This window comes from Saccopteryx leptura, chromosome 6 (assembly GCF_036850995.1).
Source record: "Saccopteryx leptura isolate mSacLep1 chromosome 6, mSacLep1_pri_phased_curated, whole genome shotgun sequence".
In the NCBI taxonomy this organism is placed as follows: domain Eukaryota; kingdom Metazoa; phylum Chordata; class Mammalia; order Chiroptera; family Emballonuridae; genus Saccopteryx; species Saccopteryx leptura.
The window spans coordinates 80196209-80336491 of record NC_089508.1 but is presented as its reverse complement, the minus strand read 5'-3'; the positions used below and the strand labels follow the sequence as shown (position 1 = coordinate 80336491).

The 140283-nt window shown below is 48.4% G+C and overlaps 5 protein-coding genes and 1 pseudogene across 16 annotated transcripts in view; all 6 read left to right on the top strand.

Annotated features, from left to right (window-relative positions):
* The window catches only part of DISP2 (dispatched RND transporter family member 2), a 14919-nt gene extending 2714 nt beyond the window's left edge, over nt 1-12205 (top strand). The window contains exons 2-8 of the mRNA XM_066342185.1: nt 2924-3253; nt 3535-3564; nt 3712-3835; nt 4118-4233; nt 4422-4549; nt 4881-4978; nt 6348-12205. Coding sequence (XP_066198282.1) covers nt 2924-3253; nt 3535-3564; nt 3712-3835; nt 4118-4233; nt 4422-4549; nt 4881-4978; nt 6348-9608 — 4087 coding nt within the window. The 3' untranslated portion in view covers nt 9609-12205. The remainder of the gene's footprint in view (nt 1-2923; nt 3254-3534; nt 3565-3711; nt 3836-4117; nt 4234-4421; nt 4550-4880; nt 4979-6347) is intronic.
* Nucleotides 12206-19529: 7324 nt separating this feature from the next.
* On the top strand, nt 19530-40631 carry KNSTRN (kinetochore localized astrin (SPAG5) binding protein). Of its 7 annotated transcripts, none has more exons than XM_066342186.1 (9): nt 19530-20064; nt 20199-20293; nt 33451-33583; nt 34565-34612; nt 35810-35915; nt 36136-36229; nt 37914-37975; nt 39267-39341; nt 39808-40631. In XM_066342186.1, exons 1-9 carry the CDS (start codon nt 19808-19810, stop codon nt 39943-39945), a joined length of 1008 nt encoding a protein of 335 aa, XP_066198283.1. In that variant the 5' UTR covers nt 19530-19807; the 3' UTR covers nt 39946-40631. The 7 variants fall into 7 exon arrangements, with proteins under 7 accessions (XP_066198283.1, XP_066198285.1, XP_066198284.1 ...); XM_066342188.1 differs by having other exon boundaries at nt 19532-20064; nt 37914-37969; nt 39808-40630; XM_066342187.1 differs by having other exon boundaries at nt 19532-20064; nt 39811-40630.
* A 10462-nt stretch (nt 40632-51093) lies between these two features.
* IVD (isovaleryl-CoA dehydrogenase) lies at nt 51094-65084 on the top strand. The gene is made up of 12 exons (XM_066343807.1): nt 51094-51280; nt 52519-52608; nt 52845-52896; nt 55419-55588; nt 56619-56712; nt 56915-57051; nt 58967-59063; nt 60589-60682; nt 61188-61269; nt 62240-62344; nt 62444-62516; nt 63599-65084. Exons 1-12 carry the CDS (start codon nt 51131-51133, stop codon nt 63730-63732), a joined length of 1278 nt encoding a protein of 425 aa, XP_066199904.1. The 5' UTR covers nt 51094-51130; the 3' UTR covers nt 63733-65084.
* A 10728-nt stretch (nt 65085-75812) lies between these two features.
* LOC136377100 (small ribosomal subunit protein eS8 pseudogene) lies at nt 75813-76476 on the top strand (annotated as a pseudogene).
* Nucleotides 76477-87568: 11092 nt separating this feature from the next.
* BAHD1 (bromo adjacent homology domain containing 1) lies at nt 87569-113953 on the top strand. 6 transcript variants are annotated; one of them, XM_066388282.1, is made up of 7 exons: nt 87569-87836; nt 103140-104579; nt 106655-107037; nt 109137-109296; nt 109699-109775; nt 111204-111304; nt 111773-113953. In XM_066388282.1, the coding sequence occupies exons 2-7, from the start codon at nt 103154-103156 to the stop codon at nt 111960-111962; spliced, it is 2337 nt and encodes a 778-aa protein (XP_066244379.1). In that variant the 5' UTR covers nt 87569-87836; nt 103140-103153; the 3' UTR covers nt 111963-113953. The 6 variants fall into 6 exon arrangements, with proteins under 6 accessions (XP_066244379.1, XP_066244376.1, XP_066244378.1 ...); XM_066388279.1 differs by having other exon boundaries at nt 87569-88103; XM_066388281.1 differs by having other exon boundaries at nt 87570-88017.
* Nucleotides 113954-115955: 2002 nt separating this feature from the next.
* On the top strand, nt 115956-118080 carry CHST14 (carbohydrate sulfotransferase 14). The gene has a single exon (XM_066343467.1). It carries the CDS (start codon nt 116185-116187, stop codon nt 117313-117315), a length of 1131 nt encoding a protein of 376 aa, XP_066199564.1. The 5' UTR covers nt 115956-116184; the 3' UTR covers nt 117316-118080.
* Nucleotides 118081-140283: the final 22203 nt, after the last annotated feature.

Here is a 140283-nt window from a genome sequence, read left to right as displayed (position 1 = left end):
GGTGGACTGGTTAGGGGAGAGTGCTCATGTTCTCCTGCAGCACGCCCTGGAGTGCTGGCTTTCCTTAATGAAAAAGAAACTGACACTCCAAGTTGGAGCTTGGCTCCTAGGACAAGTCCAGTGCTCCATGAGTGCTTTAAGGCCACAAAAGTTGGAACAGGCTCCCGAGTTAACCCATCCTCCTGACCCCTGGAAGGCAGGCCCTGCTCTAAAGAGAGAGACCAAGGCTAACAGGTCATCTTCAGGATCTAACCCAGACCAAGCACAGTGCCCAGAAAGTGGTAGGTGCTTTAAAAGTACCTGCAGAATAATAATTTTAAAGAAGTAGATGTCCACACTTATATACATAAACCCAGGTCATTTATCCAGCTTTCTTTTGGCCCATGGAGCTGGACCCATAAGGTCTTTTAACTGCCAGGACACTGGTTGCTATGTCATTAACTTTATGGAGTCATCTGAGTTCTTTATTTAGAACATTGGTCAAATTCCTATTTTTCTAAATGTTGAGTTAGTAAAAAAAAATAAGTATCAGTGATTTAAATCATGAGATAAAATTCTGATGCAGCTTTTGGATGGCAAAACGGAAAATATTTATATTATATATGTAGTGAGATTCTCAAAGCATGAGAAGTTCTTAAGTAGAGATATATTGTCTGAGGTGCCTAAAGAGGTCAAATTGTAAAAATAAATATAACATACTCCCTGTAGCACTGAGTGTGAGAAGGGGCAGGAGAGCAAATATGTGCTCTACATGTCAGGTTCCACGCCAGGCACCTCACATAGGTTATGTCAGTTAATACAAACCTGGGAGGGATCATTCTTTCTTACCACACCTTCTCGCAACAGACTTGGATGCCAATGCCCCAAGAATTCTGTGTCTTTCCCAAGGTCCCAGAGCTAAAGGATGACGGAGCCAGGAGAACAACTCCACTGCTCCTCTATTTTATTCTCAGCATAAGCATCAGTCTCCACAGACTGCTGTGCCAGCCAGCTGTGCCAGCCAGCCAGACTTCTGGGAGGAAGAGGACGAGCTTGCCTGTTCTTTCTAGTTCCTCTGTGTGGTCTCTTGGCAGAACCCAGGCTCTGTGGGCCATGTCCACTTGCATCAGGACTCTGGCCCACAGCCCCTTCAGCAGTGCAGCAGGCAGGACTGGAAGCCAGGGCTTGTTTGGCGTACACCTGGCTCTCCCGTGACAGCTATGCAAGCTCTGACAGTCCAGGTGATCCATAGAGATGGAAGGAAAGAGACAGGGCTCTGCCAAGACCGCCCAGCCCAGAGCTCCTGGGGAGCCCCCACTCTGTTCTGTGGCCACCTTCTCCTGTGCTAGGTGTGGCAATTCTGTCACAGGGGAGGGACGCCATCTACCTCCACACCCAAGGAGTGGGGCTGAGTCCCTACACAGAGTGCTGCCCTCATTGGTAATTCTGGAAGAGGAATCTATTTCTGACTCCTCCCTGGCAAGTTCCTTGGAAGCCCCAACTCCAGCTCCCAACTGTGCCTACCCTTGCAAAGCAAACTCTCTGTCCCACAGTTCAAAGTGGGACAGTTGGTGGAAGGGCAGCAGCTATTTCTGGCAAACTTTTCCTGACTACCCCCCAGCCCTGAAAAGGCTGGGCCCTCCTCTGGGATCCTTCAGCCCTCTGTGACCTCTTCTGTCACAACACTCAACATATTAGCCTATCTATATACCCCACCTACTATAAGTGCCTAGAGAACAAGAACTGAGCCTTCTTTATCCTAACATCACTATTAGCAACCCATCTGGTACTCAGTATTCACTCAGCAAACATTCCCTGGGCACCTTCTGTGTGCAAAGCGCTGCTGAAGGTGTGAGGATGGAGAGATGAAGTAGTCTCCTGCTCTCCCAGAACTCATTCTATATGAGAGATAGGCAAAGAACGTGACAACTATAAAATATAATGTTCAGCTGTGGCAAATGCTCTGAAGAAATATAAAACAGGTAGGGGACGAAGAACTAGTGGGTGATTATTTAGAGAGGGTAGTCATGGACACTTCTCTTAGAAGATAATAGTTGAATTGAGAACAGAATAAAGAGAAAGTGTGAGCCATGCAATTATCTGGGAGATAAGTAATTATCTGTGGAAACGAGAGTGCAGCAGGTGCTCAATAAATATCCAACAAGAGAATGAACCAATGACTGTAGCAGAAAGAGCACAAAACTGAAAGTCAGAATTGGGTTCAAGGCCCAGCTTTTCACATCTCACTGAACCTTAGTTTTCAAATCTATAAACAAGAAAAGTACTTCCCTGTAGGGTTTTTTTTTTTTTCCGAAGCTGGAAACAGGGAGGCAGTCAGACAGACTCCCGCATGCGCCCGACCGGGATCCACCCGGCATGCCCACCAGGGGGCGATGCTCTGCCCCTCTGGGGCGTTGCTCTCTTGCATCCAGAGCCATTCTAGCGCCTGAGGCAGAGGCCACAGAGCCATCCTCAGCACCCGGGCCATCTTTGCTCCAATGGAGCCTCGGCTGCGGGAAGGGAAGAGAGAGACAGAGAGGAAGGAGAGGGGGAGGGGTGGAGAAGCATTTGGGCGCTTCTCCTGTGTGCCCTGGCTGGGAATCGAACCCGGGACTCCTGCACGCCAGGCCAACGCTCTACCACTGAGCCAACGGCCAGGGCCCCTGTAGGTTTTTGTAAGGAGTAAATTAGATCATCCATGTAAAAGCACATTCATTGCCTAGCACAGTGTCTGGTGTGCAGCAGGCTGCCAATAATGTTGTTTTTTGTTTTGTTTTTTAGTGCATGATAGATAAGTAAATGAGACAATGGGCCCCAAGAGATAGGTTGAGGATGTAGATTCACAGGTCCCCCCCTCCTTGACTCTCCTCCAGGACTAATAGTAGAAAAACCTCAATCTCACCAGTGTGCCCCACCCAGTCTTCCCTGCATCTTCTCTCCCCAGGTCCCAGAGCAAGGCTGTGGCCCCTGAGGCAAGCCCAGAAAGAAGCTCCTCCCTCCACAGCTGCCCCCTTGAGGACCCTTCCAGTTCTTCAGGACATCCGCCAGCAACTTCCACCCTCCAGCCGGGGGACCCCTCCAGCCCCTTGGCCCCTGCCAACTTCACTTATGCCCGGGCACCACAGGAATGCCGGGGGGGCAGTTCCCTGCCAGGGCTCGGGGACCGGGCTGCTCTGTGCTCCCATGGTTCCAGCCTCAGCCCTTCTCCAGCACCCTCACAGCATGATCGGGCCTGGAAGCCACCATCTGTGCAGCACCATGTGGTCAGCATCAGGTAAGGGGGGCCCAGCAGCCTGCCAGCTGCCAATGGGAAGTAGGGTAGTCCTAAAAGGGGGGCCCAAACCCTGGGCTCTGGACTCCATCATTAGGAGGCAGCCCAGGACTTCCCCTGACTCTGATGAAGGAGGCAGCCTGGATAAAGGAGGAAGTAAGGGTTGTAGCTGTGGTGTGGGAAAGTCTAAAAGAGTTAATACTATCTTCCTCTATCCCCCAACCCTCACCTGCCACACTATAAGAGGATTATGGCAAGCAAGTGTCTTTTCTTCTATTTCACAGGCAGGAACAGGCCTTCCGGATGCCGAAGAGGTAGGCCTAGGCCTTCATTTGACCCCTAGGGTGACCAGGCTGTGCCCAGTATAGCCCCACCAGCCCTTCTCACTGACGCCTAAGCGCATTCAGCCCCTGCTACCCCACCCAACACCAATTCATGCAGGCTCTCTTCCTCTTTCCCAGCTATTCCCAGCTGATTGCTGAGTGGCCAGTGGCAGTGCTGCTGCTGTGTCTAGCTGTTATTGTTCTCTGTACCCTGGCTGGACTCTTGGGGGGCCACCTGCCTGACTTCTCCAAGCCCTTGCTGGTAAGGGGCCAAGGGGAGGGAGGGAGTACCCAGGCCTGGCCACCTGAGCTCAATCTGGGGCAACAAGTTGGAGTGGCCCACCTGGGGGTGGGGTGGCAGTGGTGGGCTCTCAGCCTCGAGAGAGAGTTGGGAAGACAGTATAGAGATGATAACCCCGTTCAACAATTCAGGCAGGCAAGCTGGCCTTCCCTGCTCCAGGGACCCAACAGGCAGAGCTGAGAAGGACCAGATGAAAAACCCCGTCTCCTGCTTGCCTGATCTTCTCAGCCCTTCTCCCCACAGGGCTTTGAGCCTCGGGACACAGACATTGGACGTAAGCTAGTAGTCTGGAGAGCACTGCAAACCCTCACGGGCCCCAGGAAGCTGCTTTCCCTTTCCCCAGACCTTGAGCTGAACAGGTAATGGGTTCCCATCTTTGCACATGACTTGGGGGGGGGGTGAAAAAGAAAATGTGGTCCCTAGGGAGAAGCCATTAGGTGACCTCCATAAAGGCAGGTCAGAGGGGCTTTCTGGGGAATAGTGTCTGTCCTCCTCTGGGCACCCCACCCCTTGATGGTTCTTGACACTGGTTTTCTCTATACCTTAGCTCAAACACCCATACCACTTTGAGCCCTGCATCCTGGAGTAGTGCCCAGAAGGGCATGGTCTGGCCCCAGAGGATGGTGAAGCCACTGGAGGAGAGAGGGCAAGAGAGCTTCTTCTGTGGCCCCCCTGGTAAGCTTCAGCTGGGCCAGTTCCTAGCTTTAATGCTGGTACCCACCCCTAGTAGAACAGAAGGGCCCAGGAGAATAAACTTGGGCACACAGAAAGGGAAGGAGGCCAGCTGGCCACATTCTAGCCAAGAAAGATGGGTTACATCTGCAAAGGTAAGGCAGGTCTCAGATGCTCTAGCCAAGTAGGGTCAAGCTGGGTATGGGTGGGGCACAGGAGCTGGGATGCAGGCCCAGGATGAGGCAGCCAGGGACAGGTTTTAGGTTCCTGAGAATCTGAACCTCAGGTGGCCCTGGGTAAGAATCTTCCCTGAGCTCTGGGGGGTGTGTTGCAGAGAAGAGCTATGCACAGCTGGTGTTCATGTCCACCTCAGCGGGCAGCCTGTGGAACCTACATGCCATCCATTCCATGTGTCGCATGGAGCAGGATCAGGTGAGCTGATGGGGGGGGGGGTAACAGGGGCTGTGTGGGTGGGCTGGAGGGGAACCAGGACACCAAGAACCTGATTCCAAGGAAATACTGCTGAGTCAGGACTGCCAGTGTGGACTGGGAAAGAGCATTCCCTGCTCAGAAAATTATTGCAATGCTGCTGAGAGGCTCCAGGTTGGAGTGGGGAAAGAAGAGTCGGTTGTTCTCAGAAGAGCCCAAATACAAATGTTGGAAGACAGGCCATGCAGAGCCTGGGGATTTCCTAAATGTCCTGTAAAGGAGCCTCAAGAACTATTGAGGAGTCCCTGGCCCCATGTTCCCAGCCCTCATCAATCCAAGCAGTCCGAATGCAATCTTGCTAAATAGACAACCACACACCATAACATCTGCAGAAAGTTTTGCTGCTGAAAACAGGGTGAACACCACAAAGTAGCCTAAGCCACTCACTTCACACAAGGGTACCCAAAGTACCAAAAGACACGTTAAGAACATGTGCTCTGGAATCAGATGCCTGCTTTCAAGGCCAGCATGAATACTCCCTAGTTGAATTCAGACTGCTGAATTCAAGTACCAAGTACCCTCTCTCAAGCTGTGTGACTTCAAGCATGGTCCTTAACCCCTCGGTGCCTCATTTTTTTACACATGAATGGGGATAAGAATGATACTTTCCTCATAAGAATGTTGTGACAATTAAGATTAAAAAAATTAAACTATAATATAATGACTAGCACTAGTAATCTCTCAATAAATGCTACTATTGTCACCATAATCTCAGATCCAAGGCCATAGATCCAGTTGGTAGCAGAACAGAGTCTGGTTCCCAGATAGGTGCTCTCTGTAACCTCACCAGCTGTTGTGATGTCAACAGCAGGTGGGACAGAAAAGGAGGCATGAGGTCTAAGAAAGAAGCAGCCCTGTGCCTCAAAGAGATTAAGGAGTCTAGTAGATGAGGGAGGGGGTTAGGGTTTGGCAGTGACCCTAATCCTGGAATGTTTTGACCTCTGTTTTTCTTACCATTTGCTTCCAGTTCCCTGGACCTTCGGCCCTGTTCCATCAGTGGCTTTCACTTCCCCTCCTAATCCTGGCTCAGGAAGTGTAGCGTTGGGTTGTGTGACCTGCAGGGGCCCTTAGAACAGGACCTTTCAGACTGGGGCCTAGGCAGCATCCCTGAGGCTCCTCTTTGACGGAGACTCCGATGCCTGGCTCAGGAGCCAAAGGCAGCTCTGAGACAAGCCATTTCTGCTGGGTTGTTGGAATACCCCTCTGCCTTTGCCCTGAAGCCTGAAAGGAGGTGAGAGGGCCTTGGACAGGGCTGGGGAAACCTGAGCCCTGCACTGCCCTTGAGCTCTCTCCTGCTGTCTGTGCCCTACAGATCCGCTCCCACGCCCGCTTTGGGGCTCTGTGCCAGCGTACAGCAACCAACCAATGCTGCCCCAGCTGGTCTCTGGGCAACTATGTGGCCGTGCTCTCCAACCGCTCCTCCTGCCTGGACACTACTCAAGCAGACGCAGCCCACACACTGGCCCTGCTTCGGGCCTGTGCCCTCTACTACCACCGTGGTGTCCTGGTGCCATCTTGTCTAGGACCAGGACAGGACAAGCCCCCACGCTGTGCCCAGGTTCCCACCAAGTGCTCTCAGAGCAGTGCCATCTACCAACTTCTGCACTTCCTGCTGGACAGGGACTTTCTGAGTCCCCAGACTGCTGACTACCAGGTGCCCTCCCTCAAGTACAGCCTGCTCTTCCTGCCCACTCCAAAGGGTGCCTCCATGATGGGCATCTACCTGGACCGCCTAGCCACCCCCTGGCGGCTCTCTGACAATTACACATCCATCACTGGCATGGACCTGGGCCTCAAGCAGGAGCTGCTGAGGCACTACCTGGCCCAGGATACGGTGTACCCCTTGCTGGCCCTGGCTGCCATCTTCCTCAGCATCGCCCTCTACCTGCGCTCCCTCTTCCTCACGCTCATGGTGTTGCTAGGGTTGCTGGGCTCCCTGCTGGTGGCCTTCTTTCTTTACCGAGTAGCCTTCCGCATGGCCTACTTCCCCTTCGTCAATCTGGCGGCCCTTGTCCTGCTCAGCAGCGTCTGCACCAACCACACCCTCATCTTCTTCGACCTCTGGCGCCTCAGCAAGAGCCAGCTGCCCTCCGCGGGGCTGGCGCAGCGCGTGGGCCGCACCATGCACCACTTCGGCTACCTGCTGCTGGTCTCCGGCCTCACGACCAGCGCCGCCTTCTACGCCAGCTACCTGAGCCGCCTCCCGGCCGTGCGCTGCTTCGCCCTCTACATGGGCACGGCTGTGTTGGCGCACCTGGCTCTCACGCTGGCCTGGCTGCCCTCCTCGGCGGTGCTCCACGAGCGCTACCTGGCGCGCGGCTGTGCGGCCCGGGCGCAGGGCCTGTGGGCCGGCAGCGCGCCCCGGCGGCTGGCGCTGGCGCTGCACCGGCGGCTCCGCGGTCTTCGCAGGGCGGCGGCCGGCACTTCACGCCTGCTCTTCCAGCGCCTCCTGCCCTGCGGCGTCATCAAATTCCGCTACATCTGGATCTGCTGGTTTGCCGCGCTGGCTGCAGGGGGCGCTTACATCGCCGGTGTGAGCCCGCGCCTGCGGCTGCCCACCCTGCCGCCGCCACGCGGCCAGGTCTTCCGGCCCAGCCACCCCTTCGAGCGCTTTGACGCGGAGTACCGCCAGCAGTTCCTGTTTGAGCGGCTGCCTGAGGGTGAGGGTAGCCACTTGCCGGTAATCTTGGTTTGGGGCATCCTGCCCGTGGACACTGGGGACCCCCTGGACCCTCGCAGCAACAGCTCTCTGGTAAGTGACCCTGCCTTCTCCGCCAGCAGTCCTGAGGCTCAGCGCTGGCTGCTGGCACTCTGCCACGGAGCTCGGAATCAGAGTTTCTTTGGTGCTCAGCCAGAGGGCTGGCCCACATTGTGCTTCATGGAGGCCCTCCAGCACTGGATGGAGAGCCCCAGTTGTGCTCGTCTGGGGCCTAGCCTCTGCTGTGGCCACTCAGCCTTCCCCTGGGCACCCCAGTTTTTCCTGCACTGCCTCAAGATGATGACTCTGGAGCAAGGCCCAAATAGCACCTGGGACCTGGGACCCCGCTTCAACACCCAGGGCAGCCTGACTGCCCTGGTCCTCCAGTTCCAGACCAACTTCCAGTATAGTCCAGACTATAGCCAGGCCCACCACTTCTACACTGAGGTCAGCCTCTGGCTGACGGCGGAGCTGGGCACAGCACCTCCTGGCCTTCGCCAGGGTTGGTTCACTAGTCATCTGGAACTCTACAGCCTGCAGCACAGCCTGAGCACCGAGCCTGCTCTGGTGCTGGGCCTGGCTCTGGCGCTGGCCTTTGCCACGCTGCTGCTGGGCACCTGGAACGTTCCACTTAGCCTGTTCTCTGTGGCAGCTGTGGCAGGCACAGTGCTACTCACCGTGGGGCTCCTGGTTCTACTTGAGTGGCAGCTCAACACTGCCGAGGCTCTCTTTCTCTCCGCCTCTGTTGGCCTCTCGGTAGATTTCACTGTCAACTACTGTATCTCCTATCACCTGTGTCCTCACCCGGACCGCCTGAGCCGTGTGGCCTTCTCACTGCGCCAGACCAGCTGTGCCACAGCTGTGGGGGCTGCAGCCCTGTTTGCGGCTGGTGTGCTCATGCTGCCTGCCACTGTGCTGCTCTATCGGAAGCTGGGCATTGTCCTCATGATGGTCAAGTGTGTCAGCTGTGGTTTTGCCAGCTTCTTCTTCCAGTCTCTCTGCTGTTTTTTCGGACCAGAGAAGAACTGTGGGCAAATCCTCTGGCCCTGTGCCCACCTGCCGTGGGATGCCGGAACTGGGAAGCCAGGTGGGGAGAAGGCAGGCCGCCCACGACCAGGGCCAGTAGGAGGGCCACCCGGGTCCAGCTCAGAGCACTATGAGCTACAGCCCCTGGCAAGGCGCCGGAGCCCCAGCTTTGACACCAGCACAGCCACCAGCAAGCTGTCCCACAGGCCCTCAGTGCTCTCTGAGGATCTACAACTGCACGATGGCCCCTGCTGCCCCCGGCCCCCACTGGCTGCTGCCTCCCCAAGGGAGCTGTTCCTGGACCACCAGGCAGTCTTCAGCCAGTGCCCAGCCCTGCAGACCTCCTCCCCTTATAAGCAGGCTGGCCCTAGCCCCAAATCCCAAGCCAGGCAGGACTCCCAAGGGCAGAAGGCCGAGCCTGTGCAGGCCTCACCAGAATCCCCAGCCCACACCCCCAAGCCCAAGGCTGCAGAACTGCCTGATTGCCTCTGCTCCTCAGCCAGCACCTTGGAGGGGCTCAGCGTCTCTGATGAGACCTGCCTAAGCACCTCGGAGCCCAGTGCCCGCGTGCCAGATTCCATGGGTGCCTCCCCAGAAGACCTGGATGAAACTGAGCAGTCAGTACCTGGACGGGGCCAGCTTAACGGGAAGCGGGACACCCTGTGGCTGGCACTGAAGGAGACTGTGTACGATCCATCACTACCTGCCTCCCACCAGAGCAGCTCCTCCTGGAAAGGCCGTGGGGGCGCAGGGGATGGCAGCCCCGTGGTGCTGCCCAACAGCCAGCCAGATCTGCCGGATGTTTGGCTGCGCAGGCCCAGCACCCACACTTCAGGCTACAGTAGCTGAGGGAAGCCCAGAGAGGCTGGACCAGGTTGCAGAGCCTGTCAGGGATGACAAGGCAGGGGCAGCATCAGGGTGGAGCCTGATGGCATTTCCCCATGTCAGCATGGAGGTCTCACCCTCCTGCTATGGGTTTTAAACCCTGCCAGGTGTTCCAACTTCGGTCTAGGCTGCTGCTTACACCCCACATCTGGAGGATTCAGTGGGGAGGTTTCTGGAGAGAAATGCCAAGCTCTACTTGTGAACTGCTAAGGACTCCTGTGCCGCCACAGTGCCAAGCAGGACCCACCCTGGGATATCTCACCAAGCAAGAGTCCTAGGGAACCTCAGCGGCCTTCTGGGTCTCACACCTTTCAGGGTCCTTATCAAGACACTTCCTTCTCTTTGGGGAGCTTCCCTGTGTCAGAATTGGGCTGGGGCCTCAGTCCTGAACTGCCCTGCCCCACTCACACACCCAGTCTGACCAGAAAACCATCAAGGCCAGGCAGAGATGGCAGGAGCAGGAAGGCTGGTCCGCCTCAGAGCTTCCCTATTATATTGCAGGCTGGTCCTTCATAGGAAGCTGCTGTGGCAGAGAAGAGTGGTCTCCCCTGTTAACAATCAGAATCCTTTCCATCCCTGCCTCCTTTTGGTTTACAGAACACTTTCATATCCATTGTCTCCTTGGAATCTCACTTTGCTGTGGGGTAGCCTGCAGTTGGCCAGGTTCTTTTGCCCCCAACTTATAGGTAAAAACATTGAAACTGAGTCAAGTTAAGCGATTTACCCAAAGTCATGTAGCTAATAAACAGCAGAGCAGTTTTCCACACCCATTCTACCATGGCAGCTCCCACTTTCCTCCTGGCCACCTGTCCCAAGGACATTTGTCTGTGGCTGTCCTGATCTTTTACTTTGAGCACCCTCCTGTGACCTGCCTTCTCAGATGTTTCTGAGTAAGCTCCCTTCTCTCTCTGCTTTGGGCCTTCATCTCCAGAGAGCTATACTCTGAGCAAGCCTGGAGTTCCTCCCCATCATCCCTGTGCATCCTTCCAAATCCAGCCAACATGCCCACTGACCGTGGGGTATCCTGGCTAATCTGATCCCCAGGTTCAGAGTCAGAGGCAAGCCTCTTCCATGGCCACAGTCTATGGAGAGCCCCTGCCAGGGGAGACACTGAGGGCAGCAGAGATGGAGCAGAATTCAGTTAAGGCAAGCACTCACAGCTGCCTTTTTTGGGATTATGTGGGTTGGAGCTGTTCACCAGGTAGGGTCCTCAGCTTCCTAAGGACAGGTCTCTCTGGTGGCCATCAGCAGACCAAAGTCTGACTCCTCCTCCACAGAGCAATGAGTCTCTCTGGAAGGTTTTGCCCATGTAAAAGCTCACAACACTCAAAGTATCAAGTTTACGGAATACCTACTATGCACATGGTACTACACGTGGCAGAGGTGTGGAAGGAAATCGGCATCTTTTCTCCAGGAGCTTGCCCTCTAACTGGGAAAATAACTCAAACATCTATGCAGGCATCAGTCGGTCTCTGAGGGGCATGTGCCCTTCACCATCAGTATTGCTGGAGCTCAAGTACCCAGGACTGGGTAAGCAGGAAGGCTTTCTAGAAGAGGAGTAACTTGAGCTGGGCTTCAGAAGTCTGTTTCTCAGACTGAAAGGAACCTTAATGATCATTCATTCCAGCAGTTTTCAAACTTTGTATCCTCAGGACCCTTTCTTCAAAGAATTGTTGTATGGAAACACAGTATATAAAACAAATAAAAAGCAGTACTCTGGTGGGAGCTGGGTGGGGGAGTACAAAGCCAGCTCAGCCTCCCTTTCTTCTACGCCTCTCAGCAGGCCCTGGGGAACTCCTCAAGCTCCTGAAGGCTCCACCGAATGTGGCATGGAAAACCACTGATTCAGGCCATTTTATAGATGAGCATCACAGAGAGGAGGGGAGTTTTCTAGGGAAAGTCTGTGGCACAGCTGGAGATAAATCAAGGAGTATTTTGGTTTGGTGTTTTTTTTCCCCCTATATTGTTGTGACTTGCTTCCCACCCTAAGTAGCCCACGAAAAGTGGGACAGAAACGACAGAACCCCAAATGAGACATGGGAATTGTGAAAGACACAGAAGACCGTGGAAATACCTTGCAAAAAAAGTGAATCAAACCCATTTGACTCCTGACACTAGGAAAGGAGGGTAGCAACTAGGATGTAACTTGGACCTGTCTCCATGGAGATCTGCTTGGACCTCTCCCCTTGTCCAAGTAGAATTCAGCCTCTCTGGCCTAGGGCCACTCATCAGGGTCTTGACTTCACTACACCATGGACTGTGTCCTTCGGTTATCACACAGCCAGGCTGAGATAGCCCTGGTCTCACCTGGGACAATTAGCCCTCTAGAGGGAGGACAGGTGAGCCCTTTCTCCTGAGCATGAACAGAAGTCTGGCCTTGAATCAGAAGAGAGTCCAGCATCTTAGTTGCTTCTCAGCAACTCACTAGGCTCCTTTGCCCCGTGTTGTGGGAGGGCAGTGGGGACCTGGACTGAAGGAAGCTGCTCCTCCACACCTGTTTCTGTCTCTTACAGAGGAGAACATTAGTGTCTGGGACTGGAGCTCCAGAAACTTTGCCTGAATACAACCATTGACCTGTTAGAGCATGGGGTCGGGTTGGGGTGGGGGGTAATTGGGTTTTGGGCACACCTGAGGACTCTATCAGGGATTTCTGGATCTCATTCTTACAGGTCATGGCCACACAACCCTACAGGAAGGCAGATGAGCCAGAGCAACTTAGTTGCCAACTGGATTTGTTCTTTACGCTTCCAGGCCCAGAGGACTGGAAAAACCCAGTGGCAGTCAAAAACCTCACCTCGCATCAAGAACGGCCCAGGCCAACAGCAGACACCCCTCTAGCCTGCCTCTCTAGCCCCAGTTTTGGAAAGCAGGATTTAAATCATTTTATATTACCTTTGACTTTAGCAGATCTATTTACCTTATTATTGTTATGGGTGGTTACAATGAGTCTGTGGCCGTGGGCACATGTTGGGAGAGGCTTAGAAACATGCTGTGTGGCAGGGGAAAACCAGTCAAAGCAGTCACATTTGCTCTGGAAAATTCAAGAAATGGTTTCTTAACACTAAGACACTTTAAAATAGAACTATGTTAACAGGGACTTGAGAGTATTTCTCCTATTTGTGCCACAGATCCTTGAACTCACACTCAGAGTATGTATGCTGTGTTTTTAAATGTAACTTGGTATAGTTTGTTACTGTGGTACTTTGATGATAATGGTAGACAGAGATTGATGTGACTGGCAGAATCTTAGATTTAATTGGCACATGGCATATCCCATATCATGATATTTAATCAATATCCCAGCTTGAGTCTGATTCTGAAAGAGACATCTCCCAAGAGATTTATAAGTCAAACTTCCTCAGCCCCCTCCAACTCATTTCATTCTTCTTCCAGTGTACAGGAGGACAGGGAGGCAAGTGGTGGGTATCAGGAAAGAGGATATATTGATTTGCAACTTTCACCCATTGTCCAGAGAGTTTCTGATCTTTTCTTTAGCCTTTGAAAATACACATGGGCAATGACGAGCTCTCTGGCACCACATGCCACACATCAGGATCCTACTTGCTTGGGGATAGGAAAAACAGACATTCCTTACCCTTTCTACCCTCACCCTTGTTCACAGGGGCAGCTGTAACTCAAGATCTGGAGGTGTTTATACTTAAGAGAAGAAATTGTGATGCAATTCACTGGGAAGATGAGTAAGAAAAGAAAGCCATTATGTGCTATGTAACCAAAGCCACCCTGTACTGAAGAGCCCTGAAAAGACCTTGATAAACTTATACTTATTATCAGGCCTCTGTGTGATTATTCACAGTACTCCTCAACATAAGAAAAAGATCAGAATTTTACCAAATTCACAAATATCGAACAAGAACTTTAGTATTGCTAAAGAAAATCACACAGCTGGGCAGATTGATGTAGATCTGAATTCGTGACCACCAACCTTAACTGGTCCCTCAGCCCTGCCTAGCTAATTTTCATTCTAGTTACTAGTTTCCATTCTTTGTAATGACCATTTCATACTTTCTCTACCTTTCCTCAAATACCTGATGACCTTCACCTTCTGCAACCCCATTGTCAGTAGACAACTCATTCTTCATAAAGAAAACTAGAAATTTGCTCACCTTCAAGGCATCAAGTCCCCCACTTACCTACCCCTGCTCCTGCCTGCTTCTCTCCCCATCCCTTCTATTACAACAAAGGAGGCAGTAATGGTTCCATCAACGGCTTCACACACTGCACCAGAGGTCTTCAAACTAGGGCTTGCATTCCAACAGGGATATAGAGACTTTCTAAAAGGTAGGTGGACACAGACAATTTTAAGGGAATCAGTTTCCAGAGCCTCCTCCTTCATATGTTTTGTCTCTTTATATTAACGAGCCTAAGAAGGAGCCTTAGGTCAGTCAGTTCTTCTCTATCATCACTTTCCCAATTGACCCCCTCCTTCATTTTGAATTCTACTCTGGCAACTTGCTCTGCAGTATAAAAAAAAATAAAAAGATGACTTGAGGATGCTGTGCTTGAGGAAGACCTTGAAAGAGCAAAGCCTAGAATACCTCTATGATAGGTTTTGAAGGGGACAAACCTGTAGCTCAGTTCTATTCCTTCTCCATTTAATTTTGATTATTTGAATTGAGAAACAAAATTAAAAACAAAAAATATTAAATAAAAATTTTAAAAATCAGATTTTTTTCTAATAGAAAATCAACCTGATTTGGCTGATGGGTTTGACACAGAGGACTGACTTTGCAAATAGGATATCTGGTGTACATTTTCCAAAAACGGAATCATTTAAATCTGAAGCACTATGGTTTGAACAAAAAACATTAAAGATACAACTTCCCTTTCTAGCAAGGAACAGATTTACCCTTCTTCCTGAAACAACAACCAAACAAATAAGATTATATGAAACAACAGTTTTTATGACACTGGATATCAAACAACAAAGGACAGTGATCCCAGATAGACAAGAAACAAATGAGGTGGGCCCTATAATTGCCCAAGTTATTGCTTGAGAGAGTTTCCAGGATATATCGCAGGGAAAGAGAACCTAGGCAGGGCCATGCAGACTTCCTGAGCTGAGAAGATAGTTCAGGGTTTGGAGCAACCAAGGTAGCTAAGAGTGCTCAGGACAGAATACTGGATAGGAGAAAGGTGCACAGAGAATTCTGTGCACCTTTCAAAGAAACGAGACCAAGGAAAGAAAAGCCAAAATGATTAGAGAGAACAGTAATCACTAGTCACACAGGACTGGAACATTTCTTATTCTCATTAGCCAGACTGGAAAACCTCTTAATTTATGGAGCATTGGCTAGAGTTTTCAAAAGGTTTTTGGCTCAGGATTGGGGACTAGTTAGCCCTAGTTTAAACACTGATTGTTTCCACCTAACAAATCTTAAAAGCAAGACCTGAAGGGATCAAACTGTTTTTAAGTAATGTAACTGCATCCCAAAACAAACCTTCAGAATATGTACAGGAATAAAAAAATAACCAGCATCCCAAAAAACGTAAAACTCACAACACCTGGGGTCTAATAAAAAAAAATTAGTCATGCAAAGAAGTGGAAAAAAATATAACCCATCTTGAGGAGGGATTGACACCAACCCAGAACTAATACTTATATGAGAATTACCTGACAAAGACATCAAAACAGTTATTGTAACTGTATTCCGTGTGTTCACATAGCTAAGTAGAAACTTGGAAAATATTTCTTAAATACCTAAATTGAACTTGTAGAGATGAAAACTAAAATATCCGAGAAGAAAAAAAAATCACTGGATGGAATTAAAAACAGTTTAGACACTGCAGAAAAAGATTAGTGAACTTGAAGACATAGCAACAGAAATTATCCAAAGTGAAATAGCCAAAGAAAAAAGAATTTTAGAAATAAATAAAGATCATGCATAATATTTAATAGGTAGAAAGTATATGTTCTTTACAAATATTTAAAATTATGAAAAAAGTTAGGCATCAGTTAAAAATGAGTGAGAGGGCACATTGTTTTTTTTGTTTTATTATTTTGTGGGGGTTCATGAACAATAGAATTTGAAGATGTTGCTCTAGATCTCACCTTCCTTCTCTCTTTCTCTATGACTTTGCTCCTTTGATCATCCCATCTCTACCCTGAAGCATCCTTTTCTTCCTCTCAGTTGGCCCATTCCTATCAGCACACATATCAACTGGTATCTGCACTTTCAAGACATGCTCCCCCAACCTACTTCCAGTTAACTACTCAATTGCTCTACTCCAGTGGTCCCCAACCTTTTGTGGGCCACGGACCGGTTTAATGTCAGAAAATATTTTCACAACCGGCCTTTAAGGTGGGACGGATAAATGTATCACATGACCGAGACAAGTGTCAAGAGAGTGAGTCTTGGACGGATGTAACAGGGAATCTGGTCATTTTTAAAAAATAAAACATCGTTCAGACTTAAATATTAATAAAATGGAGCCTGACCTGCGGTGGCGCAGTGGATAAAGCGTCAACCTGGAAACGCTGAGATTGCTGGTTCAAAACCCTGGGCTTGCCTGGTCAAGGCACATATGGGAGTTGATGCTTCCTGCTCCTCCCCCCTTTCTCTCTCTCTCTCTCTCTCCCTCTCTCTCTCTCTCTCTCTCTCTCCCCCTCTCTAAAATGAATAAATACAAAGAAAACAAACAAACAAACAAAAAAAAGTAAAGAGAGTCAGCCTTGCCTGACCTGTGATAGCGCAGTGGATGGATAAGCGTCGACCTGAGATGTTGAGGTTGCTGGTTTGAAACCCTGGGCTTACCTAGTCAAGGCACATATGGGAAGCAACTACTACGAGTTAATGCTTCCTGCTTCTTCCCAACCCTTTCTCCTCTCTCTTCTCTCTAAAAATCAACTAATAAATAAAATCTAAAATAAAAATAAATAAAATGGAAATAATGTAAGTTATTTGTACCAAATGGCCCGTGGACCAGTACCGGGGGGTTTGGGGACCACTGCTCTACTCCATTCACAAACAAAGTCTCTGCTTCCTCATTTTTCATGTACTCTTCAACATGTTCCAACATGGCTTCACTCAAACCGCTTCATCAGATTTTCTCTTTCTATACTTCCTAGTGACTTCTTTGTTGCTAAATTAAATAATTCTTTTTTATTTCTCCTGTCCCTTGCCCTTTTTGTTATTTTCAATAGTTTACTACACCCTCTTTCAGCAATTTACCACTTCTTCCCTCTTAGCTTCTAGGATACCACCCTTTTTTTGTTTTCTTCTCTGGCACCTCTTTAACCTCTTTATTATCTTTCTTGGCTGGCACCTTCTTATTGCAACTTCTACACACTGCTGTTCCTATCTTTGGCCCTATGGTTCTCTGTATACTTCTTCCCTTGATGATCTCAGCCAATACTATGGACTTAAATTCATCCATATACCTATAATTCCAAAAAGTATATCTCCAACCTAGACTCTCTTCTGGGCTCAAAGCCTATATTGCTAACCACCTACTTGACAGTTTAAACACTTGCATGACTCAGAGCATTTCAAGTTTACTATGAAAAAACTAAACTCTCAATCTCCCCCCAACACAAAATAGTGACTCTCTCCACATAAGTATTCAAACCAAGGAGTCATCCTTAAGCTCTCCTCCTCCCTTTTTCTCTACCCCTACCCTACTTCCAATCTAGCACTGAGTTCTGAGATTTGACTTCCAAAAGTTGTCTTAAATGTATCTGATTGTCTTTTTTATTTCCACAAATACCAGCATGGCCAAGTCACTATCTTCTCCCATTTGAATGATTACGTAGCCTTCCAATTGTCTTCCTAGTTCCATTTTTGCCCCCTTCAATCCACTCTCTGGGGTAGCCAAAATGAGCTTTTTAAAATAGTATAACTTGAAGGTGCTGGCCAGGTTACTCAGTGATTAGAGTGTTGTCCAGATAGGCCAAGGTTGCAGATTCGACCCCAGATCAGGGTACATACAAAAATCGATCAATGAATGTATAAATAACTGGAACAACAAATCGAAGTTTCTCTCTCTCTTTCAAATCAATAGATAAAAAAATTTTAATATAACTTGAAGAATACCCTTCTGCTTTAATACTTCAATAACTTTCCATTAATTTTGAGATAAAAATCTAGCCTGACCGGGCAGTGGTGTAGTGGAATAGAGCATCGGACTGGGACGTGGAGGACCCAGGTTCAAAGCCCCGAAGTCCCTGGCTTGAGTGCAGGCTCACCAGCTCGAGCGCAGGATCACTGGTGTGAGCAAGGGGTCACTTGCTCTGCTGTAGCCCCCCTCTCAAGGCACATATGAGAAAGTAGTCAATGAAAAACTAAGGTGCTGCAAAGAAGAAATGATGCTTCTCATCTCTCTCCTTTCCTTTTTTTTTTTTTTTTTTTTTTGTATTTTTCCAAAGCCAGAAACGGGGAGGCAGTCAGATAGACTCCCGCATGCGCCCGACCGGGATCCACCCGGCATGCCCACCAGGGGGCGATGCTCTGCCCATCTGGGGCGTCGCTCTGTTGCGACCAGAGAGCCACTCTAGAGCCTGAGGCAGAGGCCACAGAGCCATCCTCAGTGCCCAGGCCAACTTTGCTCCAATGGAGCCTCGGCTGCGGGAGGGGAAGAGAGAGACAGAGAGGAAGGAGAGGGGGAGGGGTGGAGAAGCAGATGGGCGCTTCTCCTGTGTGCCCTGGCCAGGAATCGAACCCTGGACTCCTGCACTCCAGGCCGACGCTCTACCACTGAGCCAACTGGCCAAGGCCACATCTCTCTCCTTTCCGGTCAGTCTGTCCCTCTCTCTGTCTCTCTCTGTCACAAAAAATAAAAATAAAAAAAAATAAAAAATAAAAAAGTAAAATCTAATCTCTTTACCTTTGGCCACAAAGGTGGCCATTCCTCCAATTTCATCTGTACCACTCTCCTCCCATCAAGGAGAAAGGCCCATTCCAGCCTAAAAACTTTGCATTGCCCCTCCCCCATTGTTCATTTCACACCTAACTCCCACTTGTCCTTAGGCTACTGGGATGCCTTCGCTGACTCCCCAATTTAAACTTGGGTTTCCTTGCTTTTCTCTCTCATAGCACATCGTACTTTTCCTTCATAGTTTTACTACAGTTGATTAATATATATTTACTTGGCATTTGTCCAGCTATAATTGACACGTTCATGTGACTATTTGTTTACTGTTTCCTCGATTGTAAACTCCAAGAGGGCAGAACCAAGGACAGTCTTGATATTTGCTGCCCCACCTCATCCCCACACCAGCCCACTTAGAATAGTGGTCTGGCACTTAACAGGTGTTCAATACTTGTTGAGTGAAATGAGTAAGTGCATTAAGTGCTTGAGAACGCCGCCACCCTGTTCCTTAAGAGTGTTAGGGCACCAAAGGAGGGACACACAAGGCCTGATGAGTTTTATAAGAAATTTACTTATGCATCTGTGAATAGATGGACTGAGACCAGTGGCTTCAGCAGCGAGAGGATGAAAAGCTTCGTCCTATAGGAGGACTGAGTTTGGTGTGTTTCTGGCTACAGGGGGAAAGCTTGTGTTATTTCTGGCGGTTAAACAATGTAAGAGGGAGGATCCTGCTGACTAAGTAAACAGAATGTTCAGATAAGTGAAGGGAGGGATGACTAACTGGCACGTCGGAGCGGGTGGAGGAGGTAAGGTATTAACCAGAATCGCTCAAGTGGAGAGCTATGGGAACGGCCCTGGTGCTGAGTCACCCAAAGTTCAGCCTGGCTAGCTGAGGCTTTGGGTAGGGGGCCCTGTACCTGAACCTAACGAAGAGTAGCTTTGAATCTCTGCTTGAAATCTGGGTAACTGTTATTAAAGTTAGAATTGCGGCTAGGTGCCTCCGGTGTTTAATCCCACAGGCCCTCATCAAAGTTCACCTGCCTCCCCCCACCCACACACAACATGTAGTTTTACACCCACTGAAATATCCTTTGTGCCTCGCAATCAGGCATCATGCAATATCCCTGACAATCACAGACCAAACAAAGAGAAGGATTGTGACATGGACTCTAAACTTGACTGTGTTTGCGTCCCAAGCTGGAATGCGACGCCAAGTGGCTCATAGCTCCATTCAGGTCCGCGAAGTACACCACTCCCCTCCCCGCCCCGCTAGGAGGCTCCTACACCCACCGCCCGGAAGCTCAGGCTCGCACCTCTGCTCCGACGTTCCGTAAAAGATGGCAATCCCCAAGGGCGTCGCCCACCGCAGCACCCGCCGTACAACATGGCCGCCCGCAGGGAGCGCGCCGCAGTCCCGCCCACCCAGCCACCGGAAGTTTCCATTTGAAACCTGGGCGGCAGACCCGGCTGGCAGTTCGGCCGTTGCCGCGGAGCAGCCTTTGAATCGGAGCGACGAGCATTGCGTGCAGGAGCAGCAGGCGCATGGGTGCGGCGCTCCCTGGGCGAGGGGTGTTGCGTTGCTGTGGGCGGACGGGTAGGACTGGGAATGGATGAGTTTCTCCTATTTCTTCCCCAGAGCCGGTGTAGGCTGCGTCTCGCTCTCCGGGGCTCTCCTGCTCCAGGGTCCCCTGCCCTACCACCGGATAACATTCACCTTCCACCTTCCAGGGCCCAGCCTTGCCACCTCGTTACGATGACCAGCGTGGTGAAGACTATGTACACACTGCAGCCCCCCTCGGCGCTGAGCGGCGGCCCGCCCGCAGGTGGGTGTCCGCACCGCCCCCCAGGAGAGGATGGAGGATCAAATCCGTGGCCGGGAGTAGGAGACGCGGGCGGCGGGGGATGGGGGGTGGGGGTGCCATCCCATCGGCGCTGACAACCTACCAAGTCCCCTAGAACTGGGTTGTCTAGGTTTAATATGGGAGTTAGGGAAAGAGGCTGTGCGGCAGGATTTTAGTGTTGCCCGGCCCGCCTCCTTCCCCAAACCTGATCGTGCTGCGTTACCAATTAGATTTAAGCTGCTGATTGTCCTACAGTGTTCTTCTCGTTAAGCTAGGAATCCCTTTGTAAACTATTACCGGTTTTATTTCCAGGCTTGCACTATCTGGAGAGACTGGGTTTGTAATCAGGGAGGAGAGAAGAGTTGATTATTTGAGAAGCAAGATTGTTAACTTAATTACTTTTATACATATATCTTCCATTTTTTTTTATATTTCTATATATTTAATTACTATAACATTATATTACTAAAACAAAGATACTTAGGGGGAAGTACTAGGTTTCTCCACCATGTGTCATTCATATTTGTATCTGCACAGTGTCTCTCATGTAGTACATTCTTAGTAAACATTTGTTGAGTGAGGTGGGGTGGGGTGGGGTGTTAGGCCTAGCTAGAGCATTCGAGAAACTTGGGAGAAGAGACATGATTCCTGTTTTTGTTGTTGTTGCTTTACCACCTTTATGTTACTTGGCTTGTGGTTGAAAGTCATTGCCTAAGGTCTAGGAGTCCAGCTGCCTAATCTAGAGATTGTAGCGCAGAATAAGCTTCAGGCATCAGAACCGGTGTGGGAGATTTTGAAGTAGCTGTTTTAAGATCCCTTCAACAGTGACTCACGCAGCTGGTTGAAAGCAGTAGCAGGATTGATCTGTAAAGTAAATAGGCTTTTCTGCAAAGACTTAAAGGCTTGTCCTGATTCTTACGTTGCCTCAAAACACCTGAATGGTAACATGGCATCAGCAGGGCCTAGGCCCTGGGGAACCAGAACCACGTCTGTTTACACTGCCTCTACCGTGGAGTGCATGCAGTGTCTGTCCCTCCGTAGGGAGTGACTGGCTGTCCCCAGCAAAGTTGAAAGTTTTCATCTCTTGGCTTTCTATCCTTGTCCCAGCTTCATGTTTAAATGTAACCTCAATAATTTAACATTTTTAGGCTGTCTTCTAGGTGTTTTGTTTTAATCTGGGGCATGGGTTTGTTGTTTTTAAGTTTTAGTTTTTTGTTTTTATTACATTTATAAGGGTAACATTGGTTAATAACATTATATAAATTTCAGGTGTACAACTTTATAATACAGCATCTGTATACTTTATGTGTGCTCAGCATCCGAAGCCTAGTCTCCTTTTGTCACCATGATTATTTGAGAAGCTAGATTGACCCCCTTCCACTCTGGTAACCAGGGTGTTGTCTGTGTCGATGAGTTTGTTTTGTTTTGTTTGTATGTTTGTTGTATTTTGTTTTATACCCCACATACGAGTGAAATCATAAGGTTGCCCTTTTCTATTTAACTTATATCCTTAGCATAATACTCTCAACATACAGCCATGTTGTCACAAATAGCAATAGTTCATCCTTTTAATGGATGAATAGTATTCCATTGTATATATGTATCACATCTTGTTTTTCCAGTCATCAGAGGACACATACGTTGTTTTCAGGTCTTCACTATTGTAAATAGTATTGCAGTGAACACAGAGGTACATCTTTACTAGTAAGTGTTTTCTCTGCATGACAAGGCAGTGGCGCAGTGGATAGAGCATCTGCCTGGGACACTAAAGACCCAGGTTCGAAACACCAAGGTCACTGGCTTGAGCATAGGATCACTGTAGGATCAGACATGACCCCATGGTTGCTGGCTTCACTGGAGCCCCACCCAAGGCACATATGAGAAGTAATCAATGAACAACTAAAGTGCTGCAACTATAAGTTGATGCTTCTCATCTCTCTCCCTTACTGTCTGTGTATGTCTCTCTCTTGCACACTAAAATAATTATTTTTCTTTATGATTTAGTATAAGAAGGTTGTGTATTTCTATGAATTTGTCCATTCTAGGTTTTGAGTTTGGTGGCATATAGCCATTGTAACGTCTTCTTTCATTTCTGATTTTGAGCCTTCTCTAGCCAGAGGTTTGTCAATTTTGTTTTTCTTTTCAAAGAAGCAGCTCTTTGTTTTATTAATCTTTTTCTATTGCCTTCTCTACTTCATTTATTGATGCTCTGATTTTTATTATTTCCTTCCTTCTCCTGACTTTGGGCTTTATTCGTTCTTTCTCTAATTCTTTAAAGTGTAATGTTAGATTGTTTATTTGGGATTTTTCTTGTTTTGTAAGGTAGGCCTATAATTCTATAACTACCCCTCTTAGTGCTGTTTTTGGCCACCTCTAAAATTCTGTTATATCTTCATTTTCATTTGTTTCTGTGTGTCTTTGGTCTTTTATTTCTTCCTTGAACTGATAGTTGTTCAGTGGCATGTTGTTTAGTCTCCACATTATTTGTGGTTTTTCCAACTTTCTTCTTGTAGTTAATTTCCATTTTCATAACATGGTGGTCAGAAAAATATGCTTGGTATGATTTTAGTCCTAAATTTATTTATTTTTTTCAATAATTTTTATTTATTTATTTATTTATATAAATAAAATTTTATTTTAATGGGGTGACATCAATAAATCAGGGTACATATATTCAAAGAAAACATGTCCAGGTTATTTTGTCATTCAATTCTGTTGCATACCCATCACCCAAAGAGATTGTCCTCCGTCACCTTCTATCTAGTTTTCTTTGTGCCCCTCCCCCTCCTTCCCTCTCCCTGCCCCCGTAACCACCACACTCTTGTCCATGTCTCTTAGTAGTCCTGAATTTATTGAGACTAGTTTTGTGCCCTCACATTTGGTCTGTCTTATTTAAGAATGTGCACTTGAGAAGGTGTATTCTGTTTTTTGTTCTTTTTTTTTTTTTTTTTTGTACTCCTCTGAAGCTGGAAACGGGGAGAGACAGTCAGACAGACTCCCGCATGCGCCCGACCGGGATCCACCCGGCACGCCCACCAGGGGGCGATGCTCTGCCCCTCTGGGGCGTTGCTCTGCCGCAACCAGAGCCACTCCAGCGCCTGGGGCAGAGGCCAAGGAGCCATCCCCTGCGCCCGGGCCATCTTTGCTCCAATGGAGCCTCAGCTGCGGAAGGGGAAGAGAGAGACAGAGAGGAAGGAGAGGGGGAGGGGTGGAGAGGCAGATGGGCGCCTTTCCTGTGTGCCCTGGCCCGGAATTGAACCCGGGACGTCTGCACACCATATTCTGTTTTTTGGATATGGAAAGTTAAATATAAATATCAATTAAGTCCATTTGGTCTAATACGTCATTTAAGTCCAGTATTTCCTTATTGACTTTCTGTCTGGATGATCTATCCATTCTGTGAGTGAGGTGTTCCGGTCCCCTACTAATTGTACTTTTGTCAGTTTCTTCCTATAGGTATGCTAGTAATTGCTTTATATGTTTCCACGCCCCCAGGTTTGGTGCGTATGTATTAATAAGTGTATTTCTTCTTGATGAATTGTCCCCTTTATTATTACAAAATGTCCATCTTTGTCTCTTTTATCTTTTTTATCTTGAATCTATTTTGTCTAATATAAGTACTGCTACATTAGCTTTTTTTTCCTCCCTTAAGTGAGAAGCAGCAGGCAGAGAGACAGACTCCCGTGTGTACCCTGACTGGAATCCACCCAACATGCCCACTAGGGGGCAGTGCTCTGCCCATCTGGGGCATTGCTCCATTGCAACCAGAGCCATTCTAGCGCCTGAGGGGAGGCCATGGAGCCATCCTCAGCGCCGGAACTAACTTTGCTCCAATGGAGCCTTGGCTGCGGGAGGGGAAGAGAGAGAGAGAGAGAGGAGGGGGAGAAGGGTGGAGAAGCAGATGGGCGCTTCTCCTGTGTGCCCTAGCCAGGAATCAAACCTGGGACTTGCACACATCGGGCTGATGCTCTACTACTGAGCCAACCGGCCAAGGCATGCTACACCAGCTTTTATTTCCAGGAACCATTTGCTTGAGAATCATCTTTCACCCCTTCACTTTTTTAAAAAAAAATTTACTTATTGATTTTAGAAAGAGGGAAAGAGAGAGAGACAGGAACATCGATTTGTTCCTGTATGTGCCCTGACATTGCCCTGACCAGGAATTGAACCAGCAATCCCTGTGCATGAGGACAACATTCCCACCAACTGAGTTGTCTTGCCAAGGCATCTCCTCTTCACTTGAAGCCTGTTTATCTTTGGAGCTCAGATGACTCTCCTGCAGGCAATATATAGTTCAATTTTTTTTTCTTTCTTTTTTTAAGAAAATTAGTTATTGATCTGAGAGAAAGAGGAAGGGAGAGAGAGAAAGAGACAGAAACATCAATCTGTTCCTGTATGTGATGTGCCCTGACAAGGGATCCAACCTGCAACCTTTTTTTTTTTTTTGACAGAAGAGGGACAGATAGGGACAGATAGAAAGGAAGAGAGATGAGAAGAATCAATTCTTTGTAGGAGCACCTTAGATGTTCACTAATTGTTTTTTCATATATGCCTTGATGGGGGGCTACAGCAGAGTTTGTGACCCCTTGCTCAAGCCAGAAACCTTTGAGCTCAAGCTAGTGATAGTGGGGTCACGTCTATGATCCCATGCTCAAGCCAAATGAGCCCATGCTCATGCCCGTGACCTCGGGGTTTTGAACCTGGGTCCTCCTCATCCCAGTCCAGTGCTCTATATACTGTGCCACTGCCTGGTCAGGCCCAACCTGCAACCTTTCTGCATCTGGATAATGCTCTCTAACCAACCAAGTTATCTGGCCAGGGTTCAGTCTTGTTTTTTAAATCAATCTTTCTACTTTGTGCCTTTTTTTTTTTTTTTACTTTGTGCCTTTTGATTGGTGAGTTTAGTCTATCTACATTTAAGGTTATTATTGATATACAAGGACTTAACTAAAGACATTTTATCTTTTGTTTTCTTGTTACTTTGTATCTCCATTATTTCTTTTCCCTTGTGATTCTGTCTGCTACTTTAATTTGGTAGTTTTCTATAATTTTTTTCCTTCATTTTCTCTTTTTTATGTTTTGTGTCTCAACTCTGGATTTTTGTTTTGTGGGCACCATTAGGTTTGTGTAAAATGGCTCATACATACATAGTCCTTTTGATTGCCTCTTATCTTCATTCACCTGTATGTGTTCAGTCTCTTTTTCTTCTCCCCTTTTATGATTTTGTTGTCACAGATTATCTTTTTTTTTCTCTATTCTTTTTTTGTTGCAAATTATCTTTTTTTTTTCTTTTTTTTACAGAGAGAGAGGGATAGTTAGGGACAGACAGGAACAGAGAAAGAGATGAGAAGCATCAATCATCAGTTTTTCATTGCGACACCTTAGTTGTTCATTGATTGCTTTCTCATGTGTGCCTTGACTGTGAGCCTTCAGCAGACCGAGTAACCCCTTGCTGGAGCCAGCAACCTTGGGTCCAAGCTGGTGAGCTTTGCTCAAACCAGATGAGCCCGCGCTCAAGCTGGCAACCTTGGAGTCTCGAACCTGTCCTTCTGCATCCCAGTTCGACACTCTATCCACTGCGCCACTGCCTGGTCAGGCATCTCTCTCTTTTTTTAAGACTTTATTCATTTTAGAGAGAAAGAGAGAAGGGGGGAGGAGCAGGAAGCATCAACTCCTATATGTGCTGTAGTGGAATAACCCATTGCATGGCCTTGGATGGGAACACAGCCAACAAGAAAAGAATGTTTTGCCAAGAGAATTGTTTTGTGACTTGAAGGCAGGTCACTGAAACAGGTCTATGTGACTGTAGGCAGTTGCTGGGCTTTTTCTCAGTAAAACATTCTCATAAGATTTCTGTACCTTCCAAGGTTATCCCTTGAGATAAAGAGAGGAATGTTGTCCATAGAAGCAATAGCAATTAATACCTTTTAATATTATGTTGTTATTAAGCTATCATGCAGGTGTACTCCATGTATCTTTAAGTAAAAGTTAGGCTTGATGTTATGCCAATTTCTCAGTAAACAAGCTTTTTGAAGTCTTGTGAATAAAAATAGGACACAGTGCGAACTCGGCGCCATTTGCCTGAGCAAGCAGTGGTCCTTTGCTAGTCCTTGATGATTTCGTCTGCTGATCTCTCTCTCTGCGCCCCCGACTCACAACAACAATGGTGCTTTGACCAGGCAAGCCCAGGGTTTCAAACTGGCAACCTCAGCATTCCAGGTTGACATTTTATCCACTGTACTACCACAGGTCAGGCGCAAATTAACTCTTTTTATGTTGTGCATTTGTTACCGAATTGCAGTAGTTATAGTTTTGTTATGTTTTTTTTTTTCAGAGAGGGATAGAGGGACAGACAGACAGGAAGGGAGAGGGATAACAAGCATCAATCCTTCGTTGTGGCACCTTAGTTTGTACACTGATTGTCTTGATGGTGAGGTGGTGAGGCTGCAGCCAAGCCAGTGACCATGGGGGGTCATGTCTGTGATCCCATGCTCAAACCAGCAGCCCCACGCACAAGCTGGATGATCCCGTGCTCAAGCTAGCAACCTTGGGGTTTTGAACATGGGTCCCCAGCGTCCTAGGCCGATGCTCTATCCACTACGCCACTGCCTGGTCAGGCTATAGTTATTTTTTAATGGCTCTTTTTTTCCCTTAACCTTTGTTATAATTGTTTACTATCCTATTCTGAAGTAGAGTTGCAGTTTTCTGCTTCTGTATGTTAGTCATCTTACTCAAAGTTTTGTGGCCCTGGCCAGTTGGCTCAGTATTAGAGTGTTGGTCAGCATGTGGATGTCTCAGGTTCAGTTCCCAGTCAGGGTATACAGGAGAAGCAACCATCTGCTTCTCCCCCTCTTCTCTCTCTCTCTCTCTTTCTCTCTCTTTATTTCTTTCTTTCTCTTCTTCTCCTGCAGCCATGGCTCGATTGGTTCCAGCGCACCCACCCAGGATCTGAGGATGGCTCAACAGAGCTTCCACCTCAGGTGTTAAAAATAGTGTTGCGAGCATGGCCCCCGGATAGGCAGAACATCAGCCCCAGACAGGCGTTACTGGGTGGATCCCTGTCAGGATGCATGTGGGGTCTGCCTCTCTCTCTCCCCTAAAAAATTCTCACCTGAAAAAAAAGTTTTGTATACTTTTTCTCTTTTTGTTTCCAATAAAAGAGCTCTTTTCAAGATTTCCTGTTAATGAAAGCCTTGTGGTAAATTCTGTCAGCTTTTTTTTTTTTAATGGAAGCTTTTACTTTTTCATATCTAAAGAATAACTTTGCTGGATATATTATCCTTGGCTGCTGGTTCCTCTTTCAATATATATATATATATATATATATATTTTTTTTTTTTTTTTTTTTTTTTTCTTAGATGAGAAGCAGGGAGGCAGAGACAGTCTCCCCCATGTGTTCCAACCACGATGCACCCGCAAGCCCCCTACCGGGCAGTACTCTGCCCATCTGGGGCCGTTGCTCCATTGCTCCACAACCGAGCTATTTTAGCAACTGAGGCAAGGCCATGGAGCCATCCTCAGCACCCAGGCCAACTTGCTCCAACCAAGCCATGGCTATGGGAGGGGAAGACGGCGGGGGGTGGGGGTGGAGAAGTAGATGATTGCTTCTTCTATGTACCAGGAATCGAACCCCGGACATCTATATGCTGAGCCAACACTTCTTTCAGTATTATGTACCACTTATTTCAGTATTTTAAATATCTCCTTCTACTCTCTCCTGGCTTGCAATATTCGTTGAAAAATCTGATGATACTCTAATGGGGTTTCCTTTGTAGATTGTAGATTACAGTCTTTTTTTCCCCTCCTGGCTACCTTGAGAATTCTTTGTCATTAACTTTTCTTTTTTTTAATTCAATGAGAGGAGGGGAGACAGACTCCCGCATGTGCCCTGACTGGGATCCACCTGGCAAGTGGGAGTGATACTGTGCCCATCTGGGGTGTTCCTCCATTGCTCAGCAACTGAGCTCTGCTTAGCGCTGGAGAGAGAGGCCATGGAGCCATCCTCAGCACCCAGGGCTAACTTGCACCAACTGAGCCATGGCTTTGGGAGAGAGAAAAGTGAGAAGGGGAGAGTGGAGAAGCAGATGGTGGCTTCTGTGTGCCCTGACTGGGAATCGAACCTGGGACATCCACATGCCAGGCTGACACTCTACCACTGAACCAACTGGCCAGGGCCTCTTTGTCATTTATTCTTGACAGTTTGAATAAGATGTATCTTGGAGAAGGTCTTTTTGCATTGATATTATTGGGTGTTCTGTTAGCGTCCTCTATTCTAATGTCCAGTTCTTTCCATTGGCTTGGGAAGTTCTCATCAATTATTTTTTTCAGTGGGCTCTCTGTTTCCTTCTCCCTCTCTATTTTGCTGGCATTCTCATTACCCTTATGTTACTTTTTTTTAATAGAGTCAGATAATTCTCAGAGTTTTTTTTAAGATTTTTTTTATTGATTGATTTTGTGGGGGGGGGAGAGAGAGGAGAAGCAGAAAGTATCAACTCGTAGTAGTTGCTTCCTATATGTGCCTTGACCTGGCAGCCCAGGGTTTTGAACTGGTAACCTCAGTGTTCCAGGTCTATGGTTTATCCAGTGCGCCACCACAGGTCAGACATTTTTTTTAACTCTTAGTTTTCTCTGTTCTTTTTCCTGGGTTATTTCTAGGATTCTGTCTCAAGCTTGCTAATTCTCTCTTCCATCTTGTCTGCTCTATTCCTAATGTTCTCTAATGTACTCCCGTCTCATTTATTGAGTTCTTCAGTTCCAAAATTGCTTTTTTATTTATTTTTAGAGAGAAGAAGGGAGAGAGGCAAATATTTATTTGTTGTTCCACTTGCTCATGCTGTCATTGGTTGATTCTTTGTTGTTGTTGTTGTTGTTTTTTGTATTTTTCCTAAGTTGGAATCAGGGAGGCAGTCAGACTCCCGCATGTGCCCGACCGGGATCCACCCGGCATGCCCACCAGGGGGCGATGCTCTGCCCATCTGGGGGCGTTGCTCTGCCTCAATCAGAGCCATTCTAGCGCCTGAGGCAGAGTCCACAGAGCCATCCTCAGTGCTTGGGCAAGCTTTGCTCCAATGGAGCCTCGGCTGCAGGAGGGGAAGAGAGAGACAAAGAGGAAGGAGAGGGGGAAGGGTGGAGAAGCAGATGGGCACTTCTCCTGTGTGCCCTGGCTGGGAATTGAACCCAGGACTCCTGCACGCCAGGCCGACGCTCTACCACTGAGCCAACCGGCCAGGGCCATTGGTTGATTCTTGTATGTGCCCTGACTGAGGATCGAACCCGTAACCTCAGCTTGTCGAAACGACACTAACCAACTGAACTACCTGGCCAGAGCCTGAATTTCTGTTTGGTCCTGTTTTATAGTTTAAATACCTTTGGTAAAGTAGTCCTTTTGTTCATTAATTTTATTCTTAAATTCATTGTACTGCCTTTTTTGAGTTCCCTTGTATCTTGTTGAACTATTTCAAAACTGCAGTCTTAAATTCTCTGTCGTTTAAGTCTTGGTCTTCTATGACTTTTACTTTGGTTTCTGGAAACTTTTCGTTTTCTTCTATGTTCCCATGTTATCTTGGTTGTTCGTAGTACTTAACATATTGTTTTTCTAAGTGCACATTTGAGGTAGTGAACTCTTGTTTAGATACTGTTTTGCTCTCAATAATTCACCAATTTGATACATAGGGTACCTTGATGGTGTTACAGTGTAAGTTTTTGGTTTTTTTTTACCTCGGCTATTTGTACCTCTGGGATCACGGTGGAGCAGTGTTACTTCAGTTAAAAAAATGTCACATACCCCCTGGGATGTGAATGTAGCCTTGGTTACAGGGCACTGTCCCTGTGGTGGAGAAATGTGGCGGGTAGTAGAGTACTGGTTTTGCGTGCTTCCTCCTTTTTTCTAATGGTTGCTGTCCCTGCTCTGTTATTGGACGCATCTCCACGGCCTCGTTCTGGCTCTGTCAGGATTGGTGGGACAAGGGAGGCAAGTTCATGATCTTGTGGCTCTGCCCTGTCCCTGTCATCACTGCTGCACTCTTTAAGGCAGCGGTTCTCAACCTGTGGATCGCCACCCTGGCGGGGTCGCCTAAAGCCATTGGAAAATACATAATGCATATCAGGTATTTACATTCCGAATCATAACTGTAGCAAAATTACAGTTATGAAGTAGCCACCAAAATTATTTTTTGGTTTGGGGTCACCGCAACATGAGGAACTGTATTGCGGGGTCACAGCATTAGAAAGGTTGAGAACCACTGCTTTAAGGTTTCCCAGCTGGATCTGTCACAGTGGGAAGGGGGGATTCCCTTTCCCAGGGGCACACTGCTTCTGTTCCTCTTGCATCCCTCAAGGGAGGGCTGCAGCCTGACTTCACGGCTGCCACGCTCCCTGGAGCTGTGGTGGGCCACCATCCTGGTATTTCCCCATCCCACCTTCCCTACTCGTTCCAGCACACCCACCTTCGGGTGTCCCAACGTGTAGATTTTTCAGGCATGTTTGTGTGTTAAGCAGAGGACACTTTGTTGAATTATAGTTGTTGAACTAGTAAATTTAAGGGGAGAAACGAAGGAGTCTTCTCACTCTGCTATGATGCTTAAGTCATTCCAAGTTTTATGTAACCCCAAGTTACAGTTTTTGACTAGGCAACATATACACGTGAAAAATAAAGTTAGGGAATAATAATGCAGAGAGAAGCAAGTCCTCTTTCCTTCCTTAAACACTGGCCATCCAGTTTCTCTCCTAGTATCTTTGATTTTAAGGAGACAGTCTTTTTTTTTTTTTTTTAACAGAGAGAGAGAGAGAGGGATAGACAGACAGAAATGGAGAGAGATGGAGAGATGAGAAGCATCAATCATCAGTTTTTCATTGCAACACCTTAGTTGTTCATTGATTGCTTATATGTGCCTTGACCGTGGGCCTTCAGCAGACCGAGTAACCCCTTGCTCAAGCCAGCGACCTTGGGTCCAAGCTGGTGAGCTTTGCTTAAACCAGATGAGCCCGCACTCAAGCTGGCGATCTCGGGATCTCGAACCTGGGTCCTCCACATCCCAGTTCTACACTCTATCCACTGCGCCACCACCTGGTCAGACAAGAAGACAGTCTTTTTTAAATCATGCTAAATTTTTCCTACAATGCAGGAGTTAGGTTCCATCAAATATGGATTATTGGAACTAACTATAATCAATGAAGAGTGTTACTTTTGACCAGTTTACTATTAACACCTTATTATATGGGGTAGATTTGTTATTATGCATAACTTAGAAATACTTGAGAGAGGAGAAGGTGAGTACATTCCCCCAAGGTTATCTTTTACTTCAGTGATCTCAAGAAGAACCATTTTAATCTTTGTTTTGTGGGTAAGAGTTTGGGAAATAGGGTGTAAGTGCCCAGTGAGTATACCTTTGAAGCAATATGTTAACTTGAGAAATTATAGTTATTCCAAACTGTTGTGTGATTAGAGTCATCAAAATAAAATCTTTTTCAAATGCAAATAGAAAATATCCTAATCCCTGTGATCCAATGCTTTATACCTCATTTCTTCAAACTTGATTTCATTGTTATGGCTCTTTATTTAGGTTAAGCTAAAGGAACCATTTTATAGTGAAGATAGGAAAAGTTAGTGTAAACTAGAAAAGCATTCATGACCAGTAGTGGTATAGAGGCTAGAGCGTCGATCTGGGACACTGCTGTCCCAGGTTTGAAACTCCAAGGTCAGCTGCTTGAGCTTGGCCTCATCCGGCTTGAGCATGGGATCACTGGCTGGAGCAAAAGGTCACTGGTTTGGTTGGGCACCCACCCCGGTCAAGGCACGTATGAGAAGCAATCAATGAACAACTCAAGTGCTGCAACTTTGAGTTGATGCTTCTCATCTCTCTCCCTTCCTGTCTGTCTCTCGCTAAAAAATAAAGAAAAAAAGAAAAGCATGTTTGGTGGGTGAGTGGGAGGAAAGTGTGCTTAACTCCAAAACCAGATATTTCTTGAATTTGGTATGGAATATAAATGGTGGAAAGTCACTGTGTTGTGGAGCGTGGCATAAAGGTTTGGGGGAAAATACTCTCCTCTGGAGAAGAAGAGAGTCGTGGCAAGGCCATTTCTCTTCTTATCTAACAAGAGCTTAGCAAGTAGTTCAGAACAGAATGCCAAATAGGGAAACTCTTAACTTCATGATGGATAAACAAAAGGGCTGGTGGTGAAGGTAATCAGCATGGAAGAGAGAAAGAAGACTATAGAGATTATTTAGAGACATTCTGGAATATCCATGAAACTGAAGTGCACCATTTATTCAACAAGCAGGTATTGAAACTGTTAGTATGCCAGGTACTCTTCTAAGCACAGAGACACAAAGACATTTTAGAATAGCTAGGGAGACAGGCTGCTCAAAACAACTGAAGGTGCCTGACCAGGCAGTGGTGCAGTGGATAGAGCATCAGACTAGGACGCAGAGGAGCCAGGCTTGAAACCCCGAGGTCACTGGCTTGAGCACGGGCTTACCAGCTTGAGCACAGGGTCACTGGCTTGAACCCAAAGGTTGCTGGCTTGAGGAAGGGGTCACTTGCTCTGCTGTAGCCCCCTGATCAAAGCACATATGAGAAAGAAATCAATGAATAACCAAGGTGCCACAATGAAGAATTAATGCTTCTCATCTCTCTTCCTTCCTGTCTGTCTGTCCCTATCTGTCCCTCTCTCTAACTCTGTCTCTGTCAAACAAAAAAACAAAAAAGAAAACTGAAGGATTAGCTAAAAGAGAAACTCAAAGCAGCTTGAGTGTAGCCTTGGGAGAGCATACAGACTGACCAGGAGCTTAACGAGATGGTGTGATTCCTCCGGTGTTGGATGAAGGAGTCAACTGTGCCCTGCTGATTCCCATTTAGCTCTCGGCTTATCAACCTCCATTGTATACCTTCTGGCCATCTGTTTGACATGTCGTCTACCTTTTGGTTATCCTTAAACACTGCACTGTCACACTTAAAGAATTTTGGTTTCTATCCCCAGTTAGTATAGAATTCTCGTTCTTCTGAATTTATCTTCACAACTTGATAATGGCCAGAATGAAATACAGGTTTCTGACAAGTTAGAATGAAGCTGTTTGTTACAGAGTTGTAGCTACTAGGTCACTGATGCTTAAAGTTTCACCCTTCTGTTTTCCTTTGCAGACACACAAACTCGAGCCACTTATAAGAGTTTATTACCTGTTAAGTCCAAAGAAGTTGATGTTTCCAGAATTCTTCATTCAGAAGTTTCAGAGAATGATGTTACAAAAATCATCAAAACGCGACGAGAGAATGGGTAGGTCATACCATTGATATCCAGTTAGAGCATCTTGCTAGAAATTGCTCAGTACCAAGAATTAGAAAATAGGGTTGTGGGGAGCACAAGGCACCTGAACAGTTGACCTGTAGTCAGTGAGCCAGAGCAGTGCAGCATTACTAAGCTGTTTGTCAGAACCCTCCGTGTTGATCAGTTCTGAAGAGGCACAGCAAGGGTTATGAGAAGAGGTATTCTTTCCCTTCTCACCACTTGCTCTGAGTGTACAAATGGCATATTGTGGTCATACGCCAGTCTTAAATGGTAGTCATATTGGGTGGGGGCTAATTGTTAGCATATGTGGCTGGTCTGAGCCAGTCCAGCCCAGTGTGTATGTGTGTCCCTTTACCCAGTGCTCAGTCCCCACGTAAGTGAGGTTGACATGAGATAGCCACTATATTTTGAGCAGGAGGGGAGTTCATTCTCTAATGATAAGCCTTTTTCAGTAATCTGGGCTGAAACAAAAGTGTGTGGAGCCTTAGAACTTCTCATTCTTGTGCTATTTGCACTGTATAAAATCTCTGGTTCTCCTCAAAACACCAGGTTCTAGCCTGACCTGTGTTGGCACAGTGGATAAAAGCATTGACCTGGAATGCTGAGGTCACTAGTTCAAAACCCCAGGCTTACCTGGTCAAGGCACATATGAGAAGCAACTACTGCGAGCTGATGCTTCCAGCTCCTCCACCGCCTTTCTCTCATTCTCGCGCTCTCTCTCTCCCTCCCCTTTCCAGTCTCTATAATAAATAAAGAAATCTACAAAACAAAAAGACTAGGCTCTTTGTTCTGCTTTGTTCATAACATATTACAATTCTCTGATTGATTCCTTCGTTGTTGTTTTTTAATTAAGGTATAATTGACTACAACATTATAGTTTCACATGTACAACATATGTGTACATATTGCAAAATGTTCACCACAATAAGTCAAGTTAATGTCCTGATTTCTTTGTCTTTGCTTCTCTAGGCAGATGAAAGCTGCTGATACAGCCATCAAGCAGAACATCAAAAAGAGGTGAACGTCAGGGTAGATGAAGGTTGTGCACCATTTTAATGGCTCTCAATTCTGGTTATACAGGATTTGTTGGGACTTGTTTAATGTGTTACAGTCTGGGTGCCACCCCGGAAATCTGAATGGCATTTTCAGGGATGAGGCACAATCAGATTCGAGAAACACTATAAGGGTAAGATCAGCAATGCTACATCTTCAGCGCCAGTCAAGAGCTTTTGGGGCTCCATGACCGACCACTGCTGATCAGAAATCAAACCCAGCTATGACGTATTGACAGGAGTGTGAAACCCTCAAGATAGGAGGGGCTGCATATAATTAGTGGTTTCAAGCTATAACGCTGGTGGTGCTGGTGCTGGTCAAGGTGAAATCCAGGAGAAGGATCCATTGTTTTCTTTGAGGCTGGCTTGGACATTTTACAGTCTTGAAGACAAATAATATAAACTGAAAAGTCTGTAGACACAGGTTCTAATTCCAAATCTGGGATGTCTTAAAACTTCTGAAAAGAAAATATTATCAAGAACAACTCTGAGAAATTTGAAAAGAACATTTAATATTTATGGTGATAATGGCTATTATTTATTAAATGTTATTTGTCAATAGCTATGCTAAGAATGGTACATGTATTCTCTCTTATCCTTCCTAATGATAATAATAAGAGCCTGACCGGGCGGTGGCACAGTGATTAGAGCATCAGACTGGGTTGTGGAAGACCCAGGTTCGAGACCCCGAGGTCACCAGCTTGAGTGTAGGCTCATCTGGTTTGAGCAAAAGCTCACCAGCTTGAACCCAAGGTCGCTGGCTCGAGCAAGGGGTTACTCGGTCTGCTGAAGGCCTGCGGTCAAGGCACGTATGAGAAAGCAATCAATGAACAATTAAGGTGTTGCAACGCGCAACGAAAAACTAATGATTGATGCTTCTCATCTCTCTGTTTCTGTCTGTCTGTCCTTGTCTATTCCTTTCTCTGATTCTCTCTCTGTCTCTGTAAAAAAAAAATAATAAGAAGAAAGATAATAATATGAGATACAGGTATTATTCTAATTCTAGAAATGAGGAAATAGAGCCTCTGAGAGGTTATGCAACTCACTGAAGGTCATACACCACTATGTAATGAAGCCAGGATTCAGACCCTTGTCTGTGAGACTACATAGTCCAAACTCTTAACCCCTCCACCACTTCATATAAATACAGTTATCATTACAGCTCTAAACCATTGAGTAAGCAGAAATCAGAGAAAGAGCTCAAGGATAAGAACCAGATCTTAGAGACTGTCAACAATCAGCTGCACCAGAAGTTGACTAAAACTCAGGTAAGAGACCTACGGGACCTCTGCTGTCAGCTGCACTGGGTGATGCGTATGGAATTCTGAGGACAGCCCCTCAGGTGGGAGCAAGCTTGTAATGCACAGGTACCAGTGGGCAGAAAGTTAAGATTCCAGGCTTGTTCTATGGCCATCCAAGACAAAAAGGCAGTAAAGAGCACCCCTAAGGAGCGGGTCAGGCCTGATCTGTCCTCATGGCACCCCACAGGGAGAGCTGAAGGACCTGACACAAAAGGTGGAGCTCCTGGAGAAGTTTCAGGACAACTGTTTGGCAATTTTGGAGAGCAGGGGCCTCAACTCAGGTAAGAAACAGCACAGGCGGCCTGCAAAGGGCTGGTGCACATGCCCTCCTGGAATGGTTCTGGACTGCGTTACGAGTCCAGTGTGGCAGCAGCTGGCCTAGTCAGTGCAGGGGTTTGGAGCCCTCTTTGTTCTCTTGGGATGTTGACTGTGCCTGACCACAATTTCAGGTGGTTGTAGAGAGAGGATTATCGCTTTCTTATCTAAACAGTTTATTCCATTTATTTGGTGCCCAGATGTATGACCTTTCAAGTTAGACCAGAAATATTTTTATTTTTATTTTTTCAGGAGAGATAAGATAGCATATGGGTAACTTTCCTAAGTGGAAATAGAGATAAATGATACTGTTTCAAGTACATCATCTGGCTAATGAATCAGCAGCATCACAGTGGTTAAAATGTGATTCCTGGCCTGATGAGGCAGTGGTGCAGTAGATAGAGCATTGGACTGGGATGCAGAGGACCCAAGTTTGAAACCCCGAGGTCACCAGCTTGAGTGCGGTGTCCCTGGCTTGAGTGTGGGATCATAGACATGACCCCATGGTCACTGACTTGAACCCAAGGTTGCTGGCTTGAGCAAGGGATCACTCAGTCTGCTGTAGCCCCTCAGTAAAGGACATAGGAGAAAGCAATCTAACAACTAAGGTGCCACCATGAAGAATTGATGCTTCTCATCTCTCTCCCTTCCTGTCTGTCTGCCTCTGTCTCTGTCACACACACAACAAATGTGATTCCTGGTCTGACCCTGTCCCTAGAGAACAGAATCTGGAGCAAGGAAGAGAGCACGGAGAGGAAGGCCTCACAGTGAGCTGAGGAGCCTGAGAATGCCAGGGAAGGGCCCCAGGCTTCTCTGAATTAAGAAGTGCTGATTGAATGCTGCTGTTATCCTGGGAATTTTAGGATATATTCTTTATGGTCACTGTGTATGTTTATGTATGATTTTAATTTACTATGTGTATGTACTATTACCAAACATAACATTTAAGTTCTGAAAGCTTTAAAAAATAGTTGTGTTTTATAAGCAAAAAGTTCAACCTATACATTTCCTTTGGACAAATTTCTTTCGAAAAATCTTTATTAAGTTTTCAGAGAGAGAGGAGAGAGGAAAAGAGAGAAAGAGGAACATCAATTTGTTCCACTTATTTATGCACTCATTGGTTTATTCTTGTATGTGCCCTGACCGAGGATCGAACCCGCAATTTTGGTGTATTGGGATGATGCTCCAACCAACTGAGCTACCTGGCCGGGTCTGGTCAAATTTTCTGCTGAGAAGAAAGCAGAGCCTAACCTGTGGTGGCACAGTGGATAAAGCATCAGGTTGGCTGAAGTTGCTGGTTCAAAACCCTGGGGTTACACGTATGGGAAGCAACTAACTATGACTTGATGCTTCCCACTTCTCCCCCAACTTTCTCTCTCTCTCAAAACAAGATAATAATAATAATAAAAGAAAGCAGAATTAATTTTTGGCCATATCCAAGCATAGAGAGGAAGGAGGTAAAATATGTATATATCTCTGGAGGCAGGCATGGGCAACACTGCCAAGGTGAAAACTCGGAGGAACCGGAGCAGCTGCCTAGAGGTTTCGCTCATGAAAACTATTGTGCTTGTCCTGGAGGGGTTTTCTTTTTTGTTGTTTAAGATACAGTTCCCTAAGCGAGGCTGACTTTGTTGTCTCCATTACTTTTAGGCAGTGAAGCCCTGGCAGCCAAGCAGGAATCCAACAGGGATCACACAGACTCTGTGGTGAGGGTATGGATGTGAGTGGGTGAGGGCCGAGTGACTGTGGGGCTCTGCAGTGTAAAGAGATCTCTGCCATATGCTCAGTAAACCCCGAGAAGCAGCCTTCGGTTATCCAGGACAGTGGACGAAGAGAGTGGTGGATGTGTACTCAGATAGCATATTTTACTTGGCAGATGACTTTGTGCTTACAAATATGAATGCATCTGAGTATACTACTTTATCTTTTTTGTGTGACAGAGACAGAGGGACAGATAGGGACAGACAGATCGGAAGGGAGAGATGAGAAGCATCAATTCTTTGTTGTGGCACCTTAGTTGTTCATTGATTGTGTTCTTATATGTGCCTTGACCCCCGGGGTGGGTACAGCAGACTGAGTGACCCCTTGCTTGAGCCAGCGACCTTGGGCTTAAGCTGGTGAGCCTTGCTCAAACCAGATGAGCCCGTGCTCAAGCTGGGGACCTCAGGATTTCGAACCTGAGTCCTCCGTGTCCTGGGCCGACGCTCTATCCACTGCGCCACTGCCTGGTCCAGCGACATGCTTTAAAACACATAATAGGATAAGCCTATATAGACAGTTCTCTGCTTCCTCTATTCTACACTATACCAAATTTCTCTCATTTTTTTGCTGAGACTATATATGCACAGGTTCAACCTGAATTAAATTTGGCTTCTCTGCTTCCTCTCCTCAAGTAGGAAGGCAATTGTTTGGGATTAAAGTCTTTCGAGCTTCTATGATCTCTTCCCCTAGAGTCCTGGTCTGCAAACTGCGGCTCACGAGCCACATGCGGCTCTTTGGCCCCTTGAGTGTGGCTCTTCCACAAAATACCATGTTCAGGCGCTACCTCGATAAGGAATGTACCTATCTATATAGTTTAAATTTAAAAAATTCGGCTCTCAAAAGAAATTTCAATCGTTGTACTGTCGATATTTGGCTCTGTTGACTAATGAGTTTGCCGACCACTGTCCTAGAAGATCAGTTGTCAGCTTAGAATCATAGAATACTAGATAAGGAAACCATTGTCCACTCTCCCAGGCAAGAGTCACCCCTTCAGTGGCTGCTACATTTTATTCGTCTTGCTGGTGTGAACTCCAGGAAGTGGGGTAATCCGTCATCCTCCTGTGGACTGTGTTCCTCCAGGGTGCCCAGGAGAGAACCTGGTGGTGTGGGTGGACACTCAGCAAATGACTGACTGATGTTAGCAGTCCTTTAATTCAATTTTCCTCTCATACAGAGATTAGTTTATGTAAATAAAAACACATTTCAGTGAAGATTTGTTACTACATTGTACTTTCCTCTTAGTTGCTGTTAGAAACTTTGCAAGATGAACTGAAGCTTTTTAACGAAACAGCCAAAAAGCAGATGGAGGAGTTACAGGTAAGAGGCAGACATCACCCTGAGACAAAATTACCACTTCCTACACAGTAGGTGGATCTATGGAGAGCTCCTTATTTATCTATTTTTAATAAACTACTTTGTAATAATTTTTAGATTTACAGAAAAGTTGAAAAGAAAATACAGAACATTCAGTCAATTCCCCTAATACTAACATCTTACATTGTCATGGCACGTTTGTCCAAACTAGAAAACACCAACACTGATACCTCAAGGAAAGCCCTCACAGGAAACCCAGCTTCTTGGGTCTGGACTGTTCTGGGTGCTTGGGTGAATCATAGGATATAACACTGGATCCTAGAGATTTCATTGCTCCAGTTTAGATGGAGGAGTCTATAGTAAAAAGGGACGGTTCCTAAGACCAGCAGATCCCTGTGGCTTTCCTCAGTGGAATAGAAGCATGTTTCAAAGTTTTGTGTTTTTTTTTCTTCTTGAATATCTTTCCAAGCAGGCCTTAAAAGTCAAGTTGAAGATGAAAGAAGAAGAGAGGGCCCGGTTCCTGGAACAGCAGGCCTTGTGTAACGGTCAGGTACATGACTTGACAGCAGCCCTCGAGGAAATGGAGCAGCTGTTAGGAGATATGTGATGAAAAGCAAGTGGCCAATGGACTCTTTCTTGGGGATTAACTCAGAAGACACCTCTAAGGACATCTGCTGCTTAACCATGATTTTCTAGGACTCACCATCCCCAGATGTAGTAGGATTAAGGACAGTTTATGCTGAAATGGCGGTTCCTCCATTAAGCAAATGTTCTCTGAACCTCACATGTACATAATTGAGGTCTACGAGGGGGGTCTGGAAGCTTGAATCAACTCCTAGGCAATAAAGTGACACACTGTTAGAATCAGGAGACAACCAATCACAGCCAAAGGATCCAAAAGGAACATTCAGGAATGTGGGAAGAAGCCCTTAATTATAGAGGGGAGCACAGGTGCTGCACAGGGAACATCACTGAGGAGCCATGCAGTCCCCTTCTAATCGGGAACACATTCTGTCCCATCCTGGTTGGCTCTATACCTCGTTGTAAATTTATGGACTTAGTAGTTACTTGAAATAGCTTAATAAATGGGGTGATGGTGTATTAGATAGCAATAACATCTACCTGAAATGTACCATGGAGCTTTTAATCTAAATTACTTCTGTGATTTATCTTTTTATATATAGTGCCAATTTTAAAATAAATGTTTCTGTAACTTTTCGGATTGCAACATTGAGAAGTGAAAATAACCTTTTAACCTAAATATGTTCACTGACTACTGTTGAGCTAATCTAATAACAAGTTCACGACTCCAATTTAACCCAGAATATTTTGCTTCTATTCGTTAAGTACTCCATACCTACCCCACCCCTTCTTCCAAGAACATTGGCTGGTCTTCTGAAGGCATTCCCTATTTGTATCAGTGGGTACCAGACTCCACCAGGTTTGGGGTCACTAGCTGTGTGTGTGCTCCCTGTATTCCTCAGCATGGATATGTACTTGCTGTCTGCTTTGCACAGCCAATCCTGGACCTGGCTTCATGGATCCTTAATTTCCTGAAGTTCATTGGTAGGCTGCTATGCCCTGGTTTACCAAGGGCACAGCCATATTTCTTTTTTTTTTTTAATTATTTTATTCTTTTTACAGAGACAGAGAGTCAGACAGAGGGATAGATAAGGACAGACAGGAGAGAGATGAGAAGCATCAATCATAAGTTTTTAGTTGTTCATTGATTGCTTTCTCATATGTGCCTTGACCGTGGGCCTTCAGCAGACTGAGTAACCCCTTGCTTGAGCCAGCAACCTTGGGTCCAAGCTGGTAGGCTTTGCTGAAACCAGATGAGCCTGTGCTCAAGCTGGCGACCTCGGGGTCTCGAACCTGGGTCCTCCGCATCCCAGTCCAATGCTCTACCACCTGCGCCACCGCCTGGTCAGGCCATATTTCATTTCTTAAACTAGGCAATCTTTGGCTAGCTACCTTTTTTTTCTCCACTTCCCAATTTTTTCACCAAACCTGCCCACCATTTAGCATTAATGAGGTTACCCAGAGCTACCCAATCAAGCCAAGTGATGTCCCACCTTAAATTACAGGGCTAAAATTCTTTGACTTCACAAATGTTCATGTAGTTGGTTGTATCCCAAATATTTTGAGGAGTAAAACCAGTTAAATAATCCTCACCAGCCCTGGCCAGATAACTCTTGGTTGGAGTGGTGTCCCAATGCATAGAGGTTACAGGTTCGTCCCCAGTCTAGGCACATACAGGAACAGATTTATGTTTTTTTGTTTTTTTAGATTTATGTTTTTGTCTGTCTCCCTCTCAAATCAGTAAATACATTGGTTGCTGGCTTGAGCAAGAGGTCACTAGGTCTGCTATAGCCCCCCAGTCAAGGCACATATGAGAAAGCAATCAATGAAACAACTAAGGTGCTGCAAAAAAACTTGATGCTTCTCATCTCTCTTCCTGTCTGTCTGTCCCTATCTGTCCCTCTCTCAGTCTCAAAAAAGAAAAGTACCCACATTTATTTATCATGCACTCCAGTTCCTCATGATTCCCTTTGCAACTGCCTAATTCCTAACCCAGTTTCTTTTTATAGTCTGAAAACAAGGAATCACTCAAGTGAGACATCCCTTCAGAACACTGTTGAAAATGTATTAAATATAGAGATATCCCAGATCCCTGTTCTAAACGTTAAAGAAAATATTAAATGAGGACTGGCTGGATATAGCTGAGATGGAACATTATTCTGCTATGCAGAGGTTGCTGGTTCAATCCCTAGTCATGATACATACACAGAAACATTGATGTTTCTGTCTCTCTTTTTATCTCTCTCTAAAATCAATAAAATCTTTAAAATATATACTAAATGAGCATTTAGAGAAAATACCCATAGGTATAGTCTATTATGTTCTAATGAGCTTTTGTTACCTACTTTTTTGTTGTTGTTTTGTATTTTTTCTGAAGCTGGAAACAGGGAGAGACAGTCAGACTCCCGCATGCGCCCGACCGGGATCCACCCGGCACGCCCACAAGGGGCGATGCTCTGCCCCTCCGGGGCGTCGCTCTGTCGAGACCAGAGCCACTCTAGCGCCTGGGGCAGAGGCCGAGGAGCCATCCTCAGCACCCGGGCCATCTTTGCACCAATGGAGCCTCGGCTGTGGGAGGGGAAGAGAGAGACAGAGAGGAAAGGGGGAGGAGTGGAGAAGCAGATGGGCGCTTCTCCTGTGTGCCCTGGCCGGGAATCGAACCCGGGACTTCTGCACGCCAGGCCGACGCTCTACCACTGAGCCAACCGGCCAGGGCCTTGTTACCTACTTTTTGATAATACCTTCAATTTCTTTTGAAACCTGTCCTTTGTAATCATTTGGTTCTATTGCATTTAACTTCTTTTGATACTCCAGTGGCAAACCTCTTTTGCATCCATGCAGATGACCTTTTTATACTAGGGTGAAGGGAAAGCATGCTCAATTTTTCATCTGATAACTTCAACAGGTTGCTTCTTTTCTTTCTTGAGTATATTCATTTCTATTGAGCATATGTTCTACTATGAACCCCTACTTGCTTATCCAGAGAACCTAAATTGCTTTTGTTCATTTTCTATACTACTCACCGTGCCAAGACTTTGAAAAAAATGGTGGTTATACCTCCATGCCAAGTTTCACTTGTTTTGCCTTGGGAGTTTGCCAAAGTCAAGCTTAAATCCTGTAACTGGATAATCATTTGCTTGATAGCCCTTCCCCTGGACTCAACTATGTGAGTTTCTTTCCCACATTTGAAGGATTCCCTACCTTCTGCGTCTGGGCATGGGAGGAGGTAGAAAGTGCCAGAGGCTGACTCCCAGTTTTGAAGCTTTGAACCCCAGGAGTTGATTCTCCCAGCTTTGCAGTCAGGGCACGGGCATGTGGCCAAGAATTAACCAATCTCGACACTCCCTGGGGCTTTGAATTGTGCCCAAGGACAGCAGAAACCACCCTGGTGGTGGGTGCCACATCTGCATTTCAAGGATTACAGGGGTGTAGTGAAGTGGCAGGCAAGATCCAAAGCAAGCGTGCTGATGCTGCATAAGGCAGTGTCCGCATTTACCAAGTTCGGCAGGGGTGCAGTCGTGGCCTGGCCGGTTTCTGTCTGTGACACTGTATTATGTTTGCCGCGCCTCTCTTTTTGGCTGGCTGTTATGTCAGCTTTGTGGTCCTAACTTCCTGATCATTCTGTAAGCTCTCCAACAGTCTTTCAACACATTCATTTTCTGCTTAAATCAGCCACTTTCTGTCACTTGCAACTAAACGCCACAGGCGGCCACAAAGTAGAACGTGCTGAGGTGGATCTGCTTGTTCAGCAGGTTGCTTGCAAATGGTAAACTACAGAAAATTCTCTTTCTGGCCACTCAGGTCCCTCCACCTCCTGCCAGATGCCTGTGCCGCCTCTGGCGCTAGCAGCAGGGGTGTGAGGAGGACAGCAAGCGCAGCACAGATCCACTACCTCCAGAGTTAGGGGAACCGTTGGAAGTGTAGGCCCTGTTGTCCTGGTAATAATTTTTGACACCAGAAGAAATACCTAACAATTCTATTTTAAATAGTCAGATGCAAATAAGTACTTGTATCCTAACAACTTAATAGTTACTGGAAAAAATAATACACAAATCTAAAAATTTTTTTTTCCATTTCGTTAACAACCACAATTATTTACTAATAGGATGTTGGACACTGCTTAATCTCTCAAACCTTGGAATCAGATCGGACTCTACTGCCGTCATTCCCTGTTTGACATTGAAAGGAATGTAAGGTCTGATGTTGAAACTGACCTACTTGGAGCTAGTAGTTCACATGTCGAACATGTCAACTATCACTGCAATTCCCCCAAAAGTTTAAAACTTCCCATGGCATCTCTGAATTTGCTGCCCAAGGATACATTAGCTCAAAATCTGGGAACAACAAAACTAGGCAATAAGAAATCACTAAAATGTCTTGCCTGTGGTGGCGCAGTGGATAAAGTGTCGACCTGGAAATGCTGAGGTCGCCAGTTCGAAACCCTGTGCTTGCCTGGTCAAGGCACATATGGGAGTTGATGCTTCCAGCTCCTTCCCCCCTTCTCTCTCTCTGTCTCTCCTCTCTCTCTCTCTCTCTCTCCCTCTCCTCTCTAAAATGAATAAATAAAAAAAATTAAAAAAAAAGAAATCAAAAACATTTTGAGCAGGCAATCATCATAATGAATACTTTAGAAAAATGAATCTGGCATTGCTTATTTGTTTTTTTGTTTTTTTAATTGGGAGGTAGGAGGCAAAGAGACAGACTTCACATGTGTGCTACCAGTATCCACACAGCAAGCCCCCTACTAGGCAATGCTCTGTACATCTGGGGTCGCTGCTCCATTGTTTGGCAACCAAGCTATTTTAGCGCCTGAGGCGAGGCCATGAAGCCATTCTCAGCACCCATGGCCAAGTTGTTCAAAGCATTCAATCCATGACTGCAGGAGGAAAAGAGAGAGAGAGAAGAGGGAGGGGTAGGGGTGAAGAAGCAGATGGTCACTTCTGTGTTCCCTGACCAGAAATCAAACCTGGGACTTCCACATGTCAGCAGATGCTCTACTGCTGAGCCAACCAGCCAGGGCCTGCCTGGCATTGGTGTTAAAAATAGATGGTGACCCTGGTCAGCTCGCTCAGTGGATTTATATCTATAATATATATATATATATATAAAATAGATATTATAATATATAATAGATATTATAATATATAATAGATATTTATAATATATATATAATATATAGATATTAGAGAGAGAGAGAGAGAGAGAAACTGGTCATAGACAAGTTACTTCTCTCAGTCTAATTTCTTACCAGTAAAATAGAAATAATATCTTTCTTGCTGGATTGTTGTAAGAGAGAATTGTGTCCAGCATTTGGCAAAGGTACTAAAAAATCCTGATGGTGATTAGTATTAAATTTCAAATTTTATCTTGGTTAGTGACCCTCTTCATAATCTTGCCCTTAACTTTCACTACCATGCTGGCACTCTCTCTTGTTCTTCTATCTCTGTCTCTTTTGTGTGTGTGACAGAGACAGAGAGAGGGACAGATAGGGACAGACAGACAGGAAGGAGAGAGATGAGAAGCATCAATTCTTCATTATGGCACCTTAGTTGTTCATTGATTGCTTTCTCATATGTGCCTTGACTTGGGGGCTACAGCAGAGCGAGTGACCCCTTGCTCAAGCCAGCGATCTTGGTCTCAAGCTGGTGAGCGTTGCTCAAACCAGATGAGCCCACGTTCAAGCTGGCAACCTCAGGGTTTTGAACCTGGGTCCTCTGCATTCCAGTCCGATACTCTATCCACTGTATCATGCCTGGTCAGGCACATATTAGAATTCTTAACCTTTAAAATCTTAATTGCTAGTAAAAACTAAGAAGTAAGTAATTTTTAACAATCTGATACACCAGTATTTTTTAGGTTGATACATTCATGAACACATTCATAATTTTTAGAAATACATATTTTCTCATACCACCAAAAATTTTTTTAATGTGGCACAAGACGTGTATTAATGGACACAAATATTTTTAGTTCCTCTAAAATAAGCAAAGAGTAAATAAGCCTATGTTCAATAATTAATAATTTATTAGCTTATTTAGAAATGCTCTCAACAGTCAATGAATGAATAGTCATTTTTATTTATTTTTTGTATTTTTCTGAAGTTGGAAACGGGGAGGCAGTCAGACAGACTTCCACATGTGCCCGACCAGGATCCACCCGGCATGCCCACCAGGGGGCGATGCTCTGCCCATCTGGGGCATCGCTCTGTTGCAACCAGAGCCATTCTAGCACCTGAGGCAGAGGCCACAGAGCCATCCTCAGCGCCCGGGCTAACTTTGCTCCAATGGAGCTTTGGCTGTGGGAGGGGAAGAGAGAGACAGAGAGGAAGGAGAGGGGGAGGAGTGGAGAAGCAGATGGGCGCTTCTCCTGTGTGCCCTGGCTGGGAATCGAACCCAGGACTCCTGCACGCCAGGCCGACGCTCTACCACTGAGCCAACCGGCCAGGGCCAATGAATAGTCATAATTTAATTTAGCTAATAAAACTTTAAAATTTTGGGTTACCAAAAATATTTTTAAGTTGCTAAAAAATTAACCTAAAAGAAATATTTTATCCCATTTACGATTATTTAATTTACTTGTTCTTTTTTTTTTTTTTTTTTTTTGTATTTTTCTGAAGCTGGAAACGGGAGAGACAGTCAGACTCCCGCATGCGCCCGACCAGGATCCACCCGACACGCCCACCAGGGCGATGCTCTGCCCACCAGGGGGCGACGCTCTGCCCCTCCGGGGCGTCGCTCTGCCGCCACCAGAGCCACTCTAGCGCCTGGGGCAGAGGCCAAGGAGCCATCCCCAGCACCCGGGCCATCTTTGCTCCAATGGAGCCTTGGCTGTGGGAGGGGAAGAGAGAGACAGAGAGGAAGGAGGGGTAGGGGGTGGAGAAACAAATGGGCGCTTCTCCTATGTGCCCTGGCCGGGAATCGAACCTGGGTTCCCTGCACGCCAGGCCGACGCTCTACCGCTGAGCCAACCGGCCAGGGCCTAATTTACTTGTTCTTAACAATTAAGTTAGATTAGTTGAAATTTTTTTTCTTTTTTTCTTTATTCATTTTTAGAGAGGAGAGAGAGAGAGAGAGAGAGAGAGAGAGAGAGAGAGAGAGAGAAGGGGGGAGGAGCTGGAAGCATCAACTCCCATATATGCCTTGACCAGGCAAGCCCAGGGTTTCGAACCGGCGACCTCAGCATTTCCAGGTCGACGCGTTATCCACTGCGCCACCACAGGTCAGGCTGAAAATTTTATTATACCAAGTTTTTCTTGCTGACAAATTTTGCAACAGAGATAGCATGAACTTTTACTTAACTAATAAATCCAGATTTAAAATAAAAGTATTTAATGCTGATGATGTTAAATATATGCCTATTTACTGGACCCAAAGTCAAATCAGCTTCAGTATCAAGTATCTTCCCAGGCCACATGATTCTGTGTTAGTTTCTGTTATAAATTTGAGGGTTCTCATATAAGTGTCTTTGTTTAAGCCTATTTAAAATAGAGCTTTTAAAGTTAATTAATAATGTCATTCTGAGATAGAAAATACCATACAACACACATGAACATTCAGACACACACACAGATCTTTTAGTCATAAGACAGACACCATAATGCAAAACTCACTGATTTGGAAAAGAAAGCTGGCACAATTAAATTGATCTGTTAAAATGGCTAAGTTTTTGTCTTTTTCTTTTTTTAAGAATTACCTTACTAAAATTTGCATTTTAAATGATGACCCAGATAAGAGTTCCTAGAGAAGACCAAATATCTGTATCGCAAAGGTGCAGGGAAAGAAATGCAAGCTCCTCCGAGAGAGACTTGGGCTTCATAAAACCAATGTTTATAATCCTTTTGAGATAAGTAGGGTGGTTTTGGTAAGGTTTTGACAAAAAGAATTGGTGGGCTTTCATTGGTTTCTGGAGCCAATACCTCAAGTATTGGGTTGCGGCTTAAACGGTGGCAATAGACCAGGCAACTCACCCCCCTACTATGGGAATGTTTCTGTTCCTCTAGGCACATTTTTTTTTTATCAGGCTCTGACATTACTTTCCAATTTGGCCAAATTTCTGATCAGAAAGTTATTAAATCCTTTCAAATATCTTGTCAGGTTTCAGCTGGAATAAACTGAGTATTTCTGGTAGTATTAAACAAGCCCATGGACCCAAGAGGGTACCTTCTAGATTTTTTCCCTCTGAGAGCCTAAAGAAAGAACTAACTGACAGCCTTTGTGGGGAGGAAAACCTTTTCTCTACTCTCAAGTTTTTTTTGGCTGTTTTAATAATCAAATAGATTTGAGACAGATTAGAAAGAGAAAATAACCAAATTTAAGACATACATATATATATGGGCCCTGGCTGGTTGGCTCAGTGGTAGAGCATCGGCCTGGTATGTGGAAGTCCTGGGTTTGATTCCCGGTCAGGGCACACAGGAAAAGCGCCCATCTGCTTCTCTGCCCTTCCCCCTCTCCTTTCTATCTCTCTCTTCCCCTCCCGCAGCCAAGGCTCCATTGGAGCAAAGTTGGCCCAGGCACTGAGGACGGCTCCATGGCCTCCACCACAGGCGCTCAAATGGCTCTGGTTGCATCGGAGCAACACCCCAGATGGGCAGAGCATCGCCCCCTGGTGGGCTTGCCAGGTGGATCCTGGTTGGGCACATGCGGGAGTCTGTCTCTGCCTGCCCGCTTCTCACTTCAGAAAAATACCAAAAAAAAAAAAAAAAAAAAAGACATACATATATGTGGGAACCCACATACATGGGAGAGTTAGAAGACCCTACATGCAGAGAGGTTCAGAGATAAAGGGAACATGGGTATATAAGACATTCTGAGCTAGGGCTGGAGTAAAGTGCCTTGGGGGTTTCAGAGGTTCATTGCAGGATAATAAGAACAGATGCTGCCTGACCAGGCGGTGGCGCAGTGGATAGAGCATTGGACTGGGATGTGGAAGGATCCAGGTTCAAGACCCCGAGGTTGCCAGCTCAGCTTGAGCGCAGACTCATCTGGCTTGAGCAAAAAGCTCACCAGCTTGGACCCAGGGTCACTAGCTCCAGCAAGGGGTTACTCAGTCTGCTGAAGGCCCACGGTCAAGGCACATATGAGAAAGCAATCAATGAACAACTAAGAAGTCGCAACACGCAACGAAAAACTAATGATTGATGCTTCTCATCTCTCCGTTCCTGTCTGTCTGTCCCTGTTTATCCCTCTCTCTGACTCTCTCTCTGTCTCTGTAAAAAAAAAAAAAAAAAAAGAACAGATGCTTAAAAAATACAGTAAAAGTTTTTCCTGCCCTATAGATAGGTCAAAAGAGGGCAAGGCTCCTAATTCAAGCTCTTCTAGGTACATAAAGTGAAGAGTAGAAGTTTCTCTACCTGAAGTTAAAATTGCCCCAACTCAAAACAATCTCCATACTACATCTTGCACCTAGAAGCACATCTTGGAGTGGCTTGTTTTTAACTTGGTTCCCCAGTAAGACACATAGCTATTTTCCACAATACAATCAGGTAAAAGAGATGCAATCAATTAAAGTTGACATAACTTTTTTTTTTAACATAAAGCCTGTTTAAACATTCCAATTTTCATAATCTTTTCAATCTTTACCTTTCTATATTCTCTTACTCTAATTTTTGTAGCCCTAGCCAATGGGGTTTTATACCATCGTTCATGAATTCCCATATCTAGGAATCCTGCTTTTACATCACCGAATTGTTGCCCTTAGTTGTGCATTGATTGATTCTTATATGTGCATTGACCAGGGATTGAACTGACAACCCAGGTTTGAGCCTGTTACTCACTCTATTCACTGTGTCACCACTATCAGGGCATTTTACCCATTCTTGAGTAAAAACACTTTGGGTCTCCATCAAGGAGTCAAGCCAAGGGACCCTAGCGCTGTTATCAAATTTTAATTTTGATTTAACCAGACTGTTGCCCCAACTGATTGCTGTTCAGGTTTCTCATTGTAATCACTTCCTTCTAGTCTTCTCCAAAGATGGATAAATAAAAACGACTTGTTTGGAGTCTTTAATGTTGGGGTACCTCCAGGGGGTCAATTTGGCCCATTCAGCCTTTGGTAATCCTGTACTAAAACCTTTGTTTTAACTCCATCAATGTCCATTTTATTTATCTGTTATTTTTTACACTTGATCTTAGCCAAAAGGCCAAGATACCATATCCCAATTTCTTCTTTTTTAAAAAGACTTTATTTATTCATTTTAGACAGATGAGAGAGAGAGAATCAGAGAGAGAGAAGGGAGGAGCAGGAAGCATCAACTCCCATATGTGCCTTGGCCAGGCAAGCCCAGGGTTTTGAACCGGCGACCTCAGCATTCCAGGTTGACGCTTTATCCACTGCGCCACCACAGGTCAGGCCCAATTTCTTTTTTAAACTAAACGTTTCCACTCAGATGAAAACAGTCCTGTGACTCACATTTCTCTTTGTTTCACCCTTATTCATATTTAAAAAGTTATCTCATTCTGTTTATTTGATTTGGAAGCCCTTGCTTTCCTTTTTTAAAAGATTTTATTTTTTGATTTTAGAGAGATAAGAGACCTTTCTATTAAAATTTTTTATTTAATTTTATTGATTAATTTTAGAGAGCTAGGAAGGGAGCAAGGAAGAGAGAGAGAAAGAGACATCAGATTTATTGTTCTACTTATTTATGCATTTATTGGTTGACTCCTGTATGTCCCCTGACCTGGGATTGAATCACGACCTTAGTTTATCCCTACCGGACAATGCTCTAACCACTTACCTGCCTGAATATGGCCTTGTCCTTACTTTTTTAGTGCACACTAGAGGAATCCTACTTTTCCGATCTGAGCTATCTCAGATTTGCTTTAACAATTCCCCAAACACGAGACTCGGGGAGTTTTCTCTTTGCTGTTTTAATACTTGACTTCCTACAGAGATAGACTTCTGAAGTTAGGGACTGCTATTTCAGCGCAGGGGAGATACTATAGCCTCCTCCCAGGGAAGGAAGATATTTCCCTTGCTATTTCTACTTAAAGCAGACCCGCACTAACACTGACGCCAGCAGGTCCCGTGCCTGGCACTCACACCCTGCCCACAGGGAGTCGGCTGGCGGGAGCGGGGACAGTGCAGAGTGATAGGCTGCTGGAGACCCACCCGTCGCGGATTGGTGGGGGCAGCGAAGCCCGGGATTGGTGGAGCATATAGGGCGGGCTCAGCTCGTCTCCGGCTCCGGTTCGGACATAGGCACGGCAGAGATGGCGACTGCTGCCTGGCTACTGGCGCGGCGCGCGACGAGCTGGAGGCTGCTGACGCCGCTGTCACCTCCCGCCCTCGTTTCCCAGCGGGCCCACTCGCTGCTGCCCGTGGACGATGTGATCAACGGGCTAAGCGAGGAGCAGAAGCAGGTAGGGAGCCTGACAGACCTCTTTCCCGGCCCCAAGGCTTCCCGGCCTGGCCATGCCTGCCTCCTTCGTGGTCACCTTGGCGGTCTTCTGCCCAGCGGCCACCCAGCCTAGGCGTGTGCCCGGCTGCGGGAGTTAGATGAGGAGTCAGATAGGAAAGCTTCTTTCTGGGAGACTGGTTGTGTTTTGGTGGAGGATTGGCAGGGGCCACCCGTATGTAGCAAAAAGACCCCCATCTGTCTGAAGTCCATTTATACCTGAACACTAAGGCTACAGTTCTCAAACAGGTTAGTCACTGTCCCCAAGAAATCTTTTTCAAACATACAAATCCGAGATTTTGAAATGCAGTGTAATCTGACACCACCGAGTCAGAGCAAAAAGTTGAACAAAATACTACTTGAGAGTTGTTATTACAAATGGAGCTGTACCAGAGCCCTTCCAGGAAGGAGACTGTGCACTTGGACACAGTTCCACTGAACGTGATTATCCTGTGGCAACAGGGGCCTGTGCCAGTGCCTGGGGGAACTCCAGCGCTGTCCCATTTGGGTTTACAGTCAGCAGAGATTTAAATAACGCCGGAGAACTAGAAACCAAGTCTGGTTCTCAAACTTTCCTTCCCTCCAAGAAAAGTTTGTAATGTCTGTTTGTAATGCCTTTTAGACGAAGGGCAGAAAAGAGCCTGACCAGCATCTAGAACTGAAGGGGGCTGGGTATGGTGGGGAAGGCTGGAAGAAACAGGGTCAGCTCATACAGGCCCTTGGTCTTCTAAGTACAAAGGAAAGCCACGGAATGAGTTTATGTAGGGGGGTGGCATTTTAAAAATGATTTTCAGGCTGACCTGTGGTGGCGCAGCAGATAAAGTTATCAGCCTGGAATGCTGAGGTTGCCAGTTCAAAACCTGGGCTTGCTGGGTCAAGGCACGTAAGAGAGAAGCAACTACTATGAGTTAATGCTTCCTGCTCCTTATCTCTCTCCTGTCTTTCTCCTGTCTCTAAAATCAATAAATAAAAATTTTTAAAAATAGTAATCTTCAAGCTTGCTAGACTGAGGACCTCAAGAAAGAAGGGGTGAGATTATCTGTAAGGAAGCATAAACCATGAGCCTCTGTGTTTCAGTCTGATGCTGTTTGGTAAGGTATCTTCCGGCCTGTTTCTCTGAATGTGCCCTCTGTAGTGGAGATGGTGTCTTAAGTGGTAACAATGTACTGTTTGAGAGCCATCTGTCCACCTCTCTCCCTCCAGCTTCGTCACACCATGGCTAAGTTCCTTCAGGAGCACCTAGCCCCCCAGGCCCAGGAGATTGATCGCAGCAATGAATTCAGGAACCTTCGAGTGAGTGTTGAGGCCCCACACTGGGGGGTGGGGTGGACAGGGGGCAGTCTGGGAGCTGAGCAGGACTTGGAGTTACATGGCAGCCTAGAAGAGTTCATACAATCTTCTGGTAAATGAAACCTCCTTAAGAATGCAGCCTCTTTCTGGGAAGCGTTTGGGTCTTGTTGTTTCAGGTGTCTGGGCACCTGTGACTGGCTGCCTTACAACTGACTGCACTCAATCCATTCTGTTGGCAGGAGTTTTGGAAGCAGCTGGGGAAACTGGGAGTCCTAGGCATCACAGCCCCTGGTGAGTATAGTTTCATTCCTTAAAGAGAACTTTTCTTATATCACCTTTAACACTAGTCCCAAAAGAAGCAGGAAAGGAATGGAAAGATTGTGCTCAAAGAAACCTAGAACTTCCTCCCCTTTTGGTTCTTATATTTTTTTAAAATTAATTTTTAGAGAGAGGAGGGAGAGATAGAAACATCGATGCATTTGTTGGTTGATTCTTGTATGTGCCCTGACTGGGGATCAGATCTGCAGCCTTGGCAGGTGGGGATGATGCGCTTACCAACTGAGCCACCCAGCCAGGGCTCAGCCCTTTTTTTTTTCTTTCTTTCTTTTTTTAATGTTTATTTTATTGATTTGAGAGAGAGAAAAAAAGGAAGGAAGAGAAAGACAGAATCGTCGATCTGTTCCTATATGTGCTGATCTAGGATCAAACTGACAACCTCTGTACTTTAGGTTGATGCTATAACCAACTGAGCTGCTTTTTAAAAAATGTTTATTTTATTGAAGCCTTTCTATTTCTTTATGGAGTAACATTGAGACATCAAAGAGATTAGGCCAGTGTGGTTCACTTAGATCAGGGTCACTTAGAATCTTGACGTCTACATACTTAATAAGCTCCCCCAAGTGATTTTGACAGCTGACTTAGTACCTCAGTCCAGTTGCCAAACTCTGCTCTACCAACAGCATCTAGGCACACAGCTTGGCCCTGGGGCTCATTTGGGAACAGGTGGCGGTGTGGAGGAGAGCAATGCCTGTCTGAGCCTCCATATGAGGTGACCAAATAATATTTTCAATACTCTGTCCCTCAGCCTGCCCTGTGTCCCCAGTAGGTCTTACTGCTTGTTTCCAGGGATAAAGGGCAGGTTGCTGGTGGACTCTGATTTGGATGTTGGCCTCTGAAGGGTGTGCCAGCCTGGCTTGCAGTGCCCAGTAAATCGATGAGCCTGTGGCCTCACCAGCTAAAGCCTGATGGTACACCCTGCCTCAGTTTGTATGCATTGGCATAGAGGTGGAACACAGTGTACTTCTCCTTACGTTTTCCCCTCACCACTTGGAGACAGTCTTGAATTTGAGCCAATTATAGAAAGTTACATCATGAGTAATGATAAAATGACATTTAAAAATTAACTTAGACCACTTTAGTGGAAAATGATAGGGAAAAGGCCACTGGGAACTCCCAAATAAGACTCTTCACTGTACCTTGGGGGTTTATGAACCACATAGAGACTGTGCTTCTGACTCAGATGGTGTATATTTTTTTAAGTAAGAGGAGGGGAGATAGTGAGACAGACTCCCACATTCACCCCAACCGAGATACACCTGGCAACCCTGGTCTGGGACCAATGTTCAAATCAACCAAGCTATCCTCAGCACCTGGGGCCAACGCTCAAACTAATTGAGCTACTGGCTGTGAGAGGAGGAAAGATAGTGAAAAGGGAGAGGGAGGGGAAGAGAAGCAGATGGTCACTTCTCATGTGTGCCCTGACCAGGAATCAAACCCTGGACATCTATACAACCAGGCTGATGCTCTGTCCACTGAGCCAATCGTCCAGGGCTGCAGATGACATTTAATGGAAGAAAGTTAGAAATCAGAACCTTGAAACGAAAGTCAGATATGAGTTCTAGTTTCTGCATGGTTGTCCCGGTGGCTGTTTCCAGTGTCACCTACCTGTGGGCTTTCCTTCCTGGAACTGCGGGGTTGAACCAACCTTTTCCCTAGATCCCTGGATGAGCCTGACTTCTTGGTCAGAGTAAACATGTACAGAGGATCTCATCAGGTTTGACCCAAATAGTGAGGTGGGGGCTTGGTACCAGATCACCCAGCCACTTTGATTTTATATCTATGCCGAGGAAAAGGCACGTTTATTATGAGGAGTTCTGAAATTCCCTGCCAGCATCTCTTCTGTCCTCTGCTGCACTGCCCACTGGATTTTCTCCCAGACCATGGCGCTCCTGTTCCCTATTACTAATCTTGCTTTTTCCTTTTTTCTAACTTCTTTCACTGAGATATAATTGACATGTAACATTGTATAAGTTAAGGTATACAATGTGTTGATTTGATAGTCCTGTTTCTTTAGATCCAAACCTAGAGTATGAAAATCTCACCTTCCTCAGGCTTTTTACACTCACATCCTTGACTCTGTATCTGTTCTTAGTGCTTTGATCTTCCCTCTTTGTGTTTCTTGGTTAAACTTCAGGTCTTCTTTTTTTCTTTATTCATTTGCCTCTGTGCTTCTGTAGCTTCCCGAATAGTGCGTACTCAGGTTCTGTTGTCTTCATTAAGAGATCTATCTGAGATAAGGCGGAGTTGCAATGACTTTTCTGAACCATACCTCAGTGACAGAGGCAGCAGGCTATACCAGCTCTGTGTGTTTGTAAACAGAGTCCATGGATTCAGCTTGTTGATTTTGTTGGAGGGAACTTGGAATAGGTGCTATAAGGATACTTCTCTTCTGTGAATAAATGTTAATTTTCTGTCAATATCCTAGTCTAATCTGAGCTGCCTTTTCTGCTCCCCTGTATAACCTCCACTCCCAGTCCAGTATGGTGGCTCTGGCCTGGGCTACCTGGAACATGTGCTGGTGATGGAGGAGATGTCCCGAGCTTCTGGAGCAGTGGGACTCAGTTATGGCGCCCACTCCAACCTCTGCATCAATCAGATTGTGCGCAATGGAAATGAGGCCCAGAAGGAGAAGTATCTGCCCAAGGTGAGGAAATGGGAATGGAGAAACACATGCTGATCTCACAGTACAACCACCAACCACAAAACACCCTCCCCTGTTGGTGAAGGCCAGTCAGACTTGCTTTCTGTAGCATGCTGCCCTGAACCAGATATGGTTAGGAAGGAGTCAGGGATTTCTTTTAAATATTTTAGTCCAAAAATTAAAGCCAACCTGCCTGACCTGTGGTGGCGCAGTGGATATAGCGTCGACCTGGAAATGCTGAGGTCGCCAGTTCGAAACCCTGGGCTTGCCTAGTCAAGGCACATATGGGAGTTGATGCTTCCAGCTCCTCCCCCCTTCTCCCTCTCTCTGTCTCTCTCTCCTCTCTGTCTCTCTCTCCTTTCTAAAAAAAAAAAATGAATAAATAAAATTAAAAAAAATTAAAGCCAACCTGACCAGGCAGTGGTGCAGTGGATAAAGCATCAACCTGGGATGTTGAGGACCCAGGTTCAAAACCCTGAGGTCGCCGGCTTGAGTGTGGGCTCATCCAGCTTGAGCTCGGGCTCACCATCTTGAGCGCAATATTGCCGGCTTGAGCGTGGGATCATAGACATGACCCTATGGTCACTGGCTTGAGCCCAGAGGTCTCTGGCTTGAGCAACGGCTCACTGGCTTGGTTGGAGCCCCACAGTCAAGGCATGGATGAAAAGCAATCAATGAAAAACTAAAGTGACATGCCTACAAGTTGATGTTTCTCATCTCTCTCCCTTCCTGTCTCTTTCTCTGTTTCTGTCTCGCTGAGAAAATAAAGACCAGACCTCCTGAGTTCATCACTGGATAATATTTGCAGAGAGCACTTTAGTAAAGGAAGACTAGGACTTACTTCCCATGCAAAGGCAATAGGAAAAATAAAGAGATATTTCAGCCCTGTAGATACTGGGCTTCTCTCTCATAAGAGTTTACCAATACCTGGTCTTAGGAGTTTGAAGGGTTGTCATGTGAACAGACAAGAAGTATCTGAGCTTCCATAGGTACTTCTGAAGTCATACCAGGCTCTTTGGGGTTTTCCTTGCAGCTAATCAGTGGTGAGTACATTGGAGCCCTGGCCATGAGTGAGCCCAATGCTGGCTCTGATGTTGTCTCCATGAAACTAAAAGCAGAAAAGAAAGGTAAGGTCACTCTTGACTTGGGAGCTGAAACGGACAGAGGGAGAGACCGTCTCAGGGTGGGGGAGCAGTCATGGAGGGTAGCCTCTGCTAGGTTTTTAGAACTGTTTCCAGCTGGGCAGCTGCCTGCTTAGCAGGTCTGTGGACCGACTGGCTGAGACAGGCCAACATGGCTGGTGTTAAATAGCCAAGTTTTTGTCCTTAGGAGATCACTACGTCCTGAATGGCAACAAGTTCTGGATCACCAACGGCCCTGATGCTGACGTCCTTATTATCTATGCCAAGACAGATCTGGCAGCTGTGCCACCTTCTCGGGGCATCACAGCCTTCATTGTGGAGAAGGTGAATGGAGGGAGCTGCACAGTGGGAGGCCTTTGTCTCATGACAGCGGTACCAGAGATAGATCCCTTCAGCTGATCGCAAACATGATCAATCCTGTGTGCTCTGCCAGGGCTCCTTGGGGTGGGGGAGAGGCAACAGAGCCGACTGAAAGGAGGGTGGCCAAAAAGTGGAGTCCAGGGAGAATGGATGGGTCAAGTCGAGATCAGTGAAGACAGCCACTGAGCCAAGCCACACGAAGGGCCTAGAAGATGGGGACTGAAAGGGGACAACTGGATTTGACTAGAAGGTGTCATCAGAGGCTTCTGAGAGCAGCTGTGGAAGACTGAGGCAGGGTGGGGAGGAGAGTGGAGACCAAATGAAGGCTGCATCTTTCTTATCTTGACAATAAAAGCAAAAGGGAGACAGCAGGAGTTAGAGTGAAAGTTGGGAATTTGAGTTTGGTTTTAAGAATAAGAGAGAATTGCCTGACCTGTGGTGGCACAGTGGATAAAGCGTCCACTTGGAAATGCTGAGGTTGCCGGTTCGAAACCCTGGGCTTGCCTGGTCAAGGCACATATGGGAGTTGATGCTTCCAGCTCCTCCCCTCATCTCTCTGTCTCTCCTCTCTCTCTCTGTCTCTCCCTCTCCTCTCTAAAATGAATAAATAAAAAATTTAAAAAAAAATTAAAAAAAGAATAAGAGAGAATTGAGCAAAATTTTTGGTAAAGAGGAAAATACGAGAGGGAGAACTTGAGATGTGTCTGAGCAGGTAAGCAAAACAATGGAGAGCTGGGGGAGAAGAGGTGAGGCTGGTTCCAGGTGATGGGGGAGGAGCATGGGCCTAGTGACCTTGAGGTAGAGGCCAGGGCACCTGTGAGGGCTGGACACCCTGGGGCTGAGGAGGTTAGTGGATAGTTCCGTGAAATAGTGCTGTAAGCCCTGACCGGTTGGCTCAGTAGTAGAGCGTTGGCCTGGCGTGCAGGAGTCCTGGGTTCAATTCCCGGCCAGGGCACAGAGGAGAAGCTCCCATCTGCTTCTCCACCCCTCCCCCTCTCCTTCCTCTCTGTCTCTCTCTTCCCCTCCCGCAGCTGAGGCTCCTTTGGAGCAAAGTTGGCCCGGGCTCTGAGGATGGCTCCATGGCTTCTGCCTCAGGAGCTAGAATGGCTCTGGTTGCAACAGAGCAACTCCCCAGATGGGCAGAGCATCGCCCCCTGGTGGGCATGCCGGGTGGATCCCGGTCGGGCGCATGCGGGTGTCTGTCTGACTGCCTCCGGGTTTCCAACTTCAGAGAAAAAAAAAAAAGAAATAGTGTTGTAAAAGTGTGCGGTACACTCCCTAGGGAGAGGAGGAAGGCAGCTGACTAGGATTGGAGGACAAAAGAAGTGAGTAGCCCAAAGTGGCTGGCTAAGATCAGAAATCTCACGGTTGTGTAACGCCACTCGTCAGCCAGGAGGTGAGAGGAGCAGTGTGCACCTCTGGGCACTTGCCAGCGCACGCTGCATCTGATTTGTCCGGGTCAAAGCATGCAGGTAGTTGAATTGATCCCAGCTGGGATTCAATTAGGTGCAGATGGCAGAGAAACAAAGGGCCAAAGGAATTGAAGGGGCTGGTGAGGATGTCTTGAAAGTGATTTCCTTAAGGAAAAGAAACAAAATCAGGAGGGCCCCAGGGATCGGGCTTTTGAGAAAGAAGTGCCCCCATGCGAAATGGGGAGGACACAAGCTGGCAACAGAGAAGGCAGGGTCGGGTGGGCTGTTAGGCTGGAGCTGCCAGGAGTGGAGCAGTTGCATCCAGGTGGGCCCTGGGAGTAGAATGCTGGTGTGCCGGGCAAGCATTGGGACTTGATGGGACGGGGGGCACTTTGAAGGGGTGTTCCCTTTACTAGACCCCCTTGGGATGTGGTCTGTAATCAAGGTCACCTTTTGTTTCTGTAAAGAACATGCCTGGTTTCAGCACTGCCAAGAAGCTGGACAAGCTGGGGATGAGGGGCTCTAACACCTGTGAGCTGATCTTTGAAGACTGCAAGGTTCCTGGTGAGTCTGAGAGAGGGTGGGCCCCTCTCCTGACCCCTTCCTAAGCTGAGAATGCCCCTCTCTGGGTTAGAGAGGCTCCCTATTGTTAGCTTATCAATCACTGTGGCTAATGGTGGAGCTGCCACTGCTGTCCTTGCCCGCTGGGCCGTACGTGTGGGACGGTGGCTGCGGTGAAAGGTGGTGCTTCCTCTGGATAGCACACTGTTTCTGAGGTTGGAATCCGAGGTTGGAATCCAATAGAAAGATAAGATCTGCCCTTGCCCGTTAATGTCCTTCAGATGTCCTTGTTTTATACATTTTTCTCTACAGCCTGTGTGAGTTATTCATTAACAACACTTAAACAAACAAACAAAAAATCCAAATACACTGATGGAAGCCAGACTTAGTGAAGGGAAAGCAATTAAGTTTGAGTCTTTTCTCCCCTGAAGTATAACTGAAAATGTGACACATTGTGGGAGAGCCAGCCCACCCCTCTTGTGCTAATGAGAAGAGGACATAGATTTGATCAGTGACCAGGTTTGCTCTGCGTCTCAGCCACAGACCACTCCTCAACGCCATGATCCAGCACCCAAGAAAAGGATGCTTTGGTTACAAGAAGCATCAGGGGAGTGGGGGATCGGTGCAGATTCTTTGTAAGCAAGAAAACGCTTGACGGTCGTCCAGGGTCCTGGCTTCTGGGGTGAAGAGGGGCTGAGCACTTTCTGTCACTAGTACTGAATGGCCCATCCCCTGGACAATGACTTTTCCATGGACTACCTTGGAGGGGAGGGGGCAAGCTGATATTGGACCAGAGCAGGCTCAACCTGAGGGAAAGAGTAATTATGGGCATACGTGTAAAAATTGGATTTGGGGACAAATACACAGTGACAAAATGATTTGAGTAATGGGCACACAACACAATCAACAGTTCAAATGCTATAGAAATGTTCACCTGAAACCTATGTACTTTTCTTGATCAATGTTACCCCATTAAATTTAATTTCTAAATTAAAAAAAAATTTTTTTGTCAAAAAAAATAAACTGGGTTTGGATGACTTCTAGACCCAATTAACTTAAGGCAATGATTTTCAACCTTTTTACACTTGGGGACCAGTGAAAATAGAATTATTTCAGGGACCACTAAGGCAGAAATCACCCTGAGCAAAGCGAATTTGACTAAGATCATTGTGCCTATAATCTTTGTACAACATCAGGGCAGTTAACTCTTTCATGGACCAGCATGAAATTTCTGGCAGTCTGATATTTAAAAAACACTAACCTAAGGATTGGGTCTTTCGTCTGATCTTGTAGCTGGTGTTTGTATTGGTGATGGGGGCGGGGGTGCTGGATTTGTCTAGCAAGTTCTGCTTCTGATGGGAAGTGGTAACTATCCCTTTCTCTCACCCAGAACTACCCTAGTTGAAGGTCAAGTGACATGCCTTAGTGCCTTGTGTAAGAGCCACGGTATACCAAATCTAGTAGCTCTTATACAAGTGAGGAGTCTGTGGACAGCCCTCTTTCCTCTGACCAACACTTTTCCTGGCAGCTGACAACATCTTGGGCCATCTAAGTAAGGGCGTCACCGTGCTGATGAGCGGGCTGGACCTGGAGCGGCTCGTGCTGTCTGGTGGGCCCCTCGGGTGAGTGTGAGGCTCGGGGAGCTGGGCTTTCAGCCTCCTTGGCAAGCGGTGTCCGGGCAAACAGCAGCTGCACCTTCCACTTGTGGGCCAAGGGGAGCCACCTGCTGGTTGATGCACCTTCTCTTCTGAAGATAAAAAGAACCTCCTCCTCCCACGTGTTAACTTCTTCACACTGCAGGGGAAGATCATTAGTTGAAAGACAAAAGGCTGAAAAGCTTAGTTACCCAGGATGTGAAACAGGACACCCAGGCTCTAGGCCTCACTGTGTAGGGGCCTGCTGCTCTGTCTGGTCGCTGGTCTTGCAAGGGGCACAAGTCCTGGGCAGTCAGTGCAGTGACTGAGCGGAGATGACAAGTGTCCTCCCTCTCCTTTTCTGCCCCCTAGAATTCCAGCTCCTTGTCTTGCTGAGCTGCCTTCCCTGGGCCTTTCCACACTGGCGTTTGCCATCCCAGCTGGCGGCAGGGGGACAGGGAGGCACTACCCAGTGTCTTTCTCCTTCCCACAGGCTCATGCAGGCAGTCCTGGACCACACCATTCCCTATCTGCACATGAGGGAAGCCTTTGGCCAGAAGATCGGCCACTTCCAGGTGAGCAGAATGCATTGTTGAAATGTGCTCTTTTGTTGGGCTTCAACTTTTCTTCCTTTTTATATTTTTATTTGTATTGCTTGATTTTAAAGAGACAGAGAGAGGAAGGGAGAGAGAGAAGCATTCATTTGTTGTTCCATTTAGTTGTGCACTCCTTGAGTTGTTTCCCATATGTGCTCTGACCTAGGATCAAACCCACAACCTTGGTGTTTTGGGATGATACTACAACCAACTGAGCTAATCTTCCAGGGCCCTTTTATTTATTTTTTAATTGATTTGAGAGAGAAGAAGGAGAGAGATGGAGAGAGAAACATTAATTTGTTACTCCATTTATTTGTGCATTCATTGGTTGATTCTTGTATGTGCCCTGCCAGGTGATGAAACCCACAAACTTGGTATATCAGGATGATGCTCTAACTAACTGAGCTACCTGGCCAGGGTAGGTTCAGGTTTTCTTTAACAAACGAGTACACAGGGCATATGCTATAGGCAGGATATTTGCTATCCTTCGCCAGCAAAATGAATGTGAATACTTGGAATACAGTAGGCTTTTTGAGCCTTCTACCTGCCTTTGGAAAGGCGTTAGGAGGCTCATCACACGTCTCCTCACTTCCTGTTTGAGATGAATGACCTAGGCATTGTAAGGTTGGAGGGTGAGGCATGCAGGTTTGGGGAGGATGGGAAAAAGGGCATGGCATTTTAGTCACACTTTCTGGTCTGAAGACACTGCAGGACGTTAACAAGGGTGGTTAACAAGGGAGGGCTGTTTTAGGGTGCAGCAGCAGCCCTCTGGCTTCACCCCAGACCTGCTACCATCTCTGACATCCTAGGCAAGTTCTAGGATGCTCTCTGTGCCCTGATGTCCCCATTCTGGCCGTCAGGTTGCTACTACTGATCTGCTTTTGGCAACTAGGGAGAATGAGAGGAATGTGGCTCCAGCGTTGTTGACTTGACCTCCCTTTGTGCACAGCTGATGCAGGGGAAGATGGCTGACATGTATACCCGCCTTATGGCATGTCGGCAGTACATCTATAATGTGGCCAAGGCCTGCGACGAGGGCCACTGCATCCCGAAGGTAAGGGCCTGCCCAAAATGAGGCAGCGGGCAGGTTGCTGGGACTTGCTCTCTGCATGGCCCCGGCAGGGTCCTGCTGACCTGGAACTTCCTTCCACAGGACTGCGCGGGTGTGATTCTTTACGCAGCTGAATGTGCGACACAGGTGGCCTTAGATGGCATTCAGTGTTTCGGTGAGTGGCCCCACACCTCACTCTCAGCGCCTCCCTTCCTCCCAGAGCCTGTTGCTGCCTCCAGAAGGTAGTTTCCTCTTCACCCCTCACTCTGAGCCTTAGCTAGCTGCAGCTGAGCTGGTGCTGTTAGGCTCCTGTCCAGTTACTAGGAGAACATGGAAAAGCAAGTGAGAAACTGCTGGAGGCTACTACCCCCTCACATCCTCCCCCCAACCGAGTCCTGTGGACACTGGGAAGTGGAGAGAAAGAGATGCCTCAGAGATTGGACAGCCTTGTTTCAAAGCTGCAGAGTAGTTAAGAGTACAGACTCAAGCCAGATAGCCTAGGTTTATTTATTATTATTATTGTTTATATTTTTAAGTGAGAGGAGGGGAGATAGCGAGACAAATTCCCATATGTGTCCCAACCAGGATCCACCCAGCAAACCCGTCTGGGGCTGATGCTTGAGTACTGAGCTATTGTATTTTTAGCACCTGAGGCTTATGCCCTTGGACCAGCTGAGCTATCCTCAGCACCCAGTGCCATACTTGAACTGTTCAATTGAGCCACTGGCTGCAGGAGAGGAAGAGGGAGACAAGGGGAAGGATGAGGAGGAGAGAAGCAGATGGTCACTTCTCCTGTGTGCCCTGACCGGGAATTGAACCCGGGATGTCCGTCCATATGCTGGGCCAGTGCTATATCCCCTGAGCTACTGGCCAGGGCAAAGACAGCTTAGATTTAAATCCTGGCTTTACCACTGACCGGCTTTGTGACTTGTGTAGATTACTTCACTTTGGTGGGCCTGGCACCCAATAGGTGCTATGCAGTATCTCCTTGTCCCCCTTCTCTCTGATTGCCAGTGGCCCTCCCCTCTGCCTGCCTGCTATCCTCCAAACTCTGTGTGGCCTTCCAGCCCCTTGTCCACTGTCCTCCCAAGTAAAGTATCCCCTGTAGTCTGCACTCTCACCATGTTTTGCTGGTTCTCTTTAATTGATCTTTCTCTGGCCTGTTTCTGTATCCTTGGCCTTTTGTTTCCCTTGCTTTGCCCCCCGCCCATCACTTTTCCTGTTGTCCTTTCTTTTCTGCCCAAACCATGGCTACAGGAGGCAATGGCTACATCAATGACTTTCCCATGGGCCGCTTTCTCCGAGATGCCAAGCTGTACGAGATCGGGGCTGGGACCAGTGAGGTGAGGCGGATGATCATCGGCAGAGCCTTCAATGCAGACTTCCACTAACCCCAAGACCTTCGCCCCTCTTTCCAGCACCTAGGCCTTTCTTTGGAAATAGAGATGTGGCAGCTGTCCTCCCTGCCTGAGGCAGGTCCTGCTGCTTGGCTACCCTTCTCGCATCAGCCCTCTGGCCTCTGTATAACGTTGAGTTCTCTACAATGGCTGCCATGCACTGTGGACCTCAGAGCCAGACCAGCCAGCCAGCCAGCCTAGGAAAAGCATTCAGTGGCTTAAAACGGGCTCGGCAAGAAGCCGAGTGGTTTTTCTGGGGCTGTTTGACTCCCAGGGTGAGCAGGTGGGGGTGAACAAGCAGCCACCTCTTTTTCTTAGGAGAGCCTCTGGCAGGGAATCCTCTACTTATTTATCTGAGCTTGGTAGCCTCTTCCAAGGAAAGGAAACCCCAAACCTAGCCTTTGTTTCTGCTGATTTCTAGGAGCATCAGCACCCAGCAGCTTATGAGCAGACACCTGCTCTGCACAGCCCCCACATCACTTCAGGGGCTTCATTCTTTAGGGCTGAAAGCCCACCATTTTGGGGTGGTCCTCTGGGAATAGACATCTGAACACATGTGCCGTCCAGAGACTAGTGCAGCAGAGGTCAGCACACTAGTAAAGGATTATTAACTTGACACTGGCCTCCAGAAGCACCTCTGAGTCCTTCAGCATCTGTGCCACCGCCGCCATTCCTCCCTGGCCACATGACAGCCCACAGCTGACTGGGCAGCAGGCCTGCGTTGGCTGGCTCAACTCCAGCCAAGGCTGCCTGTGTACATTTCTTTGGACACCCTATGGCTAATTCTGTTACAGCTGCACAGCAGCAGCTGCCATTTTGTATTAAACATATTATGAAGCAGACCCATCTGCTTCTACACTGATGTTTTGGGGAGAAGCAGTTGACTTGCTACTGCCTCCTTTCTGGCTCTAGCCACTCGTCCTTGGAGAGTGTCTGGTCCAGGTCCTGCTCATGCCCTCCAATCTGCTCACTGGCGAAAGGAGGGTACAGGTGAAACCAGCCCTTAGGAAAGAGGCAGTCTCAGCCTCCCTTTTCCAGATCCCCAGGGACTTTTTAAAAGAAGTTGGAAGCCCAAAATGGTAAGCATTTTGGAGCTAGAAGGAAGCTCATCAATTTTTGGAATTCATCTCCATGTAAATTTTAAAAGATCAACATAGCCCTGGCTGGTTAGCTCAGTTTGTTAAAGCGCCATCCCAAGATGACAAGGTTGCCAGGGGTCACATGGCAGGCAGCAAAAGAAGACACAACTGAGTGGAACAACACACGAATGCTTCTTTTCCCCCTCCATTCTGTCTCCGTTCCTCTCTGTCTCTAAAAATCAATAAAAATTAAGCCCTGGCCGGATAGCTCAGTTGGTTGGAACATTGTCCCAGAGTGCGGAGGTTGCCAGTTGATTCCCTGGTCAGGGTACATGCAGGGACAGCTCGATATTCCCTGTCTCTCTCTCTCTCCCTAGTTTGATTTTTCCGAAGTCAGAACAGTAGCTAGAATCCAGAGCAGCAGAAATGGGGATTCTGAGAATGCCGTCCTGGGGCTCCACTGCACAACTGCCTGGAACAGAGTGGAACAGGTTTGGGCTGTTCCATTCCATCCAAGTTCCCTAAAAAGAACTAGTTTTCTTGGCTCTCAGTCCAGCGGTGCCTCTTCTGGCCCTTGGTCCTGACCTGTAGTCACATGCTGTTAAACACCTACCCTGGTCCGTGCCAGCCTGAGTGGGGAAAGACCTAGGGCTTGTAGCACTGTCCCCTCACTCTGCCTCCGGCTATGTTGATAAATGTGGCTAAAATGGTGGTCTTGGGTTTAGTGTGTAGCTGGAACAACCAGCCTGGAGACATTCAGAGTGTGACAGATGTTTTGTCCAGTTCAGGTGGGTTACAAACCCTGCCACCTGCTTGGGGAGAAAGTGATTTTTTCCTAAAGCCAAAAAAAAAAAAAAAAAGTAACTTCAGCCATGAATGGAACAGCAGGGAGCCTTTCAACTTTGGTTCTTCTGGTTCTCTGGTTCTTTTGGTGGTTGACCTGCACTGTGCAGCTCTACAGCATCAGCTGCCCGCTCTGCTCCTGGGGCTCTGATCCCACTCCAGTCGTCAGTCCAAGCTCCCCTGTTGGCCACCGTCCTTGCTTTCCTACTGCCTGTCCTGTGGAATGGTAATAGAAGCGAAGGGAATGATTCTCCAAGTGTGGTTTGGGCACCCCTTCATGAGAATTTGTCAATCTGTTTTTAAAAAACGCAGATTCCTGGGTGGGCCCCAGACCCAATCATCTCCAGGGTAATTCTGAGGTGAAGGCAACCTTTCAGAACTGGTCTGTTTGGGGCCTTACAGGACGCTTCCCCAGAGACCTGAGCCTTAATTCTAATCCCATGTAATCTAGTTACCCGTAGTACCTATGCAGCCTTCTCAAATCTCATTTTGACATATTAGCCCCTTGATCTTTGCGACATTCCGATTTGGGGGACAGGGTTGCATAGGGCCCCATCCCAAGAGACAGGTTAAATTGAGTGGCCCAGGTGCACCCGACCAAATCTCCGACGAACCAGCCCCGCCCAGGCACTGGGTGGAGCCAGAGCTGGGGTCCAGGGGGCGGGGGAGGGGGGGGGCAGTACATGTCCCATTCGGCAGAGCCCTGACCCTGGTGGTAATTAGTTGAATTAGTTGCTACCCACAGTGTAAGGTAGAATCAGGGTCCTCCATCTGCCCCCCTCCCCCCCCACGCCTACGCCGAGGCACCACTCTCCGAGGGACGCTGCTCCGGCGAGGCCCTGCGGACCTGCGTGGAGCTCGCCTGACCCCTGCCGGCCATCCGCGGGGCCGCAGGTGCGCAGAGCCCGCGGTTCCTGACCTTCTGTGGGTGATCGGGACTGCTCAGGGTTCAACGACGTTTTGTTTTGACAAAAGAATATTACCCACTAGCCTTTATTTTGTATCATTAATTTAAAAACGTAGAGAGGACTCAAACTCACAACAAAGGCCAGTATCTTTTTTTTAAATATTTTATGTTCATGGGTTTTAAAATATCGTTTAGAAGGTTTATTTTAAAACCTTTTAAGTAAATTTTAAAAAAAACCTTGTCCCCAATGCCTTGCCACCCCCCTCCAAAAAAAGAAACCCCACTTTTGAATCTAAGAGATTTCTTCTGGTAATTCACTTCATGCCTCTGAGTGATATATTTCCTTATTGATTTAATTGCAAGCACTTCTAAGGATAGTTCTTTAAAGTGCATACATTTGGCTTATAAGAAGCTCATTACATGCCCATATTTTCCTCACTTTCTCCAGCCAGTACTGTCCACAGGCCAGAATTTGGGAGCCCTTGGATCAGAGGGGGCAGAGTCCCATCCACATTCCTGGCTGTCCCCTGGCTCCCCCACACTTACTGCTCCCTAGAGCCACAGCGGGTCCTGAAGGGAGCCTACCTCTCCCTGTGTGCTCCACCTGGTCACTCCAGCAGAGAGCTGTTTTCCTAGCTGGCCTCTCTTATACTCACCACCCTCCCACTTTCAGACACAGCTAGCCTATTTCCTGTATCCACAGCAATCTGACAACTTGCCTGCCTTCTTCCAGTCTACGCCCCTCCATTCTTCCTCTGAGCCAGAGTGAGCTACCAAGTTCTCCCTAAATACTTCAGGGGCTCCTAGCACCCATAGGATCTGAGATTTGGCAAGTCAAATAGGACTTTGATCTTCCCTGGCCTTTCTCTCCTCACCCCTGTGGCTTCTCTCCCCATCCCCACAGGGACTTGTGTTCAGTTGCAAATAATACTGACAGTGCTATTTCTTATCCCTGCGACTTTGTCCCAGTTGGTCCTTCTGCAAATGATATCCTAGCCATTTGCCTTGCCCTTGCCTCCTTTACCATAATGCCTCAGTTCAGGAGCTGTCCCCTCCAGGAAGACCTCCCTTCTCCAAATTTTCCCTACTGCTTGTCTCCGTCCAGCCCATCCTGAATGGGGCCTCTTCCTGTTTCTCCCTGGGCATATCTACATCAATGGGCTTGCCTCACTGTTAAATGTATCTCATTTATGTATCTGTTTCCCTGCATCAGCCTAAGATCTTAAGGACCATGATTGTGATTTAACTGCCTTTATATGCTCACCATCCATCATGGCTTCCTGGCACATAATAGGTGCTCAATAAATGTTTATTGAAAGAATAGATGGGTTATCGTGTGACATTTAGCTCACATTTTTCTGGCCCTATAGTTATTTGTGTATGTGATCACCTCTGAGTATACTGTAAGATCTTTGTGGTCAAAGACCATTTCTCACTTACCTGAATCCTCTGAACAGCACCCAGGGCTCACAGAATGTACTCACTGGCTATGTTCATGCTGAATAAATGAAACAACAGGTGGGCCAAAGCCTTGGCCTAATCCCCAAAGTTGGCAGGAACAGCAGAGCCAGCCTGACTCGTCTGGCCCTGCTTTCCTCAGGCCTTCTCACCCTGGGGTAGCCAGGGCCCAGCTGCAGAGGGGAGACCCTCCCTCTACCCCTGTATTCCTCTGATCCACTCAGAAACAGAAAGGAACTATGATGAGGGACACTGGCCCCTCTTCCACCAGCTGAGGACAAGAATGGAGATTGGATGGAGAAGAGGAGAGTTGAGACACATTTTATCTTTTTCTTCTCTTGTATTAAATGTATTATATACACAGAAGAGTATGTAACATGCATATGCTGTGCAAGGAACAATAAAACGAATTCCCAGCACCTAGGTCAATGAGAATATTCCAAGTACCTTAGAAGCCCATGTACCCCTTCCAGACACATCTTCCCCAAAGAAATCGCCATCCGGAATTTAGTGACAATCCTCTCTTCACTTTATGGTTTCCTACCTCTATGTGAATCCCTAAACAATATTGTTTAAATTGCCTTTTTAAACTTTCTACAATTGGACTCATACTTAATCTATTCTTCTTGCTTCATCACATCATCATTGCGTAGTTTTTAAAGATTTCTTTATACTTGTCCTGGCTTGGTAACTCAGTTGATTAGAGTGTCATCCCAATATGCCAAGGTTGAGTGTTTGATCCCCAATCAAGGTACATACAAGAATCAATCAATGAGTGCTTAAATAAATGGAACAGCAAATCGATGTTTCTCTCTCTCTCTCTAAAATCAATAAATCAAAAAATAAAATCAAATAAAAGCTTTCTTCATATTAGTGAGTACATCTGTAATTTGGTCAATTTTTTTTTTTCTTGTACAGTATTCCATTGTGTGGAAATACTACAGTTTAATACCTATCCTAGTGTTCATGGACATTTGGGTTGTTACCAGCTTGAGACTACTCTAAAACATTCTGTATGTGTCTTCTGGTACATCCCCAGGAATGGAAGTTTTGTATTATAAGGTATACACCTGATCAACTTTATAGGTAATTCCACACTTTTGCAAAATAGTTGTGCACCTATATATTTTAGAATAATGCCAGCAGAGGTGACCTGGGGCAGAAGTGGCATGCCAGCCCCAGGGCCAACAGCATGAGCTTATTTTCAGCAAGTGAGAGAAGTCACACGGCAAAAAGAATATGCATCACTGCTTCCCTGCTCAGGCTCATGAACCGCACTGTCAACAAATCTTTACAGACAAGCTAAGAGCCACTCACTGGTCCAGGGGTTGGGAGACAGCACTGGTTAGTGCAGAACAGCCTAAGAGAGGGACAGGTGTGCCTGACCAGGAGGTAGCGCAGTGGATAGAGCGTTGGACTGGGACACAGAGGACTCAGGTTTGAAACCCCAAGGTTGCTGGCTTGAGTGTGGGCTCATCCAGCTTGAGCGCAGGCTCACCAGCTTGGGTACGGGGTTGCTGGCTTGACCTTGGGATCATAGACATGATCCCATGGGCGCTGGCTTGAAGCCCAAGGTCACTGGCTTGAGCAAGGAGTCACTCGCTCTGCTGTAGCTCCCCAGTCAAGGCACATATGAGAAAGCAATCAATGAACAACTAAGAAGACTCCCTTCCTGCCTATCTGTCCCTATCTGTCCTTCTCTCTTGTGTCTCTGTCTCTGTCCACCCCCCCCCCCAAAAAAAAATAAGGGAGAGGGACAGGTGTAGTCCCACTTACTCTACCAGACTGCCAGACATAGCTTTGCCCTGGAAGACATGGGAGAGTAAGGACTGGATGGGTAAGCGGGAGTTTCTTAAAGAGAGGAACAATATTGCAGGCCCAGCATATCTCGGCACAGGCAATATCTTCCTCCTCAGAGGAGGACAGTGGATAGGCAGAGGAAGGACAGAGGCTACCCTTGCCATCACTAGAGAGAGAGAGGGAAGAAAGAGAAGACGGGCTCTCCTAACCAGAGAGAGACATTCCTCCTTGCAAACACACCTGTTCTCTTGTGCCCATCCAAGGGCAGCACAGCGCACATATCCAGAGGACAGGCTGTTGGACGCGCTGCAGGAGCAGAGGCCAGGAGCCGAGCTCGCAGCTGCCCGCGGAAGATAAGCCCAGTGCTGAGGCCTCCAGCTTGGCCTGCCTAGGAGTCCGCCTGGCACATCTGCCTGGGCTCAGAAGAGGCAGCATCTGCAAAGCCTAGTGTTTAAACGGGACAACCTGGGAGCCCCACCCCAAATGCTTGCTCTATTTATGGGAATGGGGTAGCAAAGTCCCTTAGTCCACACTCGACTGAGTCCTATCTGATGCTGCCGGGCTGGACAGGGTTGAGTAGGCAGTAGGTCCCTTTACTTGGAGAAGTAAAATAGCAAGATGAATTAAGGTTTAAAACAAGGGGAGGAGGACTCTGAAATGACAAAAAGCTAATGAGATGAGGCTCTTCTGTCCTTTCATAATTGGCCTGCAGCCTGCTCAGTCCTTTTCTTTCCAGACTCCCACTATTGGCCCAGAAAGGAAGGGTGCGGTCTGTTGACCTAGAGTGAAAGGGTGGGGTTAAGGCCATTGCAAGGTTGCTAATTAAGGTGGGAGTTATGTGAATTTTATGACTGTAGTTGCCTCAGAAAGCAGGGCTCTGATCCCCAATGCTGAAACTGCTTCCCGGAGCTGAACTGGCCACAGTTCAGGCTAAAGAATCACCCAGATATTCAGACCCAGCAAGAACCAGCCTCTTGCCTGACTTGGCACAGTGGATAAAGCGTCGATCTAGAAATGCTGAGGTCCCCGGTTCGAAACCCTGGGCTTGCCTGGTCAAGGCACATATGGGAGTTGATGCTTCCAGCTCCTCCCCCCTTCTCTCTCTCGGTCTCTCCTCTCTCTCTCTCTCTCTCTCTCTCTCTCTCTCTCTCTCCCTCTCAAAATAAATAAATAAATAAAAATTAAAAAAAAAAAAAAAAAGAACCAGCCCCACTACTGACCCCCTTCCCCCCATCTCCCAGCTGGCCCTGGGCAGAGTATATGCCCTTTGGTCCTTTTAGGCTGAGAAGAAGGGGCAGGGAGGCAGGCTGGCCTTTGGGATTTCCATCTCCCTGGAGTATGCCCTTCCTGGGAGGCTGCCAGGCTCCAGAGAGAAAGAAGGTGAAGTCCTTACTGGAAAGCAAGTGGGGCCCTCTTTGTCTTCTTCTGTGTGGGATACCCAAGTACTTGGAACCCTGCCACACCCCCCTCTCTGCCCCCTCTCCCCGTTCACTGAGCCTTAGGGGGCCAATCGGAGAGCTTTGTGCTGCTTTTCTGCTCTCCCCTCCTGGTCACCCGCATCTCCAAGGGACCTAGAGCCTCATGTCTTGCCTGGACTCCTGAGCCCTGGACAGAGGCCGTGGGGATGGGCTGAAAACCCTAGAAGTGTCTCAGAGCATGGAGCCTGTTGACAACAGGCAAAAAGACAATCTGTAAGTAAGGCTATTAATACGCCCCAAAGAGGGACCAAACAGAAACACTGTCTCCTGGGTCTCAGCTCAGAGGCAGTTCCCTCACTAACAGGGACCCTTTCCTATCCCATATTCTGCATTCCCAAAATGTCCACCTTCCCCTGTGCTTCAAGAACACTCCTCTTATGATTCCCCACAAGGCCCTCTGATAAGCCTTGCCCTCCCCCCAGCCCCTCACCCCAGCCGCCCCTCTGACCAGGAACAGCCACCCACCTCACCTCCCTGCTGCCTCATGGAAACTTCATCTATCTGCACCTCCTGGGAGGGTTTTCTGGGGCCAGACACCCAGTCCGCAGTCAGTGGATGGACCTGTTTGTCCTGCTTCCTGCTCCCAGCCATCACACCCGGGCTCAGCAGTGAGTGACCCATCCCTGCACCCATCAGTCCCCAGTTTAAGACTGAGTGGTTGCTATGCACAGGGGTGCTGGGGATTCAAAGCTCAGTAACAGTTATAAGGCCGAAGGAGTTCACAATGTACTTGAGGAAATAGACATAAAACAGATCGGTTTAACCACTCCATTCAATTCTAATGTTATTTATTCTTTAAGACCTATAACAGCTCTGGCCAGGCAGCTCAGTTGGTTAGAGTGTCCTCCTGATATGTCAAGGTCTGGTCAGGGCACATACAAGAGACAACCAATGAATGTATAAGTAAGTAAAACAACAAATCAATGTTTCTCTCTTTCTCTCCTTCTCTCCCATTTCCTCTCTCTAAAATCAATCAGTAAATAAAACATTAAACAAACAAACAAACAAACAAACAAACTAGCACAAGCACCACTCACGCAAATGTTACCTGTTTGTGTTTTGCTGCCATATCCCCAGCATTAAGTCTGGCTTATTGGAGGTGCTTGAATAAGAAATATTTGCATGATGAATGCCTGCCCTGGAGGGCTGCAGGAGGGGACCACCTTTCTTCCCCATCTCTCTCCACCAAGCTTATCTAAATGAAATCAGATTTAACTGAAACATCAAGGGCAGACTTGCAGGGGGAGGAGTAGAAGTAGGCAGGGGAAATCCCAAGGTTTTGCCTTGAACTAAATTCTCCGATCTTTTTAGTAGCAGCTAAAAGATCGGGGTTCTGGGGCCACAAACTCTAACTTCTTGGAGAAGCCATCTTGTCTGCCAGAGCCAGACTGTAAATTTTTTGTCTCCAGATTTCAAAGGATCTGCCTTGTCAAACCCATAACTATTGGAATCTGGTCACTGCATTCATCAAGTCAGTAAATTTTATAGTAAAAATGTACACAGATCACAAAACCCACAAACACTGGAGACTCAGAGGCCAAGGTAACATCACAGTTACTCCTGAAAATAGGCAAACTAGGCTGAGAGCATTGGTGAGATTCAAATAATTTAACAACCAGTTCTCTACCTAATGACCGTTTTAAGTATAAAAAAATGATATATCGAAATGTAGTTTATTATTTCATGTATTTAATACTTAAATAAGAATAAAAGAAGTACACAAAATTAGATTATAAGAGTTTTTTATTTTTTTTATTTTTTTACAGAGACAGAGAGAGAGTCAGAGAGAGGGATAGACAGGGACAGACAGACAGGAACAAAGAGATGAGAAGCATCAATCATTAGTTTTTCATTGCACATTGCGACACCTTAGTTGTTCATTGATTGCTTTCTCATATGTGCCTTGACCGCTGGCCTTCAACAGACCAAGTAACCCCTTGCTCGAGCCAGTGACCTTGGGTCCAAGCTGGTGAGCTTTTGCTCAAACCAGATGAGCCCGTGCTCAAGCTGGTGACCTTGGGGTCTCGAACCTGGGTCCTCGGCATCCCAGTCTGACACTCTATCCACTGCGCCACCGCCTGGTCAGGCAGATTATAAGAGTTTTAAACTATTAATGAAAAAATATTTAATAATACCTGACAAAAAACAATAAAACTGTTAAAGATATTTCCATATTACTTCTTGATTGGCATCCTCACTTGCAATTTTTTTTTCACCTATGGACAGAATGAACATTACTACAGGCACTTCGAATAAGCTGTTGCACAGATGAATGTTAAAAAAGAGAGCGCTTAGAATACACTATTGTGCAAATGAACGTTAAAAAAGAGTAAGGAATGTTAACTTGTGATTTCCACGTTGGGCAGCTGCCATGCACCCACCTTAGAGAGAACCCCGATTACAAGTGCCATTTTAACAACCGGTTCACCAAACTCAACAAAAAATTAGATATCAGTTCTCTCGAACTGGTGCGAACTGGCTGAATCCCACCACTAGCTGGGAGGAGGAGTCTAAAGGCAACAGGCAGGGTCTGGCACACAGTATGGCTACAGGAGGTAATTTTCCAGCACCATGACCATGTGGCAAAGCAGTGGACTGCAGAGCTGATGTGGCATAGGCAAACGCTTAATTTCTCTGCCAGTCATTCATTTATTCATTCATTATTTGGTAATTGTTACTGAGAGCCTACCATGTGCATGCAGTACCCTGCCAGGCTGTGGGGAAACAGTAGGACCCAATGCAGATGTCCCCACCCTAGCCTAGTCAGGGAGGCAGGCCTTACCCAGGAACCGCCGCCTCGCCAAGCTGGGCTTAGGAGGGAGGGAGGGAGCATCGCAGGTTCAGGAGTGAGATTGGTGAGGTGGGGGTGTAGGGACCAGGGAGCCTCCTGGCGGAGGCAGCCTCAGTTGTCTGTTTCAAATTCGGATCTTTATCAAGGCAGCTAGCAGGAGCCACACAGAAAGGGTTTAAGCAGGATATAGTCTGTAAAAGATGATGCGATCTGTTTTTGGAAAGATCCCTCTGGCTGCTGCGTGGGACAGTCTTGGTGGGGGTGGGGGATGGGATGGGCAGAACGGATGCAGGAGGCCAGGGCTGCGGTTGCTGGGGTGGGGAGGAGGAGGTGCAAGGCAAATGACAGTCAGGCTGTGGTGATGGATTAGATATGGTAGTGGCTCAGGAGGGAGAGGGTGGTGCCAAGGATGACTGGCAGGTTCCTGGCTTTTGAAATTGGGTGGGAGGTGGTTCCCATACCCCAAATGAGCACTGAGGCTTGCTTGTAGTTGGAAGTTGAAGTGTAGTTGATGTTCCTAAAAGACCATGTTGTTATTTCAGTGTCAAAATGTGTGCAGAGGGCAGGGAAAGGGTGCTTTTGATGAGACCACAAGGAATACTGTATTTCCCCATGTATAAGACGCGCCCATGTATAAGACACACCTTACTTTTGGGGCCCGAAATTTGAAAAAAATGTATTACATCGAGTCCTTGAACTCAAGTTCTATTCACTATAAAATTCATACAACTCCTCATCACTGTCAAAACTCCCATCCATTAGCTTGTCCTCATCTGTGTCTGATGATGAACCACTGTCTTCATCAATGAGCGCAAAAACAAGCGTGAAAAAGCGGGAAATGCAAGTAAAAACTACAACCACTGTATAAGATGTGCACAGTTTTTAGACCCCAAATTTTTCAGAAAAAGGTCCATCTTATATATGGGGAAATATGGTATTCTTTTTACAGAGAAATATGACAATAGGCTTGGAACATTTTTTTTTAATTTTGCATTGATTTGACAGAGAAAGGGGTGAAAGGGGAGAGAGAGAAGGGAAGAGGGAGAGACAGACAGAGAGAAGCACCAACCCATTGGTTCATCTAGTTGTGTACTCATTGACTGCTTCTCACACCTGCCTAATGGGTTGAAACTGCAAACTCAGGTGTGCCAGGTTGACGATCCATCCACTGAGCCACCCATCCAGGGCCTATGCTTGCAATATTTTACCTTAATCTAATAATGGCTCACAGTAACTTCATGTGTAAAATCCAAATGATTTGCTAACAGATGGTTGGAAAACATCAGAGAACAGAGAATTGTTTGGGGAAGCTCATTTAGGAACAAGAGATGGAGGGACAATTAAAAGTGACAAGGCTTCCCTCACCTGTCGTGGCGCAGTGGGTAAAGCATTCCACCTGGAACGCTGAGGTCACCAGTTCGAAACCCTGTGCTTGCCTGGTCCAGACACTTATGGGAAGCAACTACTATGAAGTGATGCTTCCTGCTTCTCCCCACCCCTCTTTCTCTCTCTCCTCTATCTCAAAATCAACAAATAAAATCTTTTTTAAAAGTGACAAGGCTGGGATCCACCACTCATTAGCTGTGTGACTGGGCAAATTATCAAAACTCTCTATGCCTCAGGTTCCTCACCAGTAAAGTGAGAATAATAACAGTACCTATTTCATAAGACCGGTTGAGGATTAAGTAGGTGTATATTCTTTCCAGCCGCACCAAGCCATGGCCATATGTTGGGACAACTGGCACAAGTACAGTAAGACCAGGGGCAAGAGAAAGCCCCACCACAGGAAGCGGAAATATGAACTGGGGCGCCCTGCAGCCAACACTAAGATGCCTCTGCGTATACACATAATCCGCTTGTGGGGAAGCAACAAAAAGTAACCAGCCTTGAGGCTGGACATGGGCAACTTCTCCTGGGGTTCCAAGTGTTGTGTGCACAGAGAAAAGAGTATTGATGTTGTCCACAGTGCATCCAACAATGTAGTAGTCTATACCCAGACCTCAGTAAAGAATGGCCTCATGCTCATTGACAGTACACCCTACTGACAGTGGTATGAGTCCCATTAGGCACTGCCCCTGGACTGCAAGAAGGGGGCCAACCTGACTCCTGAGGAGGAAGAGATTTTTAAATGAAAAACAATCAAAGAAAATTCAGAGAAAATATGATGAAAAGAAAAGAATGCCCAAATCAACAGTCTTCTAGAGGAGCAGTTCCAGCAGGGTAAGCTTCTTGCATGCATGGCTCCAAGACCAGGCCAGCTGTGGACAAGCAGATGTTTAAGTGCTATATGGCAAGGAGCTGGAGTTCTAGCTGAGGAAAACTAAGACCTGGAAATGCAAAAAAGAAAGGAGGGGGGAAATAGTGCTCTTTCTTCCTATCTAGCTCATGTAATAAAGGTGATTATTCAAAAAAAAGAGAGAGCGAGAGAAAGCAAGTGTAAAGAATTTAACACAATGCCTACCTTATTCATGGAATCTCTCTAGGAATGTTACCCATCACTACAAACTACACTCCAACTGAAAAAGTAAATTGCTGATATGTTTTTCAATGATAAGGAAAAGTTGCACCCTGGCCGGATAGCTCGGTTGGTTGGAGTGTTGTCTCAAAGTGCAGAGGTTGTTGGTTTGATCCCCAGCAGGGCACATACAGGAGCAGATTGATGTTCTTGTCTCTCTCTCTCTCCCTTCCTCTCTCTCTAAAATAAATCAATTAAAGAAAAAGTTTTTTAAAAGAGTTGCCCATAGAACTAAGCATGATTTTTACAATTTCCCTTATAATATATATATATTTTTACACAGAGACAGAGTCAGAGAGAGGGATAGACAAGGAGAGACAGACAGGAATGGAGAGATGAGAGGCATTAATCATTAGTTTTTCGTTGTGCATTGTGACACCTTAGTTGTTCATTGATTGCTCTCCCATACATGCCTTGACCGTGGGCCTTCAGCAGACCGAGTAACCCCTTGCTGGAGCCAGCGACCTTGGGCTCAAGCTGGCGACCTCAGTGTCTCGAACCTGGGTCCTCTGCATCCCAGTCCGACGCTCTATCCACTGTGCCACCACTCAGTCAGGCCCCTTATAATATTTTAAAAACAGAATCATTCACAAATCAGAGAGAATAATTTGTCAAACCTGGTACCCGAGTCTAGGGGTCCCCTACCCAGATGTTTATTGCCTGGCCCAGTATTGCTTGAGTTATATATGCTTTGCTGGGTTTTATAGTTTCAGAGGGTCTTGGCAAGGTGGAATGGAAGCTTTCCAAGGTCAGAAGCAATGCTATCTGCCTCATCTTCCAGGTGCCATTGGTACCTGAACAGTGCGGAGTGTGAGTGGTGCTGTGGTTGGTTAGCATAGGACTGTAGTTTGGAGACCACTGCGGGGTGGAGGTCTGTGCTGGGAGGGGCTGGTCCTGGCTCTTGTGGGCTCATTGTAGTTAAGGAAAAATGGCAAAATCACCACAAGCTCATTCCCTTAGCTAGTTTTGGAAGACGAGAGAGGTTGGTGGTTGTGGCTGAAAGCCTGTAGGGGATGGAGCTATACCACCTTGGAGGATGCGATGAGGGATGCCCCTCAAAATCTTTCCAAATGGAGAGGAAGATGGTAGGGGTCACAGAGCAGACCTGGTATTGGGAGGTGGAGTGGGGAAGCCATGGGAAGGAAGGTTGACCCTTCCTCCAGACCCAGCAAAGGGAGCCACAGCCTGACGACTAAGGCCAGAGTGGGACACACTGCAGCTGCATGGACAGAATACAGTCATGGATACAACATAGTAAGGACTCCACAGGAGAGATAGGTGCAAACAGGGTTTGTAGGACTAGATTCCAGAAACTGGACGGACTGCAGCATGGCCATATGGGGGCATGCTGAAGTAGATTTGTAATTACTAATGTTTGGGAGTGTTATTAAGAGTCAGATACTGCCTGACCTGTGGTGGCGCAGTGGATAAAGCATCGACCTGGAAATGCTGAGGTCGCCGGTTCAAAACCCTGGGCTTGCCTGGTCAAGGCACATATGGGAGTTGATGCTTCCAGCTCCACCCCCCGTCTCTCTCTCCTCTCTCTCTCTGTCTCTCTCTCCTCTCTCTGTCTCTGTCTCTCTCTCTCTCTCTCTCCTCCCTCAAATGAATAAATAAATAAAAAAAAAGAGTCAGATACTGTTCAAAGTACTTTGTATGTTTTAAGACTCTCTAGAGCCAGAACTCCAACTCAGGAAGTCTAGCTACAGAGTTTGTATTCTTTAACCACCACATTAAATAAAATGTAGAAAGAATAAGGGTATTATTTTATTTATTTTTTAAATGTTTATTTTATTGGTTTTAGATATAGGAAGGGAGAGAGTAGGAGAGAGACAGGAACATCTGTTCCTGTATGTGCCCTGACTGGGGACCAAACTGGCAACCTCTGCACTTCGGGACGATGCTCTAACCAACTGAACTACCCGGCCAGGGCAGAGTAAGGATTTTAGACCTACAAAGGGTCAGACCTCTATTTAACCTTTATGCTAACTGCTATATTTTTAAAGTCAAAAGTCTAGAGTCACTTCAAGCCTGTGTGACCTCGAGCTGTTACTTAGATTCTCCAGGTCTCTGTTTCCTTATTCGTTTGTAAATTTGAGAATAATATTTACCTAAAATAGTTAAATAGAAGATTAAATAAAGAAATGTGTATAAGTGTGTGCCCACGCTTTCTGTAAGACCCATGGCTTTGGAAGACATTGTCTATTCCAGAACTGGGTGTCCCAGAAGTCCACAGGTTTAAGGAACCATAGTGGGTATACTCCTGGACTTCCAGTTCACAGCCCCTGGGGTTCATACTCCCATTTGATATCTGAGCAGACAAAGTGTCTTAATAGCAGTGATCCTGAGGAAGCTGAGGTTCCAAGCAACCACATCCAGATCATCACAGGCATTTCATGCTTCTTGGAACCATCCTCCCTTCACCATTAATTCACTCTTTATTATTAAAAAAAAGTTTTTTTAATTCATTTTAGAGAGGAGAGAGAAAGGGAGAGAGAGAGACAGAGAGGGAGAGAGAGAGAAGGTGAGGAGGAGCTGGAAGCATCAACTCCCATATGAGCCTTGACCAGGCAAGCCCAGGGTTTCAAACTGGCGACCTCAGCATTTCCAGGTCGACGCTTTATCCACTGTGCCACCACAGGTCAGGCCTAAAAAATTTTTTTAACTATTGCTTTTAGAGAGAGAGGGAGAGTGAGAGAGGAAGGTAAGGGGGGAGAGGGGCATGGTAAAGAGAGAGAGGGAGAGTGAGAGAGGAAGGTAAGGAGGGAGGGGGAATGGTAAAGAGAGAAAGGGAGAGTGAGAGAGGAAGGTAAGGGGGGAGGGGGAATGGTAAAGAGAGAGAGGGAGAGTGAGAGAGGAAGGTAAGGGGGAGGGGGAATGGTAAAGAGAGAGAGGGAGAGTGAGAGAGGAAGGTAAGGGGGGGAGGGGGAATGGTAAAGAGAGAAAGGGGGGGAAGAGAGAGAGAGAATGGGAAATAGAGAGACATCAATCCATAGCCCTGGCTGGGTTTCTCAGTGGGTAGCGAGACATCCCAGTGCACCAAGGTTGCAGTTTTAATCCCAGTCAGGGCATGTACAAAAAGCAATCAATGAGTACACAATTGATGCTTCTATCTCTCATTCTCTCTCTCTCTCAAATAAATGGAAAAATTAAAAGACATTAATCCATTCCTGTATGTGCCCTGACTGGTGATCAAACCCACAATCTTTGTGTATCAGGGCAATGCACTAACCAACTGAGCTAGCCATCAGAGGCAGATTAAGGTCAGTTGAGGCCCCGGGTGCATAAGAAAATATTGGGCCCCTTATATTAGAAAAAAGTGTGGAGTTGGGGTTTTGCAGGACCCTTCAGAAGTCAGGGCCCAGGGCGTGTGCCAGGTGTGCTGTCTGTTAAATCCACCTCTGCTAGCAGCCAGGGCCACCATTAATTTATGTATTCAGTTGCCATGTTCTCAGGAAAAGTCACCTAGAGGAGGCCACAGACAATGCATCATGTTTAATTTCCCTTTTCAACTCCAGCTTATTCCATGACTTTTGGAAAGTGCTCAGTAACATCTGTACCCGAAGCAATAATAAAGGCACCATTAGAGACTGGCTGTGAGAATGTAACAAGACTCTCCAAGTAGGTCCAAAGGAGGCAAACACCCCAAAAGCTTAGACCATGACACCCATTCTTGTCTCTGTGGCCAAAATGCAAGGATCACAAACTGAAAACCTTCAAGCGACAGGCAGGTCTCCTAAGTTCCCGAAGAGTGCAAGGTGGGACCATGGCAAACTAGAGCATACCTGCCCCACGAAAAACAGCATTTATTACTTGGCACCAGCCTATTTGTTGCAAGTGGAAATGTGGCCCAAAATAGCCAGTCTTCCCTGGCCTGATAGCTCAGTTGGTTAGAGCTTTGTCCTGAAGCACAGAGGTTGCTAGTTTGATTCCATCAGGGCACATACAGGAACAGATCGATGTTCCTGTCTCTTTCTCTCTCCCTTCCTCTCTCTCTAAAGATCAATAAAAGAAAAAAAATTTTTTTAAAGATAGCCAGAACTTCTGATTTTTCAAGAGAAATTGGAAATTTGAATTTTTACTTTGAATTTCCAAAAATATAAGCATTGGCACCTAATTTTAATCATTTTTAAAGTCCTGTCTATGAGACAAGAACTTGTGAAAACAGAATTTGTCTGCCTGCTGAGTTCTGTTTAAAGGTTGCCAGTTGGGACCCCTAAGTGGATCTGTGAAAGGGGAGAAGTAAAGGGCTGTGGATCCTGGGGCCAGGTTCTGAGAGACCTAGAAGCCATCCTTCCTCAGGTGCAGGGATGTGCTAGACACACAGGAAGCCATAAAGGGGAAGCTGAAGCCAGAGTCCTGCACTCCAGAGTTCTGTAATCTCATCATAGACACCCAGGCGAAACAGCAAATGGTCAGGGAGGCACACGAAAAGACAGCGTGGGACCCCTAGGAATTCAGGGCATCAGGGAGCAAAGTGAACCTCCCTTCCAGAGATCTTTACCTGAGCTTTGGGAGACCTTTTCAGGAAATCAGGCTTGAGGCTCTGAAAATGAGGATTTCAGAGACAGGAGAATTCAGGGAGCTCCAGGAACAAACACGTACAGGCACAACCTAAGCTGGGGACCCCAAAGAAAAGCCTGAGAGAGTGTGCTTGCAGATGTTGTGGGAAAAGGCTGGCTGGAAAGAGCAGGGTTATATAGGATGAGGCATCGATGACACCTCCACACCCCGTCCTACTTGACCTGGCAATCCCTGACTGTGATAGTGGCTGTGGTTCAAACAGGCAGGGCAGGTAAGCGGGGCAAAGCTCTCCAGGCTTGTAGAAGGCAGTGCTGTGGGCTGAGGTCAGGACAGGGTCCAACCCTGACATGAGAGTCAGGCAGACCAGGCTATAAGCCTTGCCTGTGTGACTTGGGACAGGCTAGCCACTCTAAGCCTTGATTTCCTAATCTGTAAAATGGTGACAGTGGGCTTGTCTATCTGGCAGTGACAATGGGAGGACAAAATTGGCTCCCAATAGTCAAGTGCTCAGTCTGATACCAGCCCCAGGGTCCCAGTAAGGGACATTTGCTAATGTCTCTATACAGTTTTTTCTTTCTTTTTATCAGCAATGCTCACTGCCTAAGAACTCTAGTCCCAAGTCCGGTGGGGAAGACCATCTGGAGGGTAAAGCTGGTCCCCATGTTTTTGCCTTCTTTATTGTTGCTGTTACAGGAAATGGCATTGATTCTGGGAGGGCAGGACTGCTTAGAAGGGATGAGGGAGGAGAAAGACCGGTTGGGCCCTCTCCACCCCTTCTCTGGGGAGAGAGGAGGTAGAGTCCCTGCTTTGCGGTGGGAGCAGCTGAGACATAGCTCTGCCCCAGGGACGGACCCTTTCTGCCTAACCTCCACTTAGGAGGAGGACAGAGACTCAACCCTCCAGGAAGACAGCGCTGTATGGAAAGCAAAGTACAACGTCCCTCTCAGCATGAGCCATACCAAGCTGCTCTCCCAATTGCCTTCCCATATCTCTGTCAGACACAGGTCCAACCAGGACCCTGCTTCCCTTATAATCCTCCAGTGGCCTTCAATGCCTTTGGGTTGAAGATCCTTGGCAAGACTTAAAAAGCCGGGGTGGCCCCGGCACCTCTCCACCTCTATCTCTAGTTTCACCCATAATTTCACAGCTCTGCGCTTTTGCTAAAGCCTGTACCCCTGCCTGGATGTCCTCAACTTTCGTTCTACCAATGGCAGATCTGCATGAAGAATGCCTGTCCCTTCACAAAGATTCTGCTCCCGACTTAGCCCCTCTCAGAACGTTCTCTTCTCACGCCAGCCCCACACCAGGGAAGACCTTGGCACTCTTTCCTCTGCTTCCTCAGCAGCCATTATGTGTTGCTGTCATGAAGTTATGTTAACCACGCTTGTTTTCTACTTGTCCCTCTGCCCCTTACACATCCCAGTCCCCCCCCCCCCCGCCCGCGGGCGGGGGGAGCTGGAAGCTTCTTGAGAGCAGGAAAAGTCATGTTCCTCGTTGTGATCCAAGGCTAACTAGCCCTTTTCGGCGGAGGCATTCCGGCCACAGCACACCACACGGGCTGGGCAAGGGCGGGGGCACCGGTGAGTGGGCAGCTGGGTGGAAGAACTAAAGCAATGGATGGGGCTGCTTTTTTAGAAACCGCGGGAGTGGGGGCGAGGTTAGCACTTCAGCCTCTGCAGTAGGCTCTTGTCGACCCCAGACCACCCGGCCCAATTCCTTTAGCTTTCGGGCGCCCATGCTCACCGGGCCAGGTGATCTCGAACCTTCTCCCTCACACCCCAACAACAAACAACCCTCGCGTTCTCCCTCCAGAGAAAGGAGGTGGAGCCTGACCTCAGCCGGAGGCTGCAGCAGCTGCTGAAGGGGGTTGGGGGAGAGCTTGGAGCTCCAGCCCTTGGGGGAGCTTCTCCTCCAGGGAGTGGCAAGGGTGGGGGGTCTTAGCGAGTTCCCTAGCGCCCGGGGAAGCCCTCCTTCGGCGGCCTCGACCCTATTCGGGCGAAGGGGGGGAGGAGCAGAAGGGGTGGCTTCAGTGATTGCCTGCTTCCGACTCTGTCCTCTCGATCTGGAGTGCCCTCGGACTTCCCTCGACCCCATTCAAACCTACCCTTCCTCGAACCTTGCAGCCCCAAGGGCAGGATGAGACTAGGAGCCTAGTAAACCGGAGGGAGAGGATGCAGCTCTGCGGGGCTCCCGGGAGCCGAGGTGTGCCCATCCCCCACCCCCGGGCTGGGTGGGGGGTGAGACGGACCCAAGGGACTCGCCAACTAGGGCAGAAAAGGTCGAAATGGGATGTCGCCTGTAGTTGTTGGGGCTGTGGTGGAGGCAAGGTGGATAAGGAGCTCAGAGGGCACCCCAAAGGGAAGGCCTGCGAGCCCAAGAAGGTGGGAGTCAGAAGTTGGGAGGGAAGGAGAATGCAGAAACAGTTTCTCCAGGGAGCGGCAGCCTGCTAAGATTTCCCTTGGCCAGCGATCTGGAGGCTAGCACTGGACACATGGGGGTTTTGGACGCAGCGCCACTGACATGTGTTCCCCAAAGTCTGAGTGCATGCAGCCCCCCCCCCCTTGTTATGAAGGTCCTGGGACCACACAGGCTCCAGTTTCACTTTGACCCCCTTTAACCCTCAATCCCAGGCTGCGGCAGTGGGTGCCATTAGAAGAGGAAGAGGTCCTGTTTGCTGGGCATTCAACAGCTGGCCCTTGGGTAGGGCCTTGCCCCTCCAATTCAGTCACAGGAACAGTACTTCTGCCTCCCCCATCCTTAGGGAAGGAGCTCGAGCAGGTAAAGACCCAGCAGACGTCTACACTCACTTTTGCCTTGGGGCAAATAATTTCTGGCGATCCCTTTAATAGGGAATAGGTCAGATAAAAGGACTATAAAATTGCATCTTTCATAGAAAGGGGCTTCCTGTGATGAGGGAGGGGGCAAGTGCTGCAGCCACATTTAATTGGTGCCCTGTTGACTTTCTTCCTAGGAGCTGTGCCTTTCAGTTTGTCCAGTGGGGCTGAGAGGCCAAGTGGCTCAGTAAATGTTCCTGGGACGTAGAGTTGAGGCACTTTAAGGGGGCGGAGGAACAGCTGCTACACTTCTTCGAACGATGGGACCAGGAATGGAATGAAGTGAAAAGTGGTTACTGCCACCACTAAAAGGACTGCGTTGCCCCGCTGGAGTGCCCTGCCTGGTGCCAAGTGGCTGGATCCGAGGGCAGGCGATCTGCAGGGGCTGCGGCGGGCAGTGGGGGAGGAGCCTGGCAACTAGACTGGAGATGACAGAGCAGCCAGTCTGTCCTGGCTGTCAGTCTGTTCCCTGTTCGTGGGGGTGGTGGGGGAGGGGTGTGCGGTGTGTTTTCTCGAAGCCCTGGATGTTTTCCTCTCTGCATCTCCTTCTACTCTGCTCTCCTGCTCTGAGGCACTTAACCCTTCCTGATGGGTCTAGAGGTACCAGGGTAGAGGGAACTCAGTCTGCAGACAGGGAGGGGGTGACCCTGGAGACCTGATAGATCCATTCCTCTCTCCAGAGGTAGCCACAAACCCTTTTTAGTGGGGAACCTCTGGGTTGCTGGGTATGCCAAAGTGATGGGGCGCAGGCAGTGGCACAGCTGTCTTGGTGGAGCGGGGTGGGGGCAGCACTTATTCAGGAAAGGTTAGAGGAGAAGGTTAGAAGGAAGGAGAAAGAGGTGGAGTCTTTTTCAGGTGTGATAGAGCTGTGGACTGGCACGGAAGGAGGCCCAGTCACAGAGGTCCCTAGAATTGGGATGAAGGAGGACTAACTGAAAGGTCCCTTGGATCCGCAGGGTGTGCAGTCTGAGGCCTCTTCTTCCCCGGCTTGTTGACCAGCTTTAACAAAGGGGACAGGGAATGGGGCAGATCAGTGGGCTGGCATAGGAGGAACACTAAGTGCCTTTAGCCAGCCAAAAGTCGGCAGCTCAGTCTCTTAACCTAGCCCACTCAGTAAGAGCCTCCTGGGGCAGGACACAGCCATCCACATGGAATAGGCTCTGAGGGCAGAATTCCTCCAGCTGCAGGACAGAGCAGGTTGGGCAGGCTTGAATGGGTTCTCAGGACCACTTTGCCTCCCTCCAGTCTTTGTTCCCTCCCAACAGAGCCCCATGTAAAGAAGACTGCTGGATCTTCATTCCTGGATGCTGGTGAAAAGGCCAGTCCTCCAACCTCATCCTCCAACCACTTCCTAGGCTCAGCATGGGCTTCCTGCCACTCCAGTCTCCTTCTCTGTGAATAGGTACATTTCTCTTCTGACCCCTTTGGCCTCAATCCCTGCCCATTTGTGGGCATTAAGCCAAGGTCAGTGCAGGCTCAGCTGCTGACAGGAGCTCTGCCCCCTCCTCTGACTTGGCTGCAGGCTGCCAATGGCCACTGCTGTGACCCTCTACCAGCAGTCTCTGATGAGGGGTAGGGAACATCAGCCCATGGGAGACGCGGACAGGGAGAGGGTGTGTTTTGTGAGGTGGGGATAGGACTGGCCTGGCGATGGGGGGCACTGTTAGGAATCTTTGTCCTGGGAAGCCCAGGGATGGGAGAAACTTTAGTGTTCCACTTTTATAGGTTCGGGAATTTTGCTTTCCCAAAGGATGGGAGGTGGAAGGAGGGAGAAGGGCAGTTGTCCTAGGAGAGTCTGACACACTTTTAGCTTCCATTCACACACGTCCCCTGCAAAGTGGCCCCTCCTTTAAACATACCCCCCAGTGCACCTAAAACTGTCGGGGCCTCCCTGACAGCTCTAGAGGCAGAGAGGGAACCACCCTTTAGGGTTTTATTTCCCAGCCAAAGGGGCTAGCAGTCCTGATGTCTTTAATGCTGCCTGCGTGTGAAGCTTGAGTCTCAAGGTCTAGGAAAGGCTAGGCAGTGAGTGTATGGGGTGCAGGAAGAGCCCCTCAGCCACACTCCAAGGCTGGGTTTCTCTTCCAGACTAGCTACGCAGCCCCAGGATTGGAAGGTGCTTCTTCTCTCTGCTGGAGGCGGTCCCTCCCTGGGCTGCTCCCAGCCCTCTGGTGACTTGACACTACCCTTTTTGCTGCTGCTCCTTTTACCTCTCAAAGCTCCCCTCCCCCTTCTGAATCAGGAATGAGGCTTTGTTCTGGGGTGGACTCAGCATTTCTCAAGAACCTACTATGTGCACATTCAGTGCAGGCTGAATGAAGTGAAGCCCTGTATAAGCTCTGGCGATACAAGGTGCCCAAGACACAGCCCTTTCCCGCACCTCACAGGGACCTCCCACACCTCCATGTGACCTCAGCCTGCTGTGCCCACCCACCCCGCTGACCCCGCGAGCATGCTCGGGCTTGGAAAGGCACGTCTGTGGGTGTGATACAGAGCCACAGCATTCGGTAACTAGGGGGAAGCCAGGTAAGTCTCCACGCTTGCTCCTATCCTGGTTTGGGGACGAAAGGGAGGGAGTCCAGCCTGGGTTGTCAGGCTGTCCCCTCCACTCCCCCCCCCCCGCCCTGCTCTCCCCCCACACACCACCCGGCTCCCGCGGAAAGCTCTGATGTTCCCCGCGGTGGTGGAAGAGGGTATGTGGGTGTCAAGGACTCACAGACCAGGCTCTGCTGTCGGCTGGAAATGGATGAGGGTTCCACACTCTGCTTCTGAGAAGGGTGAATTAGGAGCTGGAGTGGGGGACGGTAGGTGAAGGGGAGAACGAGAAAAAAAAGAGATGCGGGTGAGGGGTTACTGAGCTAGGACCGACCTTGCTTTAAAGGAAAGGAGACGTGGCAGGCAGGGAAGTCGGAAAGATGAGGCAAGGGCGGGAGGGGCTTCTCAGCAGTCGGGGCCCTTTCGCTGGAGTCTGGGGCCCTTTCTGCAGGAAAGGGGGGGTTGTCCTCGCTTGGTTTTCTTCTGGTCTTCCCGAAGCTTTGCCCTGGGGGCAGCAGCCGCTGGCGAGGGTGGGGGTGTTCCTTGGCCCGCAGTTTTCTCCAGTGGGTGCTAGGGAGGAGAAGGGGGGAAGAGGGATGTAGAGGGGTTATGGCCAGGGAGGGGGCAAAATAAGATCTCTCGAGGGGGTGGGGTAGCAGCCGGGGGGTTGGGGCTCTAGGGTCGGGTCACCATGGGATACGAGCTCAGGCTCTGCAGACGACGAGAAAAAAAATCCAAGAAGCCGGCAAAGAAACCACCACCCGCCACCACCCTTGGCACCGTACCCCTCCCCCCAGGCCCCACCACTCCCCGCACCGCCTCCCCCAGCCGCCTCGTGCTGCCCCCTGCGTTGGGACGACCGACCCACGGTTCTGATTGGTCGGAGACTGGGAGGGGGAGCCGAGGGCCGGATTGGCTGGCGGGGCTAGCGCAGGGCGGGGCGGCTGATTGGCGGAGCTGTCCGAGGGGCGCTTCGCTGATTGGCTGGGGACGAGGAAGCAGGAAGGAGGGTGGCGGAGGCTCCGCTCTTGGGGAGTTTGTGGAGGAACCGCGAGCGGCGTAGCGGATCCCGGAGCCCGGCCCCCGCCGTCCGGCCGCCCGCCCCGCCCGTCCGGCCCTCACCGTCCGCCCGCCCCGGCGCGCCCGCCCCACCGACGGCCCCGCCCGGCCGCAGCCCCCGCTCCGCCCGCCCGGCCCCGGCCCCCAGGAGGAGGCGCTGACGCAGCAGCGTGGAGCCCGGGAATTGAGCGCCCCCGGGGGGTTCTAGCCGCCGGATTCCAGCCCGGCTGGGGCCTGCGGGCGCCCAGAGCCGCTCCGTCCTCGCCGCCGTCCCGGTGAGCTAAGGGCCGGGATCGAGTAGGAGGAAAGGGGCGAGCGAGCAGGAAGGAGCGAGCGAGGGAGGCAGAGGAGTGAAGGGGAGAGGACCGGCCGCCCGTCAGAGCGCCCCACCGAGCGCGCCGCGCCGCCGCCCCCGCCAGCCCGGGAAGGGACGGACGGACGGACGACGCGAAGCAGGTGCGGCCACCCGCTCGCTCGCGGCGCCTCCCTCCCTCGGGTCCGGCGCCACGGCCCCGCCATCGGTGAGCGCGGCAAGCCTAGAGGTGACAGCCCCCCGGGGGCCCCTCGCTTCGATGGCCGGGGGCGGGGTGGGTGGCGGCCGCAGGGTGGCAGCTCGGCCGTGCGGCGGCGGCGCGGGCGTCCCGGGCCGCGGAGGGCGGGAGGACGCTGGTTGTTTCCTCGCCGCGGCGTAGCCTGTTCGCCTCCGTGTGCGCGGGCGGCAAGGCCACGGTTCCCCCCACCGCCGCGCCCCCTTTACACTCCCCACTGTCGAGCCCCCTCCCCCATCGCGGTCCCCGAAGCGAGGGCCGAGGCCGGGGGCGGCGCCGCGGGAATGCCCGTTTAGGGTGAGGGGCGCTCTCCCGCGCTGGGCACTGACCGGTTATTGCTGGTTGGGGGGTAGGGGAGCGGGGGCGGGGGGTAGTGTAGACCCGATTAGATTGAGAGGAAGGGAGGGAGGCGCAGAAGACGGAAGGGAACCGGTTCGAGAAGCGAGTGTGGGCCGCAGGAGGCCGGGGGAGGGGGGACCGTGCAGAGTCCGAGGTGGGGCGGAGGGATCGAAGTTGTCAGACCGCCTCCAAGTGACAGCGGGACCCCGTGCTCGCGGCTCGGCCTGGTCCTGCCCTGCCCGCCTCGCCGCCGCTCCTCTGGGGCCGGGTCAGGTCGGGCCCGAGGGGCCCGCTCGGCGGTGAAGCGCCGGACAAAGGCGGCGCCGGGGCGGGCGCAGGTGGTGGCGTCGGGGAGGGGAGCGGGTCCGAGCCACCCACCCCCAGTGGCGGGCGACAGGGCCGGACTCTGCCCCGGGGATTGCGGGGGCCAGGGCGCCCGCGGAGAGGAGCTGCGGCACTAGTTCACCGCTCCAGCCGCGGATCGCCTCGCGCTTCTGGGAAGAGTGGGGTCGACCCGGCCAGGGTGGAGGGGCACACGGGCAGAGAAAGAAGTGCATGCGGTGGGCCTGGCTGGTAACGACCGGGTTGGTGAACTCACCCAGGCGACAGTCTGGTGAAACACTCTAGAAGCTTTCAGGAATGAGAGGTTTCAGCAAGCAGTCTGCCCACGGGCAGAGGTTTAATACCACCTGGGATATCTCCCAGTTGCCCATTGCCACAGTTTTGAGAGGACAGAGATTGGTTGGATTGTGGACTCAGAGTCATCCTCCAGATGTGCTCCAGCAATCCATCTACAGCTGCTTTCAGCACTTTTTTGTAGCCAGAGAAGGTACCCACATAGGGAAATGAAAAGCTTAGTTTATAAATCCAGGCAGAAATTTAATGATTAAATTTTAAAGGCTTATCCTTTTAGTGTGTGCTATCTGAGGAACTTTATTTCCTACCTTCTCCATCCCTATGTTTTCCTGAAAAGGACCTCTGAAGGACCACATGTCCTGGAGGGACACCCTTGTACTTGGTCAGCAGGAGGACATGGGAACCAGTGGCTTAAGCTGCGAGTTTTTCTAACTCCACCAGTGACCAGCTCTAAGCTAGATGCTGTTTTTCCATTTCTAAAAATCCACTCAGAGCTTCTGTGTCCCATCATATGACTCCCAAATGGAAGAGTTGGGAGCACAAAGACAGGGATACTGAGGCTCTTTAGAAGGCAGACTTCTGCTGAGAATCTGGGTTTCAGTCCAACCTCAGGTACCTACCTACCTGTTGGTTAAGAGCTACTCCCAGTTGTGGTTGGCTGTAATCTCACTCTGGGAAAGCTGCCTGTCAGCCTTGCTTGGTATGGACATGGAGTTAATTTATGGCTACTCTCCATCCTCCCCAGGAGGGTCTAGACCCCAGCTTGAGTGGAGTTGAGGCTTGTGGGTATGAGTTGTATTACCTCATGCAGGAGACTGAAGTTTGTTCTGAGATAATTTAATTGTATGTCTAAGATTCAGAGAATGATTGAGGCCCTTGTGCCCTCTTGGGCTACACAGTATGTGGTTTCTTTTGGTGGCAGTAAGAAGTGACCTAGTCTGGCCACTGGATGTAAAGGGAATCAATAGTCAAAACAATGGTTTTTCTGTCCTGGCCGAGTAGCTCAGTTGGTAGAGCATTGTCCTGAAGCACAGAGGTTGCTGGTTCGATCCCTGGTCAGGGCACATATAGGAATAGATTGATATTCCTGTCTCTGTTTATCTCTCCCCCACTCCCTTCCTCTCTCACTAAAATCAATAAATAAAAAAATTTAAACAACAACAACAGTGGTTTTTCTCTTAGATAAGTTCTTATCTGGCAGGGGTCTCACATCAGTCAAGTATTTGGGAGGGTTTGCTCTGGAGAGGTTAGACAGTGAAGAGGTCTCTCTTTTTTTCTATTGTCCTCTTTTTCTTTCATTCTGTTGCCCTGCTGTCCCTGTATGAAGCCTGTGCTGTTGTCTTGGCCTCCTTTTTCCTCCTGCTGCTTTTGGTCTTTCTGACCCAGTCTGTACAGGGCTGCTGTATCATTCTTCCTAAAGCACTACTTCTCCATGTCACTCCCCTAACCAAAGACTTGCAGTGGCTCCTCTTTTCCTGCAGACTGATTCCAGACAGTTTCCCTTGACTCTACTACCCTAGCCATGCAGTTGTCTCTCTGCATTTTTGCTCCTGCTGCTTTCCCCAGTTGTCCCTGGTGAGGAGCCCCTTGCCTTCCTCTCCTCCCATATGAACCCCATCCTTCTTCTCTTTGTCTCTCAGATCACCCCAGGCCAACACTGAGTGTTAAACGTGTGTGTGTGTGTGTGTGTGTGTGTGTGTGTGAGAGAGAGAGAGAGAGAGAGAATATTGCAGGATTTCTAGTTGAGTGCTATACACATTTTTGTTGAATGGATAGATGCAGTTGACAGCTTAGTTGGGTAGGAACGGAAAGTCTTCCCTTCCCCAGAAACACTCAGTATGGAATCCTTTGTGGTTTCCAACCTTTTCTGTCAAAGGTATATAGAAGGAGTATATTTGAGGTGCTTTAGCGTAGGGACAAATGAAATTTAGCTTTTTCTGATATTCAGGCTGGTGAATCTGCCCTGTGGATTGCTTATATGGTATCATATAGGCATGAATGGGGAAAAGCCTATAATCCTGTTTTTCTCTTACCCTACCAGGCCATTCTCTCCACACGGCTTTGCTGCTCTTAAGCAATTTTCCTTGTTTTCCATGCTAAATGAACCCATATGTTTTATCTCTTCTTAATCCTGGGTATAAATAAGGGAGAAAACAAGGTTCTGAGAGTAGAAAAGAAAAAGATTCCTGGGTCTGACCCATGGATGGGACTTTAGGGACTGGTGTTGGAAGAGGTATTTATAGGGGTATCACTGACATGGAAGGCATGATCACCCCCACTCTGGACCCATCAGAAAGGAAAGCTATGATTCCAGCTGTCTCAGAACTTTTTTGTTTACCATCAACCCTGGACCATGGGGAAATGGGAATGAGAACTGGTGACTGGTTTGAGTCTAGACAGTGAAAAAATGAATTCTGCATCTATCCCCTTTCCCCCAGACCTCCCTTTTGTGCCCCAGTTTGATGATTAATGGACCAGCATTTCCCTTCTAAGCTGGAAGGCCACCCCTCACAGTTGCCATGGCGATGTAGACCACTCCGTCAATTAAAAAAAAATCCCTACAACTTCTCTCTTCCTTGCTTCTAATGTAGCAGGAGACAAGCTACCTCAGAATGCAGCTCCTGGGCTCTCTTAGCTGCTCAGGCCATTTCTGCTGTGTGTCCTAGAACGTAGTTCTTTCGCCCTTTCTGCGGTTTACCCCGTCTAGATCCAGCAAACCCTGAAACACTTCCTTAAAGAAGAAGAGAAAATTTACGTCTTTTTAAATTCATCTACCATGCAAGTTAAAAACCAGGAAGCCCTCTTCTAGCTTTTACTTTGGAATTAAAAAAATCTCCTCCATGCCTTCTCTGGTATGTGGGGGTAGGGGGTAATAAGTTGGGGGGCATTTTGACATTCATAAAGGAAGTTTCAGTAAACCTATAAGGAATTTAGCCTTCCAATATACTTCCTTCACATTGGAGTTCTGTGGGGATTTTCAGTTTCCACTTCTCCTTACCTCTGTCCCAGCATTCAGGAGGACTTGTGTGTTTTTATTTTATCTATTCTTATTCCTCTTGGCCTTGCTTCAAGTAACATCTGGCCTTAGCACCCTGTCGCAAGGTGAGTCATTAAAAAGAAAAAAAACATCATAAGGGGAAAAGAGTGTCTGGATTTAAGAAGTAGCCTGTGTTGAACTAATGCTGTCAGCCGAAGTTGCCAGGTTTATGGAGCATTATACTGACAGCCCCAACATTAAAGGGCCTCCTTTTTATGAATGAGTTGTGAAGAATGTAAATAAAGCCGCATCTCTCAATGGGGAAGCATTTTACATAAGCAGTACTACCCCTGCCTAAGTATTTATGGGAATTTGCTTGCACAGTCTGGCAGGACTGACTTCCTTTGTGAACTTGCCTTGTGCTGGAGACTTTGGAGAGACAAGGAGAGTGAGTGTGTTTCAATACTCAGAGTCGATCTAGCACTTCTGCTCTGCAGGTCCCTGACCTTCACTTGATGAGCCAACTCATGGCTAAAAGAACCTGTTAACCCTGAAAAGATGGAGAATACCGAGCATAGTCAAGGACTTGTGATGATTGGAAGGACAGGCTCTGACACCTGGGGTCTGTGGTTCTGCAGCTCCTGACCCTTGGTGCTTCTTTGATCTCCTTGGAACAGGAGACAGAGGACCTGGATGAAATCGGGCCTGGTTTTATGGGAGACACCTAACTGGAGTAAAATGGACTGGTTTGAATTTCAGTTCCTTTATGTTTCCCCTGCCCAACTCCTGGTACTGCCACTAATGAGCAGCAAACCAGCTAGCAGGGAGGTGGAGGAAGAGAGGTGGCAGCCAGGAGGCTGCAGAGGGCCTGCGCTGGTCCATATGAAGAACTGAGCACCAGTGGGACCTGCACTAGGCGACTCTGTCTGGAAACTGGGGACTAGAGGACTGGGTTTGGTGAGCAGGCCTGCCTTAGGGCAGTCATGTCCAGGACGCTGTGTTGTATCCTCGGAAGGATTTTCATTCAGATTCTGTTTTTCCTAATCATCCTGCAAGGTTGGTTGGTTATTCAGCTGATTCAGTGTCCCCCTGCCACACAAAAAGATAAAATAACACTATCCTTGAGATCCCCTGTAGACACGATCCACCAGGAATAAATGAATGGGTTTGGCTCTTAGCCTTTCTAAGATGTGAAGTGGTCATTTTTTCCAAGGCACTATGACCGTTACCTGAATGAAAAAATGACAGGTGACTCTTCTTAGTTAAAAGGGTGGATGCAGGCAGATACTTCGAGTCTACATCTTTCTTACATCAGTTTTTCTAGTGGCTTTGAGAGGGGGCAAGGTGCTTCCCCTGTCCTCAGTTAAGGAAACAGGTCCTGTTGCACTTCTGCTTTTTGTGACCGTGGGATGTCACTGGAGTGGTGCTGACTGCTCCTACTTCCAGTCCATCTCCAGTGTCTTTCCAGCCCCCCCACTCTCTAGAGGCAGCTTTCAGTTTCCTGCCTAGAGAGGAGGTGGCCCACGCTTAGGCCCTTCTGCCACTGCAGCTACCCATCTGAAATGTTTGGGGGGAAGTTCAGTTTATTAATCACACTTATTTGGCCAAGTGGTGTAGAGATGAATTATCAATTTTTAGAGAATCTTTATAGAAATCACAGGAAAGGTGTTCAGGTGCTGCCTGATGCCAGGATATCCTGACAAGTATGCCGGAAGGGAGGATTAACATTTCACTATAGACCCCCCTCAGAAGTGAGGGGCATCCCCTGGTGTGTACCGAGAGAGGTTCATACAGTTTGGATAGAATGTAAAAAAGAATTATAAAATTGATGAAATGACTATAAGAGGTGATCTTTGAGAAAATTGAAAGGACTTAGATTTATTCTGCCCCCTAAGGGGGCAGTTACTGTGTCTTCAAACACTAAAGTGGCTGTTTGACCAAATTTCAGTCTTTATTATAATTCGGGCTGGAGGGGGAGGATATTGCACCTGATTAAAGAGGTGTGGCTAGATGGGGGGTGGGGGCCTATAGACTTCTGGATTTACTGTAAAAATCAAGACAGCATGCCTTTGAAGCCTTTACTCCTTTGTAGGATGTTAAATGGGTTTGTTTTCAAAAGTGCATATAAGAATTTATTGGAAATTTTGATCAGACTTCTTTGTAGAAAAATTTGTAAAATTATGTTTATATTCTCTGGCCAGCTCACCAGTGCCATTTAATTAGAATATGTCTTCAATTCCTTTGTGATGAAAAGTCAGGAAAAACTAATAATGTGTTGATGCCAATAATTAAAACAACACAGAAGAACAAAATTGAGTGTGCAGGTTGATGTTGAATGTTGGTCTGTGACCCAGCAATATGTTGCAATGGTGTGTACAGAGAGGTAAAAGAATTTGCTTTTCTGTACCACTATTTTCTCCTTTTTTGGATGGGATGATGATAATTATCTGGTGAGGTGGTTGTGAGGATAAATGAGAGTGAATGCAGTGTGCTTAGGGTGATGCCAGGTTCAAAGTAAGTGCTTTGACAAATATGAACCATCCTGTTAGACTGGAAGCCTCTGTGGTGGATCAAGAATTCTCTCCCCTGCTCACTTAGGGGACTTGGGGACTGATCATGCTAACTCTGGTTCTTTGCTGCTGAGTTCACCTTAATATTCGTGACATTCTTTTTCTTGATAGAACTGTGTCTTTAGTACCACCCATGCTCTCTTGATGGTTTGGGGTAAGAAGTGAACGAGAGGACTGTTTTCCTGAGGTAGTTTGGGCAGGTTGGGAAAGAGAAGAAAGAGGATGGTAGTGAAAGAGGGATGTGCTGTGTAAATATGAGAAATTTCCTGCAGTAGCCCTGTTGGACTGTGGATTATTACATTGAAGAGGCAGAGTGGCTTCCCAGGGATGCAGGAGAGTTTGGGGTCTGAGTTTCCTTTCCTGGCCTCCAAGTGATGCCATTAGTCTAGGGTAGAGGTCGGCAAACCGCGGCTCGTGAGCCACATGCGGCTCTCAGATTGAGGATGTTTTTAGCAAAGGCCAATTTAGGAGTACCTTAATTAAGTTAATAACAATGTACCTACCTATATAGTTTAAGTTTAAAAAATTTGGCTCTCAAAAGAAATTTCCATCGTTGTACTGTTGATATTTGGCTCTGTTGACTAATGAGTTTGCCGACCTCTGGCTAGGGTAGAAATATTACATGGGGTAGGACAGGTGGGCAGCCAGCTCTTCATTCATTTAACAGGCTGTTGGGTCTTGTTCCTCATGGCTAGTTCGTTCAGGTGGTTAACACCTGCTGGGGAGCCTGAGGGAAGAGCTCTCATCTCTGCCTGGCTGGCCAGTTTCTTCTGTTCAGGACAAGAGATAGCACCTCCAGTCTTTGCAGGCCATCTTAGACTCTTAAGTTGCTGGTTCCTGGCGTGGTTGAACCAACACCTACTCATTGCCACTCCGGGGCACGGGCCTGGAGCAGACTGGTGCTATTGTGTTTTTTGAAGAATGGTGTAGTAGTAACATGAGGTTGCCACCTGATTCTGCTGAGCTCTGGGGAACCCAGCCCTATTTGTTTTATTTATCCCACATTGTTAACTTCCCAGAGCAAATGGGTCTTGCTCTAGGAGGAGATTTGCTTCTGGCTCAGCCTGGGCACTGCTGAGTCTGAATGGGAGGATCTGAGGAAGCCTTAGCCTGAAGCTCCCTTGTCCCCAGCTTGAAATAAGTCTACCTGGAGCCAGTAGGTCTGAGTCTAGAGGAAGGTGCAGTGACTCCTGCCTCAAGACTCTTGCTTTTGTCTGTGAAGCTGCCTTGAGCAAGAAGAGCTCTCCTCACTAAGTTCTGAGCACTTCATTATAGCCCCTGGCACACTCCTGTCCTTTGTCTTCCTACCATCCCAAAGCTTCAGTTTTTTAGGCTTTTTTTGCATTTTTCTTCAGCACTACCTAATACAAGGGTCCTTGGGGTATGACAGTCTTTTGGAGCTTAGGACGCTTATTCCCAAAAACAACTTTAATAAAATGAGACCCGGGTATTTCAGGTTACACCATTAGCATTGTACTTTAATTTTACAGTCATATTTTGTCATTTTTTCCTGTTACTACTGTACAGTGTAGAGTACAGTATATTTATGTCCTTTTCCTTTTTCTGTGGCTTAGTAGTGTTTTTATGATCTAGAATATGATTTTACAACTGTGTTAGGATAGGTAGGTGACTTAGGCTAGGGTGTGTTTTGACTTATACCAAAATTTGGGTTACATTCCTGACATAGGAACAGAACTGTGTTGTAACCCAAGGACTCTCATACTTGAAATGTAGGGGAAAAGAATGAGCTTGTGTTGAGCACCTTTTGTATACCAGGCACTCTGCTAGGCACTTGACACATTCTTATTTAACTTGATCCTCATAACACCTTTGCTCTATAGATGAGGAAAGCAAGGCTCAGAGAAGTTTAGTTCATTGACTAGCCCTCTGGGATTAACAGCAGCAGAAGTGGCTTCCAGCACCATGTGAGTTTTGTCTCTGCTGTGTTGAACCATGGCAAGGGGCCAGTAAATGTTGGCTGACTGAGCAAAGGTCACAGAGGTGCCATGTGCCTGGGAATGAGCCTCAGGTGCTTTGGCATAGCTGGACCCATATTTGCAGCTATAGGTTTACCACAGGCACATAGGAGCTGTGCATTGGGCAATAGCTAGGGAAAGGCAGATTGCTTAAAGTAGGAGTACGTTCCTTTAAAGAAAGCTGTAACGACTAGTTTTGTATTGTACTTGATTATCTTCTAATTTGTCAGGTTAGAGTTTCTTAAAAGAGAGCACTATGGTATGATTAAAATACAATGCTATCTGCCCACTGTCGTAGCTCTGGGGTCTGTGTGTATATATTGACTTCTAGATCCAAATGGTACACTGTCTGTCTCTCAGCCCACTACCGGTAGGAAGGACCTTGCCCTAAGACTAGGGCCCTGGCAGTTCCAGTGAGGAGGAGATTCCACCAACTCTACTGTTAACATACAAAGTAGGCAAAAGTAGGTTTCTAGTTGTGAGCATGTGAAAGTTTATTCTTGTATTATTTATTAATTTTCATATTATTTTTATGCAAACAACTGTAAATCTACTTTTGCCCACCCCTGCAGTTGTATACTTAATTGTAATTTTAATATAAAACCTGCTTTATTATAATCTGAGTTAAAACTCCCTTTCCTCCCCCCTAAGATTTGTGTTCCTTTACAGTACAAGAGCTGGGATGTCTGGCTTTGCATTTGGAACCAGAAGTAAGTGATGGTTCGGAACACAGTTGGGTGCAGTTCTGGGTCTGTGCATCTGGGCTGTCCCACTGGGATGGTCATAGTGGACAGAAGTAGCCAAAGATAGGGCCAGCTGCACCCCAGACCCCATGTGGGGGTGGGGGTGGGGGTGGGGGTGGATCTCCTGGGAGCCTCCAGTGTGAAGTGTGAGGAGCAGGTGGTCTGACAGGCTGCAGATAGGCTTGGTGCCTCCAGGGGACAAGTTCAGCTCCTCAGATGGCTGCCAGACCTGAGAGCAGTCTATAAAACAAGCTGTGTCTGGGAGGGTCAGGCCAGTTCCCTTTGTTGGCAGCCCCGTGCTTCCTGCCCAGGTGTTTGTAGGATCCCAATCTGATTTGAGAGTGAATTGAGAGCCCGCAGTGATAAAGGCTGAATGGGCACCAGAGAGTGGAGGACCCTGGGGTTTGAGCTGCCAGGGACTTCTCTCTGTGGGTACCCACAGTGAAGCAATAGTCAGGTGGCTGGGGTAGGCAGAAAGCAAGCCCTCTGACCCTGTCCCCTGGGCCTTTAGAATCTGAGGAGCTTTACTTTCACTGTAGAGTTGTTTCTCAGGGATCTGGAGCTTTTGTTCAGGGATATCGTTTCTGCCCTCTTGCTGTGTTGTAAACTGAACCCCCCACAATTCACCCTACAGTGGGTCCTGCAGAGGAAAGAAGCAGCATCTCCATCTTTCTCTGGGGTTGGCACTTGGGTGTTTTTGTGGACTAGTAGGAGAACAGAGTTGAGGTGCATTCGGGTTTTCAGATTTCTCACAGAGGAAGCTGGACTCCTACTGTGGGGAACTGCCCAGGCCCAGGGCAGGCCCACTTCTGTCTGTGGGTCTGGAAGAGGGGAGGGATATTGGTTCCTATCCTGTAGGCTCCCGCGCAGTGACCCTGTTATCCTTAATGATCAGATTCATTTTGGTGTATCCTTTTTATATGAGGAATCTGAAGTTGAGGGGCAGAGCTTTCATTTAAAGCTAGGTCTGCCTGACTCAACGGGTTGATTCTTTCTACTTGACCAGCTCTTGGGGATACCAGCCACCTCTCTTTACTTGGCTCGGTCATAAGAATTTCAGCAGCTTCACCTTTGTTTCTCCATGAAATAACATCAACTAAATTAAAATGAACAGGAGCCTGCCTTTAACTCTTGCTTTTCTTTTCTGATAGAAGATTGAAGAAACTAAGTGCTCATGAGAAAGTATTACTCCTTTGGGGGAGGATGGAGATGATTCCAAGAGAGATTGCAGAGGTGGACAGTATTTAATTCTGTGCCAGTTGTGTGGCTTTAGTTATAATTGGGAGGAGGCTTGGGTCAGGGCTCTTCTTGACCTTTACCCTGGTGACCACCTGGTCTGCCCTTACCTAAGACCCCCTGGAATACTTATATCCCATTAAAAATAACCAAAAAAAAGCCCTGGCTGGTTGGCTCAGTGGTAGAGCGTTGGCCCGGTGTGTTGAAGTCCCAGGTTCAATTCCAGCTTGAAGCACACAAGAGAAGCGCCCACTTGCTTCTGCCCCTCTGCCCCCCTTCTCTTCTCCTTCCCCAGCCATGGCTCGAATGGTTTGAGCAGGTTGGCCCCGGGCACTAAGGATGGCTTCATGACCTCATATCAGGCACCCAAGTAGCCTTGTTGCTGAGCAACAGAGCAGGGGCCCCAAATGGGCAGAGCATCCCCTGTAGGCTGCTTGCCGGATGGATCTAGTCAGGGTGCATGGAGGAGTCTGTCTCTCGGTCTCTCCGCCTCTCACTTAATAAAAATAAATAAATGGATGAACAAACACAAAAGCCTGAAAAACAAACTTTAAAATATAGTAGAGGCCCTGGCCGGTTGGCTCAGCGGTAGAGCGTCGGCCTGGCGTGCGGGGGACCCGGGTTCGATTCCCGGCCAGGGCACATAGGAGAAGCGCCCATCTGCTTCTCCACCCCCCCCCCTCCTTCCTCTCTGTCTCTCTCTTCCCCTCCCGCAGCCAAGGCTCCATTGGAGCAAAGATGGCCCGGGCGCTGGGGATGACTCCTTGGCCTCTGCCCCAGGCGCTAGAGTGGCTCTGGTCGCTGCAGAGCGACGCCCCCGGAGGGGCAGAGCATCGCCCCTGGTGGGCGTGCCGGGTGGATCCCGGTCCGGCGCATGCGGGAGTCTGTCTGACTGTCTCTCCCCGTTTCCAGCTTCAGAAAAATACAAAAAAATAATAAAAAATATATATATAGTAGATATGGTTTCAGGAAGGGCAGTGGGGCAGAACCCTGAGTCGGGGGGTGGGGTAGGGGATGTGGCCTAGAGTTGGGTAAGTAAGGGGAGAGCCATGGCCAAGGCTCAGGACCTCTTCCTGCCAGAGACCAGCCTCTGCTTTCGGGAGAGATCTGGGCTTAATCTGCCTGTCTAGGCCCCACCTTGGTTTTCCCCTCAGTGGTGTCCGCAACCCACACTCCTCCAAGCCTGTGACCCTCCCTTGCACACACCTTGTGTGTGCTCCACTGTACCAGTGAGAGGTGGTGCACAGTGCTGCTGCAGCTTGAGGGCAAAAGGCAAGTCCTCCCTCCCTTTCTTTCTATTTCTGTGGGGATGACTCCCCCAGCCCTGGGTAGACTGGGGCAGCACTGAGGCCCAGATCCTGCCTTGACACTCCAGCTGACCCGATCTTGATTTTGAGACCCGGTGTGCCTGGGGCTCACACGGCCCGTTGGCTGTCTTTAGAGTAGATTTTGATTTGGGGTTCAACATGTAGTTTGCTGGTCTTTGGCTTGGAGAAACTACCAGTGGCAACTATCCTTCATGGTAGCTGGCTTTTTGCTCTTCAGAGTTGGGAACAGTGAGACTGGTTTTCTTCAGTGACAGTTTGCTTGACGTGAGTTGGTGAGCAGTAACATGCCCTGGAGAATTCCTATTCCTCCTAGGAACCTTTTCCGGAAGGGGCCTGGACTACTGTGCCTGGAAGGAAGAGCTTCCCAGAGGGGAAGAGTGATGCTGAGAGAACGCAAGCACTCTTGTCTGTTGGCAGTGGTGGAAGTTCCTGGTTGAACTGGTGTGAGTGGGAGGGCAGGACAGCAGGAGGACTGGCAGAGCTGGAATGGGAACCCAGCCTACTGCTTTCCAGGATCTTTTCCCAAAGAGCTAGGCCACCCCCTGCAGGCTGGGAGTCCCCTCCACCCAGCCCTACCTACCCAGTTCAGCCTGGGGCGGCTGCAGCCAGTGTTCTCGCATGTCCAGCTTCAGAGCATGAGCTCTTCTCAGTTTGGAGTGCAGTGAGGTAGGCAACAGAGACCCCAGCCTCTTCTCAGGATGATGAGCAACACTGCAGCCTTGGGCACCACATGCAAGCCAAGCTAAGAGTTGTTTCACAATGTGCTTTTGATGGCCTTGGGTGTTTTTAGGGGATGACTGGGATTTGGCAGAGTCAAGGGAGGCTAGCAGGAGGAGGATCTTATGCTTGATAAGGCTTCCCTGCTAGCTCATCAGCAGGGGTGGGGTGGGGGTAACAGTGGGTGTCCCTGAGGGACTAGAGGTAAAGAGAGGGATATTCAACAGGGAACAGATTCCCACGTTCTGTGGACAGGCTCATGAAAGTGGAAGGCTTCCCTCCCCAACTCTCCCTGCTTGGAACCTTTTGCATATTAAGAGGGGAAAACTGAATAGGGAGCAAGTGTCCCAGAATCCCAGGACCATCTCCCCATGCAGCCAGTCCTCCAGAAAACCTGGGGGGGAGGGCAGGGAAAAAGCAGGGGCAAACCAGTCACTCGCCACCAAGAGCTCTGTTGCTTTACAGGCTTGAAAGCACTTCTCTGTACTCCCTCTTTCCAATCCACCCGCTCCTTGTTCTGTGCTTTTCCGTGTCCTTAAAGGCCACAATCCTAGGTGATTTTAGCCTTGGCCTTCAGCCATTCCCAAGCCTGACTCCTCTGGTAACTTTGGGCCAGTTGAGGGGCTTTTGCCCCTGCTTAGCTGTATGTTCTGTTCACTCCTGGAGACGGAAGGCCCTCGGGATAAGAGAGGGCTGGGCCTAGGCTTTCCTAGGAAATACAGATGTGCTTATTCTTCTTGCTGCTCCTCCACCTCTGGCACAGGGGTGCTGTGCGTTTGAGAAAAGGGCAGATAGGCTATAACTGGGTTGCTTTTGAGAGTGAAAGGATACATTGCTTGTCAGCATGCTGAGCAAAGGGGTGAGTGGTCACCCTGGTTAGAAGCAGGAGCTCTCCAGTCTGTGCTTGAGGAGTGAGTGAATTTGCCTCCTGTGACTGCATCATGCCTGGGGTCTGGTCTCTAAATGTGGCAGGTCCCACTCTAGGGCCAGTGCAACCCCTGGCATCCTGCCTCTTCTTTCCAGTTTTTCCGATCCCTTCTCAGGAGTGAAGGCCACCCAAGCTGCCCTCATCTAGTGCAGCATGTTTCTGGAGAGAAGGTACTCAGTGACCCCAGCCACACTGGCCAAGGCCACTGGAGCTAGCTGGGAAGGGTTCCAGAATCCCTGGGAGTGCTCAGGCCTAGGACTTTTCAGGGTTAAATCCTGGCCCAGCAGAAACTCTCCTGGCTCCTGGAGTACAGTGAGTGTAAATAGCAGTGGCAGTGGGAAAATTAAGCTGGAAAGCTTGTACCTGCTGGATGGGGAGGGGATCGCAGGGTGCCTCGACTGGCACCTTACTTGGCAGTACCTTGCTTTGGGTTGGGAAACAGGTGAGGAGTGAACAGCTCAGTAGTCTCTGACCACCTATGTTCTTCATTTCCTTGGCTGTACCAACTTCTAGCGCATACCCAGCTCTGGCCTTCTCTCATTCAAAATAGGGTCCAACCAGACTGCCCTGGTATGTTGGGGATGGGGAAAGTGTTTGACAAAGTTAGGGAATGATGCCTGGTCGGGCATTTTCTTTCAGGGGCTCTGGGCTTCCTGAAACTCCCCATCCTGCCTCCCGCCTCCTGCCTGGTATCTTGCCTACCAGTTGGGAGAGCTGAGGAATAGGGCAGGACTAATGAGTTATCCTCCAGTTAGTTCTCCTTGCTACCTTTTCCCCCTCAATTCTTAGTGCCTGATGGGGGCAGGTGTTAAAGATGTACTGCATTAGTGTGTGGTCTCTGGGTTTCCTACCCAGACGTGCTGGCCCTGGCTTTACCAGTGTACCTGCCCAGGTTCTGGCACTGTTTAGGCTGTCCTTCCCTGGAACTTCCTGACCCAGGGTCAGTCTGGCTCCTAGGGCTGGCTGAGACCGCCACTGACCACTGGCTCCTCAAAGTCAGGTCTTCACCCTTCCTGGGCTTTTCTAGCAAGACTCGAGTTATAGCTGTCCTGCAGTATGTGCTCGGCAGGCAGGGATGTGCTAAGCGGCCGAGCAGGCAGGTTCCTCATCTCACTGTTCATCTATCTCCTTATCTTCCTATGGTCCATCTTAGAAGCCCCAGCATGTGGGAGGGGGTTGGTAATATTTTTGAAGGAATAGATGGGCTCCCACCACTCAAGCTCCATCCTAAGATGAGTATCTGGTGGGAGAAAAATAGAACAGAGAGCTTTGTCTCTAGCGCCTCCTGTCTTCTGCCCTTGGAGCTTCCGTTGCTCTGCGCATGCCTCGAGGGGCTTTGTTTAAAGAAGGACCCTAGGCTGAGAGAAGAATGGGCAGCCATTTTTTTGCACAGCTGCTGGTAGCCTGACCTCACTGGACCTTTGCACTCTGGAAGAGGGGTCCCATGAAAATCTAGGCTGGAGATGGGGTGAGGGTAGGTCAGAGTTACTATAGGTGGGGCTGGATGACCCACATGGGGGGAAAAGCAGGCAGGACAGGCCAGGGTGGGCTTCTCTCATTGCCTGTCTTCTGTCCTGCAGATTGGAAATACTCCATGACCCACACTAGGAGGAAATCCCTTCCCATGATGAGTTCGGGCCCTGTTGGCCACCGGGAGCCCCTGCAGATGGAAGGCAACAATGTGGAGCAAGGAGCAGACAGTGTGGAACCAGGCATACCTGAGAGCCCAGGACATCTCACAGGGCGCCGCAAGAACTACCCGCTTCGTAAGCGCCCCTTGGTTCCCGAGAAGCCCAAGGCCTGCAAAGTGCTACTGACCCGCCTGGAGAATGTGGCTGGTCCACGGAGTGCAGATGAGGCTGATGAGCTGCCCCCTGACCTGCCCAAGCCCCCCAGCCCGGCCCCACCCAGTGAGGACACTGGCCTCACCCAGCCCCGCAAGCGGCGCCTGGCCTCCCTCAATGCTGAGGCCCTGAATAATCTGCTGCTGGAGCGGGAGGACACCAGCAGCCCAGCGGGCAGCCGCCGTGGTCGAGGGGCAGACCCCCACCACAGCCGGGACCGCGACAGGGCTACTGGGGGCTGGTCTTCCTCCAAGAAGCGGCCCCGGCTGGGGGACCTTGGAGGAGGAAGTCGGGATCTGTCCCCAGAGCCAGCACCGGATGAAGGTGCCTGTCGAGATGGTCACCCAGCTCCCAAGAGGCTGGCCAGCCTGAATGCAGCTGCCTTCCTAAAGCTGAGCCAGGAGCGGGAGCTACCACTGCGGCCACCTCGTGCCCACCCAGAAGCCGAAGGGCGCTCTACTGAACCACCAGCACTGAAGGCCCTGAGGCCTAAGTTGGCCAAAGTCCATGGCAAGAACTATCCCAAAGCCCGGCAGGGGGCTGGCTCTGGGGAGGCTGCAAACCCACCCAGCTGGCCAGGGTGCCCCGAGGAGTCATGCCTATCTTCTACACCTTGTGGGCCACATAGCCAGCTACCTTATCAGCCCCTAAGCAAGGCTCTGGAGAGCCCCTTAGGGCTGCGCCCCCACCTGCCTCTGCTGATGGGTGGGCAGGCAGCCCTGAAGCCAGAGCCTGGGCGCCCAGGAGAGGAGTCACCTGCCCCCAAGCAGGAACTGCATCAGCCTTCTTTTCCTGCACCCCAGCTGTCCCCCCTCCCGATGCCTGGTAATCCCGCTGACTACAGTGGCTTGTGTGGTCGGCCTGAGCTCACTGCGCTAGGCAGCTTCTACCTGTATTGTAGCCAAGATGGGCTGCAGTGTGGGGGCTACTCCCCCTGCCCCATGCTCCCTGAGGGCAAGCTGTCGCCAGTGGCGGCACCTACCGAGGGGCTCCTGTTGGCCCCAAGGTCAGTGCCTGTGGGCACCCCTTTTCAGCACCCTCCCTGGGGCTCTCACTACTGCTCCAGCGAGGATGCTGAAGTGAATGTCTACAGCATCTGTGAAATGTTGTCCCCTTCTCTTACCCACATTGGCACTACCTGTGGCGGCTGTTCCTACAAGATGCCTTTTGCAGCAGGTAAGCCTTCCTGGAGGTGGGATGTACCAGGGAGTCTGAGACATGGTGTCCCAGGAGTGTGGGCCTTGGGGTCTAGCTACCTTGGGAGGTAGTGGGCTTTGAGAGAGGACTTCCCTTGTTTTGTGCCCAAGCCTATATTAGGGCCCGTGTTTAGCCTTTAGCAGCCCAGCTGTCCCCACTGTCTACAGAGATTTCTTGACCTGGCAGGTAGCACTTGGTGGTAGAGAGGGAAGGAAGGGCCTCTCCTCCCTCCCCATTGGGATTTCCAATCTTAGACTCTGAGTAGAAACTTATTGAAATTAGGGGTTTTGCCAAGTTGTCCCCATGTCCCTTCTGCCCTCCTTGAAGAAAGCTAGAATTCCTTACTTTCCAGGAGCCCAGACTGTCTGCATGCCAGCCAGGTTCAGGCCTGGTAGATTGTGCCAGCTGCAGTGGAACAGCTCTACCTTGGCTATATAGGCTTTGAAAAGAAGTGGCCCTGGCCAGTTGGCTCAGTGGTAGAGTGTTGGCCTAGCATGTGAATGTCCAGGGTTTGATTCCCAGTCAGGGCATATAGAAGCTACCATCTGCTTCTCCACCCATCCCCTCTACCCCTTCCTTTCTCTCTCTCTTCCCCTCTCCTCCTGCAGCCATGGCTTGCCAGGCACTGAGGATGGCTCCGTGGAGCCTCTGCCTCTGGTGCTAAAAATAGCTCAGTTGGTGAGCATGGCCCCAAATGGGTAGAGCATCAGTCCCAGAGCGGGGTTGCAGAGTGGATCCCGGTCAGGGCACACGTGTAAGTCTGTATGTTTTCCCGTCTCTCACTTGGAAAAGAGGGAAAAAAAGAAGTACCCAGACTTATTGTCACCTTGCTAAGGGTGGTCAGGGTGGCCACCCTCCAAGAACTGACAGAGTTCCCTGACACAGAGCACTCTCAGGGCCTGTAGCTTTGGTGCCTGCCTTCCTGGCAAGACCCAGACACCTGAGAGGCTTATGGTGCAGCTGATGAGACACTCCCATAGTGACCTCTCTTTCCCCTTCCCCAAATTGGCAGTAGTGTCCTACATGCCTCTCCAGACTCCCTGCTTGGCTCCTGGGTAGAAACAAGGTGACCAGAGCCATCCTGACTGGCAAGTCTGTCCTGCTGCTGGTGAAGTGAGAAGCCAGGGCTCCCCTCTCCAACCCCTTTTAGGGTCTATAAAACAACATTATAGACCAGTTGACTCTGGCCAGACTGGTTGTTTCAGTTTCTGGCATGAGTTGGAGCTCTAAGAAATGAGAACAAGCTTCTTCTTGGGCTTTTCATTCTCTTTTGTGCTATTTTCCAAGTCAAGCTAGCCACCTAACCTGAAAGACCCAAGGCTCTTACCCCTGCTTGGTGTGGACACCAGTAAGCACTATGTGTCAGGCACTGTTCTAAAGCAGCTTTACTGATGGGAGGCCACAGGGCATGTAATTGAGCATAGACTGTGGAGCCAGACTTGGAGTGAAATGTTCTCCCCCTCTTCCTTAGCCATGTGACTATGGAACAAGCCAGTAACTATGCCATGTTTCTGTTTCTTTAATTGTAAAACGGGAATAATGGTACTTTCCTCATGGGTTGGTGTAAGGATGAGGTAAGTCAAGACATTGATAAGAAAAACACCTAGGACAAGACTACATGATATTTGCAACTACTATTTCTATTGCAAGGCTCTGAGAGGTAAAGTGCCTTGCTCGAGGTCATACAGCTAGTAAGTGGCAGGTCTGGGATTCATATCCTGGGCTCTCTGATTCCTGCTCCCCTGCTCCTAAGCACTGTGGAAGCCTTAGAGAAGATTGAGTCAGAGCTAGAGAAGCTGTTCCAATGACCTACTCTCTTCTTTCAGGCTAGGAGGGAAGAGTGAGATGTCTGTGGGCTAATCTCCAATGCCAGAAAATACTCTTGACCAGTTACTTTGACAGTCCTCCTTAAAGACCTCTGACCCACCTGCCACCACACTGGTCTTCGGTTTCACACTTAGAATTAAGCTAGGAGTAGGCTTTAAAAGCAGACAGGTCAGGGTAGGGTAACTGCTTGTTCTTACCTGTCCTGACCCCCTCTCTAATTTTCCCAGAAGGTTGCAGGTCCCTGGGCCAGCTGGAATTTCCTCTTCTGGAAGCTGGCCATCCAGCCTCACCTGCTCACCCTCTCCTGGGATGCCCTGTGCCCAGTGTGCCACCTGCAGCAGAGCCCGTCCCTCATCTTCAGACACCCACCTCGGAGCCCCAGACGGTAGCCCGTGCGTGCCCTCAGAGCGCCAAGCCTCCTAGTGGCTCTAAGTCAGGTCTGCGCACAGGCTCCAGCTGTAGGCACACTGTGAGGAGCAAGGCTGCCCGCAGACCCAGCCACCCCAAGCAATCACGTGTCCGGCGCCCACGCCCACGTCGCCGCCGCCGTCGTCGCACTAACGGCTGGGTACCTGTTGGGGCTGCCTGTGAGAAGGCTGTCTATGTCTTGGTGAGTGTCATCTCTTAACTGATGGGGAAAAGAGAGGGTGGCAGTGGAGACATAGGACCTGCAGTGAGGTATGTGTCATGAACCTTGGCTCTAGCTACTCTGAAAGGTAACAAGGGGCTCCAGCTCACTTTTGCTCCAGGAACCAGTCATGCTGGCCCAGCCTGCTCTCCTAATCCCTACTGATCCTGTACTGTATGTCTCGGGGAGGTCAGGGGATGCACACAGAGAGCTGGCAGCTGCCATCTCTGTCACTGACTCAGAGAAGTTATCTGAAGTGTCTTAGCCTCTGTTCATGCTGTTCCTTCTATTGTGGATTTTAAAATGAAGGACTTTTTTTTTTTGACAGAGACAGAGTCAAAGAGAGGGACAGACAGACGGGAAGGGAGAGAGATGAGAGGCATCGATTCTTTGTTGTGGCACCTTAGCTGTTCATTCATTGCTTTCTCATATCTGCCTTGACTGGGGGCTACAGCAGAGCGAGGGACCTCTTGCTCAAGCCAGAGACCTTTGGGCTCAAGGCAGCGACCATGGGGTTATATCTATGAGCCCACACTTAAGCCAGTGACCTCGGGGCCTTGAACCTGGGTCCTCCGTGTCCCAGTCTGATGCTCTAGCCCAGGGGTCCCCAAACTACGGCCCGCGGGCCACATGCGGCCCCCTGAGGCCATTTATCTGGCCCCTGCTGCACTTCCGGAAGGAGCACCTCTTTCATTGGTGGTCAGTGAGAGGAGCACATTGACCATCTCATTAGCCAAAAGCAGGCCCATAGTTCCCATTGAAATACTGGTCAGTTTGTTGATTTAAATTTACTTTTCTTTATTGTAAATATTGTATTTGTTCCCGTTTTGTTTTTTTACTTTAAAATAAGATATGTGCAGTGTGCATAGGGATTTGTTCATAGTTTTTTTTATAGTCCGGTCCTCCAACAGTCTGAGGGACAGTGAACTGGCCCCCTGTGTAAAAAGTTTGGGGACCCCTGCTCCAGCCACTGCGCCACTGCCCAGTCAGGCTAAAATGGAGGACTTTTATGGAGGCTTTTTGGATAAGTATGTATAGGGCAAACTGAGATAGGCAGAGAAGGGCCCTGGCCGGTTGGCTCACGGTAGAGCATTGGTCTGGCCTTTGGAAGTCCTGGGTTCGATTCCTGGCCAGGGCACAAAGGTGCTTCCCCACCCTTCCCCCTCTCTTTCCTTTCTGTCTCTCTCTTCCCCTCTTGCAGCCAAGGCTCCATTAGAGCAAAGTTGGCCCAGGTGCTGAGGATGGCTCCATGGCCTCTGCCTCAGGCGCTAGAATGGCTCAGGCGCTGAGGATGGCTCCATGGCCTCTGCCTCAGGTGCTAGAATGGCTCAGATTGCAGAGGAGCAACACCCCAGAGGAGCTGAGCATCGTCCCCTGGTGGGCGTGCAGGGTGGATCCCAGTTGATTGGGCGCATGCAGGAGTCTGTCTCCCCCTTCTCACTTTGGGGGGGGGGGAAGAGATAGGAAAATCAATGATATAGGAACATCTGGTATGATGAAAAGAATGTCAAATAAATTTATTGAGCACCTCTTAGATGGCAGAACTGAGCTAAGCACTTTGCATGCATTGTCTGCTTTCATCCTCGCCACTACTCTGTGAGGTACGTGCTCCATATTCCTATAATTATCCTCACTTCACAGATGAGTAAACTGAGGCTTAGAAGTAAATTAAGTAACTTGCCCAAAACTATGCCATTTGCATGGTGGTTGAAGGGTCAAAACCAGACTGTCCTATTAGGAATCTTGAGGACTTACCTAGTGCTACGGGCTTGGAGTGAGAGTCAGCTGTTGGGGTATGGTGGTCAGAGCGGGCCCAGAAGCTTCAGGCCACTTTCCTACCCCTGTTCCTATTCGTCATCATTTATACAACCATGGAGACTCCCCACCCCATCCTGTCCCTGAAAGCCAGGCTTAGGGGGAATGGGCCAGCATGCAAACTGCTCCAGCAGATCCCCACTCCTAGTGGTCCGACTGCGATGAGGAAAGCATCGAGAGGACGTCTTTCGCTCCCCCCCTTCCCGCTTCACTGTGAGTGCGGCCATACAGTACAAGCCTGTTTGTGTCATTGGTTTGTTGCACAGGATGAACCGGAACCAGCCATTCGAAAGAGCTACCAGGCGGTAGAGCGGCATGGAGAGACCATTCGAGTCCGGGATACTGTCCTCCTTAAGTCAGGCCCACGAAAGACATCTACACCTTATGTGGCTAAGATCTCTGCTCTCTGGGAGAACCCCGAATCAGGTACCCCCTGCCAGGAGTTTGACCTGGCACTGGTCTCCCTGTGTTTTTGGCACAGTCTGCCTTACACTCAGCCCGGATCTGTCTGCTACTGAGGGCTGCAGACAGCTTTGTGGCTTCAGTTGGATCAGCTCATTAACTTTTTCAGCCACCAGAATCTGGGCACCTGTCCTCCTTCCTCACCTGTCATTGCTTTTTCTCCCTTCTCCCTTTATGCTAACAGCATTCTAGCCTATTGAATGCCAGGGTTGGCCTGAGGCAGAGGACATGGGTGGCTAGAGCCTGGATGATTGGCCCAGCACTGAATTTGGATGAGCCTCCTGGGCAAGTGGCCAGCCTGCCTGCCTGTCTAAATAACTCTGGGGTTGCCAGCTCAAGCCGTGACTGCTTTTCTCATCCCCCCAGGAGAGTTGATGATGAGTCTCCTGTGGTATTACAGACCGGAGCACTTACAGGGAGGCCGCAGTCCCAGCATGCATGAGGTGAGCTGCCGGGCAGATGGGATGGGAAGGCAGGAGTGGCACAGGAAGGTGGTATGGGGAGGGCAGCTGGGTAGTTAAGTCCCTATATTTGTCACCTTGGACACCAGAGAATCTGGGGAAGGGCCTGGGTTTTAGCCTTTTTCCCCAGCACTGCCCAGTTCATTTTGCAAAGAGAATACCGTTTTTCCCCCAAAATAAGACAGTGTCTTATATTAATTTTTGCTCCTAAAGACGCGCTAGGTCTTATTTTCTGGGGATGTCTTATTTTCCATGAACAAGAATTCACATTTATTGTTGAACAAAAAATCAACATTTATTAATATACTGTAGTCATGTCATCACAAACATCAGCATAACCAGCCAAACTCTGAAGTCCATCAAGAATTTCTTGTGACGCTCTGGCCAGTTGACTCAATGGTAGAGCGTCAGCCTGGCATGCAGGAGTCCCGGGTTCGATTCCCGGCCAGGGCACACAGGAGAGGTGCCCATCTGCTTCTCCACCCCTCCCCCTCTCCTTCCTCTCTGTCTCTCTCTTCCCCTCCTGCAGCCAAGGCTCCATTGGAGCAAAGTTGGTCCGGGCGCTGAGGATGGCTCTGGTTGTAACAGAGCAACGCCCCAGATGGGCAGAGCATCGCCCTCTGGTGGGCATGCCAGGTGGATCCCGGGCGGGCACATGCGGGAGTCTGTCTGACTGCCTCCCCGTTTCCAACTTCAGAAAAATACAAAAAAACAAACAAAAAGAAATTTCTTGTGACTATTTCCATGTACAACAATCTACCATTTCCCCCAAAATAAGACAGTGTCTTATAATAATTTTTGTTCCTAAAGACATGCTAGGTCTTATTTTCAGGGGATGTCTTATTTTCAGGGGAACAGGGTAGTAACCTTTGTCTACAGAGGGAGCCCTTGCGGGCAGGGAGTACCAGAATGTGTCTTCCTGTCGACAGGAAAGGGGAAGTGAAGTGGCATACCTAGCCCCCCTTGATGCTGTCTGTAACACGAGAGGGAGTGGGAAAACTGCTGCTAACACCCCTTAGCACCATACCAGTGGTGTGCTAGGAGTGGTGATGCCTTCTGGGTGTGGTATCCCCCCCAACCTAGGCCTGCTTTTACTGTTTTCCTCTGGGACGTTTCAGCCAGGTGTGTACCAACACCCCCCTCCTCCTCTGGCTGGCAGTGGGGGTTAGGAAACTTTATGACAGGGGCTGGAGGAGGCACCTGGCTTCTCTAGAGTAGTATGGAATCAGGAATGAACATGAGAGGAATGCCAGGTGGAGTGCTAGGTGAGCAGTTAGGCTCAAACTCCAGGGAAAGTCCCTGGCTTTCTGAGCACTAGCTGGAGTGATTTCAGGTTAGGAGTTCTCAGCAGACTCCTGGAGTTAGATGCTTCTGACCACCGTAACTGATCTCCACTTCTCTTCCCTTGAGCCTCTGCAGAATGAAGTCTTTGCATCAAGACATCAGGACCAGAACAGTGTGGCCTGCATTGAGGAGAAGTGCTATGTGCTGACCTTTGCGGAGTACTGCAGGTGGGTGGTGCCCTTGCCTCTAGCTAGCCTCTCCCCTCAGACTCCTCAGGGCCATTTGGGGCTTGCCCATGATCCCCCAGAGGATCTCACTGGGCCTGATATCCCAGAAATGTCTTCCTTACAGCCTGCCTCTGCCATATGATTTTTTTAGAAGAAAAAAATTGTTGTCTGAGGCAGAGTGGTTGGATAGAATTGGGGGTGGTTACAGTACTGCTTTCAGAGAAAATCAAACAAGGAGAATTGTCAGGTGGTCATGAGGGGAGTCCTTGGCATGTGTGGTTCCCCAGTGACAGAGAAGGTAGCCTGGCAGTTGGCAGAAAGGGCATAGCCCCCAGGACAGGGATGAAGGCAGCACCAGCCCATGTGGGAGTTGGAGGCGACTTTCCAGTTCTCTGAACAGGGTGGGGAAGGAATTGGTCTTCCTGTAAAGTGGCTTTTATAAAGACAGTGAATGGTGTGTCACTACAGATTCTGTGCCATGGCCAAGCGCCGAGGCGAGGGCCTTCCCAGCCGAAAGACAGCATTGGTGCCCCCCTCCGCGGACTACTCCACCCCGCCACACCGCACAGTACCTGAGGACACGGATCCTGAGCTGGTGTTTCTTTGCCGCCATGTCTATGACTTCCGCCATGGCCGCATCCTCAAAAACCCTCAGTAGCCTCCTCCTGCCCACATTGGGGCTGCCTATAGGCAAGTGGAGCTCAGGGCAGGGGGCACAGCTTGAAGCACAGCACTTGGTTAAGGGAGCCACAGGGGCTCTAGGTTGCTGGCCTGTGGTTCCCTTGGGGGACGGGCAGGGGCCCCTATGGGTTCTGGGTCTTGTGGGAGGGAAGGGTAGGCCAGGACATAAGAAAAGCATCAGAGCCCTCAGCTTGGCCCAGGGTACTTCTCTGTAGTCCCTTGGCGGAGACTCCTGAAGAAGCAGTCTTCCCTGAGGCTGGGTCAAGCCTGAGTGGTATGGGCCCTGGGAGGAGGGAGAGGTCCTTCAGGAACCAGGCCCAACAGGCCCTTTTTATCCTCCCTTGGACCCTTCAAGGGGTAATGGGAGCCAGCTTTACCTCACCCACTGTGACCCGCTGCTTCCCCATCAGCCTGGGACCAGCCTTTTTAAGATTCTAGCACAGCTCCCAGCTCATTCCTTTGAGGCATAGAGAGCCAGAGTCTGGCTTTCAAAGCATTGACGTCCTGGATTTGAGGCCTTTCCCTGGCTTTCCTCCTCTGCCCCTACAGTAGCCCCTGGTGCTGGGACAAGTTACCTGGCCTTCACAGTCATGGGTGTCAGCTTCCTGTTTGCCTCCTGGTGAGGGGCCACCCAGCAGGTCTGGCTTCCTTGAAGTTACCTGATCAACATGGGGTTTGTCATGTCTGGGATGGCAAAAGGGAGCAGGGAGGGAATGGGGGCAGGGGGCAAGGAAAATTGCTACCTGATTTATTGAAGACTTTTCCTTTTGCCTTACACTTGGAGGTTCTAGGAAACCTCTTGCAGAACTTCACACATGACTCTTCAAGCCACACCCACCTGAAATCAAACCAAAGGAGTGCTGTGGCTCCCCTTGCCCTGCCACCCTCACCCTAGTCTTTTGTAGATTGCACTAAATTACATCCCAGTGAGAAGCAACACTGTATCAGTCCACAGACCTGCTGAGCTGCAGCCACTCACTCTAGGAGCTAAGGACCGAATTTTGTTTGTTCATGTTGCCCAGGGGCCCTGTTCTCAGCTGCTCCCCAGAGTAGATTAGGAGACTCAGCCCTCTGTTGTCCTTGCTAGGACTAGGAGGCCCTGGTCCTGGGGCTGTCTGTGAGGGGGCTGGAACAACCTAGTTCTTTCCTATTTGTACCAAAGAGGAGCATGGTGGAGAGAGGGAGAGAGCCCTGTGTGCCTTGGGCTTGGCACTGGGAATCTGGTTGTGAGCACATCCTTGGGGGCAGGGGCACATATGGACCCAGCAGGCTGAGGAGGTGGAACTGAGTGAGGACAGTCAGGTAGGGTCCGGAGAAGGGGGTGGAAGTGAATCCTGAGGACACTCCCAGCAACCCAGGCCCTGTGCTGTCCCTCAGAAAATTGGGCTGCTTCTGCTTGGTCATTGAGGTGGGGAAGGCCTAGAGGCTTCACAGGTGACATTACAAAGGGAAAACCCAATCCCAAACCTGAAGAGAAGGGACTCAGTTTCCCTTGTATGGAATAAGCTGTTTGGAGAAAGGCATTGGTCCAAGAGGGCTATGCAGTGGGAGAGGTTGGCAGAATTGGGGCTCTGAAGAGTCGTGGAGCCTGCTGATTCCCAGGGTGCTGGGTCCTTGCCACCTAGGAGCCCAGTCCCACCCAGCAGGAGAGAGCAAGGCCCCTCCTCCCAGGGTCTGCTGCCCAGAACTTAAATGCTTTTGAAATCTCTTAGATGTGGAAATATTTTTTCGAACCTGAAAATGCAGCTGATAGAAATTCAATGGAAGCATAATTCATGTAAAATATATTTTAGTTGATAATTTTGTAAAATGCACTTTTTGTGTGTGTCGACCCTGGTTTCTCAGATCTGTATTTCAGTGTTTACAAGGGAGGGAGGACCTTTCCTCACTTTCCTTTTGACAGAGATTAGAAGTACTTCTTTAAGAAAAAAAATAAATTTGAGAAATTGTATTGATTTAGAAAAGGAATATTTCCTCTGTGTCCTGTCATCTTTTTGTGTGTGATTGTGGTGAGGCTCTAATTTGGGAGTCCCTCTTAACTCCTGCAGTGTGTGGGGCTCACTAAAGCCAGTAAGTATCAGTAAGCAGAGAGCGGGAAAGTAGGGGAAAGCAGAGGGAGGAGAGAAGACAGGGAATGGGAGTACTTAGCACAGTGGTAGCCAGAGCCACTTGCCTGGACAGAAATTCTTGTGTTTCCAGCCCTCACCTGGTGGGTGACCTGGGAACTGGTCCCCAAATATGTGCACAGTGAAGATAGCACCTCACTACCTTGGGTCATGCCCTTAGGAAGCTGACCAGCAGAAACTGGCCTAGGGTCCCAGTATCAAGCAACTGGCACTGCTTGCTGAGAGAATGAAGGCTCACCCTGTGTTGCTAGGATTGGGGGGCATCCAGGAGCCTTCTAGCTTCGTCTCATCCTTCAGAACCCCTCATCCTTCTGAATTCATCTGGTCAACACTAGCACCATTTGCCCACTAAACTCAAAGCTTCTGGCCTCTACTGTTTCATCACTCCTCAGTACAGCATGCCCTGGGTCAGCTCTTCCTTCCTCCCAACCATTCTACTTCTGTCCCCCATTCATCTCTGAAGAATGGTGATTAGTAATTTAGATAGAGTCAGACCAAACCATACAGTGTCAGCTTCCCCGAGCCTCTCTCTTAACCTGTGCAGTGGAAATGCCATGGCACCTCCTTCCCAGGGTGACTATTATGACAAATGAAGGAGAAATGACAAAACACTGAACAGGCATCTGCCTCAATAAATGTGGACTAGAATCACATTACTACAGTACTTAAGAGCCTCCCTAATCTCCATACATAACAGGGTGATGTCTAAATAATTAGCAAGGGCCTGACTGGGCGGTGGCGCAGTGGATAGAGCATCAGACTGGGATGCGGAAAACCCAGGTTTGAGACCCCGAGGTCGCCAGCTTGAGCGAGGACTCATCTGGTTTGAGCAAAAAGCTCCCCATCTTGAGCCCAAGCTCCCTGGCTCGAGCAAGGGGTTACTCGGTCTGCTGAAGGCCCGCGGTCAAGGCACGAATAAGAAAGCAATCAATGAACAATTAAGGTGTTGCAATGTGCAACGAAAAACTAATGATTGATGCTTCTCATCTATCTGTTCCTGTCTGTCTGTCCCTGTCTATCCCTCTCTCTGACTCTCTGTAAAAAAATAAAAATAAATAAATACTTAGCAAGGAAGGTGTCCAGTTCATGTGGGGAGAGGCTGGCCAGTGACATCCAGGGCATTCCCATATCTGCCTCTAGCCCACATGGCCAACCTGGTGTCATGGAGCATATGTTTAACTTCAAGCAAGGAAGCTAGCTGCTGCTTTTCAAAGTATAGTGACCACACCTTTGGTCAAGAGACACGAACTTGTTATTGGCCCCCTTACCACAGGGACCTAGTTAGCCCACCTCTCCATGCCTGGAGGAAGGATGTTCAGAATTATCCAGTGGATAAACACTAATCAGCCAGGTACAGTTAAATTTAAGGGTCGCCATGGTTATTTCTCTTTACTGGAGTGGCTAGGACGGTGGGCAGGGGGAACACACTGGACACCCTGCTTAAAGCCAGAAACGGGCCTCTGAGAAGTTTGGACTCAGCACTGGCGCAGGGTGAGGAGGCGTGGCTTCCTCCAGACCAGCTGTTTCGAAGGGCTCTCAGCCTGGCCAGAGAGTGCAGCAGGGTGGTTGAGTGTAGGTTCTCTCCGTCCGCTCCCTTAAAGCACTCTTTGCGCCCAGATCTTTGAGACCTCGGCAGCTTTTTACCCCAAGACCAGGACGGCCCTGCATCAGGCGCCCTCTCCCGGGTTGGGGTCTGCACTGGCCCTCCTAGCCCATTCACTGCAGGGGTACCCGCCCCTCTCCCCGCCCCGCGACTGAGCCCGCCCCGCGCCTGTGTCACGGCGGGGCCGGGGGCGGGGAGCTGCCGGGCGGGACATCCGGCCCTGGTCTCCCGCCGCGCCCTCCAGCCGCCCGCCGCCCGCCGCCCGCCGCTCGCCGCTCGCCACTCATCTCCTACACCAGAGCCTCTGCCCCGAAGCTGGCCACCCCCGCGCGTGCCGGGGTCTTCCCTCCCTGATCCCGCCCAGCGCTGCGGCCCCAAATCCTCGGAGTCTGCCCCTACCCCGAGCCCGCCTCCCTGGCAGGCAGCTCCAGTGTCTGCCGGCTGGTGCAGGCCCCCACCCCCGGAGCTCCATGTTCCCCCGCCCGTTGACCCCTCTGGCGGCCCCAGATGGCGCCGAGCCCCTGGGCCGGGCGCTGAGACGGACGCCACTGGGCAGGGCCAGGGCCGGGATGGGGGGGCCACCCCTGCTGCTGCCGTCTATGCTGATGTTCGCGGTGATCGTGGCCTCCAGTGGGCTGCTGCTCATGATCGAGCGGGGCATCCTGGCAGAGATGAAGCCTCTTCCCCTGCACCCTCCCAACCGCGAGGGCGCAGCCTGGCGCGGGACGGTCCCCCGGCCTGGGGGGCTGTCCCTGGATACCGGGGATTCGGACTTGCAGGTGAGGCAGGACATCCGGAACCGGACCTTGCGGGCAGTGTGCGGACAACCAGGCATGCCCCGGGACCCTTGGGACTTGCCGGTGGGACAGCGGCGCACCCTGCTGCGCCACATTCTCGTGAGTGATCGCTACCGCTTCCTCTATTGCTACGTCCCCAAAGTGGCCTGCTCTAACTGGAAGCGGGTGCTGAAGGTGCTTGCGGGCGTCTTGGACAACGTGGACGTCCGCCTCAAGATGGACCATCGCAATGACCTGGTGTTCCTGGCAGACCTGCGGCCTGAAGAGATTCGCTACCGCCTGCAGCACTACTTCAAGTTCCTGTTTGTGAGGGACCCCTTGGAACGCCTTCTCTCTGCTTACCGCAATAAGTTTGGTGAGATCCGAGAGTACCAGCAACGCTATGGGGCTGAGATTGTGAGGCGGTACAGGGCAGGAGCAGGGCCCAGCCCCGCAGGAGACGATGTCACCTTCCCTGAGTTCCTGAGGTACCTAGTGGACGAGGACCCAGAGCGTATGAATGAGCATTGGATGCCCGTGTACCACCTGTGCCAGCCTTGTGCTGTGCGTTATGACTTTGTAGGCTCCTATGAGAGGCTGGAGGCTGATGCCAACCAGGTGCTGGAGTGGGTGCAGGCACCACCCCATGTTCGATTCCCAGCTCGCCAGGCCTGGTACCGGCCTGCCAGCCGCGAAAGCCTGCACTACCACCTGTGCAGTGCCCCACGGTCCCTGCTGCAGGACGTGCTGCCTAAGTATATCCTGGACTTCTCCCTCTTTGCCTACCCACTGCCCAATGTCACCAGGGAGGCCTGTCACCAGTGACCATGGTTATGGGCCAGCAGCTGTTGGGGACAATGCCAACTCTTGTGCCTTCCATTCAGAGAAACCCTGGCTCTGAGGCCTGGAGTGTCACCAGATGTCTGGATGGTAGGGACTGCCTTCAGAAGTTTTTTGTCCAGGGTGGGTGCTCACCATGGCTCAGAAGACAGGGTTGGACGGGAGGCCTGGTGCTCTCCCATTGGGGGGATTTCTTGGAGGCCAGTGAGATCTTTCTTGTCCTGGCAGCAAAGCCAGATGCCAGTTTGTCAGTGAAGCAACACATCTGTTCTACAGATGGACTGAAGGGATTGTGCAGTCCACTTGATCTACCTTACCTTAAGCTGTGACCATATCCAGAGGTGGCACCTATCAGGAGCACAACCAGAGCCAGGGGCCCTGTGGCTCTGATCACCCATTCATTCATGAGTTAGCAGTTGTGCCTTACAAATAACTTTTGTGCCTTTCTGCTTCAGACTCAGAATTTCCTACACGTGCCATTTTTTTTCTGTTTTTCCAAGGAAAAGAAAACAATCAGAGCTCTTGCCTGGTAACCTGGCCCGGCAGGCATCCAAAGACCCCTGTGCCCAGCTTCCTGGGGCTCTAGGCACTCCCCCTTTCCCCCCAAATTATGACTGTGGCTGGTGTATCTGGCTGCCACTTTTCTGACACATTTATTTAAAATTTGTAATTTTTGATAGAACCCTTGTGAAGACTTTGTTTTCCTAATAGCTGAAAGTTTTAATAAAGCTGTTTTGTATACAAAGTCAGCATCTTGGATATTCCCTCCTGTGCATCCAGCAAATCCCCCAGATGTCTGTCTCCCCAGGTCAGGAGGAGGGAGCTTGTAGGTAGAGAAAGGAAAACAGAGTGTAACTTGTTTGGGCCAGTCTAGTGAGCCACTGACATACGATGGAAAAGCTGAGGGCTCCCCAGAGACCATACCTGGTCACAGGCTCAGCTTCTGGATGACACTGAAGGGCAAACCCCATTATGAATAGCACACCCCCCTGGCCTAGTCCCTGAAGAAGGAGGTGGGTGTGAGACACTGGCTGCTCCTCTTCTTAAGCAGGCATGGTTCTTGACTGAGGAGGCCCCCAAATGAAAAAGGGGATCGTTAAGTGAGCAAGGGGAGTTATCCCTGTCCTTGAGACTTACAAGGAAGGCAAGGAGGTTGAGTGAGGGGCAGGCTCTTGCCGACTTCAGTCCAGAGGAAGTTGTGGGTGATGTGGGAGGATGTATACCTACCTAGCCTTGCTACTGGCCTGACTGGAGAAATTGGGGAAGGCAGCTTCTCTGGACACTGGTGGATCTGCCATGATTCACCAGGAGGCCTTACCTGATCTCTTGTCTGGGGTCAGGTGTCCCTCTTCAGGGTGCCCTTGGCTTCGGGGACTTGACTTCAGATAGCACTCACCATGCTCTGTTGTAATGGTCCTGTTACTTGGCAGTCTCCCCACTGAGACTGAATTGTGTGAAGCTGAGACCATGTCTGTCTTGTTCTCAGAACCTAGCCAAAGGGCTGGCATATAATAGGCATGTACATGGCCGAGCAGAACCAAGGTGTACATCTTGCTACAGGACAGAAGAGCACTGTACTTGGAGTCAGCCATACTGATGAAGTCCCACCTCTGCTCACCAGCTCCCTGACCACCTCTTTGAGCCTCCACATGTTCCACTGTCTCATGGGAATAATAACACCTGCTTATACCGATTATTGTGAGGATTAATGAGGACAAAATGAGTAAAAGGGCCCATCCCAGCATATGGTTCAATGATTGTTCTTTGAGATGCTAGTTGAACATCTGGTCGCTTCACGGCCTGTGGGGTAGGGGAGAAGCCAGGACACTGTGTCTACCCAGCACTGGAGACCAGAGCTGCCTCTGGGTAGAGCCCCTTTGACCTGTGCATTCACTTCCTCTGCTGGCCAGTCAGTCCTCTGACCCTCCTCAGGGGTCCCCCACCCCCACTCTGTCCCAGCTTCTTTCTCCTTGGCTGGGAACTGCCACTTCAGACCTATAGCAGCTACTCAGTTCCCGTTACAAAGCCTGTAGCGTGGAACCCAGAGAACCCAGCTGCTGTGTTCACCTCACCTCAATCCTCACAACAGCCCAAAGCCCAGGTGTTACCCTCATTTAGAAACATGGAAAATGGCACAGTGAGGGTAAGTATCCTGCCCAAAGTCCAACCCAGGTCTTTGTGCTCCCAACTGGGAGCTGGAGAGAGAGAGAGAGAGAGAGAGAGAGAGAGATGGTGGAAGGCGGGAGTTGAGAGAAGAGGGAATGAACACGGAGGTTAACAAGCTGAAGGGCAGGTGGGGGTCATATCTGGGGTGTTGGCACACATTCTCCCTCAGTTCTTTCATTCCTTCATTTGCGAAGAATCCAGTTTAGCCCAGCTGACATTTACCAGTCGCTACCCTGAAGGAGTGGTAGACAAATGAAGTTCTTGATGTGGTTAGCTTATTGACTACTCTCCTCTCAGGCATTAAAGGGTGGTAGCCCACAGATCATCCTGACAGCCAGTATCCGACACCTGTGGTCTGGGGAGGGAGGGTTTGAGGTAAGAGAATGAAGGGACCACTGAGACAAATGCTACCTACTGTGATTTTTTTACCCTAGAGTCAGCCCCTGAGGAACTTAATTTGTCATCTACCTTTCCTTCCAGGAAAATAGATTTAAAAGAAGCTGCCAAGGAGGTGGCAGAGAGTTGTGAGGGTCCAGCTGGCCCTAGTGTGGCCTGTCTTATACTGGGTGCCCAGGCCAGAGCTGGGAGTATGGTGGATGGCCAGCTCTGGGTTGCCAGGGATGGGGCAGGGGCTTCTCAGGACTGGACACCTGGACTGTCTTCTTGGAATTCTCCCTTTGCATTGAGTCAGCTCTCATCCCCACAAGGAGCCAAGCCCTATGCCACTGACTAAGGACAAGGGTCCCTTTAAGAACTCACTCCATCACAACAGCCCAGTTCTCCTGGACACAGGGGGATGGGGCTGGCAATTGTTTAACTTCTCTCACAGGCTGAGGGCAATGAACAAAGGAATGAGGAGGAGCTGTAAGGGGCCTGGCCTTCCAGGTCTGGGCCCTGACTCTACTTCCAGCCTCCATTTCTGGTTCATTTTTCATCCTACCTGATACTACTGCCCAGAAACCATCTCACCTTCCCTTTTCTTTTTAAATTATTTTTTTCTTTTTTTCCAAGTAAGAGGAGGGAGATAGACAGAGTCCCACATGTGCCCTGACCAGGATCCACCTGGCAACGCCCGTGTGGGGCTGATGCTCTGCCCATCTGGGGCTATGCTTGCAACCTAGCTATTTTTTTAGTTCGTGAGGTGGAGGCTACATGGAGCCATCCTCAGTGCCCAGGGCTGATGCTCTCAAACCAGTCGAGTCGTGGCTGCGGGAGAGGAGAGATAGAAAGATTCCTGGACAGGGCACAGAGGAGAAGAGACCATCTGCTTCTCCACCACTCCCTTTCCCCCTTCTGTCTCTTGGGACATCCACACACTGGGCTAATACTCTACCACTGAGTCAACTGACCAGGGTTCCCTTTTCTTTTCACATTTCTGTTCCCTCCCCCCAGAAGGGTCCCACCACTTAGGTCCTCTACAGGAAGCAAGATCTGAGTTGAGCAGCTAACCCTCCCCACCTGGGGGCTTATCACCAGAGGGGGCCAAACCCCTTCGCCCTCTCCCAGGGTGGTTCCTGTGCTTGTATTGAACCCCTGCCTGCATTCAAGCAAGAGGAAAGGGCTTCTTTCTCTTCCTAAAGGAAACTACTAATAATTAACAATAGCTACTCTGAAATCAGAGCACCTGTGCCTGGCATGCTGGCAAGTACTTCAGGTGCATCCTCTTTATTCTAACAACAACCCAGCGAGGTAAGCAAAATTATTTCCATTCTATAGCTGAGGAAGTTAAGCCTAAGTGACTGGCCCAAAGAGATGGTGGGGTCGGGATTCAAGCCCAGGTCCATCGAATGTTTACTCCTTTGTAAGTGAACATGCACCATAAATTATCCAGCTCGTCACATTTGCTGATAAGCATTGTGTTCCTTTTCTCTGATTTCTGCACACATCTCCAGCTCTCCTTTCCAAAACTCCACAAGCAATTCTGTCCACAGACCTCGCCAGCTATTATTAAATTCCCCAGATTTGCCCACCTTGAGAATCAACTTTCTATTAATGCTGAGCCCAGACCATGAATATGCTAGTTGTAACCAGTGGTGGGATTCAGCCGGTTTGCACCAGTTCGGAAAAAAACCGATACTTAATTTTTTGTTGAGTTCAGCAAACCGGTTGTTTAAATGGCTCTTGTAATCAGGGTTCTCTCTAAGGTGGGTGTGCCTGGGCAGCCACCCAAAGTGGAAATCACACATTTACATTTCTTACTCTTTTTAAACGTTCATCTGTACAACATATTCTAAGCACTCACAGTAATGTTCATTTCATCCATAGGTGAAAAAAATTTGAGGAACTATGCTTGTAATATTTATTAATTTCATAAAATTCATTATACCTTTGTTGAAATACATTTTAATTCCCTTGTGTTTGTTACTTCAGTAAACAAACATATAAAGAGAAAACAACCAGGGGGTGACAAGCTGTCATTGGAAATAAATAAGTTTTATTGTTTTTTGTCAGGTATTATTTAATATTTTTTCATTAATATCTTAAAGGTCTTTCTTATAACAATCTAGTTTTGTGTACCTCTTTTACTGTTCTTATTTAAGTATTAAATGCATGTAATAATAAACTACCTTTTGGTATATCATTTTTTATACTTAAAATGGTCATTAGGGCAGAGAGCCGGTTGTTAAATTATTTGACTCCCACCACTGGTTGTAATGCTGGTGGATGAGGCCAGGCAGATTCGCATTGAATTCAGGAAGATGGTAGAGGCACTGCGGAGCTAGAAAGCCACGGTATACCCATTTATTGGAGGCTTGCAGAGACAGGCGAGGACAACCACTTTTTGCAGTGGAGGGCAAGGGATCAGGAACATCACCCCTCAAGGTGGCAGCTGAGGGAATCAGGGAACCGCCCGTTGCAGTGGTGGGAGAGGATCTGGGAAAATCACCCTGAGGGAAAGCACTCGTAGCTTTTCATAGAGACACACACGGCTTTCTGCCATGTGCTCATGCCCTAATCATGCAAAGTGCTTGCAGCCAGGAAACCAGCGAGCAAGCCTAACACAGCTGTTTTCCCCACAACTGTCAGTTCAGGTCCACTGAGAAGCAGATGCCAAGGCAGAGTTAGACATGCAAGAGATTTATAGGAGAAACAGCTGTGAAGGATAAAGAAGAAGGGAGCAGGAGTAGGCTGGAGAGCTTCACATCTGTGGAAGAGAAAGGAAAGGAAGAATTGCATGGGAAGAGTCTCAGATTACAGTGCAGCTCTAAGAAAGTCTCTGCAAGACCAGTGGGGAACCCAAGCAAAGGTGACCTATTGGAGGAGTCCCCCCTCAGGCAGAAATGGGGTAGCGGGGCCTGACCTGTGGTGACACAGTGGATGAAGCGTTCAACCTGGAATACTGAGGTTGCTGGTTCAAAGCCCTGTGCTTGCCCGGTCAAGGCACATACAGCAACCAAGAAACAAATAAAGTGAACCAATTATGAGTTGATACTTCTCATGATGCTCCCCACCCCACCATAAAATCAATAAATAAAATCTCTTTAAAAAAAGAAATGGGGTAGCGGGGACACAGACACTGAGGCAGATCCAAAGGAGACTGAAAGCCGGGGGCTGTCAGCCAATAATGACACTTCTCACAGCAGGTCCTCTTGAAGGAAGATGTGAGCACGTACCTTCGTGGCTGCCACACAGGCCCGACTTGGCTACTCTAACTTATGGGCACTGGTCCTCAAAAGTTCTGTTGACATATGACATTTTCAACAACCAAAAAACAGCTGTTGATCTAGCAAGAGCCTCTACGATGTCTGAGGCGTCTTGAACTTAACTCTTCCCGGTGGTCATTCCTTGGCTTCATAGCCAGACGACTGCTCCTGCCTCCATTCGGGCGTTGAAAGATGTGTGCCATCACTGCCCTCCAACGCCCATACTGTAATTTTCAGGGTATTTCCTCTGCAGTTTACCCGACTCCCTGCAGGGTTTGATTACCCTTGGTTTGGGCCTTCGCCATTCACTGAGTGAATATTGATGATCTCCTTTGCCTAGCTTCTGTCTTTCATAGGCTCACGTCCTTTCAGGGGAGAGCAGACTCACCCAGAGGCTGAGTCTGGGTGCTGGATCCCCAGACCTGCCACAGGACAGAGCCTAGGCCTCCTCCCACTCCGAGGATTCACCTAAACCCCAGGGCAGCCTGAGAGGGAAGAAAAGTCTCTCTAGTGAGTTCCCAGGGACCCGCATGCCCATAAGTCCTAGGGCTTCTGTGCCATGCCCTACTGAGCTTTTGAGCTTGTTACATTCTGGTCGTGGGCCAGTCTGCGGAGGAGTTCCAAAGAGACGAAGAGAATCACATCATCCGTCCTGACTGTGCCACTCTGAGGAGACAAAGAGGACCAGGTCAGGTCAGCCCTTCAACTCTCCGGTAGGAAGCTGGGCCAGCCTCAGCCTTGGGATGGGGTTTTGGGGGACAGAAAGACATCAGGGACTTCAAGAGCTTGAGAAGGAGGAACCTGTCGTGTCACTCCTGCCACTGGCTCAGCAGCTTCCCAGACCCGCTGGGCCACCAACTCATTGACTACAGGTGGATGAAGGGAACCAAACAGTCCACCTCACAGCAGCCCCGGGGGCATCCACTGAATCATTTCTCTGCTCTCTGTCCTGGGGAGACTGAGCTGCCCTTAGGACCCCTGCCAGAGCCCCAGGGGCAACAGAGTCCCAAGAGTCCAAGCACTGTGTCCAGAGAGACCATCTGGACACAGGAGTCCGTGGCAGCTGGCAACCAGGCTGGTCCCTGAGCGAAGGGCCACGGGCTGTCTGGAGGAAGGCCCTTGAGGCAGGCCCAAGAATAGTGGGGTTGGCTGGGCAGGGGTAGGGGAAATGGGGCAAGGCTTTCTGGTTGAGGAGCGAAACCAAGTTGGGGGTTTGCTGACCACTGGCAACCCAGGCATGTCACACCTTTCTCACCAATGAGAAGCTGTAGTTAGCCTCTTCCACAGAAGCTGCTGGACACAACGCAGGCCTGTCCCCTGGTAGTGGGTCTCCTGTCTGGGTGCCAGTGCTCAGTAATAAAGAGAGCTGTTCTGATAGATGAGAGACCTGGCCTACCTGAAGCAGGAGGGTCATGAGGGAAAAGCCAGGCCTGTCCAACTTTTCGGGGGGACTCTTTGATTTTTGTTCACTGAGACTATCCTCAGCCCAGGCACCCACACATAACAAAATGAAGGGGAGGACTGGAGGAGCAATGTGCACAGCGAAGGGACAGAACAGGAAAGGGGACTCACAGCTGTGGCTCAGATGCCTGGCCCTCCGGAGGCTTTTCTCAGCTACTGAACACCTTGCCTGTCCCTCCTCTGAAGCCCCATGGTCCCTAGTACTGCATACTTCTAAGAGAGCTTTTAACCCTGGCATTCCTTATCTGTCCCTGCCCTATAGACTGGGAGTTTCCCAAAGGCAAGGATCAAGCCTCATTTCTCTTTATATATATTTGGTACATAGAAGGTGCTCTATAACGGTTGAATAAGTGGAAGGTCAGATGACTGGATGGAAGGAAGGAAAGAAGGAAGGAAGAAAGGAAGGAAGGAAGGAAGGAAGGAAGGAAGGAAGGAAGGAAGGAAGGAAGGAAGGAAGGAAGGAAGGAAGGACAGTTGAGTGGATGGATGGATGGATGTGTGGATTGGTGGATGAAGGCATAAATGGATGGATGAGTAAATGGCAGCAAGGGGACTAAAGGAACTTCTGCAGGAAGAGAAATCAGGAATCACAGTGAACATCTGGTAGTTAGCATATTGCTTCTTCTTTTTTTTTTTTTTTTTTTTTTTTTTTTTTTTTTTTTTGTATTTTTCCGAAGCTGGAAACAGGGAGAGACAGTCAGACAGACTCCCGCATGTGCCCGACCGGGATCCACCCGGCACGCCCACCAGGGGGCGATGCTCTGCCCCTCCGGGGCATCGCTCTATTGCGACCAGAGCCGCTCTACGCCTGGGGCAGAGGCCAAGGAGCCATCCCCAGCGCCCGGGCCATCTTTGCTCCAATGGAGCCTCGCTGCGGGAGGGGAAGAGAGAGACAGAGAGGAAGGAGGGGGAAGGGGTGGAGAAGCAGATGGGTGCTTCTCCTGTGTGCCCTGGCTGGGAATCGAACCCGGGACCCCTTGCACGCCAGGCTGACGCTCTACCACTGAGCCAACCGGCCAGGGCCAGCATATTGCTTCTTAACAGGAGGATATTGGAAGGAAAGAGAGATGTTCCACTCAGGAAGCAATAGCAGAGGTTTGGCAGATGGAGGAAGTGGCCCAGGCAGGGCCGGGTCCTGGGCTTGCTGAGATACAGGAGAGAAGGGGTGCCACTTGGACTGGCAGAAACACAGCCAAGTGATAAACAGATGTCCTGAAAGGTGACAGTCGAAGAGTGATCCCCTCCAAAAAGGAGGAACTTCCAGCAATCAAATGGCTTCTCTAAAACAGAGGTAGAAGGGGTCACATTCATTTGTTCCTAATCCACAGGAGGTGAGTCTCAGCCACTAATTGTTGTTAGGGAGGTGTCCCTTAGGGTATTGAGGACACAGAGTGACCCAATTCCTTCATTCCAGTCCAGACTCTGCCACAAGCCTCTGATGGTCTTGAGCAATTCCCTTCTCTAAGTCTCAGTTTCCTCACCTGTCACGTTTGCTACCTTATGGGGACTTGAAGACCACATGGGGAAAGCAGTTTTACACAGCCTTGAACTCTGAACAAGCAGGAGGCTGGAAAGCAGCAGTGCGCTGAGGGTTTAGGAGGCAGGAAGTCCTGGATTCAGATACTTGCTGTCTTGCTCAGACACTCATCACTAGCTGGACCAGTTGAACAAGCCTTTAAGCCTTTCTGAGCCTGTTTCCCCACAAGTGAAAAGGGCTAAATTACATCTTGAAGAGTTGTAAGGTTTCAAAATAACTCACAGAGCATGCCTGGCATTTAATAAGTGGAAGTTAATATTACATAGAAGGGATTAATCAGGGTAGCAATGCCTGGTCACAGGCTGGGTCTCCCAGAGGAGGGAACATTTCTCCTTCCTTCCTTCCTTCCTTCCTTCCTTCCTTCCTTCCTTCCTTCCTTCCTTCCTCCCAATTCCTTCCTTCCTTCCTTCCTCCCAATTCCTTCCTTCCTTCCTTCCTTCCTCCCAATTCCTTCCTTCCTTCCTTCCTTCCTTCCTTCCTTCCTTCCTTCCTCCCAATTCCTTCCTTCCTTCCTTCCTTCCTTCCTTCCTTCCTCCCTTCCTTCCTTCCTTCCTTCCTTCCTTCCTTCCTTCCTTCCTCCCAATTCCTTCCTTCCTTCCTTCCTTCCTTCCTTCCTTCCTTCCTTCCTTCCTTCCTTCCTTCCTCCCAATTCCTTCCTTCCCTCCCTCCCTCCCTCCCTCCCTTCTTCCTCTCTCTCTCTCTGGAGAGAGAGCGATAGGAAGGGCAAGAGATGAGAAGCATCAACTCATAGTTGTGGCACCTTAGTTGTTCATTGATTGCTTTCTCATATGTGACTTGACTGGGGAGCTCCAGCCGAATCAATGACCCTTTGCTCAAGCCAGTGACCTTGGGCTTCAAGCCAGCAACCTTTGGGCTCAAGCAAGTGATCATGGGGTCATGTCTGTGATCCCATGCTCAAGCCATTGAGCCTGCACTCCAGCCAACAACCTTGGGGTTTCAAACCTGGGTCTTCAGAATACCAGACCAATGCTCTATCCACTATGCCACCATCTGGTCAGGTGAGCATTTCTTTCTTATTCTCACAAAGGTACTATCTACTTTCCACATTCTGCACTTGGGTGCCTGCTCCGTGAATCCTGAGATTAAAGGTGTCATTATCACCTCTAATCTCTTACCTTCCACAGTGGAGAAGTCTGAAGGCCAGGCTGTAAACATGGCCTGGACCTGAACTGCATAGGTCCAGACATCCTCCTCCCAGAGTGAAGGGAGGACTTCATCACCCTTATGGGGCCAGGCCGAGTGGGGAGGAGGTTCCAGCCAGGCTTCAGCAGCCTGAGTCTTGCTTTCACCCCGTGGCAGAGCCTGTCATTCCACTGTTCTATAGTCATTCTTTTGGTTTAAGAAATCATCCCTATGTAGATACAAAAGTCAGACAATCATAGTGAGGAGCTGTCATTTATTAACTGTCTCTTGTGCCAGGCCCTGTGCAAAGAGATGGTGGAACAGCTTTCCTCCTATTTTTTATTTTGAGAATGTTCAAACCTACATAAAAGTTGTAAAAATAGTACAGCAAACACCCATAGACCTAGATTCACCAGTTCACATTTGGCCACATTGGTTTTATCTCTTTGTATAAATATATATATGTTTTTCTAAACTATTTCAGAATAGATTACAGACTTTGTCATGCTTTGCCCCCAAAATATTTCAGCATGTATCTCCTAAGGAAAAAAAATTATACCATATAACCCAATATTATAGTATAATCAAACCTAAGATATTTTACAGTAATATAACAGTATTATATAATTCCACATTTAAAATTTCCCCATTGTCCAGTTAATGTTATTCAAATTTTACTTTTTAAATCCAAAGATCATGCACTATAGTTAGTTGTCATAAGTCCAGTTAATGTTATTCAAATTTTGTTTTTTAAATCCAAAGATCATGCACTATTTGTAGTTATCATAACTTCTCAGTCTTATCTAGAACAGTCTCCCACCTTCCCCCGCCCCCACCCACCTTTGGTCTTTCATACCATTAACATTTTGAAGCATTCAAATTAGTTGTTTGCAGAATGTTCCTTAATTTGAATTTTCTGATGGTTTCCTCACTGTTAGATTCAGGCTGACCTACATGTTTGATTCTCCTAGTGACTTTCTGGTGGATTTCACTACTTCATTTTATCGAAGTGGAGGCTGAGGCTCAGAGAAGGCTGTCCCACAGCCTCTGAGAGGCTGTCCAGGGAGTGGATGCAGAGAGCTTGCTTCTCAGTCTGTTCTCTACCCTACACTGCCTGGAGCAGCTGTGAAGTCTTTATGTATCGACTGGGTTATATGATGGATTTGTTTATCAGCCCCTTTTAGCACCTTGACCATGAAAGGAGAACAGATTTTGACAGGACCTGGTGTGGAAGAAGAGTGAGATCCCAGGAAAGGGGCACCTCCAACGTCCTCTGCAGTGAGCCCCAGTCTCCATAGCCAGCCTGGCTGGAACCCCAAATGCTCCTTTAGGCAATTTTGGAAATTTGACATTTTCTGCCCCATTCTAGACCTCCAGGGGAAGTGATGCATCACATCACACACACACACACACACACACACACACTCACTCACACACCACGTGCCACATGCTTCTAGGGTATAACAATTTTCTGGCTACCATTATGGGTGAATTCCATCCTGTTGCTTAGCAACCCTAGGACATTTCTGCCCTTCCCATTTAGAGGATGGGTAGAGAGAGCAAACATGTGACTGGCTGGGTCTCTTGCTGTGGAGGTATCCTGACCTGTTCCTCATGACTGTTGCCTAACAACCATGGAGGTCCTTGTGCTCTGGGGAGTTACTCTCCTATTCTCCTCGTGGAGGATGAGCAGAATCTCTTCAGCGCCTTTCCTCTTAGCTTGGGAGCCACACAAGTGAGCTACAGAAGTCAGGGCTCCTCCAGGAGGGGTGCCCGACAACAAGGGGAGGACACACACATCACCTGGCAGTGAATCTTTGAAGAGGAAGGGTTAAAAGAGATTCTGGCTAAGAAACTCATTATGGGCCCTGGCCGGTTGGCTCAGCGGTAGAGCGTCGGCCTGGCATGCGGGGGACCCGGGTTCGATTCCCGGCCAGGGCACATAGGAGAAGCACCCATTTGCTTCTCCACCCCCACCTCCTCCTTCCTCTCTGTCTCTCTCTTCCCCTCCTGCAGCCAAGGCTCCATTGGAGCAAAGATGGCCCGGGCGCTGGGGATGACTCCTTGGCCTCTGCCCCAGGCGCTAGAGTGGCTCTGGTCGCGGCAGAGCGACGCCCCGGAGGGGCAGAGCATCGCCCCCTGGTGGGCAGAGCGTCGCCCTGGTGGGCGTGCCGGGTGGATCCCGGTCAGGCGCATGCGGGAGTCTGTCTGTCTCTCCCCGTTTCCAGCTTCAGAAAAATACTAAATAAATAAATAAATAAATAAATAAATAAATAAATAAATAAAAAGAAACTCATTATGCCAGGACAGTCAAGCTTCTTGTGGTTGGTGCCACAGGGGTTCAGAGACCTGCTGGCCAAGAGGCCTGGGTTTGGGTCCAGGCCATGCTCCTTCATGAAAGAGAGAGATGAATGGTCCATGTACCTGGGCAGCTCCTTAATCACCCAAGCCTTCCGTTAATCTTGAATATGTGTGTATAGCTTTAAGCACTTTATTTAAGTAAGGTTTAGGTCAAGGGTCCTTGCCTGGGATCCTCAGGATCCCTTAGGGGCCCACAGACAGAATTCAGGGGTTGGTAAACTTGGGGAAAAGTTAGATCTCTATTTTTGCTAACCTACTCTAAAATGTGTGAAATATTTTATGAAATACTATAAGTTCATAGTTTCATAGTTTTATGAAATAGTAAAATTGGTGACTTTGTCATCTATAGGAATCACAGATACTTTTATATGATTTTACAGTTGTTGTTTTTTTTTATTTATTTATTTTTTTTTCATTTTTCTGAAGCTGGAAACAGGGAGAGACAGTCAGACAGATTCCCACATGCGCCCGACCGGGATCCACCCGGCACGCCCACCAGGGGGCGATGCTCTGCCCATCCTGGGCGTCGCCATGTTGCGACCAGAGCCACTCTAGCGCCTGGGGCAGAGGCCACAGAGCCATCCCCAGCGCCCGGGCCATCTTTGCTCCAGTGGAGCCTCGGCTGCGGGAGGGGAAGAGAGAGACAGAGAGGAAAGCGCGGCGGAGGGGTGGAGAAGCAAATGGGCGCTTCTCCTATGTGCCCTGGCCGGGAATCGAACCCGGGTCCTCCGCACGCTAGGCCGACGCTCTACCGCTGAGCCAACCGGCCAGGGCGATTTTACAGTTGTTGACGATATCACAAACTATTGATTATACCAATAACTACTTAGAAATTTGAACAGTTATTAGACCTGCCAATACCTCCTTAATGTATTCATGAAGCAGCACATATCAATATCACATTTTTGCTTTTTAATATTTTGATAACCAAATTTCAATATAATTGGTTTCCTTTGCAATCCTATGCATTTTTTAATGCAAAATACCTATTATGGCCTTCACCAGACCACCAAAGGGAGCTGTTATACAAAAACAGGTTATACCTGGTCGGTTGGCTCAGCGGTAGAGCGTCGTCAGCCTGGCGTGCGGGGGACCCGGGTTCGATTCCCGGACAGGGCACTTAGGAAAAGCGCCCATTTGCTTCTCCACCCCCCCCCTCCTTCCTTCCTCTCTGTCTCTCTCTTCCCCTCCCGCAGCCAAGGCTCCATTAGAGCAAGGATGGCCCGGGCGCTGGGGATGGCTCCTTGGCCTCTGACCCAGGCGCTAGAGTGGCTCTGGTCGCAGCAGAGCGACGCCCGGGAGGGGCAGAGCGTCGCCCCTGGTGGGCGTGCCAGGTGGATCCCAGTGGGGCGCATGCGGGAGTCTGTCTGACTGTCTCTCCCCGTTTCCAGCTTCAGAAAAAAAAATACAAAACACACACACACAAAAAAAACAGGTTATAAGGCTCAGGTTTAGACTGTGGAAATTTTTGTCAAACTAAGACCCAAGGATGCATTCTGGGGAGTCCTTCAGTGTTGACACTCACCTGAAGAAATCACTGTGGCCTGACCAGGTGGTGGCGCAGTGGATAGAGCGTTGGACTGGGAGGCGAAGGACCCAGGTTCGAGACCCTGAGGTCGCCAGCTTGAGTGCGGGCTCATCTGGCTTGAGCAAAGCTTGGACCCAAGGTCGCTGGCTCGAGCAAGGGGTTACTCAGTCTGCTGAAGGCCTACGGTCAAGGCACATATGAGAAAGCAATCAATGAACAACTAAGGTGTCACAACGAAAAACTGATGATTGATGCTTCTCATCTGTCTCTGTTCCCATCTGTCTGTCTCTATCTATCCCTCTCTCTGACTCTGTAAAAAAAAAAAAAAAAAAAAGAAAGAAATCACTGTGTAATCTTCCTGATGGTGGCATAAGGTAAGTGTCCATCTTCATTCTTTTGCATGTGGCTATTCAGTTTTTCCAGCACAATTTGTTGAAAGGCTGCCCTTTCTTCATTGCATTATCTTGGCACCCTTATTGAAAATCATTTGATCATATACATTAGGGTTTATTTTGGGGTTCTTATTCTGTTCCATTACCCTTTGTGCCAGTACCATACTGTTTTGATTATTATAACTTTGTAGTATGTTTTGAAACCAGAAAGTATGAAGCCTCCAGTTTTGTTCTTCTTTCTCAAGATTGTTTTGGCTATTCAGAATCTTTTGAGATTCCATATGAATTTTAGGATGGCTTTTTCTATTTCTGCAAAAAATGCCATTGGTAGACCAGTGATTCGTAACCTGTGATCCCAGAATCTCTGTACAGTATTTGAGGTGCTGAGAGCCTTCTAATCATTTTTACTTGGTCTCTGTTCAGACATTGGAGGGTTCCCAGGGACCTGCAGACTGGGCTCCTGATCACATATTCCACAAAGGTCAAGAATTATGGCTATGGCCACATCCTGCAAAAGGGGCCCCAAGAAAATTGGTGATTTGGCTCCTCTGATTTTGCCAATTGGATTTAAAAAAATAGGTCAGAAACACCCTGAAATGGAACTAACAATACATGGGCATAAATTCAAAGGACTTTTAGATACTGGAGCCGATGTATCTGTTATTGCTAAGCTACATTGGCCTCCTTCCTGGCCCACTCATGCAGCAACCACAGAATTACAAGGTATAGGACAGAGTAAATCCCCTCAACAAAGTTCTAGTTTTTTACATTGGGAAGATTAAGAAGGTCATTCTGGATTTTTTAAAGCCTTATGTGCTCCCTGGATGGCCAGTTAATTTGTGGAGTAGAAATGTTTTGAAAAACACGGGAGCGTTGCTTGTCAGTCCTAATGTTTTAGTCAGTACTCAGATGCTTGATCGAGGATTTTTGCCCACTAAGGGACTAGGGAAAGAACAGCAAGGAATTCTCACCCCCATAGAAGTGGCACCCAATACCAGAAGGTGTGGATTAGGATATCAAAATTTAGCATAGGGGCCTGACCTGTGGTGGCGCAGTGGATAAAGCGTCGACTTGGAAATGCTGAGGTTGCCGGTTCGAAACCCTGGGCTTGCCTGGTCAAGGCACATATGGGAGTTGATGCTTCCAGCTCCTCCCCCCTGTCTCTCTCTCTGTCTCTCTCTCTGCCACTCTCTCTCCTCTCTAAAATGAATAAATAAAATTTTTTAAAAATTTAGCATAGGGGCCTTAGTAGCTCCTGCTACCCCAATAATGCATTGTGCAGACCCAATTACTTGGAAATCAGATAATCCTGTATGGGTAGACCAATCGCCCCTTTCTCAGGAGAAACTTAGGGCAGCTGCTCAATTGGTACAAGAGCAGCTACAGCTTGGGCACATTGAACCATCTAATAGCCCATGGAATACACTTCCATATTTTGATCTCGTCGCCTCCTGGATTATCAAGGGGCATAGGCAACCCTTACAGTTTATAGATTTTGAGCCTCAAAATCATTGTTGTTCCTTTTTTCAAAGGATCAACAACAATAGCTCTAGGAAACTTTCACTAAATGGCAAATCGCTTTTGCAAATCAATGGACAACTTTATACTGAAACAGTCAACTTAAAATCAGTTCAAAGACTAGAATTATATACCATTATCATGGCTTTTCAGCATTCGCCATATTCCTCCTTTAATCTATATACAGACAGGAAATATTTACTTATGGTTGTTTCCACTATAAAGACTGCTGTCTTAGGGACAACTGCTGATGAACTATTTCAGCAGTTCCTCCTTCTTCAAAGACTTGTATGTCAACATAGAGCTCCATGTTTTATAGGACATACTCGAGCTCACTCCATGCTCCCTGGAGCTTTAGCACAAGGGAATGCCCTTGTTGATCAAGCTACCCAAAAGAAAATTATTTGGAGCAACCATGACAGATCGAGCAATTCAGTCTCATACTATTCATCACCAGAACGCTGCAGCCCTGTGTAAACAGTTTCAACTTTCTCGGGAAGCAGCACGGCAGATTGGGAAATCCTGTCCAAGGGGTCCTATACTACAATCTGTCCCTTCATTTGGAGTTAACCCTCAAGGACTCCTACCAGGACAACTTTGGCAAATGGATGTTACTCATATACCTTCATTTGGCAAACAGTCCTATGTCCACGTTAAGGTGGATACCTATTCTGGATTTATAGTAACCTCTGTCAGAACAGGAGAGGCTGCTAAGCATGTTATAGCTCATTGTCTGTATGCATTGTTCTATTATTGGATTTCCTAAACTGGTTAAACTGACAATGCTCCTGCATATGGAGCAAAAGCATTTACTGTATTTTGTCAAACCTTTCAAATTATGTGTATTTCTTACAATCTTTAAAGTCAAGGTATTATTAAAGTGTACCCAGCAAATATTTTAAGGTCAATTTTAAAAAAATTTAAAAGGGGGGAGTCATATCCTGGAACTCCTACGGGTCTACCATATCATGCTTTTTACTTAAAAAAATTTTGAAATTTCTTTTGAATGCTGATGAACAGGAGACGCCAAATTTTTTCTCCTGCAAACTACTACCTTCTTTATTTGATCCAGCTAATAACACTGTTTTGTCTTTTTCCAAATAGCTCCAGATATACGGAAAAGGTTTATATAGGTGGATGGGGATCCTCAAACCCCTCAGTGAGATCTTCTGAGCATGGCTTTTAAGGTACCAAGAGGCAGAAAAAGCCCAATAGAGATCAGGGGAACTACCAGCTTTTAGGATATGCCCTTAAAGGCTCCAACGCCCCAAAGGGGTCTCATAGGATTCCATCTGGGTCCTGCTTCAATAGTGAATAGGAAGATCATTGAACTAAAACCTGCTTACATGCCTTTGCTGTGAGGAGAAAGGGACACTGGGAGGTAGGCTTCCCCCTCGCTCCTCTAAGGGAGGGTTCAGTCTCTTCCAGCCCTGCTCCAGCCACCTATGACCTAACCTTGCCCAGAATGCTGGGGTTTGCCACATCTACGACACTGTGGATGAGCCTAGGGTATTTCTTCCAAGAAGCAGGTAAACTGATCTCATTTGCATGAAGGCCACTTAACTATGTCTTGCCTGAATAGTCAGGTTTTTTATTCTTCCCTCGAAGATCTCTGTTGTGGGTGTTGATAGTCCTATTTTCTGCTGCTTTGTTTAATATATAGTGTTTCCTTTATTCCTCCTACCTCAATGCCCCACTCATATTTCAGGCTGGGACCTATTCCTAATTTAGAGCTCTCTTTCCCCCTTTTGCCAACTTCTATTATGAATCTACCTTTGCCACCCAGCTTAGTGTATCCCAAGGTTCTCTTTACCAAGCCATAGTCGCAGAGCTCCAGGGAAGAGCAACCTGGTCTCATCTCTCCAGGCAGAGGAGAACAGAAGCTCCTTCCCCACACATGCTGCAGATGGCTTTTCCAGTCTACCTGAATCATTACCAGCTAGAAGCAGCGGTCATTGGGACTTGGACGTGAGCTGCAAAGTATAGAATTGTGACAACAATTCCAGTGCCATGCGGACTTTTCCTGGATGTGGACTTTTCCTGGACTCCTGCTCCTTGTGACAGCTCCTAACAGACTGAACTGGGGTTGGGTTACATTTTTCAGGGATTTGGCATGGTGTTGGGGCCAATTTGGACTTGGTGAACATGTTAAGGACACTACTCTTTTATGGAGTCTTGCTGTATTGGCCAAGATTTTGCTTAAAGGCTTTAATCACTGTAAAAAAAATAGAAGGCTGGATAAATAAGATGTGGCACATATACACCATGGTATACTATTCAGCCATAAGAAATGATGACATCGGATCACTTACAACAAAATGGTGGGATCTTGATAACATTACACGGAGTGAAATAAGTAAATCAGAAAAAAACAAGAACTGCAGGATTCCATACATTGGTGGGACATAAAAACGAGACTAAGAGACATGGACAAGAGTGTGGTGGTTACAGGGGGCAGGGGGAGAGAAGGAGGGAGAGGGGGAGAGGAAGGGGGAGGGGCACAAAGAAAACTAGATAGAAAGTGACGGAGGACAATCTGACTTTGGGTGATGGGTATACAACAGAATTGAATGACAAAATAACCTGGACATGTTTTCTTTGAATATATGTACCCTGATTTATTGATGTCACCCCATTAGAAATTAATAAAAATTTATTTATTAAAAAAAAAAGAATGATGGCCATGGGCAGTGAATATGTCATGATACAAGGGGAAGTCACACATAGGCATCAAATCCAAAGGAGCTCATGGAATACAAACAGTGGTGGGATTCAGCTGGTTCGCTCTGGTTCAGCAGAACCAGTACCTAATTGTTTGTTAGTTCAGTGAACTAGTTGTTAATCAGGGTATTCTGGTGGCTTGGGCAGCAACCCAACATGGAAACCACAAATTTACATTCCTTACTCTTTTTTAACGTTCATCTGTGCAACAGTGTATTCTAAGCATCTGTAGTAATGTTCATTCTCTCCATAGGTGAAAAAAATTGCAAGTGAGTACACCAATCAAGAAGCAATATGGAAAAAACTTTTTTTTTAATTCAGTGAGAGGAGAGGAGGCAGAGACAGACTCCCGCATGTACCCCAACCGGGATCCACCCGGCAAGTCCACTGGGGGGTGATGCTCTGCCCATTTGGGGCCATTGCTCCATTGCTCCAACCAAGCTTTTTTTAGTGCCTGAGGCAGAGGCCACAGAACCATCCTCAGTGTCAGGGGCAAATTTGCTCCAATCGAGCCATTGCTGCAGGAGGGGTAGAAAAAGGGAGAGAGAAGCAAGAGCAAGAGGCATGGAGGCATGGAGAAGCAGATGGACACTTCTCCTGTGTGCCCTGACTGGAATCAAACCTGGAACATTCACATGCCAGGTGGATGTTCTACCACTGAGCAACTGGCCAGGGCCAGAAATATCTTAAATAACAGTTTTATTATTTTTTTGGTCAGGTATTATTTAATATTTTTCACTAATATTTTAAAAGTCTTTCTTATAACATAATCTAGTTTTGTATACCTCTTTCATTGTTCTTATTTAAGTATTAAATACATGAAATAATAAACTACCTTTCAGTATATTGTTTTTTTATACTTAAAACGGTCATTAGGGCAGAGAACTGGTTGTTAAATTATTTTAATCCCACCACTGAATACAAATGTAGCCTTATTGTTAATTGGTATTGTTGCTGTTGGATTTTTCAGTTACCACTATTGACACTTCGGGGACAATATTGCTGTCTTAACTTGTACATTTGCAGATTTTATTAGTTAGAAAGCAATATAGCATCAAATGATTATCACTGTAGTGTGTTTTGCCCTAAAATGGATATGTGCTTTTCTCAAAACCTGTCTTTCTTTTCTGTTTGCTCTCTGGTGGTTTGTCATCTCAGGCTGTCAGCCCCACAGGGGCAGGGCAAGTGTCATTTTTAATTGTTCTTGTCTCACTTTGTTAGGTGTGGGAGTTTGGTGATGAAGTTACCCTGCATGTTCCCTGGTGGTGTCTGAGCAGGTTGGGGAACAGCTTCACAGTTGTTGACATATTTTGTTCAGCAGCTTGTATTCTTAAGCATAATGGGAAAAAAATCTTTTACGATAATTGTTAACGCAATTAACATAGCAGTTAGAGACTGCTACAGACTGAATGTTTTTGTCCCCTCCAAATTCAAATGTTGAAGGCCTAATCCTTAATGTAATAGTATTAGGAAGTGGGTCTTTGGGAAGCGATTAGGTTTAGATGAGGTCATGAAGGTAGATCTTTGCGACGGGATAGTCTTTATAAGAAAAGGAGGAGACCAGACTCTCTTTCTTTTCACCATGGGAGCACACAGTGAGAAGGTTGCTGTCTGAAAACCAGGAAAAGATCTCTTAGCAGACACTGAATCTGCCAGCACCTTGATCTTGAACTTCCCAACCTCCGGAACTGTGAGAAATGAATGTGTCGTTTTCAACCATCAGTCTATGGTTTTCCGTTATAGTAGGCAGAACTAAGAGACTCTTACTGATTGAAACACAAGTTTAATAACAGGATCTTACACTTTATTTTTCATAATCCAAGGCACCCTTTTCCTCCTGAAAACCACCACCTGAATCACAAACTTGAAGGTAATGTTAACTTACACCAGCAAAGCTAATTTGCCCATCTTGTGTTGGCTCCCTCCTCGGCCCCTTGCTTTGATTAGAGCGGCTTTGACTTTGCCCCCTGTTCCCCTTCCTCCTGAACCTCTACTTTCCTCAGGAGCCTAGAGGTATTTTACTATTCAGGCTGTGCTGTCACTAGCATTACTGCTCAGGAAAGCATCCATCTGGGCTATAGTCATTAGTGAGAGCTTACCTTGGGCCAGGCCCACACTGGCATTTCCTCGGAGGAACACAAGTTGCTTTCAGGAAGTAACAGTTCTCATGAATTTTTTTTTTTACAGGGACACAGAGAAAGAGTCAGAGAGAGGGATGGACGGGAACAGACAGACAGGAACGAAGAGAGATAAGAGCATCAATCATCAGTTTTTCACTGCGAGACCTTAGTTGTTCATTGATTGCTTTCTCATATGTGCCTTGACCGCGGGCCTTCAGCAGACTGATAACCCCTTCCTTGAGCCAGCGACCTTGGGTCCAAGCTGGTGAGCTTTTGCTCAAACCAGATGAGCCCACGCTCAAGCTGGCGACCTCTGGGTCTCAACCCTGGGTTCTCTGCATCCCAGTCCTACGCTCTATCCACTGCACCAGCACCTGATCAGGCATGAAAAATTTTGATAGTCAAATATTTCGGGAGAATCCAGAGTTACACAGAATTAAAATTTTTATTTTTATTATCTTTTTTTTTTTTTTTTTTTAGCGTAAGAGACAGAGACAGAGAAAGGAACAGATAGGGACAGACAGACAGGGAGAGAGATGAGAAGCATCAGTTCTTTGTTGAGGCACTTTAGCTGTATGTTGATTGCTTTGTCATATGTGCCTTGACTGGGGCTTCCAGCTGAGCCAGTGACCCCTTGCTCAAGCCAGTGACCACTGGGTCATATCTATGATCCCATTCTCAAACCAGCAACCCCGCACTCAAGCTGGCAACCTCAGGTTTTGAACCTGAGTCCTCTGCATCCCAGGCCGATGCTCTATCCACTGCCCCACAGCCTGCTCATGCTAAAATTTTAATTTTATTGGTTTTAGAGAGAGAGAGAGAGAGAGGAGAACATCCTGTATGTACCCTGATCAGGGATCAAACTGGCAACCTTGTGCTTCAGGACAATGTGCTCTATTCATCTGACCCATCCGGCCAGGGCCAGAGTTACACAGAATTTTAAAAGAGCATTTTTTCCTGATATGTTACTATGTCTTTTTTTTTTCCTACAGAGACAGAGAGAGAGTCAGAGAGAGGGATAGATAGGGACAGACAGACGGGAATGGAGACAGATGAGAAGCATCAATTATCAGTTTTTCATTGCGACATCTTAGTTGTTCATTGATTGCTTTCTCATATGTGTCTTGACCGCGGGCCTTCAGCAGACTGAGTAACCCCTTGCTCGAGCCAGCGACCTTCGGTCCAAGCTGGTGAGCTTTGCTCAAACCAGATGAGCCCATGCTCAAGCTGGCGACCTCGGGGTCTTGAACCTGGGTCCTCTGCATCCCAGTCCGACGCTCTATCCACTGCGCCACCGCCTGGTCAGACTGTTACTATGTCTTATAGATATGAGTAGAAGGTGGAGACAGTGGAACATGCCTTGTTCTTTCAGACTTATTTGACTACATGATCCATTTTTTCAGTCTGGGTTTCCTCTGAACCCACTTTGGGGAAGATAGGTACCTTGAAGGCACAAACCAATTCCTCTATTACTTTTGCTATTTTGACTCTCTCCTATAAATAAGCAGATGTACTAAATGTTTCCATCTACTTCTAATGTCTAGAAGAAGTGAAAATTTGTAGTATGATTCAGGTAGAAAGGTGGGTGGTGGTATAGGAATGTTATTTTATTACTCTTTGAACTATGGATATTTTGTCAAAACTTATTTTTCTCTTGCTTTAATACTACGTACCATAGCTTTTTAATTTAATTTAATTTAATTATTTTTTATTTTTCTTAAGTGAGAAGTGGGGAGACAGAGAGACAGTCTCCTGTATGTGCTCCAACTGGGGATCCATCCAGCAAACCCCCTGCCGAGGAATGCTATGCCCACCTGTGGCTGTTGGTCCTTTGCTTGGTAACTGAGCTATTCCAGCACCTGAGGTGAGGTGATGGAGTCATCCTCAGTGCCCAGGGCCAACTTGCTCCAACTGAGCCTTGGCTGCAGGAGGGGAAGAGAGAGATAGAAAGGGGAGAGGGGTAGAGAAGCACATGGTTACCTCTCCTGTGTGCCCTGATGGGGAATCAAACCAAGGACATCCATCTACATGCCAGGCTGATGGTCTACCACTGAGCCAAGCAGCCAGGGCCCTAGGTACCATAGGTTTTATAATTAACATACCATTTTTGGTTGACTCTAGAAATGGAAAAATGAGCTTCTTGAAGTTTTTTTTGTTGTTTGTTTGTTTTTAATTATTTATTGATTTTAGAGAAGGAGGAAGGGAGAAAGAGAGAGAGAGTGAGAGAGAAATATCAATCTGTTTCTGTATGTGCCTTGACTGGGGATTGAACCAGCAACCTCTATGTATCAGGACAATACTCTAACCAACTGAGCTATCTGGCCAGGGCCAAAGTTTTAAATAATAATAAGCAAGACTGAAA

Bases quoted from the DNA above. Each gene is read 5' to 3' on its own strand.
- KNSTRN (XM_066342186.1), top strand. From the start codon at position 19,808: ATGGCAATCCCCAAGGGCGTCGCCCACCGCAGCACCCGCCGTACAACA. The intron at 20,294-33,450 runs GTGGGTGTCCGC...TTTCCTTTGCAG, and splicing joins GAGCGGCGGCCCGCCCGCAG to ACACACAAACTCGAGCCACT. The intron at 37,976-39,266 runs GTATGGATGTGA...CTTTCCTCTTAG, and splicing joins ACACAGACTCTGTGGTGAGG to TTGCTGTTAGAAACTTTGCA.
- IVD (XM_066343807.1), top strand. From the start codon at position 51,131: ATGGCGACTGCTGCCTGGCTACTGGCGCGGCGCGCGACGAGCTGGAGG. The intron at 52,609-52,844 runs GTGAGTGTTGAG...TTCTGTTGGCAG, and splicing joins ATGAATTCAGGAACCTTCGA to GAGTTTTGGAAGCAGCTGGG. The intron at 59,064-60,588 runs GTGAGTCTGAGA...TTTTCCTGGCAG, and splicing joins TGAAGACTGCAAGGTTCCTG to CTGACAACATCTTGGGCCAT.
- CHST14 (XM_066343467.1), top strand. From the start codon at position 116,185: ATGTTCCCCCGCCCGTTGACCCCTCTGGCGGCCCCAGATGGCGCCGAG.
- BAHD1 (XM_066388282.1), top strand. From the start codon at position 103,154: ATGACCCACACTAGGAGGAAATCCCTTCCCATGATGAGTTCGGGCCCT. The intron at 109,776-111,203 runs GTGAGCTGCCGG...TCTTCCCTTGAG, and splicing joins GCAGTCCCAGCATGCATGAG to CCTCTGCAGAATGAAGTCTT. The intron at 111,305-111,772 runs GTGGGTGGTGCC...GTGTCACTACAG, and splicing joins ACCTTTGCGGAGTACTGCAG to ATTCTGTGCCATGGCCAAGC.